The sequence below is a fragment of the Trematomus bernacchii genome, unplaced genomic scaffold (assembly GCF_902827165.1).
Source record: "Trematomus bernacchii unplaced genomic scaffold, fTreBer1.1, whole genome shotgun sequence".
Classification (NCBI taxonomy): Eukaryota; Metazoa; Chordata; class Actinopteri; order Perciformes; family Nototheniidae; genus Trematomus; species Trematomus bernacchii.
This window is the reverse complement of record NW_022987733.1, coordinates 600,148-744,326: the sequence shown is the minus strand read 5'-3', so window position 1 is coordinate 744,326 and position 144,179 is coordinate 600,148. Positions and strand designations below refer to the sequence as shown.

Sequence of the window (144,179 nt, the reverse complement as noted above, 5' to 3'; positions counted from 1 at the left end):
GTGCAGGTTTTTCGGACACAGAGGCAGAGGCAAGCTGTGGTGCATGCTATGGTCACACACACACACACACACACACACACACACACACACACACACACACACACACACACACACACACACACACACACACACACACACACACACACACACACACACACACACACACACACACACACACACACACACACACACACACACACACACACACACACACACACACACACACAGAAAGGCCTACTGTTGTTCACACATGTTGAAGACTGTAACAAATCTCATGTGCAATACCACTGCTTTATTTACAATTAATGTACAATGAGTTAATGCTACCGGGTCCTTCAATATGTTCACATACTTGTTTTAATACTGGTAATTATTATTTACCATGGTGTACACACACACACACATACACACACACACACACACACACACCTAAATCGTTAGCCAGCACTTGTTCCCAGAAACAAACCCAATCACAAAGAGATGACAGGCGAGGCCTCGGGACACACAACACACACCTCCTATAACTACACAACACACACCTCCTATAACTACACAACACACACCTCCTATAACTACACAACACACACCTCCTATAACTACACAACACACACCTCCTATAACTACACAACACACAACTCCTATAACTACACAACACACAACTCCTATAACTACACAACCAGACCTCCTATAACTACACAACACACACCTCATATAACTACACAACAGACACACTAATGGTGTCAGTGGTACAGTCTCATTCATCTCAAACACATCTGCAACGCACGCTGTCCTCACACGACTTTCTCAAGGTGCTAATTATCAACCTTAATCACTCCGTTTTCCCTTTTCTTCCATTAACAGCACTGTGATGTTCATTCAGTGCAGACAGAGAAGAGGGGAAGCATCTGAATTAATTACCAATAACATATATGATTATGTTATCAGCGCCGGAGATTTATTCATCTCTTTGAAAAAGACCAAAACACAGACGTGAGCATCAAAACACAACACACCTTTTTCTGTGTAAACCCACACACTGTTGGTGACACATGGACGTTGACCGCACCTCAGCCCGATAACACCTACTTTCCAGAAGATCCTGATATGCAGCTAATTTTAGAAGTGAACTGATCGTTTGACCTGAAAGCAAAAGTCTGAAATGTTTACCTTGTGAACATGTTGAGATAAAAAATTAAAAGTACCTGTTTTCTGCTTTGTAACAAAACTTTTTTTATTGATTAGGAGAAACTGTATGCTGAAGGGGCCCTTTTTCCCTCTCCTGTATGAGTTCTGTGGGTTTGAGTGCATGTAAAGGGTCTGCAAAGGCTGAAATCACAGGGAGTTTGTTTTCCACACACTTAAAGAGAAATGTGGTGGCTATAAAGAGAGAATAAATTACCGCCCCAGTTCCCTCGTTGTGTTATAAGTACCTCATCCAACCCCACTTCAAAAAATCCAAACTAACCCTTTGAGGTATTTCCAAACTTTGCTAACATTGACTCAGCTAACATTCACATTTTTCATCGCTTCATTTGGTTACCTATGTCACTGGTTTTTGCTTAAGGCTGAGTGGGTACTTCCATTTTGAAAAACCATAAAAGTACCCGGATTAAATCAACCTTTAAGTGTACGGAAATCAATTTCTTCTAAACCTTATGGCTTAAACATTCACTAACAGGTTGTAACAGAAACGGAGGACTTTGGTTGCCAACAAACAAGACAGGAACCCCTAGACATTTATTTCCTCCATTGTTTTAGTACCAACATCCAAATTGACAATAATCAGAATTTATATTAAGTTAAATCTCAATCAACATTTTCTGTATTTTGTGTGAATGATTTGTTTCCATCACCATGTGGGATTGTCAAATCAGAGATCCTTTATTCCTTTCAGAGGGGAAATGTACAGTGTTACAACAGCAAAGATACAGAGCAATAAAAGGTAGACCAAATAAGTACACCGTGGTAAGTACCAGTATGTTTATAAAGTAAGAGAACATATTGAAGGAGCTTGTGACTTTAATGTACATTAATTGTTAAAAAAGCAGAGTGTGTATTACACAAGAGATTTGTTACAGTCTGCATTGCTTATTCCCCTTTAATACTAAATTCAACATGTGTGAACAGTATGCCTTTCTGTGTGTGTGTGTGTGTGTGTGTGTGTGTGTGTGTGTGTGTGTGTGTGTGTGTGTGTGTGTGTGTGTGTGTGTGTGTGTGTGTGTATGTCACGTGTGTGTGAGATTAAACAGTAGTGAGTTATGTCTGTCTCTGCTGTGTTGTGTGTCAGTGTGTGTCCTTGGTGGGAGATGAGTTGTGGGAAAAGGGGGGATTTCAGCCCAATCCTGCTCACGACTGGCAACCCTTAAATCACTCAGCACTTCTAGCCCCCGGGGTCATGGCAAAATCAGGGCTGCCAGATTAGATGAAAACACACTCTCTCTATCCGTCTCTCTTTATCAGTGTGTGATTAGACACCGAGGGGTCACGGGGTGGAACATCTGATGATAGGAAATAAATATAGAGAGGGGGGGGGAAGAAATTAAGAACAAGTGAAGAGAGAGAGACAGCAGAGATAGATGGGTGAGAGGGGAGAAGTGAACGAAAAGGAAAAGGATGGAGTGACGGAGGAAGAGGAGGTGTGGAGAAATATTGGAAGACTGATTACAGAAAAGAAGGAAGGTCACACATGTACATATGTCTTATTCAATACCCATCATCCCTCTCACCTTTTCCCCCTTTTATTCCAAAGCTTTTACTGACATGAGTTGTTTTCAACAGCTGTATAAGAAGAAAGACATTTAAATTCAAAACTAGACATGCTGTTGGTTCTGTGATGCTATAAAATGCTAGAATGTTAGCATTCTCACAAAACAATGCTAACATGCTGGTACAGGTGTAATGTGTATCATGTTCACTGTCTCAGTTGAACGTATTAGCATGCTAACACTTGCTTTGAAGAACTGATTTTTTAACGTAACCCAAACCCTAGTGTTGTTGGTCTTTGGTTATACATCTGTATCAAAAAACGTTGTCCGCTACATCTCATCAAAATTGCATTTACATTTTGAGGGAAAGTTTTTTTTGTCCCAGCTAATGTCTGTTTTTTACAAATCATAAATACGTTTCCAAATCTTTGGATATTCGGCTTGACGATTTTGTCAGAAAACACAAGACTTTCACCCTGGAGACCCATGTTTGTGTCCCGTGTGAAACTAAAAGACAACACTGAGTTGTTTAAATGTCTGTCTTAATATAAAGAGGATTGTAAAAGGAGTATTTAAGTCACACAAATAGTGGGGATATGTAGCTCAAGAGGGAGATGCCCAGCCTCTGCAGTGAACATGGAGAAGTGTCCTTGGGAACGAAACTTAACGTTGTGGAAATTAGTGAATAGGCAGGCTTCATTCCAGAGGCTGAGAGCCATAAGAAAATAAATAGATTTACTTTCTATTTCAGCTAATCAACAATGTGTTTTCTTGGCTTCCAGTCCTCCTGCTGGTGAACCCTTACTTTTCCTCACTGAGTATCCAGGTGTGGCGCTCAGGGAAAGCCCTGTTGATGCACATCAGCTGTCAGACTGACTGACTGACTCACCCAATGCATGTCTGGCTATTAATGACTCACTCCAACACACACACACACACATACACAGACACACACACACACACACACACACACACACACACACACACACACACACACACACACACACACACACACACACACACACACACACACACACACACACACACACACACACACACACGACGATAACGTAACAATGTACAGTACACACATAGCTGCACCCACACATGAAGAAATTATTTGCTAATTGTTGCATGCTGAGGGACACAACACACACATAACACACACAGATTTAGGGCATTCCCATGTGTGTGTGACTCAGCGTCTGTGAGCGACAAACACAGACTGAGGAATGTAAACAGAAGAGGTTGCTGGTTGAAATACCTGCAGAGTGTGTGGTGTGGCTTTGTGGCTTCACGACTGATACCAGCTGCTGTTTACTGTTTACACTTTATTTACCAGTTTATGCATCGCCCTGCACTTCGACATCACCCTGTTTGCACATTCAGAGCGTTAGCTACCTGGAAACAGCTGAGGGATGAAACCTGGCTGATAAACAACATGCAGACCATCGTGTTGTGAAAGATGAAACTTTATGACCTCTGCAATTTCCTACAGTTTCCATGACGTTTCTCAGAAAGAGTCACAGTGGGGAATGTGGCTACAGACTTTTACCTGTTTTACTTTAAAGGTCCCATGTCATGCTTTTCTGGTTATTACCCGTCCCCTTGTGTGTTATGAAGGTTTTTCTGCATGTAAACGGTGTGCAGAGTCACAAACCCTCAAAGTACACCCTGTAGCGAGTAAAACTCTAACACAGAAAAGACCTGTCTATGCTGCCCCAGAACGCCTCGTTGGACATTTCTCTTTTTCTTCCTGGGTACAGTGACGTGACCATACCCAAAAGGACCTTTGGGCCAAATGGACCAATCCGTGAAGCTCCTCACACACACACACACTCTCTCAGCGGCAAAACTGTGACGCGCTGGGGGGGGGGGCAGCTAGTGGAGCCTCGCAGCGGCGAAACTGTGGCGCGCTTACACTGTAGGTGCGCCGCGTTTGGGGGTGCGGGGGGAATGGACGCGGGACCCCCCCCCTTCCCGCGTCCATTCGCGATGTCTCACTGTCTCGCAGACACCACGCAGCACGCAGGAAATGAACCCAGCTCACACTGTCCGCTCCAACACAACGCAACGTCCCGCCAACACGGCACCCAGACCCCACGCAGCATTCTCATCTGTTTGTCATTACTGGTGTCATTTTATGGTTGCTAACAAACGCCATTGTAACACATAAACACTGATGTTCCGCTGTAACGGTGGTGGACTCATCAGAACAGAGTGGGCGAGCTGACCAATCAGAGCACAGTGGGCTCACAGGGAGGGGGGGGGGCAGGAGCTCCAACAAGCCGTGTAGGACAGAGAGTGAATACACATACTATACAGAGATGCTGTATGAGAAACCAATGTGAGTTTTGGAATCCACAATGGAATTATGATCAGTGGAAATGGCCATGACATGGGACCTTTAAGTATTTCCATCTTATGACACTTTGTACTTACAAATCACTTAATTTAAGAGGGAAATATTGTACTTTTTACATCTGTTTATTATACGGCTTAGTTGAATTCTTGATTTTGATGCTAAATGTTAGCATGTTAAATGTTAAATTATTTAAATACAGATCAGGATCCATTTGAATTCATAAGGATATCTCATGACTCAGAAGAGTACTGAGAGTTACTGAACTCTCTGAAACTGTCTACACAAACACAGTACATTTTCTTTTAATCATATGGTTACAAAAAAAGGTCCCGATATTTACTGTCAAATAATTGGTTTCTCCATCCTTAAAGGAATCATGCTGAATCATAAAACCAACAGTTCCCCAGTAATAAACCACTTGAATTATACTTTGCGGGAACATGTAAACATCATATGACGGACATTATGTGCCTCTACTAATAAAGAAACTAAACCATTTCCTATATTACCTGCTGACTGTGCCAGTAACTTTCAATAACAATACAAAGTAAAGTGCTTTGACATTTAAGAGGCTTGGTGGGAAGGTCAGGCTGCGTGGTCATTTCTGGTAAGTGCTACAGGAAGTTGGTTAGTCTTTGTTTTTCAGGTGGTTTTTAACATAAGGCATGCTGGTACCAGGAGGCTCAATGTGATTAATAAGAAAAAGAGAACAAGAAAGCCAACATGTTCTTTTTTATTCTCCAAAAACACACCACTTCTCACTTAATGTGGGAAACTGTATAGTGATATTAATATAATATAGAATATAGTGTTGGTGAAAAACCACCTAAATGTTGAACCGACCCTATGTAGGTTGAAAAAAATAAATAATAACTTTGTTGGAAAGTGCTTTGCAAAAGGAAGTTAAAAGAAAAGACAATTAATGGAAATAGAAAGCTCCAACTAAATAATGTTAAACTGAGCATATGTATCTGCTTCATTTCAATATCCTTAGCGAAAGGCAGTTAACATAATGATAACAAATGATAGTTTAAGTGAAAAACCTTTACTGGAAAACAATGAAATAGGTAAAAAATATGTTTTTATGACAGGATTACCACATTTTCAATACACTTAGTGAAAGTTTGAACTGAATACATGATCTTCTAAAATAAATAAAAGTACAGTAGAGTAACATAATTGAAAACAACTACATTATAAACAAAGGGAAAATCCTGGTCTAAAACAGTTCTCTCAGCAGAAGAAGTGGTAAAAGCTACATGAACTTATAATATAAGGCGCGTTCACACCGGAGTACTTTTACCCGTATTTTTCCCGTTTAGTTCCGATAGTGCCTGGAATTTTGCGTTCACACCAAAAAGAGAACTTAGTTCCGAGAACTTTTACCCCCATTTTTAGTGCCTGCTAGAGAGGTGGTACTAGCCTGGGGAGAAAAAAGTACCAATTTCGATTGGCTGGGCGAATTGCAAACCACGCCCCGTAAAACTCTAAAAAGTTTTGTGAAGCCGCCATTGTATTTGCTGGCATTAGCATTATTAGCATTAGCATTAGCCCTGTGCACCAACGGAGAGAGAATAACTTATGGCAACACAAAAAAAAACATGGGAGCGGTGGAGATGAGGTGTCGGTGTTCTGGCGATTTACTCGAGTCCCAGCAGCTTCTACTGAAGCCAGCCCCCAACTACGGGGACTTCCGGCCGGGGACTTCGGGTGGCAGTATACACCGTGAAGTGGTTTGTGGCCTGCCAGTAAACCCAAAGCAGAAGAAGAAGAAGTGACGTCAGCGGCTTTATTTGCCTAATCTTCCCTCAGGGAACTCATTCCGGTGTGAACGCGATCTGTACTTTAGTTCCATGGGGGTACTAAGTGCTGGGAACTAAGTACTTGGTGTGAAAGTGGCTTATGTGCAACAGTCAGGTTGAGTTTTGTGTCCAAGTTCCTGTGTGTGTTCCTACAGTATGCCTAAACACCTGTGTGTGTGCATATGTGTGTGTGTGTGTGTGTGTGTGTGTTTCCCACCAGTCATTCATTCATGCATCCATCCCCCCCTGCTGCAGGTGCTTCATTCAGCTCAGTGATTCATTCATAAAAACAGCCGTGGTGTAAAAACAAGAGGAAGGATGTTGCACTTCAGCGGGGCAAAGAATGGATCATTGTGTCCCACAACGCCACATCCACTGCACATTTCTCACACTTTTCATTTTAAAGTTGACTAGGGGCTCAAGTTCACAATGTTGGGAAACGATTGCTGCGTTTATTTCCACTGTTTCTGTTTCGGAAAATACATTTTCTCATCCGTCAGCAGCTGGAAACATGTGGCACAGAGAGAGTTTCTGCAGGTTTTCACTCCCATTCACTGACCTGCCATTGTTGTTGTGTTGTTGTTGTTGTTGCTGCTGCAATGGCTTTCAACCAGTGTTCAAATGGTAAGTTTGAGGGCATACAGTGTCACTACTGTTAACTAGGTGAGTAATGATTTATGGAATTACATTTTGTGGTCGTTAAGTCAGTGAAAGTTTAAAGTGATTCTCAAACTTTTTCATGTCAAGGAATGACAACAAATACCATAGACGGACATGGCTAGGTGTTTTACAGCCATGACATAAGCCATGCAACAAGATCCCCAATCTTAAATATGTTTTCGTTTTTTTATGTTTTATTCAATACAGTGTATGCAGTCACCAAAATGGATTCTGGCTTGTGTTAATTATGGATGGATTATTAGTAAACATTTTCGTTTTTCCATTCATTTATTCATAACAAGACAACACAATAATCAACATTCATCTAAATGCAATGGTGTTAGCCAGCTAGGTCATTTTTAACTGCAGTCTGTTGGCTAGATGTTGTGTTTAAACGGTTCTTTTGAAACAAATGAGATGTTAAAACCTCCAGACAAGGAGACACCTTAAAGACATCAACGGCAACTAAATAAACCTTGACGAGCCATGAACGGCATCAAAACATAGGTACAGTAATTCACAATATTCAGGTTCAGTTTTTATTTGTATTTGTACTCGCAGGTACATTTGATTTGCAGTTAAAAGACAAGGTATCCATTGTGACACGTTTAAAAACAACACAGACAACAGACAAATCGTTAAGAAAATTAAGAAAAATGTCCACTACCAGTTAATGTAGCCATGAAATAAATACTTTTTTTTGTACATGTCAGTCAAATACAGCTCTTATAAAAAAATAAAAAATACAAGACTTTGATTCCTTGGTTGCTAAACTCATAGCGTCCTCCTGGAGACTGTTATATAACCAGGAAGTCCCAGCATCCACTCATGTGTTTCCCCACACCCCAGTATGCTTGAGACATCTTGCTAATGCATGATGGGTAAACACTTCCATGGATTTAAGTACCATAATAAGTCAATAATGACTCCCCGTTGAGCCATGACTCACAGACAAACAGGCAGTAGATGTTGCCTAACATTACATGGAAGTATATTTATTTTTGCTCCTCCATTGCTCAGAAATGACTCAGTGATGTCCCAATAAGAGGCCAGGTGAGTTTGGCTAATCCCCCCCCCAATCTCCCTTTCTCCACACCCAGGTGAAACACTCCTGTAACCCCAGCCTGAGTCACCTCGCCCTGCTCTGGCCACAAAACTGGCCCCAGATCAGCGTCCTCGGACCGCAAGACAGCCAATCCTCCAGCCACAGGCACTCTAGCTTAAGCTAAACTAAGCTAACAACAGCCCTGAGGATTACCCTGTGATGAAACTGTGGTTTGGAGGGGTATGAGGGGATTTCTAGTGTATTTACCCCCCCTTTCTTTTTCATCCTCAAGGATTGTTTTTGAATGGTTTCATCTTGCTGACTCGTGTGTGGTTAGAGTCTACGGATAGCAACGGGAGGACTTAGCTAACTGGGTTTTGTTGTCCCTCGATTGTTAGCGGTGGTGAGATTTCTAATGATTTTAGATGACTGGAGGGCTACAAAAATAGACTCACTGACAACACAAACATACAAATAGAAAAACTGAATCATACAGTGAAGCAGCAATTGCATGGATTGGAATGACGTAAAAAATACATAAAATTATGATGAGCGACATTAGATCAATTCTCTACTGCACACACACGGAACCAAATACAAGGAAACACACGCAGATGTTGTGAACTAATGAATTCATCAGGTGATCAAAATAGATTTGCACACATGCTCACACGTGTACACGCAAAAAATGCACAACATACACACAATTAGAAAAACTGAATCATACAGTGAAGCAGCAATTCTATGGAATGACAATAAAATAAGTAAAATTGGATCAAGTATGGTATGGTATATTACTACATACTTAAAAGCTAAAACGATTAGTTTGGATATGAATGTAGTAATACAGCTCATAAATATTTTCTGTCATCTCTTTTTCTCATTTGCTTCCTGGGGTTTTCCATATGTATATGCAATTGATCTATTGTACAAGAAAACGGGAATACAAACAAACAAATAACTATTGTATCAACTACTACAGCTCCAACAAGGCTTTGAAAGCACGTCTTGTGGCTAAGACTCTTGGAAAAGTTAATGAAAAGATCTCCACAGAAAGTCTATTTCAGTACAGAAAAATACTTACTCACTGTTTACTCAAAATGTAGCGGTTTTTAATCAAAATCTGCCGTTTGTACAACCAGTGGATGCTTAGAATGATTTTGGTCAGTCAATGACATTAGAGTAAGCCTATCTTGAATGAAAGTGATCACTCTGTTTGTGTGTGTAATATTTCAGTTTCAGTATAAAAAAAAGCATGTTTTAAACTTGAAGCAGTTCTTACTTTATGTTCTTCAAATACTCCTATTTGATGAAGAATCACGATGAGTCGTTTTATACTTACTTCACCAACAAATACACATAAACACACACACACACACACACACACACACACACACACACACACACACACACACACACACACACACACACACACACACACACACACACACACACACACACACACACACACACACACATTGTGGTAATGACAGAGTAGTCGGTTGGCATGATCCATTCTGTCCAACTGTTTGATTCAAACCCGCAGTGTGTGAGTATGTTTGTGTGTGTGCGTGTGTGTTTGTGTGTGTGTGTGTGTGTGTGTGTGTGTGTGTGTGTGTGTGTGTTTGTTTGTGTGTGTGTGTGTGTGTGTGTGGACCAGTTTGAGTTTAGTCCTGACATATTTAGAAAGTGATGTCATTTTGACAGTTTTTGAGCATGAACCTTTATTGTTAGGGTAAAGGCTAAGGAATGTATTTTGTCACTGAGGGTCACCACAACTAAAGTACTACAAGTGTGTGTCTTGCTTTGAAGTTTAGTTCAAATCATCCAACTTCTCTTCAGCACACACATGAACTCAAATACAAGCAAACACTCGCAGATGTTTTGAACTAATTCATCCATTAGGTGATCAACAGAGATATACACACATGCTCACACGTGTACATGCAAAATGCACAAAACCTACAACAGAAACTCTATTTGTGTATGAGTGTGTGTGTGTGTGTGTGTGTGTGTGTGTGTGTGTGTGTGTGTGTGTATGTGTGTGTGTGTGTGTGTGTGTGTGTGTGTCTAATAAACAGGCCTATACATAACTTGAGAGGAGGAGACACACAGCGTTTCTGTTGTGGTTTGATGTTTTGTCGCTGGAGGATCCTGCAGACACACAAACATCCCTCCAGTAATTACCGTCTCCACGGACACTGATGACTGACGAGCCGCCTCACGGCCAATCACAGGCCGAGGAGGGGAAGAGGACTCTCTAACTCCACCCCGGCTATGGATGTTCATCACGCCATCCTGAGCGTTTGTCTGCAAGCCAGCAGTGGAAACCTCCTGAAGTTATTTAATGTTCACTGAATATTTGTATTATATCACACTGAGACATGCAGAGCCAAGTGTCTGTGTCACTATATTTCAATCTGAATAGCACTTACCACTTTATATACTGGATTGTAGTTGTTTCTGGTTGAAACGTTTCTTCATACATCGATGGGTCTTCAGCTGCACAGATACTACATCCAATATTACTTTAAAATCTTAAAAAGGAATTTAAAAATTCAAATAAATTAACATTTTCAAAAAAAACAGAAAAATCTGTTCTATAAACCACATTTCTCTTAACCTCTTATCTTAATTATCCTTATAGTTTTCCCAAACATATTCTCATGTATCCCAGATCTTTAGAGCGTGTTACATGAGTAACCCTAACCCCAGATATTTAGAGTGTGTTACATGAGTAACCCTAACCCCAGATCTTTAGAGCGTGTTACATGAGTAACCCTAACCCTAACCCCAGATCTTTAGAGCGTGTTACATGAGTAACCCTAACCCCAGATCTTTAGAGTGTGTTACATGAGTAACCCTAACCCTAACCCCAGATCTTTAGAGCGTGTTACATGAGTAACCCTAACCCCAGATATTTAGAGTGTGTTACATGAGTAACCCTAACCCCAGATCTTTAGAGCGTGTTACATGAGTAACCCTAACCCCAGATCTTTAGAGCGTGTTACATGAGTAACCCTAACCCCAGATCTTTAGAGCGTGTTACATGAGTAACCATAACCCTAACCCCAGATCTTTAGAGCGTGTTACATGAGTAACCCTAACCCCAGATCTTTAGAGTGTGTTACATGAGTAACCCTAACCCTAACCCCAGATCTTTAGAGCGTGTTACATGAGTAACCCTAACCCCAGATCTTTAGAGCGTGTTACATGAGTAACCCTAACCCCAGATCTTTAGAGCGTGTTACATGAGTAACCATAACCCTAACCCCAGATCTTTAGAGCGTGTTACATGAGTAACCCTAACCCCAGATCTTTAGAGCGTGTTACATGAGTAACCCTAACCCCAGATCTTTAGAGTGTGTTACATGAGTAACCCTAACCCCAGATCTTTAGAGCGTGTTACATGAGTAACCATAACCCTAACCCCAGATCTTTAGAGTGTGTTACATGAGTAACCCTAACCCTAAGCCCAGATCTTTAGAGCGTGTTACATGAGTAACCCTAACCCCAGATCTTTAGAGTGTGTTACATGAGTAACCCTAACCCCAGATCTTTAGAGCGTGTTACATGAGTAACCATAACCCTAACCCCAGATCTTTAGAGCGTGTTACATGAGTAACCCTAACCCTAACCCCAGATCTTTAGAGTGTGTTACATGAGTAACCCTAACCCCAGATCTTTAGAGTGTGTTACATGAGTAACCCTAACCCCAGATCTTTAGAGCGTGTTACATGAGTAACCCTAACCCCAGATCTTTAGAGCGTGTTACATGAGTAACCCTAACCCCAGATCTTTAGAGCGTGTTACATGAGTAACCCTAACCCCAGATCTTTAGAGTGTGTTACATGAGTAACCCTAACCCCAGATCTTTAGAGCGTGTTACATGAGTAACCCTAACCCTAGATCTTTAGAGCGTGTTACATGAGTAACCCTAACCCTAACCCTAACCCCAGATCTTTAGAGCGTGTTACATGAGTAACCCTAACCCTAACCCCAGATCTTTAGAGTGTGTTACATGAGTAACCCTAACCCCAGATCTTTAGAGTGTGTTACATGAGTAACCCTAACCCTAGATCTTTAGAGCGTGTTACATGAGTAACCCTAACCCCAGATCTTTACAGCGTGTTACATGAGTAACCCTAACCCCAGATCTTTAGAGCGTGTTACATGAATAACCCTAACCCTAGATCTTTAGAGCGTGTTACATGAGTAACCCTAACCCCAGATCTTTAGAGCGTGTTACATGAGTAACCCTAACCCCAGATCTTTAGAGCGTGTTACATGAGTAACCCTAACCCCAGATCTTTAGAGTGTGTTACATGAGTAACCCTAACCCTAACCCCAGATCTTTAGAGCGTGTTACATGAGTAACCCTAACCCTAGATCTTTAGAGCGTGTTACATGAGTAACCCTAACCCTAACCCCAGATCTTTAGAGTGTGTTACATGAGTAACCCTAACCCCAGATCTTTAGAGCGTGTTACATGAGTAACCCTAACCCTAACCCCAGATCTTTAGAGCGTGTTACATGAGTAACCCTAAACCTAACCCCAGATCTTTAGAGCGTATTACATGAGTAACCCTAACCCTAACCCCAGATCTTTAGAGCGTGTTACATGAGTAACCCTAACCCTAACCCCAGATCTTTAGAGCGTGTTACATGAGTAACCCTAAACCTAACCCCAGATCTTTAGAGCGTGTTACATGAGTAACCCTAACCCCAGATCTTTAGAGCGTGTTACATGAGTAACCCTAACCCTAACCCCAGATCTTTAGAGCGTGTTACATGAGTAACCCTAACCCCAGATCTTTAGAGCGTGTTACATGAGTAATCCTAACCCCAGATCTTTAGAGCGTGTTACATGAGTAACCCTAACCCCAGATCTTTAGAGCGTGTTACATGAGTAACCCTAACCCCAGATCTTTAGAGCGTGTTACATGAGTAACCTTAACCCTAACCCCAGATAGTTAGAGTGTGTTACATGAGTAACCCTAACCCTAACCCCAGATCTTTAGAGCCTGTTACATGAGTAACCCTAACCCTAACCCCAGATCTTTAGAGCGTGTTACATGAGTAACCCTAACCCCAGATCTTTAGAGCGTGTTACATGAGTAACCTTAACCCTAACCCCAGATAGTTAGAGTGTGTTACATGAGTAACCCTAACCCTAACCCCAGATCTTTAGAGCGTGTTACATGAGTAACCCTAACCCTAACCCCAGATCTTTAGAGCGTGTTACATGAGTAACCCTAACCCCAGATCTTGAGAGCGTGTTACATGAGTAACCCTAACCCCAGATCTTTAGAGCGTGTTACATGAGTAACCCCAACCCCAGATCTTTAGAGCGTGTTACATGAGTAACCCTAACCCTAACCCCAGATATTTAGAGTGTGTTACATGAGTAACCCTAACCCTAACCCCAGATCTTTAGAGCGTGTTACATGAGTAACCCTAACCCTAACCCCAGATCTTTAGAGCGTGTTACATGAGTAACCCTAACCCCAGATCTTTAGAGCGTGTTACATGAGTAACCTTAACCCTAACCCCAGATATTTAGAGTGTGTTACATGAGTAACCCTAACCCCAGATCTTTAGAGCGTGTTACATGAGTAACCCTAACCCTAACCCCAGATCTTTAGAGTGTGTTACATGAGTAACCCTAACCCTAACCCCAGATCTTTAGAGCGTGTTACATGAGTAACCCTAACCCTAACCCCAGATCTTTAGAGCGTGTTACATGAGTAACCCTAACCCCAGATCTTTAGAGCGTGTTACATGAGTAACCTTAACCCTAACCCCAGATATTTAGAGTGTGTTACATGAGTAACCCTAACCCTAACCCCAGATCTTTAGAGCGTGTTACATGAGTAACCATAACCCTAACCCCAGATCTTTAGAGCGTGTTACATGAGTAACCCTAACCCCAGATCTTTAGAGCGTGTTACATGAGTAACCCTAACCCTAACCCCAGATCTTTAGAGTGTGTTACATGAGTAACCCTAACCCTAACCCCAGATCTTTAGAGCGTGTTACATGAGTAACCATAACCCTAACCCCAGATCTTTAGAGCGTGTTACATGAGTAACCCTAACCCCAGATCTTTAGAGCATGTTACATGAGTAACCTTAACCCTAACCCCAGATATTTAGAGTGTGTTACATGAGTAACCCTAACCCCAGATCTTTAGAGCGTGTTACATGAGTAACCCTAACCCTAACCCCAGATCTTTAGAGCGTGTTACATGAGTAACCCTAACCCCAGATCTTTAGAGCGTGTTACATGAGTAACCTTAACCCTAACCCCAGATATTTAGAGTGTGTTACATGAGTAACCCTAACCCCAGATCTTTAGAGCGTGTTACATGAGTAACCCTAACCCTAACCCCAGATATTTAGAGTGTGTTACATGAGTAACCCTAACCCCAGATCTTTAGAGCGTGTTACATGAGTAACCCTAACCCTAACCCCAGATCTTTAGAGTGTGTTACATGAGTAACCCTAACCCCAGATCTTTAGAGCGTGTTACATGAGTAACCCTAACCCCAGATCTTTAGAGCGTGTTACATGAGTAACCCTAACCCCAGATCTTTAGAGCGTGTTACATGAGTAACCCTAACCCTAACCCCAGATATTTAGAGTGTGTTACATGAGTAACCCTAACCCTAACCCCAGATCTTTAGAGCGTGTTACATGAGTAACCCTAACCCTAACCCCAGATCTTTAGAGCGTGTTACATGAGTAACCCTAACCCCAGATCTTTAGAGCGTGTTACATGAGTAACCCTAACCCTAACCCCAGATCTTTAGAGTGTGTTACATGAGTAACCCTAACCCTAACCCCAGATCTTTAGAGCGTGTTACATGAGTAACCCTAACCCTAACCCCAGATCTTTAGAGCGTGTTACATGAGTAACCCTAACCCTAACCCCAGATCTTTAGAGCGTGTTACATGAGTAACCCTAACCCTAACCCCAGATCTTTAGAGCGTGTTACATGAGTAACCCTAACCCTAACCCCAGATATTTAGAGTGTGTTACATGAGTAACCCTAACCCCAGATCTTTAGAGCGTGTTACATGAGTAACCCTAACCCTAACCCCAGATATTTAGAGTGTGTTACATGAGTAACCCTAACCCTAACCCCAGATCTTTAGAGCGTGTTACATGAGTAATCCTAACCCTAACCCCAGATCTTTAGAGCGTGTTACATGAGTAACCCTAACCCTAACCCCAGATCTTTAGAGCGTGTTACATGAGTAACCCTAACCCCAGATCTTTAGAGCGTGTTACATGAGTAACCCTAACCCCAGATCTTTAGAGCGTGTTACTGAGTAACCCTAACCCTAACCCTAACCCCAGATCTTTAGAGCGTGTTACATGAGTAACCCTAACCCCAGATCTTTAGAGCGTGTTACATGAGTAACCCTAACCCTAACCCCAGATCTTTAGAGCGTGTTACATGAGTAACCCTAACCCCAGATCTTTAGAGCGTGTTACATGAGTAACCCTAACCCCAGATCTTTAGAGCGTGTTACATGAGTAACCCTAACCCCAGATCTTTAGAGCGTGTTACATGAGTAACCCTAACCCCAGATCTTTAGAGCGTGTTACATGAGTAACCCTAACCCCAGATCTTTAGAGCGTGTTACATGAGTAACCCTAACCCTAACCCCAGATCTTTAGAGCGTGTTACATGAGTAACCCTAATCCTAACCCCAGATCTTTAGTGTGTTACATGAGTAACCCTAATCCTACCCATACTAATTCAAATGGTATTGCACTCAACACAAAATGGTATCCTGTATTCCTAATTTTGTCTATCGTACATACCACACGAAATAAAATGAACAAAACATCTCCATCAAATAAAGCCGCAAGTCCTACAGTTTATCAAGTCATGCAAACATCACAACCTAGTGTACCGTACTATTGTATATATGTATACTCATCAAAACAGAGGACGATGCAGCAGTCATTTTGTCAAGATTGTATAAAAAGTATTTGGAAAAAAATATGATTTTGTGTACATTTTAACATTTAAAATTATCAAGAGTTAGAGTGACCTTTGACAAAGGATTGTCATATCCCTTAAAAAACACTTTCATACAAGAGAGGCACGTCATGTTACTTTAACTAAACACATATCATTACATTACAATACAACAACATTTAAAAATGGGAAAAGTAATGTGTTTATCCACAAGTTTCATAATAAGCATTCAAGCAGTAATTCTGCTGAAGACTCAAACAACGAAAGACAACAAATTGTTTATATGAAAAGTCTATATCTACAGTTTATATGATCACTACTCTCCCTTTCCCAGATGTGGACCATTTCTAATTCCCTTTTGTTCTGTGTCTCTCTTCTCAGGGATGTTTAAATATCATTACACTTCTTCTAATTCCCAATATTGTTTGTACATTACATCGTACTCCTCACATTCCAATACCCACCTGCTTCAAGTAACCAATGGAAAACCTGACCTGCATCAGACCCTGGACAAGTGAAGGGGCCTGCAGGAACATTGGATGACTATACGTGAAGTGTGAGTAGGCTTCATGGAGGAGAGAGTGACTACAGGGTACAATAACCTGAGGGAGAGGGAGCTCTTTGTTTCTGAAGGTAAACAGGAAGCTCTCTCACACACAATGAGAACGATCAATCCCTTTGATTGTCAAGGCTGTGAGAAAAACTGCAGCGTGTGTTTGTGTATTGTTGCCATGAGGCACCTGCTTTCGTCCCTTCAATGCCCCCCCCAACATCCTTAAAAAAAGAAAAATACTTTGACTTGAGACATACTGTATATATACAATCATGTGAATGGCCACACACATTCACACACACCAGAAGCAACCATATTCACAACAAGTTTACACTTTTTCCGTTGACATTTTGTGTCACAGTTTCCCTTTGAGTGGAATCAATATCAACATCCACAACGTGCACACTTTCTGTTTTGTGAGATAACTTCAGTAGATAACAAGGCACAGGTCCACGTTGTTCTGACTGAATCGGGAGATGTTTGGGGAGTTGATGCATCTAAGAGTCCGATCAAATCATATAACAGATGCATCTCTGTTATTTTTCTGACGATGCAACTCACACACCAGTGTTCAGCCACGTGCAAATGACACTGACAGGCTATATTTATGAATATGAGTATAGGCTTAAAACTGAGTGTGTGTGTGTGTGTGTGTGTGTGTGTGTGTGTGTGTGTGTGTGTGTGTGTGTGTGTGTGTGTGTGTGTGTGTGTGTGTGTGTGTGTGTGTGTGTGTGTGTGTGTGTGTGTGTGTGTGTGTGTGTGTGTGTGTGTGTGTCGATGCTCTGAGAATAGCTCTGAACAGGAAGTCTAAATCCAGCCTGGTCCAGGAAGAAAAGTGTGTGAGAGGAACAAACAAATCAGGAAATCCTACCCCCCGCCCCCGCCCCCGACCCCCTCTCCTCCACACACACACACACAACACACACACACACACAAAAACACACACACAGTGTAACTCCATCTTCACTCGTGTGTCTGGTGCTTGGCTGGACACCTTATGGAAGTTGCATTTGTCGGCCTATATAATCTTTTCATTTCTTTTTAATATATTTGACATGTATTTTCTTCAGTTAGACACGGCACATATGCAGAAGTAACTCACTGACAGACATCAGAAGAGTAGGTCTGCACTCTGACTATAAAGCCAGTTAAATAAATGTGTGCTTCTTTTAACTGTCTGTAAAACAATTAACCATAAAATTGCTTTTTTTTTTACAGTATTATCTTTTTCCTAGAGGCAAGGACATGTTGAGCTCAAGGCTGTTTTTGGGGAGCTTTATATCCTTGGGCCTAATGGTGTGTTCAGGAAAACTGTGAGGGGAATTTTAGAGGTTGCACACTTGCAAAGAAAGTCAATGAAAAGAGTGAAAGAGGGCAATTGGTTGCAGATCACACATATCACTTGTCAAGTATTCTGAACTTTGGCCAGGAGCAGGATTTAAAACAAATAAAGAATGTGTACATATGTGCCCAAAACAACGCTTAATGAACAGACAGTAAATTCTTAAATGATATATCAGTGACAATAATACAGATGTCAATATATGGTTCAACACCCAAAGTCAAGATGCTAAAACTGATTTCCCAACCTGGGGTGGAATCAGTTTTATTATGATGTTATATGTGTGAATTTATTATCATTAGCTGAGCAGCTGACAGCACACACACACACACACCTGCTTACACTCACACACAGAAGAGGAAGTAGGATTCGATTTTTCCCTGAGGAAGTCTGCATGAGTGTGTGTGTGTGTGTGTGTGTGTGTGTGTGTGTGTGGTGTGTGTGTGTGTGTGTGTTTGTGTGTGTGTGTGTGTGTGTGTGTGTGTGTGTGTGTGTGTGTGTGTGTGTGTGTGTGTGGGTGTGTGTGTGTGTGATACATGTTCTCAGGCTCGCCGGTACTTCCTCCTCCTCGTCCCCCTCTTCTTCTTCTGTTGTCGTTTGTTCCTCCTCCAGCTGGACTCCAGACAGGAAACAGATGCTCCCTCTCTCCCCCTCTCTCCCCCTCTCTCCCCCTCTTCTTCCCTCTTTCTCTCCTCTTTCTCCCTTTTCTCTTCCCCCTCTCCTTTTTTAATCTCTCTTCCTCCCTTTCTCTCTCTCCCTCCATCTTTACTCCCTCTTCTCTTTTCTTCTCCTGCCCACCTCGACAGATCCTGCATCTTGTTATCGTCTTACCCACTTCCTCTCTATCCCTTTTCCCAGCTCTTGTTGTCCCCCTCCTTCCTTCCTTCCTTCCTATCTTCCTCTTCAGTCCGCATTAATAATGTTTTATTTTGCTCTCCTCTCCTACTTGTCTTTGTCTTATGTCACACCTTCGTCTCTCTTACAGCAGCCCCAACTGTTTGTTCTTCTGTTGTTGAGCTGTCAAATTACTTTTCTTCCCACTAAATATGTGTCTAAATACACAAATATATGAATAGGCAATAGAACATTTTGAAAACAACAGTAACCTTGCAAATAGTGTATAATCTATGAATAGTATTGCTTATACAGATTGTTGCAAAAGAGGGGATTAAACTGTAAATAAGCCGTTAAACAGATCTATTTTCATTTTCTCTGTATTAGTTCTGTGCAGGTATTTATGTTAAATACTGTTATGTTATTTGTAAATGATGTGCGGACAGTATTTTAGATTCAATACAACAACTGTTGACCATTATCAGAACGTTTTAAGTTTTTAAAAACCCCCACAAATTATAAAACAAAAAACAAATGGCTGTTTAAGTGAAGTGTAATGGACAGAATAAAGCCCGATCATAAAGTGAATAATACATAAACAATATACTAATGAACAATACAAGATGTAATGTTTTAAAGAAATCTCAAAGACTCAGCAGACAGGGATGAACAACAACAAGTGTGAGTGTGCGTGTGTGTGTGTGTGTGTGTGTGTGTGTGTGTGTGTGTGTGTGTGTGTGGTGTGTGTGTGTGTGTGTGTGTGTGTGTGTGTGTGTGTGTGTGTGTGTGTGAGAGAGAGAGAAAAATATAGTTTCTTTTGGCAGTATGTCGCCACCTTGTGTTCATACTGAGATTGCACCAGTGTCTGTTCTCAACTTCAATTTAAGTTTGCTTGAATGATCATTTTCATTGCAGACATTCATGTAGTCATACCAGGGAAGACACACAAATATAAATAATACAACTTAATGATGCCTCAGTTACATAACTTACTAATTATCCACGCTAATAAGCTGGCATGTACAATATCTGGACTCTGGAGCTAAATATCTTGTCCCATCGTCAATATAATAGTATTTTCAAATTCGTTTTTTCTACTTTATGACAAACCAACACGTCAGATATTAGAAATACTCACGTCATGTAAAAGGAATTATACAGAGTGAACTGTAAATCATAGTTTTTCTGTGTACCCAAATGATCTGTACAGCCGGCCTGACAAATACAGTCATGTCAGAAAACCTTGTGTGTATACATTCAAACAAATGTGCGTTGACGATGTCCTTTGCACTCTTTCCAGTTCATTCAATTATACGACTGCCTGAAAGAGAGAACCACATAAAAACAATTTTCCACTTGACCTTAAGTTTTTGACCCTGCAGGCACAAAAGACAACACACCAGAACATTTATTGTCCGTCTTGTTGAGTCTGCAACCTATTATGATTATGAATTATTATGATTAAGAAAGATTGAAATGGAAAAGGGGAATAACAGGAAGATAAGAAAACTCAGGGAGACAGAAGCACAGCAGCTAGTAATTCACTGCAGCCCTGAGTGTGTGTGTGTGTGTGTGTGTGTGTGTGTGTGTGTGTGTGTGTGTGTGTGTGTGTGTGTGTGTGTGTGTGTGTGTGTGTGTGTGTGTGTGTGTGTGTAAGCAGAGTGGTGCGGGGGGGGGTGCATGTGCATTTGAACAACATACTTGGAAACTGTGATTCATTCAGATTGCGTTGAGTTCTAGTTCCCATGGACTGGTTTTACTGGAAGGAGTACGTCTGTTCACTTTTCACTTCAGGCAACACTCTGCTGTTAATAAACAAAGTGACATGACCCCAGTTTACCTTGTTAGAGAGGGAAAGGGTGGCTCGGAAGCTCCCTGTGGAGAATTGGATGTGGAAAATATAGTTTATGCTGCAGGTCCGGACCGATCGATTTAAAACAAATTGTTAAGGATCATTTTTGCATCATCCAAACTACTATCAAAGTTCACCATACTTTTGGGCATTTCGAGCCATGAGGGTCACTCTGTTTTAGAGAGTGGTGAGGACCCTAACGGCCCGTCCACACAGCAGCGTTAAAAAAAATCTTCCAACGCTTCTGCCCATTCACTTTGAATGGGGTGACGTCACTTTGCCTCACTTTTCGCCGAACTGCATTGTGGGAAGCAAAGCGGAGTGGACGTACCGTAACCCTAACCTAAGGCCTATGTCATTAATGTACTGTGCATCCCTTGCCAAATAAGGATATATCAACCTGGACTTCTTGTATTTTAATACATGCAGGATATCTTCTCTCTCTCTCTCTCTCTCTCTCTCTCTCTCTCTCTCTCTCTCTCTCTCTCTCTCTCTCTCTCTCCTGGTGCCGGGGGTTACCTGCTGGTCATCTCAGGGGCCAATCACAGCGCTCATACATCACGTCTTTGTGAGGAGGAAGTCATTAGGTTGGTGCAGCGACCCAGCCTTGACCCCGCTGAAGCTGCATTAAAAAAACCCGACCCAGGGGTCAGGACACAGGGTGGGGCTTATGTGAGGCTTCAGCCAATCACAGAGGACCTGGGCAAACAGACAGCGCTTTGAGACAGGTTCCAAGGTTTCTCTGTGTGTGTGGTGTGTGTGTGTGTGTGTGTGTGTGTGGTGTGTGTGTGTGTGTGTGTGTGGTGTGTGTGTGCGTGTGTGTGGTGCGTGTTGTGTGTGGTGGTGTGTGTGTGTGTGTGTGTGTGTGTGTGTGTGTGTGTGTGTGCGTGTGTGTGTGCTGTGTGTGTGTGTTGTGTGTGTGTGTGCTGTGTGTGTGTGTGTGTGTGTGTGTGTGTGTGTGTGTGTGTGTGTGTGTGTGTGTGTGTTGTTTCTTGATGCCACATTGTATATAGGATTTGACACACCAACACTCTGACACCCTACCATACCCTAACACCAATGGGCAGTATTAGCACACAACTCTTTAACAATATTTGCCAACAAATCTGCTTTAATCACAACATTTTATTTATTGCATGCAAGAAATAATTGCAAAATTACCAGAACGTTGTATTATGACCTCCTAAACAAAAGCAGATGAATATAACCTTCATGGAATAGGCATTATTGAAGAATTTACTTGATAACTTTTTGCGCGCACAATACTTTACATGATCATCCTTCTGGGTGCTACATTTTATGGTATTTAAAGTTTTTTTAAATAGTTTCTACTGTATTTTATTTGTATCTTACATTCTTTCTTGCAATGATATATATTTACAATTTCATTCATGTTTGTTGATCTGTAAAGCCTCCAAAGAAAAATGTGTTTTGTGATATTGGGCTACATAAATACCATTTGATTTGATTTGACATGAGACTCCTTGGTTAATATATAGCTAGGTTTATGGTAATGGTCTATATATTTTGTTATTTGGCCATTAGAAAATTAGAATTAAAATTAGCTAATTTTCGGTTGTAAAAATATATATATATATAATAATGTACAGCAAGCAAACTTACAACTCATATGTGTCTCTTTGACATTATTCACCTGAACTATGAGTCCCAATTCACTTTGAAATTGCCCCAATACATTTGTAAAACAACGGCAATTCAACATTTTACACTATTAGACTGGATTTAGCAGCTCTGGACCTTGGCTGTTGACCTCTAAGACACCCGTAGAAGTTCTGCAGGTTTTTTTTGTCCCGTCATGGAGGCTGAGTTGATGTTCACTTTCTGTGGGTGTGTTACGCCCAAGGGTGGGGCATCTAGGGGTGTCTTTTTGATTGATAGGATGCATAATGTGGCGCCGGGCGTCCCCTTGCCCTCCATCTCCCCTCTTCACCTCCACTCTCAACTTCCTCGGCCCCGGATCCCCTTTCTGGAGGTCGAAGGTCGTTCATTAGGATGCCCTCCGATCCTGATAATACACACATACACACACATACACACACATACACACAGAGGGTTAGAGACTCTGCCCGAGGTTGCAAGGGCCGGAGAGAGCTGACAGCTACCATCAGTCTTTAAACAACCCCCAAAACGATACCCAACACACACACACACACACACACACACACACACACACACACACGCACGCACACACACACACACACACACACACACACACAGTATACAAGACTTTGCCCCCAGGGGTATTAGTGTCCTCACGCTGCCCTGAAAGGGAGTTGCACTGACCGGTCACACTGATGACAGAAAACGTTACGCAGCATCGGTCCAGCGCCACCACCGTCTCAAACTGAAGCTTTTCACACTGATTGGGTGTTAATGTTTACATCTTAAATGTCTATGTGGAGCGCTTATCAGTCTATGCAGGCTTGAAAATAAGTGAAGATTTTTCAGTTGTGTCCTTCTCCAATCTGTGTACTTTATACATTTTTGGCAAGCTGTTATTGCGATATCTTTCTTTGGACCAAAGGGTTGGTTATGTATTTTATTGGAGGGCAAAAAGCAGATATTAAGAATCTGAAAGTATTTCTCTGGAAAGGTCTGCAGTGGAAACGGTCACAGCTTTGCAACGCACATACAGAAGGTCATTCTGCTGTTAGTCAGTCATTACCAGCATGAAGAGGGATAAAAACAGTTTATGTTTGCCCTGTTTACAGCATGTAAACATCTAATACAATCCCAAACACACACTTACAGTATTCTACTTAGTTTGAAACTTTCTCTTACTTTCTTTCGTCCTACACAAACACAAATGTGCCAGGATTTAGGAAGTTCCTTGGAACAAGTATTCACTCAAGTTCCAATAAAAGTCCATCCGCAACTCTTGTTGGAGGGGAAATAGAAGTAAACACATGCAATGAAAGTTAAACGTTACAGTATATAAACATTTAGAAAAGGGACGAGGGCAGTCTATAGTTTGGACAGTCCGCCCTGTGAACTTCCATTACACCCCACAAAGAAAGTGAAGGCACACAAAACATGATGTTTGTTATTCTTAAGCCCCCTGTGTGGTTCTTGGATACTCATGTTGTGTTTCTATGTGTCCATATCTCTCTGAAACTTGTATTAAAGGTCACCTATTATGCAAAATCCACTTCTTCATGTCTCTTCTACATCAACATGTGTCCCCTCTTCTTCATGTCTCTTCTACATCAACATGTGTCCCCTCTTCTTCATGTCTCTTCTACATCAACATGTGTCCCCTCTTCTTCATGTCTCTTCTACATCAACATGTGTCCCCTCTGTGTAAAGAGACTCTGAAAGTTTCAGGAACAAAGATTCTCTCTCTTTTTGTCCTGATCCATTTCTATAAAAACCTGTCTGAAAATGAGCTGATCAGATTTTGGCCACTTTATGATGTCATAACGATGTTTTGTCTTGTGTAACCATTAGCCAATCACCAACCAAGGTAACCCCCCCCACCTTATCACCTGAATCTCCTCCTAGAGCACCATTGTGTTCTTTTTAACCAAATCTCTCTCAGAGGGGCGTGGGGAGGGGCTCCTTATTTTCATCTAAAGTAACAGACAGAGAATCAGCACTTTTGAAACAGGGCTGAAACAGAGGGGATTATGGGTAATGTTGCAATGATCTGTTTGGTGTTTCAAGTCAAACACTTCAGAGACATGTTCTGTATATATCTGAGACCTATAATATATTGATGAAAAACAGTATAATAGGGGACCTTTAAAATGACAAGTGTCTCTTTCGTCCACTCGCTGTCTGTGTCACGGTCCATTAAATGGGACATAGCTGGCATCATGTACAGACCTATAGTCAAACATGACCATGCCGTGTGTGAGCAGGCTGGCGGTGTGTTTATGACCGAGGTGGACAGGAAATGTGCCGTATGGATCTTATTAACAGTGAGAGTCAAGGAGAGATTCAATTTCCTGACCTCATGTTCCGAGCGCCAATTGATAGAAAGTGTTTACACACATGCATCCATGAATGTGTGTTCTCTGATATTATGGTGCAATAAAGCTGTACTTAAAGAGTCGTATATGTTAAACCAACCTTGTGGCCAATTACACACATACATACTTTAGTGTAGTAGATGCTTTTTGTGCAAATATTTGAATTGTATCTGGAAAATGTGTGAACTGAAAATATTTCACTTTGTAACATGTGATTGATAAATGTGAACGTTCAGAGAAAGACTGATTTAAAACAACCTAATTGGAAAATGCTATTATGGAGTGGCCATTTCAATCTTATGGAAATGCATGTGTGTACAAATGCCTTTTTATGTGCACATCCATATGTTTGCTTTCAGGCGTGCATGAAGCCATGTGTACTGATCCAGTTAGACATTAACAGATGGGTTGTCTTGTATTACCTTTCTTTTTTGTTTGAACTGAAGTAAAACCTTTTTCAGAGGTTTTTACTGCATTCCCACTTTATTCGTTTTCCAGTTGCTTCCAACTTGTCTGTCCACTGGAGCTGATCAGGGAAAAAACATCATCATACTGATCCAACACAAGGCTGTATACAATCAGCACAGACTTCAATCAGTGATTTTTGGTAATTTGGACCAATTTTAAGTAAAACATCATTACAGGTCCCAAACTAACCCATGAAAATAGACACGCAAAATATTCATTTTACAGAAATGTTGACAACAATTCTGAAGAAGCCCTGAAGACTATTAGAGAAGATTGTGAAAGTGTTGGACAGACAAGTAGAGATATGAAGGAGCAACAATACATCTCATCTATCCTACATTTCACTTGCACAAGTCCCTACATGATCATAGCTGATTGTATGTCCATTCGAGTATTAAACCCCCTAACCCTAACCATACCCTAACCCTAACCCTAACCCTAACCCTAACCCTAACCCTAGCCATACCCTTACCCTAACCCTAACCCTAACCCTAACCCTAACCCTAACCATACCCTAACCCTAACCCTAACCCTAGCCATACCCTAACCCTAACCCTAACCCTAACCCTAACCCTAGCCATATCCTTAGCCCATAAACGCAAATATTTAAGACTAAAGGCAACAAAGCAAAACCTTACCGTAGGCCAAGTCACAACAAATACAATTTGGACCTGGCCAACTTAGGTCCTGGGTTGGCTCTTGATGACTAGGACCCCTTGAGGACTTAGGAGACATCTTTTTGTCCTGTTTTCAAACGGAAAATCCAGGGTATTCATCACCTGAATCCATGAGTATCTTAACCAAATATTATGATAGTGCATGCAATAATTTCACACAACATTTCCAAACACTACCTCTGCTATCGTTGTCAATAACTATTGATAAAGGGTAGGGGAATATCTTTGTCAAGGGGAAACCAACATCGTTTGGAAGAAAATACGGGATGCAAAACACAGTCAACAACGCCAAAGTCACATGCTTTGAGGACCCAAACATATACAGTAAATGTACTCTTATTTCCAGCTACGCTTTAACATCGTCTCACTACTTCGGCCTCTACTGCTAATCATGATTCACACGACTACAATGAATGATGATTGCGTGGAAATTCGGCATCAAAAAACATTGAAGAAGCTGAAAAAAGACCCACAATTAAAGATTGTTACAACAGTAATGGGTTATCACTATTGACATCTTGGAAAGATGGAAACACTGTTTTTGCTAACAACCTAAAGCAAAGGTAGAAACTGTGCCGCCTCGTTATCAGACCATACTTAAAGTTTACTGCTTGGAGTGAAAGAGAGTTATCAGTGCATCCCTGCTGTTTGCACAGTTTCTCCAGTGAAAGATGGACCTGGACAAGCAGCGATAGGACTGAAGTAAATGTTTACCTCTCACCTTTCTTATCGAGCTGGGAGTTTGCCCTCCGCCCAGACAGAAAGCCCCTCGCCGCTCCCCTCAGTGTTTCCTCGCTGCTCTTCAGGGCAACAACAGACCAGTTAAAACATAGATGAAATGAAACCTAAACCACAAAACAGAAGACGCCAATGATGTTACAGTTAACTCCACAGCAGGCAGAGACTGGGACTGAAGGGCAATCGCTTGGGAAAATATGTGTTTTATAAACTTTGCGTTGCCTTGTAGACCCCTTTCAGAAAAATTTACTCTAATGCTAAATGTAACTTACATGTTCTTCTCTTCTCTCTTTCTGCCTGTTCTCCTCTTGTCTTTCCTTTGAATGCGTAGTCATTCAAAACAAGAAAAACCTTCAACAGGATATGCATCAAGTCTATTACTGTAAGTAGCTGTGGTTACATTCAGAGGTTCGAAAAAAGGAACAGTACTTTTTCTAAGATCTCGGAACTGACAGAAGGTAAAAATCTTGGTTATTAGACATGATTCATATAAGTTATAACGTGTACCAAAACTGTGAGAGAATACAACCGTTTTCGAGAGAATACAACCGTTTTCCAATTTTTTTCCTTTCAATTTGAGTCATTCAAAAGGAAATACCAACATTGAAGAGATGTCAAAATGATTTGTATGATGTCCATTAAGTATGCTTGTTGTATAGTGAATAACTGGCTATAAAATGCATGACATTTGGTTAAAATCAGTAGCTCTAAAACCCCAAGAGTGCAACTAATATTTTAAGACCTCCAAACTATCAGAGGTGAATAAACTTGGCGGATGATCACAGTTTATTAAATGATACCTAACCGTAATAACTGGTTGAGTTTTTAGATTTTGGATCATGTTTCCACCTTTTTGAGAGCATACAACCTTTGTGAAGATCTGTCATCGCCATGACCGCTGTCCGACCCCCCCCTAAAAGTCAGAGGTCGCAGGGCACAGTCAGCCCCCCCCTTCACCCCTGCCTTCAAATATCCTTCATCACATCTCTCTTTCTGCATCATGTATGTTTTAGGACAGGTTGCCTTTCAGGACCGTACAAATGGGTTTTTTCTGGCCACAGTGTTTTTGGGCATGTGCATAACTGTTGCCCTCTGTTTCCTCAAAAAACAATCAAGTCATTCAGCTGTGAAGCTTCACTTTTAAGTATGTTTCTATCTATGGTTGATCAAATTGCCAACATTCGATCACTTCTTTTAATGAAAGAAATCCAACTGGATGAAGTGTTACCGTAACTTCCCTTCGATTGACACAATGACCTTCCGTTTTGCTTGCTCACTTAACAATTATATGAAGTGTATTTCAGAGTTTACTAAGCATCCACTACAGCAACACTTTCCTCCAGCTCCGTTTTCACAAGTTTGATTGTCTCTTTTCTTTCACTATTTGCAAAGATGGCATCCATTGAGAGTGAGAAGTGTGTGCTTCTACACTCACCTTTTTGACCTGTATACTCCATTTGCTGATTGTGTGTCCAGGTATTACACCCTAACCCTAACCCTAACCCTAACCCTAGCCCAAAACCATGAATGCACATATTTATGATCTAAGACAACAAACAGAACCATCGACCAAACATTGACCAAGTTACAATTAATATAATTAATTAATATAATTGAGTCTTGATGACTTGGAACCTTGAGGACTAAGTAAGACCTATTTATGTTTTAATATATAAAATCCAAGTATAACAAAAGTCACCAGGATGAATGATCTGGACCCTATGGTATCTGACAGATGTACTTGTCAAGTTCTAAACTCAACTTTTTGACCGTTATGAACAGTTAACTGCATTTTGCCATATTTTTCTTGACACCTATGCACTGAAAATATCCAGTGTAGCTATTGACGTTCGATTGCCCATGTTTATTTTGCTCGTAAAAGTGTGTGACACATTTAAGATAGTGAGTCTTTTATTGACCTGACTCATCATCGTTGGACATAATATTGAACTTTGATGACTTTATGATTTGGTAACACCACCATGCCATATCACATTATTTACGTCATAGGTGTATGACTGTGTCTGTACATATACTGTATGTTTGTGTGTGTGTGTGTGTGTGTGTGTGTGTGTGTGTGTGTGTGTGTGTGTGTGTGTGTGTGTGTGCGTGTGTGTGTGTGTGTGTGTGTGTGTGTGTGTGTGTGTGTGTGTGTGTGTGTGTGTGTGTGTGTGTGTGTGTGTGTGTGCGTGACAAACCCCCGACCCAGCCCCTTGCAGCAGTCAGGACATAGGCACGCCGTCCCGCAGCAGACAGAGAGTCTGCAGCCAGAGCGAACACACAGATAAATTATGTGGACTAATGGCTCATCAAACTGTCACAATGATCCCAGACAATGCACGCAGCGCTCCGCAACCACAGAAGAAGAAGAAGAAGAAGACACAGAGAGAAACAGAAAGGCTATACTTAAAGTGTCGGATGTGCAACGTCACTCAAGATTGCTCAACAAGTTGCATGACCTGTACTCGCTGTCCCAATCAGATGATTAATGTGTGTGTGTGTGTGTGTGTGTGTGTGTGTGTGTGAATGCTGGATGAAATGCTCATAAAATAACCAGAGGAAGATGATTAGAAGCGTACTGCCCTGTAAATACTTTCCTTTTTCTGTTATTGTTTAACTACCGAGGCTGCAGTTGGCTACCAGGAATGTTGATAATCCTTTGAGCTGTGAGAGGTTGAATACCTGGCTCAAGGGTGAAATTGACGTACTGAGAGTGATGTCACCATGTGTCACTGAAGGGACCTTTTGAGGCTATATTTGATTTCAACTTTCATCTTTTTCAATTGTGCCAGGAAATCCTTAAATTGACTAATAGCAGGATCTAGGCGTAGGTGGGGTGTGACGAGACTATGACCTTAAAGCCCAAGGAACAGTTCAACACAAAACGTATCTTATTCATCAATATAGATTGTTTTACTGAAGGTTTCCCACTGTTGGAGATCAGCCATAGAGATGTCTTCGATCTGTGGATACCAAGGTCTGATGGAGACAAGTTGACCGTGCTCACCTCAATGGAGCGGCAGATCTAAAGACAAAGGCCAGAAGAAGAAGAGTCGTCTGCCTTCTCACAGATATAATCAAAGTTAATGTTTGGTACATTTTTAGCAAAGTGGGATTAGAAAAATGTTGTTTCTTATTACCAGGAAATGTCATGTTTAAAATGAGAATCCAACTTGAACTTTTTCCAATGAGAAGTTGGGACCATTCAGTGTTTTTCACTTTGGTCCAACGGGAGATATCTCAACAAAAGCTCACCAGCATGCTTAAAGTAAAGCTTGCCATGGAATTTGCTTTGAATATTCACACTTAGTTTTTATTTGGACGCCCTTGGACGTAGTTTTTAAAAGGTCTGTTTGTAACCGAGAATGTGTACATTTAATGGGAAGAGATGCTCCCAAGAGTAATACATGTTACCTTTAGCAAATGTGATGGGATCGTTTACTCCCTCAGTCAAACTCCACACCTGGGAGAACTCTTAAGGTCCATGAGAGGGAATTATCATTAGTGTATGTGTATTAATTGGTGATAAAAATGCAAACACGCTGATATTAAACTTTTCTCAAGCTGCTGCTAATCCCTGTGCTATCTTTCACTTCCACCAGAGGTCCCTACCTGCCTCTTTGCCTGACAGAAGTTCTCACTCAGCCCCAATCAATCAGCTAATCAGTAAGAAAAAGTATATCTGACGCTTTTTTCTTCAGACTCTGTCCATTGTACATAATCATGTAATGACAGAGGTCTTGGTCTTAGTTTTGTCTTGGCTTGTCCTCAGTTTAGTACAAATAGTTTTTGTGCTGTATCTTTACTTGCAACTGCTCAAATTAAACGTTTCGAAGAGCTACTGTCTGTTTCAGAAAATGTATTAAATAACATATTCATATCAAAATGTGTCAATATGTTAAATGACAAAGCCCTAATGCACCACACACACACACACACACACACACACACACACACACACACACACACACACACACACACACACACACACACACACACACACACACACACACACACGGGTTTCACTTTGAAGTCTGTGTCTCCACCTGCTGCTCAGTTGCTGAACTGCATGTTATGTCCAGTCCGGGCTCAAGTAGTCTATACCGTTAAGGATGCAGTTTTAACCAGCCACAAGAAAATATGGTGTGTGTGTGTGTGTGTGTGTGTGTGTGTGTGTGTGTGTGTGTGTGTGTCTGTGTGTGTGTGTGTGTGTGTGTGTGTGTGTGTGTGTGTCATCATGGCGAAATATGGTCCTGGACACTCCTACTGTAGCAGGAACTACCACGGAGAATACTTTAGCCATGTGTTTTTATTCACGTCTGTCTATGGAAAAGGAATGTTAGCGAGAAAGTGTCACAATTGTGCAACAGAAGTTGGTTGACTGTTGCATTAAAACAGGGGGGTCAAACTCAATTTCATCGCGGGCCACATTAGAAGTATTGTTGCACTCAAACTTTAAAACGATATAAATATGCATGCATTACATTATTGCCTCTGCACTGGATTATTATCGGATATGTTAATAACTTCATAATGAACTACATCTGAAAGCAGAAGTCTAGGGGAAATACTTTGCAAGTCTCTTCAGTGCGCAGGTCACAAAATGAGATGCATTATGGGACATGTCGTTTATGGGCAACGTGCTGCTTGAGTTTGACACCCCTGCATTAAAAGATGCGGCCTCCTTAATTCTGTGTTTTGAAGTATTCGCAGGTTTTTTTAAAGAAATGATATGAAAATGACATTGTTATCCATGTTTTAATAAATGTGTGACTCAAGCAACTGCAGGAATCTTTCTGTGATGGTCAAGAAGAAAGATATTGAACACTTATTTTGCAACACATCGTTTTCCATATATTACATTTAAAATTATGATTTTTTTTTACTTTTTTGCTCAAGACATTGGGAAGTCTTGAAACAGCATGATGTCAATATTTATTTGGACAGGATGTGATAATATATGAATAAATGAGTTACTGTATAATCATGTAAACAGTTTCTTTAGGTTAATCAGTTAATGCAGATATATTTAAGAAGAAGAGATGTGGCACTGAAGGTCATTCAAAGATCTTTTTATTGACTCTCATCCGATAGCTTTGGCATAACAACAATGCATTTAATCATTTATTAAAGAGTTGAGAGTTCTTGTTTAATATTCAGAGCAACCTTCTAATATTTTTGATAAGTCAATCATCTAAAGTACAGGATGCTTTAATTTCCCAAACGATTTCACTTCATTGGAGCGAAGAAGTAGGGGTGACCGCACATCATGAGCTTAGCGGCCATGGAAACAAACTCCTGAAAGTTGACCCGACCATCTTGATCTTCATCCAGACCCGTCATGATCTCCGCCAACTTGTGAGGGTTACCGGTTGCCTTTGTGGGAAAAATGAATAAAAGAGAGTGACAAATAATTATTTAGAGAAAACCATCATATTTTACCATTATATACCATTGTAGGGATTTTTAGCTCTGAGCTCAGGATTAGCTAAAAAGAGTCCGGAAGCTTATTTACAAGTTAACAGGGTTTAATAAAACAATGATACGATGATACAAGGAAAATGCAAAGATGGTGGCTCTCCCCGATGGATCAGCTGGGAGAGAGACCGACTTCCAGCTGGCTTCTCATTTTATAATCTGTAGTCTTCTCCTATTGGCTTAGCGTTGACGGGGGCGGGTCCAAGGCACGTCCTGTCATTTTCTGATGTTAGTTTTACAATATTCTAATATCTGTTGGTCATTTAAACATTCCCTAATAATAGTATTGCAGCGTTAATAAGTGAGGGTTAAAGACAGTGTGTTTAGTGCGCAACACCACGTGTCATTTCTCCCTTCAAATTCACGTACACATAATGTAATATTAGCTACATGCTAATGCTAACCGGAAGTTTACGATATTTACTCGCGAAAACCGTAAATCGAGTGTGTGAACATCCGGTATTCAGAATATAGCAGCTTTAAATTAGAACAGTGTATTAATTTAAATTACGCCATATAAATATTGATTTTATTCCTTACACCATTTAGCTTATTTTTAAATCCCAGAGACATTACCTGCTCCAGGAAAACGTGGAACTCTTGACGGTAAAGATCCCTCATCGCCCTGCGGGTCAGGTGAAGTTCATCTCCATCTTTATGAGCGTGATGAAAAAACACATCCAGAATCTGTTGCATGGCTAAATGCAGAGAGTTATCTTTTACTCCGCACGACTGAGGATGGAAAGTGCAAAACAAATCAATCAATCAATCAATCTATCAAAGTTATTTATATAGCCCATTATCACACATTTTATACTTTGTCTCAGTGGACTTTACAGTTTGTACAGAATATGAATACGACACACTCTGTCCTTGGACCCTCACATTGGACAAGGAACAACTTCCAAAGAAACCTCCCAGTTAATGGGGAAAGATTGAAGAAACCTTGAGGAGAGCAACCGAGGAGGATCCCTCTCTCAGGACGGACAGACGTGCAATAGATGCCGTGTGTAAATTAAAAAGATAAAACATTTACAACTTAGGTAGTCCAAATGCTTGAAAATGCATGTGTCTATAAATAAGAAGACTTTGAATCCAGGTGGATCATTTAGACACCAAAACAAGGTAAAAATCCTAATATTTTTTAAACTAATAACATCTTATGAAAATGTTTGAATGCATTTAAGGCTGTTACAGGGAGACAATGCAGTTTTGAACATTTGACAAATGTTTGCTTAAAGTGGACCTATCATGCTATATTTGAATAATATAGTGTAGGACCATACCTATATAAGGCATATTTATACTTTTTTCAAAATACCAAACAGATCATGCATTTTAGCCATGCCTCATTTTGCTCAATTTGACATTTTTTAGATCTGTTTTAGCAAGGGCTGATTCTGTGAGAACAGCACCATCTACAGGCCTGGCATATGTACTACAACGTCTCCAGCGCTTTCGAACGGCAATGCCGTGGCTGTTTCCTCCTGATTGGTGGAGTTGGCCCAATAGCCGTAGCGCCACCGTCCTGACGTCAGGAAAGTGTTCAAATCTGGATCAGTTTTGATCAGATCCGTTGCAGCCCTTTTTTTTTTGATTTGGGTATGGAGGAAAATAGAGAGGGTTGTGTTTTCTGACACTTGGTGAGTTCCCTGGAACACCGGGGACACATATTCATGTATAAAAGACGTACAAAAGTGCATTTTGCATGATAGGTCCCCTTTAATTCTCTCAAAAAGTTACTGAAAGATACACTTTTATGGATAAAAGTTTAAAACTAGAAAATTAAGTACTTTGTGTCAGTACATTTTTGTTAAGAATGTGACTCTTAATGGCACATTGTGATTTTGACGCTATTTCAACAAAGTCGTTTTTTCAAATGAATTTGTCTCTGGAGTTTTCATACAAAATAATATTAAAATACACTGTTGCCCATAAAGTTTAAATAATTTTGTTCTGAGACAAATTCTTGTTTATTCCTATTAAGACACACAATCATTTCATGAGAGGAGGTGCAAAATATTTGTATTTCAAACTTTATGGGCAGCAGTGTAAAAAGACAATATCAGTAGATCATAGAAACCACTCAGATGTCGCCAATTATTTTTATAACCAGATTAAGATGTATCCTGCTGATTAGGAAAGGTCCACTAAAGAAACTGCATGATCAGTAATGGGGATTTAAACAAACTTTAAAAATAACCAAATTGATCCAAATAACAAATTAAAGAAAAGCTGATTGTTGTTTGACATTATTTAATATTTAAATGCTCAAGTATTGATAGGGACCTGTAAAGTCAAAGTGTTGCATGGAAGTGCATTTTTCCATCTTTTTTACTATTTAATTTCTTTTTAGGATAAAACAGCTGTCCCACCTGCCCAAGGACCAAATACTGTACGAAAAATCGTAAGCAAAGTCAAGTAAAACTATGCATTTGTTAAAAGCTGAATATCAAAGCTTTGCAAATATGCAAGAAATACATCACATGGAAGACATTTAATGAACAAAATAAGAGCTTTCTCTTCTATTATTAAAAAAATATATATATCATGACTCTGACTATTGTAAAAATTGCAATTGATTTCATGTGATTTTTTAATTGGAAAGTTGGTTATTCTGCTTTAGATTTCAAGGCTGGATAAAACAATAGTGTTTCCTTTTTTAATAATCATTTTTTTGTCTTTAAGCACAAAAGGGTTAATGAGCAGTTCAAAATAATACCTCCGAATGTTGTACTCACCATGGTTGTGAAGCTTTCTAAGACGATCAGAAGATGTGAAGAGGGAAGAATGACTTTCACCTTCAGATCATGACTTTTATAGAGCTCCCTGTGGAGATAACATCCTGATAGCATCAGTTTGGGCGTGGCTACTGCAAACAGAGCGATCACTCAGTTCATCTGGGCGTCTCATATAGAGGATTACACTATGAGACATTTTGGTATTTGATGCCTATCCTTTTGTACTTTTAATGAAGTGACATTTTGAAATCCAGATGTTACTTTATCAGAGTTTCTTTTACCACTTTTGCTCAGTGTTGGAATAAGTACTCAGATCCTTTGATTGATTAAAAGTAGAAGTAGAAAATGCATTTCCTGCTGAAAATACGTGGGAATGCTGTAAACTGGGAACATTTGTGGCTGAATTTAGCTGAAATGCAGAAAAAGCGGAATATTGTATTTGAATGGTCTCTGTAGCTGCTTTAAGCTACAAAAACCAAGTAAGTGGGTGTTTCTCAATCGCGAGTACGCTTGCTTGGTAGCACATGTCTGCCGAGCATCTTGCTTCAGAAGCGAGTCAAGAATACTTCCTGACATTTGGAAAACAAAGAGTGGAACAGGCTAGCAAGTGTGCATGTGTGCGTCATATGAGAGGCCCCGCCTTACATCTTCCGCCACAGATTTGGGGAAATTGGTCCGTGCGCAAAGCATTGTGGGGATTTTAAGACCACGGAGTCTACTCATGTGCAGCCTCGATATTTCTCCAAACGGAGTACGCCGGGCTCGGTAGATTTCCAAGTATGCTGGAGATTGGAACAGTACTTCGGCGGCACTCGATGACGTAGTATGCTTGAAATAGTGGCTCTGAAGCAGCTTTACTCGCGATTGAGAAACACCCACAGTGTTGCTGAACTTAGCGGAGAAATGCAGAAAAGTTAAATTATTTGAATCAAAATTGTTACAGCTCAAATGCATTGCAATGACTTTGTTGAAAACTTCAAAGTGAAATGTTAAACTGGAAGAGGAGGACAAATAGTGAAGAAGCTTAATATTTAAAAGAAAAGGTTTAAAAAAGGTATAAACAACCAAATGTATAGCCTCAATGTCCTGAAATAGCTGAATAATTTAATAGTTGAATGGTTTCTGTAGCTGAAAGTAGGCTGAACAGTCAGATATTAAATGTAAGTAGTAGTGAATGAATGTTATCAAACACCTGTGCGTGTAAGCCCAGAGATCAAAGGTTACCATGGTGACAACGTTATCAAACACCTGTGTACGTGAGCCCAGAGATCAAAGGTTTCCATGGAGATGTGCTGTGAAAGGAGAGCCTTTCCATTGTTCTGAATGAGAGATAAACCTCTTACATTTCTAACTATAGTTTAAAAACGGTAGCTGCTTTCGGTAAAATGTCAACACGTGGCGGATGTCAGGACCCTGAGGAGCATCTGAGTCTGCTTTTTTTGTACTTTTGGGTCAATAATGTGGCATTTTTGGCAGATTTACTAAAGGTGTGCAGCGGGTGCTCTAAGGACAGATCAGGCTGAATTTACAATGGGCCTTAATGGAGACATGTTGAACGTTTTTGTCACTTCATGCCCTCAAGAGGCATTTTGCTTAATATTTTTTAATTTGTCAACGTACAGATGGAGCCTCTTATTTTGGACGCCAGCATACAGCTTCCTGCCTACTGCCAGCCAGTTACCTGCCTAAGACCTGCCAAAGACCAGTATCCAGGAATGTTAGGCCCTCCCACTATTCTCCAATTTCAGGGTTTAACCAGGAGATGGCGCTATATATTAAATAACTAAGACTTAGTTTTTCACAATAGAAAATGCAGATATTATATAAAAAACTAAAGTTAAAATCTTGTTTTTAATGCCCCAAGAGCAATAACATCTTGTCACAAGCTTTTTGGAAGAAAAAGACTGACCCAAGAGACCTGTAGTTGACTAATTACAGGCCTCAATAAAGTTCTGCCATTGGTTGTGAAAAACAACGGTGGACATAGTGGAAAGTGAAATTGACATTGTCGAATTTAATAAAAATACAAAATAATGTATCTGTATACGTGTTTTACTATGTGATCTGCACTTATCAAACATCTAATTAAAGAATGGTAGCTGTACCTCTCAAACAACCTAAACTAGTTATAAATGTTTATTTTAAATAAAGTCTTTATGACTCAGAATATGAATAATATGGGTTCGTTACAGTTTGTTTTCATCTGATTTCAAATAAACAAAGTCTTGGCTTTCAGAATATTAAACTTGTTTCGGCAAATTTAGATGATAAATACAACTATGAAGCTTGTAACGGCATAATTACTTAAGCGGAGAACGGAGTAAGTAAACGTTACAGCAGGCATAATGCTGCGTTCACACCGGACGCGATGCGCTGTTTGGGGGCGGCGCGATTACATGTAAAGTCAATGCAGAGACGTGGACAGACGCGAATTCGCTCCGACGGTGCGCATGAAGCGGTGGACGCGGCGCGAATCACACGATTGAGGCGATTGAACGGTGCCGCATTAAACGCGAGAGTTCAATTTTTTCAACTCGAGCGTCAAATTCACGTGACGCGTTCTCGCAGAAGCCAATCAGCGGTGAGAATCTCAGCCGCCGTCACTGACGTTCAACCACACAACATCAGCCGTTAGCTGTTAGCAGTTAGCACACAGAGCTCACAGCTCCTCATATCTGTTCAGAAACTGGACAAAAGTTAAACAAGTACAAACCAGACTGTCTGTGTCATGGTGAATACAGTCGCTGCTTTATTTATGTCTGTAGGCCGTTGTTATGAGTGTGGAATGAGCATAGACAACGTTAGCTTAGCCTGGTCGATCCGATCTTCATTCAGAAAACAAGCATTTTAAAAGGTGTTTCACCTGCCGTCTTGTCTGCAGACTTGTCAAAGCCTTAATTCATGGTTGTTACTAACCGGTATCAGTATGTTGTTACTTCGGCATCATTTAGAAACGTGTATTACAATTTAATCACGGTAAAATATGTTCATTTGTTGTAGTTGTAGCTCCCGAGCCAGCACGTCTTGTTTGAATGATGCGAGTAAACACAGCTGGCAGCCGCGGTGAACCTCCAGCGTTTAGAGCGAAGCGATAGGAGCGATAGGAGCGATTAGAGCAAAGCGAATAGTCGCATCGCGTCCGGTGTGAACGCAGCATAACAACAGCTGGTGTTTATTTTATTATAATATATAGTCGTTTTATTATATAACTATATATGTAGTTTTATAATAATATATAGTTTTATTATAATATATAGTCGTTATTCATTTCCTATAATATATAGTCGTTATTCATTCGTTATTCATTTGTTTTAAAGCTCAATATATAGTTTTATTATAATATATAGTCGTTATTCATTTGTTATAAAGCTCAATAAGGAAGATTGAACTTTAAACTTTCACACACGTTGACCGGCGAAAAACTCTGCCCGGTTCACCGACCCCCCTCTGAGTGAATACCCAAGATATGTTGGTTTGATTTGGAGAAGGCTTTTAAAGTATACTAACTATAACTCTAATGTATACTAACTCTTCCCGTCAAGAATATGAATAGAACTTAGATAGATCACTTTACATTTCTGCGAATGAATAGCTTAGCTACTTGGCACTAAGAGTACAGATATGTCTACCCTTTCTTTTCAGAGTGTAATATCTGCATTTTCTCTTTTGGTTTGAATAGGAGAAGGGCAATGGTTATCGATGGTGCTTTTAATGCCTATTGTATACGAACTGTGTGATTTATATTGCTTTTCAAATGCATATAAGCCCCCCATTTACACTGCACTTCCCCGTCAAGAAAATGAATAGCACTTAGTTAGATCACTTTACAGATCAGGTTGGACCAGCCCTGTCGCTACTCTCTGCATTTCCTACTGCAGATAAAAAAAAAGCTACAAATATGTATTTCTTAATAAACTAAATAGGCCACCATTGGTAGCAGTTCTCATTATATACTTCTCAGTAACTGCTCCCCTTAAATTAAATGTATTCTGTAGAGAAATGTAAACGTTCACCATCCCCCACCCGCCTACTGTATGTTGCTTTTTGACATGTAAATGGATAACTACCCCCCTCTGAGTGAATACCTGTTGTACCTGTCCGGGGCTAAGCCCATAGGACGATGCTCTGATGTCATCACCCTCGCACATTGGTCATATGTTTACAAAAAACGATGTTAACACTTTCTCGTTCTTAATATATGCTATATTTAGGGTCGATATGTGTTGAATTTACTTTAAAATAGCAGATCACTGTGATTCACTTCTCCGCGGCTCCTCCGTGCAGAGAGGCCCCCCCCCCCGTTGACAATTCACGAGCGTCTAACTCTCTCCCCCCTCCCCCGTCGCACCTTCTAACAGAACCCCCCCCCATATCAAATCCCAATTTATTCATATTCTGAGTCATAAAGACACACACACACACACACACACACACACACACACACACACACACACACACACACACACACACACACACACACACACACACACACACACACACACACACACACACACACACACACACACACACACACACACACACACACACACACACACACACACACACACCCCGAGTTTGGTTAGGAGGGACAGCACAGCAAAAGCTTCATAATTAACTATGTCTGAGAGCAGAAGTTTAGGGCAAATAATTTCAAATAATTGCAAGTCTCTTCAGTGCGCATGTCACAAGATGCATTGTGGTACATGTAGTTTATGGACATTGTGCTTCTGTAAAGTGGCATGAAACCGTATAATAAACATATTATATGTTTTGAAGCTCTTGCGGGCCAAATCAAATGAAGTCGGGGGCCGGATTTGGCCCACAGACCTAGAGAGTACCAAACTACAGTGAGTCCTAAACACAAGTAGTCAGGGTTCATTTATAACGCTTATTTTGATTTATTTTTCTCAAATGATGCTGTATGTTTCACTTTCTGAAAGCGTTAGAATCGCACATGAAAAATATTGAAAGCTGCCAGCTGCCCTCGGCCATGTCTTTGGCGGTGATCCAAGCTTCGGTACCACAGTGGATAAAGTTAGTAATACATTTATACTGATCAAATGTCAATACATTACATAAGTCTTATTCTCATTCATACTTAATTTATTTCTTCTTCTGTCAGTATGAACACAAAAAACTAACCGGTATTACATTCCATTCTAAAGTTTACGGTCTAAAAAGGTATTTAAAACAGATAATTTGTCGTTGCTTTTGGCATAAGCAGTCAGAGGAAACATAACGTTCTCAGTAAGATTCCTTGAAGAACTAGAGCACAAGAACCAAAGTAAGCTTTACTTTCAATGAACCTTCAATATAGACCTAACATGTGAAGAAACATACTTTATTTAAAATAAACATTTATAACTAGTTTAGGTTGTTTGAGAGGTAATTGAAATAGCTAAGGGTGATGATCTGCGAACACAAACTACAGACTGCTGGAGAAGAGATATCACAGAGGGGGGGTTGGGACACACACATTCCGATGGCCAATTCGTTTTAAACAAAGAGTAGGCTATACTGAACATAGTGGGGTGGGGGCTGGTGAACGGTATGGTCAATGTTTGTAAACACTGTGACATTTTGACTTTATTTGATCATTTCAGTTAAAAACTAACGTTCATATTTCATATTACTGTTTTGCCTGGCTGGACCTGTAATTTACAGGAAAGGAGTGCACGCTACTAAAGAGACACGCTACCATGGAAACCAAACAATGGTGTTGCTGTATTGAAGTCCGAGTGGAAACAGTCATATTTGGAGCGTTATGTTAGAATGAAACAGCGAGGTCGTGACTCACAAAAAAAAAGTGTTACTTCACTAACTGTAAGCTTGTCACTCAGAGTAACCTACAGTTAACTTAACTGTTGGAAAAGAAAGATCAGGGGGGGAGAGAGCTGTGATGGGCCATTAGGAGTGTACACACACAGCTGAGAGCTGCCGTTTCATTCTGACTGTTTAAAAAACGGTAACAACGGACTATTTTTCTTAGCGGATGCATGTAAATTTAAATCAATACATACAACTATTTTTTAAATCAATAAAAATATTTTCTAAATCCATAAAAGCATTTTAATTAATATTGGGAGTCATGTCGTTACTTTGTTGAGAATGTGGCCATGTAATACGCGGGATAATTTGCAGCGACTTGGTCATTATGGGGAAAAATAACACCCAGGGATCAAGATCCCTCCGCGACACGACGCGGAGGGATCAGTAATTTTTAGTGAATTACTGAGTTTCGGCACGTTAATAACATTTTAATGAAGTTGAATACAGTATATTCATATTTGTCAGTGATTTCATGTCAATTCGGCGAACATAAACGATTAAATTAGGATTAAAAATCGAGAGCCGGCTGCTGTTCGTTTTTTTCGACTAAACAACATTATTTTGTTAAATAACAACATGGTGATGTTTTGTAAATGATTACATGTCTTATTTAGCACAGACTATGATCCTATCCGTGACATATGGATCTTAACAAAGATCCGCTATACATTAGTACCAGACATACTGTACAAGACTCCACACATGACTCCAGTGTGGAACCCCACTGCACCCCCTGGTGGATCAATGATCCATTGCAGCTGGCTTCACAATAATTACATTTATTTATCACGGGGGCGGTATCAAGTCAGACTGGGGGCCGGCCGGCCATCACGGAACGTGCACGAACCGATCACGACCCTCGCATTTTAAACTGTCCAAAATAAGACGCTTCATCTGTAGGAGAGATTTTCCTACGTTTTTTATGAAAAATGATGTCCAAGGTGTGTGGGGTTTGGGAGTTATGGCAGGTTTAAAACATTTTTTGGGGTGAATACCAAGCTCTCCTCCACTCTGTTTTGAGATCACAGGACTCTAGACTTAACGAGCGGCGCAATACACACTAATGTTAACATCTGAAGAAAGCCTCTTTATAAAGCTCCAAACTAAGTTAAATATCTCAAAAAGTGTAAAATATATGAAAGATCTGATGAATAAGTTTTATAGCTGAAGGTCTTGTGATCATTTTAAAGTTGGAATGAAGTCTCTAGCTGAAAGTATGTGGAAGGAGTAGCATTTGGGGCACGGTGTAGGTAAAAGAGGATTTGAAGGTTCCTCCCATTGAGTTACATGTTAAAAAAAGAGTTTAAAAAGCTGAATATTTCAAAAAGTATAAAATATTTGGAAAAAGTTGAAGTTTCCCATCATGTGCTGAAAAGGCTGAATATTTTGATATTTGAATGGTTTCTGTAGCTGAAAGTATGCTGAAGTTATTGAGAGCCAAACTATTTGGAGAAATAATAAGAAGATGAAGACGGAGGAATAAAGATTTGAAGAACTATAGTGTGAATGCTGTAAACAGCATTCACACTAATTATCATTATCTTAAAATACTCCATTACAAAACTACTCTTTCTGCATAATGGCAGATTTCAGAAGTATGTTTGGACATCCTCACAGTTTTATATTATTTTATGGTATCATATTATCATGTTTTTATACATGTAAGGGCTTTTTAATATTGCAGTTGGTCAATGTGGACCAATACTCGAAATACTGTATTTGGCCGTATCGGCATATTATGTATTTATATGTACAAAGTGAATATAAGTGTTAAACAAATGTAGTGGTGTAAAAAGTACATTATTTGCCTCTGAAATGTAGTGGAGCATAAGTATAAAGTTGCATTTAATGGAAATACTCATGAAAGAACTTGTCAAATAACTATGTAAATACAACACTTTAGTAAACGTACTTAGTTACTTTCCATGACTGCTTTTAGTAAAGTAAATAATGAGTACTTCCTCCACCAGTGGCATTCACTTACATGTTTAGTTGAATATGTGTTGCTCTTGGTTGCAAAACAGTACGCCATGTATTGTTGTTGACTTTAAAAGTCTATTGATACGGTGGCCAACAGATGAAAATGCGTTACAACAACGGCCTGAAACACTTCGATTAGAAGAACCACAATGCAGCTTCAGAAAGAATGTAAATATAAAAACAAAAATGTGCCAAAACACACAAGCAAATTAAGAAACATTTTCAACTTGACAACACATGCGCAGTGTTTAGGAAGAGCGCAGCGTAAACGAAAATGCTGCGAATAAAAAATTCTACAGGTCACATACTTTTATGTCTGCAGTGAGTGATTATAAGATAGTAACACTTTTTTTTTGCAAAGACAGACAGGTGCTGCACAGAAGAATGTGTAAATGCTTGGAAGAACTTTTATTCATAAACCACCACTGTCTTTTAATATATGAGAGTTAGCCCGCTTACCGTGTTTACTTATGTTTTTATATTCATTTTTGGTGTCTTAGAAAGGGCAGTGATATTATAAACCTGTTCTTTTACACGCATTTGTTAGGGTTAGTTAAGCCGTAACACAAACATATCGAGGGTTTGTTGAAATGCGTTGGTAGCACAGGCTGCTAGCTGTTCACGATACCAAGAAATGTACTGTAGGTATAAGCACTATCACATTATGATAGCTGAATTTACTTTATTTTTGTTCAATAAAGTTTAAGTTAAAAGTCCATTCTCAACTCACTAGTTTTTAGAAATGCCCATCTTTTTGACTGGGTGAACGTACATATCATCACTATCCAGGGATCGATGTGCATCTCCAAATGTACCACTTACTTCCTAAACTAAATGGAAATCATTATGGGTTCATTGAAAAAGAAAAGCTCCTGAAATAAGAGATTATGAAACATGAAATCATTTTCATGTTTCATAACTTAGATGCAAATCTTCACAAGACAAATGTCTGTACCGATAAGATGCCTTTCTGAACAGTCTCGTGACTCCAGGCTGTTAGACAACAAAAGTGTCAATCAGGACAGTAAGACCGGAGCAGCCCTGATTTGTATCCATCACTACCGATACTGGCTTAAAAAATGCAGCAACAAGTCAGTTAAAGTGGACCTATCATGCTATATTTGAATAATATAGTGTAGGACCATACCTATATAAGGCATATTTATACTTTTTTTTTTTCAAAATACCAAACAGATCATGCATTTTAGCCATGCCTCATTTTGCTCAATTTGACATTTTTTAGCTCTGGATTTGCAAGGGCAGATTCAGTGAGAACAGCACCATCTACTGGCCTGGCATATGTACTACAGCGTCTCCGGCGCTTTCGAACGGCAATGGCCGTGGCTGTCTCCTCCTGATTGGTGGAGTTGGCCCAATAGCCGTAGCGCCACCGTCCTGACGTCAGGACAGTGTTCAAATCTGGATCAGTTTTTATCAGATCCGTTGCAGCCCCTTTTTTAGAGATTTGGGTATGGAGGAAAATAGAGAGGGTTGTGTTTTCTGACACTTGGTGAGTTCCCTGGAACACCGGGGACACATATTCATGTCTAAAAGACGTACAAAAGTGCATTTTGCATGATAGGTCCCCTTTAAGGATTTGAATACTTGAATACTTACTGTTTAGAAAGAGCGCAGCATAAACGAAAATGTTGCAAATAAAAAATGCTGCAAGAAACTAAATAAAAACACAAATAAATGACACACACAGCTGGGACCTGTTGACATGCGGGGATTCTAAAGTGTCTCTGTTGTTAGAACGTTTTATCTACTTATTTTAAGAATGTGATCGCATAATTCCGATATTATGGCCATCTTTTGAATCCCCAAACGTCAATAACGGGCCGTCTCCACGGCAGCGTTAAAAAAATCTTGGAGGTGGGCGTATCTGAAGCTTGGGGATTTTTTTGCGATCAACCAATCACATGAATCTCCCGCCCGCGACATACGAAGCCAAAAAGCCCGAAGTAAACTGGATATAAACTCCCCAAAACAGGCGAAAACATACCACTGTCTCTGCCACCTCCCTCCATGCCTGGCTCCTCCGGTTTATATCCCGGTAGGTAAATAGGGACTGGTCATAAAGCACCGGGTGATTGATTCGCTACCGCTAATTTCTCCTCCATTTTTTGGAATATGAGGAAATGATCTGCGGTATGTCTCTCCCAGCATACACGCCGTTTGATTGGCTAGAGCTTGAACTGTCAGATTTGCGTACACGGGATTTGATTGGCTGACGCTTCCTCCTCAGCTTCAAAAGTTGAACATTGTTCAACTTTGGATCTTGAAAATCCTGAGAATCTCCGCTCGCCTGCCCACAATGCATTTCGGCGAAAGCGAAAAAAAAGTGACGTCACCCCATTCAAAGTGAATGGGCAGAAGCGTTTCAAGATTTTTTAACGCTGCCGTGGAGACGGCCCGTAAGTGCTCCGTTCCCAGCTGTTTGCATCACTTTTTAGTGTTTTTTCTGTAGCTTCTTGCAGCGTTTCATTAATGCAGCGCTTTTAAGTTAAGACTGTGCATGTTTCATCAAGTTGGTGAATATTTGTTTTCATGCCTTTTGGCACATTTGTCTTTTTATATTTGCGTCGTTTCTGTAGCAGCAGCCGGCCACATTTCAAATATAACACATTTTAAATGTAGCACCAAATATGTCAAATTACCACAAAAAGAGCTTCACCAACTTATAAGACAAGAAGAGCATTGGGATGCCATCATAGACTCATTTCAAACCCTTTCTTCACTAGTTTTTGTAATTATTACATCATTATTTGTATTTCTGATTGACTAAAACCAGGGTTCACAGGGTTCAGGCTCTCAGCTTCAAGATGATGTAAACCACTTCCATGTTTTGTATTTCCTGGTGCCATCTGAGGTGACAGCGTGCATGTTGGAGATTATAAAGACTTGATGAGAAAACAAGATACGGTCTAAATCCGTTTGAAACACAATGTTATGTGAACTCTGTGTCGAGTGTCTTGTCTACTGAATAATAAGATAGCAGGCACAATTATTGTTTAAATCTCTTTTCAGAAGCAGTCTTTTTTGTGTCTTTTTATCACAACTGATCTCCATATGCGCTGCACACTGTCTGCAATGTGTCAACTTCGGCAGATAGAGCACGAGAAATCAACTCTTAACAATACAATAATTAACATGCATATACTAGAACATCTATTTTTCTTTCTTAACAGAAGTCCTACAGTAGACGTATACAGCGTAGGATTTTGATTAATGATCTGGCATCAGATTGATAGCGCCATTGCGACTTTGGACAAATTACTTGATCAGGCTGTATCGCGATTTTATTATTTTTCCTAGTTATAAAACAGCAGCCTTAGAAACTTGTGAAGGAAAACCAAAGAAGCCTATATGCTAACGATCACTATGACATGTAGCCTACTGACTGTTTCCAATGTGATACTTGTACCATGAGGTGCTTGCTCAGTAAAAGGTTTAACGCCACTAATAGTTCACAGAAATGCTTCCAGCTTTTAAAGGTCACTTATTATGCAAAATCCACTTTTTCATGTCTCTTCTACATCAACATGTGTCCCCTCTTCTTCATGTCTCTTCTACATCAACATGTGTCCCCTCTTCTTCATGTCTCTTCTACATCAACATGTGTCCCCTCTTCTTCATGTCTCTTCTACATCAACATGTGTCCCCTCTTCTTCATGTCTCTTCTACATCAACATGTGTCCCCACTTCTTCATGTCTCTTCTACATCACCATGTGTCCCCTCTTCTTCATGTCTCTTCTCCATCAACATGTGTCCCCTCTTCTTCATGTCTCTTCTACATCAACATGTGTCCCCACTTCTTCATGTCTCTTCTACATCAACATGTGTCCCCTCTTCTTCATGTCTCTTCTTCATCAACATGTGTCCCCTCTTCTTCATGTCTCTTCTACATCAACATGTGTCCCCTCTTCTTCATGTCTCTTCTACATCAACATGTGTCCCCACTTCTTCATGTCTCTTCTACATCAACATGTGTCCCCTCTTCTTCATGTCTCTTCTTCATCAACATGTGTCCCCTCTTCTTCATGTCTCTTCTTCATCAACATGTGTCCCCTCTGTGTAAAGAGACTCTGAAAGTTTCAGGAACAAAGATTCTCTCTCTTTTTGTCCTGATCCATTTCTATAAAAACAGTAAGACCAGACCTGCCCTGATTTTTATCCATCACTTCCTTTTTATGCAAGATACTGCCTTAAAAAATGAGGTTAAGACAGCGTAGATAAGTATCAATAGACAACAACAAGTACAGCCAAGGTGTTACCTTTGAACTTGGCTGAACCCTTTATAAAGATCATGAGTTTAGAGGTAAGTGTACACTACAGTATGAATGACATGGATTTAGCCTCTTTTAGGAAAGTATTCAAATCCTCCAGTAAAATAAGCGATTCCAGTCATAACGCTGCAGGTGCCACATGCAAACACAACACTAGATGGCACTGTGCATGCGTGGCTGGGAGCTGCTGATGTGTTGTTATGGCCGTTAGTTTTCCGCTTTGTATTGCCTCTCCTCTCTGTCTTGAACCAACAAACCATATCGCTGCTTGACATTTCACAGTCTCTGCTCCCGGCTTCAGTATCATGCCACCACAGCGCTGTGTTTCTGAGGAGTGTCTGCACAAACGGCTGTCAGACAAGCTGCTGTTGCATCATTTAATAAGTCTTTTTATGAGCCCCTATTGAGTTTCCCCAGACTGCATTGTGCGCAGTTCTTTTGAGAGCTGCATTTAACCTAAAATGCTTTTCCTCTCATGTAGGTGTTAGTGAAAACCGTGGATGCAGGCTAAACGTAGCCGTTTAACCTGTGCCTAATAGGAATGTGTCTAGTTTTTTTTATATGTTTAGAGTATGTGAGCATCATTAGGCTCTCTCAGGAGGAACTCCAGATTAAAGAGGCCTTTTTTAGTCTATGGGGGTTGTCCCTTTCCTCTAATGTGTTATGTACTTTTGTGTGCATGTAAATGGTCTGCAAAGGCTTTGTTTACTTCCGTGCTCTTACGATTCTATTGGCTAGCGCTCCAACAGATCGTAAACGATAGGGGGACATCTCTAAGCTGGTTTACCAATCACAACAGAGCCGCCAGCTAACCAATTAGAGCAGACTGGACTCTGGTTTCAGACAGAGGGTGAAAAGAGGTGCTGCAGCACAGGCAGTTTGAGAGAAATAAGAGCTTTTTGAACATTAAAGCATGGAGACAGTAGAGGCATCAAATACTAATATGAACCTGAAGACGAACAGAATAGGGCTGCTTTAAACCTCTCTCTCTCTCTCTCTCTCTCTCTCTCTCTCTCTCTCTCTCTCTCTCCTCTCTCTCCTCTCTCTCTCTCTCTCTCTCATGTTTTTATTTCTATTTTAGAGAGATAAAGACACCATCTTACCTTGACCCTTTACTGGAGATATTTTAGTTTCAAAGCGATATGGCAGATGGCTTGAGACTATACACTGTGACTGTGACAGGAGGGTGGCCCTCTCTCACTTTAGAGAATACAAGCCTAACAAAGACAGCCGCAGCCTGCTTCCCTTAGTATATATTTATAAAGCCCTTCTGAAAAAATTGCACACCAACCTTGAAGCTCTACTTATTTTATTTTTATTTAACCTTTATTTAACCAGATAAAAACATTGAGATAAAATCTCATTTTCAATGCTGACCTGGCCAAGAAGGCAGCAACGTTACACATAACACATAACACAAACATATAAAATACAGAGAACATAACAAAGAAAACAAAAGACGAAAAAGCAGTCACTACATTGTGCACATTAGGACAATAAAAAAAGTACACTACTTGTTACTGCAAGAGCAGCTGGTGGTGAGGACTTCAGACAACTTCAATTTAAAACATGATATAGAGACAAGTGCCCTCAGTTTAAGGCGTGATTGAAGGTCATTCCAAGACCAAGGACCATAATAAGAAAGACTCCTTTTTCCAGCCTCAGTCCGTACAGTAGGAACCTGGAACCGTATCCAGGCACTGGATCTGAGTTTGTAAGAGTCACAAACTGGGGCAAATGCAGTATCTGGAAACTCTGCTTTAGATTTCAAGTGTGTCTCAACTCAGAGATCTCACAATTCAGACAAAAGTATTTTCACATTTGTTCTATGGCAGGTTATAAAGTCCATCACTAACCAATAACAGACCGATTTGGGTAAACTTCAGATCTTGCAAATGAGAACAAATACAGTTGCAAAAAGCCAAAGTCATTACATTACATGTCACTTGTTAGACGCTTATATCCAAAGCGATTTACATACTCAATACTGTGGACAATCCCCACAGGAGCAATTTGAGGTGAAGCGTCTTGCCCAGGGACACAACGACATGCTGACTGCAGTGGGGTTTGAACCCTAACCCTAACCCTGATCCGAACACCAACGCATTAAACCACTACGCCACACGCCTCCGTTATAATGGAAACATTTATGGATTTTGGAAGGTAGAAGACTGTGAGGGGAAACAGAACATTTTTGGTGCTGCAGCGTTGATTTATACAACTTTTTAGACTATTCATTGTGAATCTGACAGTGTTATGGAAGTACAAGGCTCATTCTTAATTAAGACAATTAGGAGAGTTTAACAATCTTCTCATAACTTAATGCAGGAAAGATTTATTTCTAATTCACAATACATCTTTGCATTACAGCTGAGTGGAGCCTCACTGAAGATGAATGAAAATTACCCTAAAAATGTGGAAACACTGAATACGTTTTCTAGCTTTTGAATAAATGATAATATATCCACACATTTTTAATGCTTTGATTAAATATAAATAATATATTATTTATTCTGGATATCCTCATTTAATAATATATAAGGATATGCAGTATGAGTAAAGCATATATTTTTCACAAGATTCACATATAGCTCAGTCCTTTTTATCTTTTAAGTGGTGCATGCATGATTAACCCAATCTGTAAAAAAGGTCAAATCAGTACATGTCGTGCAATTCTATCCATAGACCAAGAAAAGAGCCATTCAAAGAGCAATTCAAATGGTTAGCGAATGCTCCTATAATCTCATTAAAGTCTGTGTTGCCTGCATTATGTTGCTTCAATTTCGGTTTTATCTGCTTGTCAAGGTGACCGTACAGTTCTTCTTTCTCTGAAATGAAGAATCACGGAGAATCGGATGAATGAAAGCAGATGTCTGAGAGCTTTTGAATGCACTTCCAGCATTGTTACCTCAGTATACAAAACAGAAGGAGCACAGAATCAAACAAAGGGATGTCCTCAAGGTTTTGTTCAAGTAGTAGGCCTAATAAGCCCTTCAGGCGTCACAGTGCTTTTCATAATTTTAGAGACATAAACAGATATCTTCAAAATGTGTCTGGTAAATATGTTTTTTTTCGTTTAAAACCTTATGGATCTGCACAGCGTTGACGTATTAGAAGACAGGATACTGAGAGGATGTCTATCGGACAAATACAAAATAATAGTGGTGTGCAAAACATGCCTGATAGTTGCATCTACTCAATAGCTTTGGACCTGATCAAAGAACGTCTCCTTACAACCTATTACAAGTCGGTCAAGCATTGGTGCATTTTCTCTTTACAAGTTTGAAATAAGACACAACCATTTTGTATCCATCGTGAATCTGCAGACAGGATGAGATCATGGCCATAAACAACTGTTAGACCTAAATAAAACATAACCATATACAGTATCTTCCTCAGATTCTACTAACAGTTACGTCTAGTTGGAAGCATGAACTGGATACTTTGGTTTGCATACTTTTTGATTGCTATCGGGTAGACTATTGAAGCACCTTTAAAGACATTAATCAATACAGACAATGATAATGTGATGCTGCTTTAATTTGTGCTGAAAAGTTGAAATGTATGAAATTGTCAAAACATCTGTAAAGATATGGGGAAACTTGTAGTGAAAGAGAAAGTGGTACATTCCAACAAAATGCCCTGTGTGTTAATAAACTGAATTTGTAGTTTTAAGTCGTATTCTTTCAAAACACAAACTCTATTTATAAAATGAATTACAATGAACGTAGATCAAAGGCAGGTCAATCCAGCTAGTAAGCATTACACAGGAAATGCATCAGTATATCACACTTAAAGGGGAACACGTTCAAAGCATAACCTTGATCATTATCACACCCTACAACCCTATCTACATGAGACATATCCAGAGAGGAATTCAAATGACTTGCAAATGCTCTCATAAATGCACAGAAGCCTCTGTCGTCTGCAGTGCGTTCATTCGATACCCGTCTGTTTTATCAGCGAGTCAAAGTGACTGCAGTCTCTCTGAAATGCGCAGCCAGAATGTTTCTGACTGACATCATTTATTGTGTCAATGTTTTCCATCAGATTAAAACAGAGGTGCTGGATGAGATGACGTCAGGCTGACATGAAGTACCTCTAACGGCCACTGGGTGGGGCTCAAGGTTGCCAGTAAGCTGGTGAAGTGTTTCAGTCTGGTGGGTCTTATTCTTGGATAAAAGAGCATTTCTCTTTTTTCTACTTTATTTAGAATTGTTCTTTTAGTTACAATAAAGCAAAGACATACACAATATACAGTAAGTAGGTACCCGAAACTTTTACATGGCGTACAAGAGAACAAAAGAAGGAGAAGGTGGGTATTATCTATTTTTTTGCTTTTTAATGACTGTTTTTAAATGTCATTTTCTTAATGTCTTTCCTTTTTGTAAAGCACTTTGAATTGCCTTGTGTTGAAAGGTGCTATATAAACAAACTTGCCTTGCCTTATTACAGTACATGGACAATTCCTGAGAATATACTAAAGCTGCCAGTCGACAGCATCGTAGACATAAACAAAAAGGCCAAGGTTAACCCACTACCAACAAAACAAAACAAAAAATACAAAAAATACTGAACCGAGGTAATGGTTTTTGGAGCCAAGGCAGAACGTATAAAAGTTAGCGCTGAGCTTCAGTCTGCAATGTTCAAAACAACAGATAAAGCCAGAAATCTAGGTGTAGTCATGGACTCTGACCTGAGTTTCAACAGTCACATTAAAACAGTTACTAAATCAGCCTACTATCACCTAAAGAATATATCTAGGATTAAAGGACTAATGTCACAGCAGGATTTGGAAAAACTTGTCCATGCTTTTCTCTTCAGTAGACTGGACTACTGCAATGGTGTCTTTACAGGTCTCACTAAGAAATCTATCAGAAAGCTGCAGCTGATTCAGAACGCCGCTGCTCGAGTCCTCACTAACACTAAGAAAGTGGATCACATCAATTCTGTTCTGAAGTCTTTACACTGGCTTCCTGTGTGTCAAAGAATAGATTTCAAAATACTGCTGCTGGTTTATAAAGCTTTGAGCTGATTTTCTTCCCGTTAATCTGGTATGACACATTAATAGGTTTTTAAATATTAAGAAGCCCTGAGACACAGTTTCGTGACAAAAAACCCCGCAGCCCCCTCTACCGGGGGCTCTCGGGCCCAACGTCGTTTTATTCTTTAACTTGATGACCTCTTTTGCACATCTGTCAGTCCTACCTCTGATGTTCTTCCTCAAGTTTCTTTCATTTCTTTGATTGATTATGGGGATTATGTATTTGTGTGTTGTACTGTAAGGGTCTAATGACAGATGGTGTCAGATGCTGTCTTTAAAGCTGTGAAACACATGGTTATATTGGGATATGTAAATACAAATGTAATCTATATGTATGTACATTTTATTTCTGCCATAGTGTTTAAAATACATTATTAAGCAGTCCAGCTTGCTTCTTTAAAAAAAGGACACACGTGTAAAGGATGACATCTTTATTGAGGTGGAAGACCTTTCAAGGACAAAAAGAAAATATCAGAATCATGACATTTAGTTTGTAGTGATTGAAAGTTCCACAAAACATAAGATTGTTTGGATCTTAATGATGTAAAGGAGGGATTAGGGATTTATTCTGAATGCTCAGACTTTCTTAGAACCCTGGTCCTTCATGTCTTGGAAGAATTCATTGCAGGTCACAGTCAGCTCAAAAACCAGAACGACAAACTCCTGGAAGCTGATTTCCCCGTCCTTGTCTTCATCCAGCCCGCTCATAATGTGCTCCAGCACCTGGGGGTCCTTGCAGCTCTGAAACAGAAACAGCATAAAGAAAATAAAACAGGGAAGAATCTATTTTTTTCACTCAAGATCAACTGTTGATGGCAAATGTACTTGAAAGCCTTAAAAACCATGGGGTGTTAAGATAACCAGACACTATAACACTGCCCAGATCTGCTATTGTTCGCTAACAGACCGTTGCTTAGGGTCTATGTGCTGTCATATCAATCTGCGGAAAGAAGTCTGGTCAATTTAACCTTCCTGTTGTCCTCCGGTAAAATTTGACCCGCTCCAAAATGTTTTTATGTTGGGATAAAGGTTTGCTTTATGTTAGTGCCAGAAAAATAACATGTTTGATTGTATACTTGTTTTCCACGAGAAAAGAATCATGATCTCTTTCATTCGATTTTGGATTTTATTCAAATGTACAGCCTTTCTGGTGAATTGTTTTACTCAGAAATTAGGTTTGATTTTGTGTAAATTAGGTCTATTGACTATACATTTCAAAAAGAAGAGTAGCACTCGTGGTAATAAGTAGGAATAAAGTTGCCTTAATTGGTGTGACACAGATTTGGGTGATACTTTATACTATATGCTTCATAAATAGTCAAACTGGGAGGAGAAAAGTCAATAGGAAGACAACACAAGGGTCAATTGTTTTCCTCCGTTTGAACACTAAGTACTCTTCGGAAATATTCATTTTGTATTTGTGTAGAGCCCAAAACTTTGGATTCATGATGACTAAACCGTCCCCATAAAGAAAAGGAAAAAGGAGACGGAAAGAGAAAGAGACTCTGAAAGTTTCAGGAACAAAGATTCTCTCTCTTTTTGTCCTGATCCATTTATATAAAAACCTGTCTGAAAATGAGCTGATCAGATTTTGGCCACTTTATGATGTCATAACGATGTTTTGGCTTGTGTAACCATTAGCCAATCACCAACCAAGGTAACCCCCCCCCACCTTATCACCTGAATCTCCTCCTAGAGCACCATTGTGTTCTTTTTAACCAAATATCTCTCAGAGGGGCGTGGGGAGGGGCTCCTTATTTTCATCTAAAGTAACAGACAGAGAATCAGCACTTTTGAAACAGGGCTGAAACAGAGGGGATTATGGGATGCTGCAATGATCGGTTTGGTGTTTCAGCCAATCAGAGACAGGCTCTGTATATATCTGAGACCTATAATATATTGATGAAAAACAGTATAATAGGAGACCTTTAAGTGTTATAAATTGTATTCTATTTATAAAATGCATTCTAATTATAGTGAGGTGTCAAACCTTTGCTTACAGTCCATTACTCACCTTCATGGAGTCACCAAATTCCCCCTCTAACAGGTTCTTCAGCTCCGACTTGCTCAGCTTGTATTTATCACCTTCTCTTCCAGAATAGGAGTGGAAGACTTTAATGATGCCTTCAATGGAGGATTCCAGGTGGGAAGCCATATTTCAGTCCTGTAGTTAATGCCTGCAATGACAAATCAGGGCAGTCGCTAATTACATTACATGTCACTCGTTAGACGCTTTTATCCAAAGCGACTTACATACATTCAGTACTGTGGACAATCCCCACAGGAGCAATTTGGGGTGAAGTGTCTCAGGGACACAACGACATGCTGACTGCAGTGGGACTCGAACTTGCTACCCCCTGATTCAAAGTTCAGCGCACTACCCCACTGAGCCACAGCCTCCCCATATATCCCCTAATAAAACACCAACATTGTATTACAAACTAGTTAAACACTAAATACAAAAATGGTACTTCAGCATTTCTGTGGATTTGTACTGATCCGGTTTTCAAAGACGTTACTTTGTGGTGTTGTTATTGGGATTGTTCAGTTGATTCCTAATTTTCTGGCACACAATATTCTGTACGCACATTTTCCTGAAAGGTAAATGTCATTAATGAAAAGAGTTGTTTGCTTTTGGCTTCATCTGTTTAACTTCTGTCAGTAAAGGATACCCAAGCCGTTCAATTATGCAACGCAGGAAAACAAATTGATTGGATATTAGGTCCAACTTCTAAAAGCTTTTTTTAAATGTTACTTCATTTAGATAAACACACACATTCAAAGTGCTTTACATTTAGCATTAACACATTTTTTTATAATAAAAAACACAGACAACATGGGGAAACAATGTCTGTTAAATGTCTCTATCCTTGTATCCTTTGTTTGTCTTGATGTCTTGATGGAGCTGCAGTGATGAAAGAAAAATGTCAGACTTGATGTGACCTTAAAGTATTATTGTATCGTATGTATCGTTCTTATAGAGATAGCATACCTATGCTGTTAAATTATGCAACGCGGGAAAACAACTTGATTGGTTTACTTATAAAAAGGTCCAACTTTTAAAGGCTTTTTAAAAATGTCACTTAAAACACACACATTCAAAGTGCTTTACATTGAGCATTAAGACATTTGTTATATAAAACACAATCAATACAAAAATGTGTCTGTTAATAAATGCCTCTATCTTGTATCCTTATTTCCTTTATCTTTATGTTGCAAATGGAGCTGCTGTGATGCATGAAAAATGTCAGACTTATGTTACAATAAATAATAATAATACATGACACTTATATAGCGCTTTTCTAAAAAAATAAAAGACTTGATTAAAACACTGATGATTTGAGCAGTTTTGTTCCACATAAAAAACAAAGATTGTTATGTATAAAGTATTGTTGTATCGTATTCATTGTTATAAGATAAGATAAGTACTTTATTGATCCCAATGTGGGAAATGTTTGTGTTAAAAGATACGGCATTGTACAATAAAAATTAAAAGACAAACAAGAAAGTAGAAAATATACATGTTGAATTTACAAATGTACAATAACGAGATACAGTATAAAGCAAGGTATTATATATACATAAGTATGTGACAGATGGAATATTAACTGAATATATAAATGTAAAATGAACAGTGAAGAGAGAAAACTATGGAAGATAGAAGATGTCCTAATTGTGCTCAATTTAGCCGTAAGCCAAATAAAATGCAGGTTAAAAACAGGTTATGTGAGTTTAATCGGTTTAAAAACTGAGTCACATGAGACGCTGCTTCGAGGGGGCTGAGTCAGCTCACCCCCACCCTCCATGAACACAAAGGACAGACCCCCTGCTGGGCAGCATGCAAAGGTGGCTCTCATTACCTCACGGAAACTACCTGATGCCTCTGTGCCGAGGCTTAACTGTGGTCAGGTTTCATAGTTTCAATGTCTGACGGTTCTCATCATTATGAGCAGAGACGTGCTCGAGTTAATAATGCAGCGCTGCTCTATAGAAGTCTGAGAGTGTGTGAATAACTCACTCTCGATCCACGGTAAGAGAGCCAGAAGTGCTACATCACTTTTGTGAATGTTGCGGCGTCACATTGCTTTAATGAGTCTCCATGATTGCCGTTAATCATTCACTCCCGCTGAGATCAGGGAGCTAATTAAAAAGCCTTTGAATGCCAAATGCAAAGTGTGTTAATTAACTGAGACTAACACTGAAGCACGAGCATTTGGAAATGTTGGAAACCGACTGCAAATGCTACTACAAGATAAAAATAATAAGATGCTTTTTCACCATGTTCCCCCTCGTTAGGCTCTTTTATTGAACTCTCATCTGACTGTTCTAGGCAAGGCACGTTTATTTATATAGCACCTTTCAACACAAGGCCATTCAAAGTGCTTTACAACAATGAAAGATCTTAAGAAAATGGCATTTAAAAACAGTCAAGATAATAAAATAAACATTAAAAGACTAAATACATGAATAGAAGTTACAGTGCCGTCTAAGATGTGAATAGTTCAATTAAAAGCAGCGGCAAAAAGAAAAGTCTTCAGCCTGGATTTAAAAGTAGTCAGAGTTGCAGTGGACCTGCAGGTTTCTGGGAGTTTGTTCCAGATGTTTGGAGCATATTAAGTGAACTTCTCCATGTTTAGTTCTGACTCTGGGGACAGAAAGCTGACCCTTCTAACCTTTATCGCTTCCCAAACTTCTGTAATGAATCCAACACAAGCACAACTCACCTGATGCTGACAGATCTGCTGCTGCTGGATGTGGCTTCTCCTCTGCTCAGTTATATGGACTCCTCTCACCTGTGTGCAAATCAGTCAGGATCAGATAGACGCCTCCCTCCAGCTGCAGAGCCTTGTAAGGCAACCACAGGCGCTTTATTATTCCTTACATGTCATAGCAGGAGAGGCATAACTGTTATAAAACCAAATATGACCATTTATGTGCAAAGCTTGGAAGCTAGCATGATTAATACAACTCTGAAGCCACATACGGGATCATATTCATTACAAATGTTGATTGCATTTCACAAAAACAGCTCAGTGACAATTAGCCTCACACATCAACAAATGTAGCCACTAGTTCTGTTATAAAGTTTAATTTCATAACTGGACACACTGTACATTTATATTTAATGTAATATTCCATTCCCTACATGTAAATAATATCCTGTTTTATATTGTGTCTAAAGCCCTAAAGAGTTGATACATGTTTTATGTTCACGGTCTACAGTATATTTCCTACTTTTTAACGCTGTTTTAAGTCAATTTTGAGATGTTTAAATTCTTGAATTGTTTATTTCAACTCTTTAATTTCTACTTATGTGCTTTGTTTAGTTTTTTATGCTGCAGCAACGCAAACTATTCCCAATTTGGGATCAATAAAGTACCTCTTATCTGATAATCTTTATCTTATCTTACAAGTAGCTACTAGTTGTCAGGGTTGAGCGAAACAGGCAGGACCCAAATGCAGGTTTAACAGAAAATACCTTTATTTCAAGTAACATACAGAGCAGAACTCTCTCCCCCGTGAACACAGTCAACAACAACAAGGATCTCACAAAGACAGACAGAAAAAGCAGAACCTAAATGCACACAGGACTAATCAAAGAAACAAGAGACAGGTGAGGAGGGAGGAGAAAGCACAAGGTGAACACAATCAGGTAATCAGGCAGGAGAACACAGAGACAGGAAGCAACAGACGAGACAGGGGGTGAACACTTTTCAAACTAAAACAGGAAACCAAAAAGACAGATCTCCACAGGACAAAAACAAAACACAGACATATCGTGACACTAGTTCTGTTGTAAAGTGTTATTTACAATAGCTTTACAAATCCCAAATGCACAGTATCACTCTCATATGTCTCGATTATGAACAATAATGCTGTTATGAATGTTGATAGTAGCAATATACACAACTTTTTGACACACACAACTGTCTATTCAATATTTGTTGAAGAGTTTCCTGTCCCGCAAAAAGCTTCCTGATCTTTATTGTTTTTCTGTAAACGACATGTTTGTTGTTCACATCACTCAAAGAGAAGACAACATGTTGAGACACGCTGACTGCAGGGAAGCAGCAGAAGCTGTTTCTCCATCATCTTCAGCTCCAGCAGTGGCTGCTGTCCCTGAATGCTACAAGCTAACAGGAAGCTACGCTGTGTTACTGCTGAGCGTCATGCTCCTGTAAAGTGTTGTGTTGTGTTTTATCTGCAAGCTCCACCAAGATGTCGACGAGCACAACCAGACAAGAGAACTGTTGTTTACACCAGGCTGTCAGGAGGCTGAACTATCTCCCCTCTGTCCCCTCTCTCCCCCCTCTCTCCCCTGCCCCCACTGGACTATAACTCCCTACACACTCAGACACTCAAATCCAGCACAAGACACTTTGTTTACGCTGCTATGGACAATCTGCAATAAATGCACATTTTATGGACAATCTTGCACCAAAGAGATTGATATTGAAGTGACTGTTATTTTGTATATATAGATTGTTGTGTTTTTTTTATCTTAATGTGTGCATATGTGTAAATGTGTCTGTTGATAGGATTACCATATTTTAATACATATTTTTATACATATCTGTATACTGTATAATTTTACATTCGGGATGATTGGAAACGTCATTTGGATCTCTGTCTGTAAACACAAACTGAGATAGATTGACATTAAAGTTGACTTTGACTTTGATGTTCTGAGTCATTGTAAGTGTTGATAAGCATCTATTTATAATTGTAAATGTATATTGTATGTAGACATTTAGATGTACATTTTGTTAATAATTTAGTTTTTGGGAGAAGGGGTGGGATAAAATAAGTGTAAACTTCTTCCCCCCTCTTTTCGGACGTGTAATTAAAGGTGGGGTAGGTAAGTTTGAGAAACCGTCTCGAGATCGCTAGAATTTGAAAATACACAACCGGAGAAAATCTGCCACTTCCTTACAGAGCCCCTCCTCCAACACACACGAACGCGCACATGACCAATGAGGGCACGAGATAAGGTTGTGCACAGATGGAAGGCTGACAGGCAGGTAGGCCATCCAGTTATTTTAGCCGGGCCGGCTAAAATGATTGGTCGTGCTTTTTACAGTACTACGGCTTCCACAGATGACGTGTTTTTATGGATATTTTGTCAAAGCACTTAAGATATTCATTGCTATCGGGATGTTAAGAGCATTCCATGGAATATAACAAAAAGTGTATCTCGAGCCGGTTTCTCAAACTTACCTACCCCACCTTTAAGTAGATCATTTGTTTATATATAATTTGTCAGTCAGTCATATTTTGGTTTATCAATTTGATACTGCTTAAGTTTGTACAGTATCAAAATTCTCTTGTTTCATTTCATTATTATTATATGTGTTTGTCAAATACTTTATGGGAGAATCAAGAATACAACTTTTGAGTTCGATGATCAAAATCTTTTCACCCCTATAGCGAAACAGTCCTGTTCATTCTTTAAATGTCCATCTTTTTTGACCCTGTCCTGCCAATTTAAATACATTGTTTGTGCAAAAATAGTTGATCACTAACCTTCTGATTATGTAACTGTCTACAGATAAAGACGATTAGAAATAAGCTTAAGCAATCTCCCTTTTCCTGCCATTGCCTCTTCTGCTCGTGTTCGTCCCTTTTCATGCTTATTAGGTGCGACTAATGCTTTCCTTCGACATCATTTGCTATTAAGGGAATGATTAAACTTGAATGACGGGCGCAATGCAAATCAAGCACAGACAGGCAATTCAATCCTCCTTAAAATTGAATGATTTACATCAGTATCTGCAGGTGGCCATTGTGAAGGCTTTATAGATATTTGCATGCTTCCTTTTCCCTCTTTCTCATAGCCAAAGTCTGTCTGATACTGCAAACATTCAAAAAAGGTCACACCAGTGACAGTGTGAGATCATTGGGTTGAGATGCTTCTCAGATCCATATTAAGGAGGGACAAGAACAAAATACAATGTAATAGATTGATGGCTTAGTGGAAAATGAATTGGTGAATTTAGCTGGTGCCAGTTTAAATTGACATTAAAAGATGTCTTTTTTTTGTGGAATGGCATTTCGTCAAATTCAACATTTGACTATTAATGTAATCAGAGACGGATTTTCTATTCCTGGTTTGAAGTAACGTCAAAACTTTCTTAACTGGGACCAATTAGATGTGAGAAGAAGAGCCTCTCGACTATCTGTTATTTGGGAAACCAAAGCAACCAGATCTTATTACTTTATTTAAAACACACTGCAGAGATCAATGAGTGGAGCAGGCCTGGCGGCAGACCTGAATCCATGGGAGGGCATTTGATATTGAATGGTGTGGACACATCAGTTTATTTATAATCTTATCCCCCTTACTAAACCTAACATCCTGTATGTGTTACTCTCCCTTGGGCTTTTATTTAACAACAAGCTCTATTCTGATGCTTTTTATGCACTCTAGCCACTTGTTTACATGCAAAGAACGCATGTCTCAATCATTGAAAAAGTGAAATGTGTAACGTTACCACAAACACACATGTATTTTGAAGATTAAATATATATTGCGTTGTACAAAACGTACAATCTGCCATATTTCCTTCCTCTTGTGCCTGTGTCACTCAGGGCTGACCACCACACACACACGCACGCACGCACGCACGCACGCACGCACGCACGCACGCACGCACACACACACACACACACACACACACACACACACACACACACAGCGAGTACAGGTCATGCAACTTGTTGAGCAATCTTGAGTGACGTTGCACATCCGACACTTTAAGTATAGCCTTTCTGTTTCTCTCTGTGTCTTCTTCTTCTTCTTCTTCTTCTTCTTCTTCTTCTTCTTCTTCTTCTTCTTCTTCTTCTTCTTCTTCTTCTTCTTCTTCTTCTTCTTCTTCTTCTTCTGTGGTTGCGGAGCGCTGCGTGCATTGTCTGGGATCATTGTGACAGTTTGATGAGACATTTGTCCATATAATTTATCTGTGTGTTCGCTCTGGCTGCAGACTCTCTGTCTGCTGCGGGACGGCGTGCCTATGTCCTGACTGCTGCAAGGGGCTGAGCCGGGGGTTTGTCACGCACGCACGCACGCACGCACGCACGCACGCACGCACGCACGCACACACACACACACACACACACACACACACACACACACACACACACAGTTAGTTAGTTAGTTTAGAGACTTTATTCTGACATATGTTATGTTACGACTATCTCACATTAACACCTTTGACGCTAGGTCTGTGGGTAAGAGCCGTTAAACAAAATCACAATCTTATAGTCATTTTTGCTAGGATATAACACAATAATACACAAAAAACGAGAAGTATAAATGTCCAGCATTTCACAAGTAATTAAAATGAGGCACATACTGTACTTTACATATTACGGCAACTACGGAACACAGTAAGTTTTGAAATTCTAGGGGAAACAAACATGTTTGTCTAGAATATGATAATGATTATGCACACAACATTTTTAACACTGGTCTCCTTCATCTGTAACTCATCTCTCCCTCTTTCTCGCTCTCTAGGACATCAACCAAACCAAGTTCAAGGGTGTCATCTGCTGGCCATTTGCAATTTCTACAAAAGGTCTCACATGTACAATTGTTAAAAGTGACTGCTTTTAAAGTGTTACATAATACTGATTCATGCACTTCATGTGAAAGTGAAAGCTAATAAGTCATTTGTAAAATATCACGTTATTTTAAGAAACATTCATCATCATTGTATTGCACAAGTGTGAACTCAACTTAACTCAAATCCATCAATAAAATACCACGTATTGAAAACACTGACATTAACGTTACAAACCACTGTAAGAAATGTATCTGACAGCAATCAAATTAGTGATTATCTGTCAACCTTGAAACACTAGAGGGTTTGTTAAAAAGCCACTATGAAATCATGGGCTATGTCAGTGCAAAGAATTGGTTAAATACAAAGGACAGTCAATCATATGTGTGTATGTTTAACATTTACCAAGGATTTAACTAACCACTAAACATTACCCATCGTGAAGAGCTAGCATGGCGTGCTAAATCTAAATATCTACCAACATTCATAAGGGATTTCAAAATGATATGTCCAGTTTAACGGACGCATTCCTGTTATATCGCTATATTTAGGCCATTGAATTGGCCCTTGATATCTTATATATAGAGGAGCAAAGATGTACCATAGTCCTTTCACAGTCAGGCTCCTGTCACCATATCGTCCTGAAACCACACTTGTTACTGTATCCAGATTACAAAAGGAGAAATCTTCAGCTTGTGGCGTTTCGGAGCCTGGCAGCTGGCCTGTCGTGGAGCAGGGGGCATCTCTGGGTCCTCGGGAAAACACGACAGAATGCCATGGGCTGTCAAATGGTAATGTCCTTTTCCTCATAATGAGACGTTGGCTCCTGCTCCCAGCTTTTACATACATCATTTCCAAAAGGTTACCTGAACTCAGTTCTGTACTTTGACACTACTGAAAAAAAACCTCTTTATTTTCTATCCTTTTTGTCAAAGTGCCACTAGAGGAATTTGTCTTTGATTGGAAAGTTCACAGTTGTTCCTTTTTATGATCTCATCTTTTGGTACTGCTTCTTTGTCTGCATTAGATGTTGCTCCTTCAGGCCTGGTATCTCCGATGGGGGGCCCAATCACAGAAACTTCGCCCACAGATAAAGTTCTGCTCTTAACGCTGTGCCTCTCCTCTCGGGTCATTGTCGGCTTGCCCAGAACACTCCTCAGCTGTGCCCAGAAAAACGCCTGCAGGTTGACCTGCTGGGGCCACTCCAGGTATGTCTTGGTGCTGAGCATCTTCTTCAGCCTGCAATACTTGCTGGGAATGGACCCGGCATCCATGGGCTCCATCATCACAAGAATGACATCCCCAAAGGTCTTTCCCATTGCTCTCTGCTGAGTGAAGTACAGCTCATAGTTGCACCACTCGCTGTTAACAAAGTGCCGAGAGAGGATGAATATTACCTGAGGATGGAGACACAACAAAAAATGCAAAATGAAACATGAAGTACATTGCTTTGTAATATTTCCGTGTGTTGTATTTTGCCATGTAAAGAAAAACTCAATGTCGGTACCTTACGGCTGCTTTCAATGTTGTCAATGATGTTATCGATGATCCACTTTCCTGGCATGAAGTCCCTCTCATGAATACACAGACGATAAGGGTTCTTGTTATTCTCCAAACTGGGTAAGAGCTGTTCCCTCACCCAGTCTGCATCAGAGTGGCTGTATGATATAAAGGCATGATAAGTAAAATTCTCCAATTCCCCCGCCGCCTTTTCCTTGTGATATCTGTATTTGGCCCGGATGATCTGATACGTTGCTTTCGTGTACCACGGCAGGTCAAAAATATAGCAAATCAGCATTAATATCAAGATCGCTGCTGCAGTGGTCACCACAGAGATGATGATCACTAGTCTGGTGTCACAGGCCACATGACTTGGAAAGAATTTGGATATGACTGTGTTTAGCAAGGCCTCTGGATGGTAACACCTGTAGTTCCAAGGCCAGTCGGTCAGGTTAACCTTTGCCTTTGAAATCGTATCCTGGACGAAAGCATAGAGTTCACAGGTGCAATGGAAAGGATTGTTCCCTGCCCTCAGCTGAGATAGTTGAGGCATATCCTGGAAAGACGCCTTGCTAATGAGACCAAACGAATTCCCATCCAAAGATAGTGACTGCAGTGACTGACTTTTCCACTTAAATGGTATATACTTGATTTTATTTCCACTTAACAGGAGCTCTTTCAGGTTGGTGGCTTTCTCAAAGTACATCATGTCCAGCTGGTCGAGGTTGCAGTAGGACAAGTCCAAGTACTGCACCGCGGTGGGCAGACACTGGAGAGCTTCACTTACAAATGGATTGTGGTGAGCTATAATCCTGGTGATATTTATTTGCCAAACACAGTCCTGACTTGTTTCAGCAGATCCCATCTGGTTATAGCTAAAATCCAATACATGCAGCTGCTTGAACTCCTTTGTTAGCATTGACAAGTCTCTTAAACTGGTAAGGACATTTCTGCTCATGTTGAGGGTATGAAGATTTGGCACGGCGCCCCTGTAATCACACTGTTTGTTAAACAGGAACTCATTATTGAGACGATTATTGGAGGCATCCAGTATCTCCACAACTTCCATCTCAACCCAGGCATCGCAGGGAACGAAGTTGAAGTACACATGCTGAATGGACAGTTCCTTAACTTTGTTGAACCAGGTGAAGCGCCAGTCAAATCTCAGGATATCAGGGTTGCTGATATACCTAAAGAAATAGAGATTTGTTTTAGCATCCATTTATTTTACAGGTAATTGTGGTAGTTTTCCAAGTCAGCTGTAAACATGATGCAGTATGCTACATAAACCAAGTGATTCATTTTAGGAAATATATTTAAAAGGGTTCAGTTAGGGTTAGGGTTAGGGTTAAAAACGTGGTAGATGGAGCTACTTATGAGAAATCTAATTAAATGAAGGCTAATTAATTTAGCATCGTGTGCTATTTGACTTTTGTGGCACACTGGCTACTTAAGGTTGCATCTAATTGTTTTTGCATTTTGTAAAATTGTCAAAACTTATTTCAGCTGCATTTATTATTGTGGTAAACGGTCTGAAGGAATTTCAGTTTTAGCACACATTTCTTTTCAATGTCACTACCTTATACATATTGTGAGTTTTGGTTTGAACCTACATCAAGTCAGGTAATTGCAAGTTTGTGAATTCCTGATAGACTTAACCTGTTAAGCCCGAGAGACCCCGGTACCGGGGCACTGCCGCAACATCTTGCAGGAAACAGTGTCTGAGGGCATGTTCATTTAATAAACTATGAATGTTTTATATCCATGTAACGGGAAGAAACTCATCGAACTGATCATTTTTTTTTTTTTTTCAAAAGAAAACCCACAATGCTAACACTGAGCCTCTGAATTAGCAACGAGCGAAAAATGCTAACACCTTACTGCACCGAAAATCACTCACAAAACCTTATTATTTGTCTTTTCTCTACATCCATGACATCGATTCACATCGTGAGGTGACACCGAATCTATTGACACCAACATTACCACTGAATTATACGTATTTGCGACGTTATAAGCAAAAACGGACATCAAAACAGGTGACGCTAGGTAGCTAAAAATGCTAACATTTTTACCTTGGCTCTGTAGTCTCTCCAAAGTGGTCTTCAATGGCATTACAACGATAAGAACGCTGCTGAAGTTAATCCATACGTTAATCTAATGTGTCTGTGTCCCTTTGAAATGATTTCTGATAATCCATAAGCAATAAAACTGCTTTTCCGTTTCCAGATGTCAAAGCTAGAGATAGGTCCACTCTGATGCAAAATTACATGCGCGAAGCCCCCACCTTTTCCCTTCACAACGTGTGTGTGTGGGGGACTCCCCCTTCGATTCTATTGGCTCTAACGGTCAGAAAGAGGTGTCAACCATCAAAATCGAGCAAGGGGGGCCAGAGAAATGGAAAATCCACCCAAATGACCCCAGAAGTGGTTTCTTTTTGCTAAATCTCTATAAAAAGGTCAAATGTCACTTGTTTTGCATCAATCTTGATACAGGGTACTTATTATATGTTGTACTTTGGATTCCTAAAGCCTTTAGTCTACTAACCCATCATCCAAGGGTGGTTTTCACTATAAGTAAAAAAGAATTTTTGGACGGACACTATAATTTACAGTTTTTTACTATGTAAAATCTGAATTTTCTATATTGATTCTGACTTTTCTACATCCAACTCACAGGTTTATCATTACTTTGAGAAAAAAGATTATTAATTTAACCCTTTTAGAAGGGAAGATATGGTCATTTGTTCTGGGAATGTCATTTTCGAGCCTGAGACCTGAAAAACAGGCTCAGGGCTTAACAGGTTAAAACTTAATAATCTCTTTGTGAATGCAGAGTAACTTAATAATATGTAAGCTTATACTCCACAATTAAGCCTAGAATTGTTGTTGGAAACTGCATTTTTATGACATCATTCAAGAAACATGACATTATGACATTAGCATTGGTTAAGTTTCAAACCATATGATTTGTATTTTATGCGAGGACAGGGTGCCCCGTAATAGGGAGATACTCACCAAAGATCCAACTTATCCAGTGCCAGGTCGGTGATGCTGGAACCAGCTCCGCTATTAACAAACGTGGGTGAACGGGCAAAGTCGATGTACTGAAGTCTCAACCTTTTGATGGGGGCGTCTTGTAAGTTCATCAAAGCCATACTGAGGAGATTCTCATTGAATTTACCTCTGTGAAAGACGAGCTGTTGGGCTGTGATGTCTTTTAAACCCTTGAAAATGTCTTCATCTTCCATGTAGTACATGAACTCAAAGATGTTTCGGAATTGGATGGCCCTGAAGGTCTTGTTGGCAATGTCCTGTAGCATGTATGGAAGAGCATGTGGCAGTTGATCTATGGCCATATCAAAGCCCATATCTCTTGTCTGGATGACTTCTAAACTTCCAGGCTCGTAGTAACTTAGATCGGATGAACATTTAATTGCAAATTCCTGTAACTTAATGTTCTTCAGGGGCTGTAAATCAGCTTTCTTTAGACCCATCACCAGAGGGCCACCCATAGACAGAACTTTCAGTTTGACAAATTTGGAAAAGCTATGAGCCAAAGTCGCACTTTTGTAAAGGTTATTGGACATGTAGAGCTTTTTCAGATTCAACAGAGGAGACAAAGCTGCGGCAGGAATTTCCTCCAGGGAGTTATTGAAGATGTTAAGATGCTCCAGCAGCGTGTTGTTTTTAAAGGCATCTTTGTCAATGTGTGAAATGTTATTGTACTGCAGCTTTAGGGTGTGAAGCTGAGGGAGGCGGAGGAAGTCGTCAACACGGACAGCTTGAAGTTTATTGTAAGAGAGATCTATCACTTCCAGTGTGGATGGAAATTGTCTCCACGGGATATTTACGTACTGTCTTCCCAGACAGTCTGCTGAGCGGCCAGATCTGTAGATGCGACAAGATTCTCCGTCAGTGTTAGTGGTGTGTTGGGAGGATGGAGTTGGGGATGTGAGTGCTCCAAGAAGAAGAGCACTTAAATGAACCCATCTCCATATCATGGTGGCAGACTTGTAAAAGAAACAAGAAAAGGAGAGATTAGATGTTGGCAATTTACTTTTATTTACAACATAAAAGCGGCAGAACATTGACCCACATTGTTTTTAGAAGCATGGGTTTACTTTCAAATGAAAAAGAATAAACAATGCCTTAAAGGTCCCCTAATAATGGTGTTTTTCATCAATATATTATAGGTCTCAAGATATATACAGAACATGTCTCTGAAGTGTTTGGCTCAAAATACCAAACAGATCATTGCAGCATCCCATAATCCCCTCTGTTTCAGACCTGTTTCAAAAGTGCTGATTCTCTGTCTGTCACTTTAGATGAAAATAAGGAGCCACTAATTTAAAACAGGCTATAGGGACAAGTGCCATCAGTTTGAAGCTTGATTGAAGGTCATTCCAAGACCAAGGAGCATAATAAAAAAGACTCCTTTTTCCAGCCTCAGTCAGGTACCTGGAACCGTATACCATACGTACCATATATGATCACGTGAGCAGAAAGGAGGCAAAACAATGTGTTCATTAAGCATGTCATTTGGTAAATATCCAATGTCTTGATTTTACATTACCTCCCAGAGCCTCCTCACATACATAATGCTAAGTGTAAAGGCTTTTCAAAAAGACCAACCATGATGTAAATGCACAAATATACATCCTTTCCATCAAATATAAAAAAAAAAACATAAAGCCATGTCATCAGCCCCTTTTTTTTATGCTACAGCACCAACGTTACACAGTACTCACCCTCTTAAGACTATTTTCCCGCCTTAGGCTGTTATTGCAGACTCTTTTAAATCTCCTCTCCTAAACCTTTATTTATAGTACTGGTCCAAGGCTACACACTGTTTTTACCCTCTCACATGGATGAGCCATCAAGCTTTATATCGCCCGGTAAACAAACATTGTTACACAAGTGACGTGACTTGAATACACATCTATACGTGCAGACATGGGAAGTGTACAAATATATTGTTTCCCTATTTATTTTAAGTAATGTTTGACAGCTTGGAAAACCACCAGAATAAACCGGTGTCTGCATCAATACTTTTAATAGAGTTTTGGTTTGAGTTAGAATGTAAAGTACATTAAAATGACTTGACAGCAGCTGCAAAAACAATGATATTTAACATAGTTTGGAGCTTTTAATGAGAGTTAATGAATCATAAAATAAAAACCTGATGTGTAGGAAATAAGTTTGTTATATCTAACATTTCCAATTATCAAAACTCCCTAAGGGTTTGTTATTCAGATGGATATGTATTGCAGATTTGTTCAGCCAATTGAACGATAAGGAAGGAGATGAAGTACAGATCACTGTAAATGCCATATCTATTCTCCTCCCAACATGTGTTCATTTGGTATTCAGCCAAGCACTCCTCGTTCTTCGCATGTCAACAGTCATCTGAATGACTCATTGTTAACACGTTTTTTTCTGGGTAAATAAAAGACAGCAAATGAGAGATTGTATTCTTTGAATTAATTAATGTCACACTGTGTTTACTCTGTGTCTCCCATGCTTGATAAATAAACATTATCTAGGTGAGAGAGCAGCAGTCAGAGGTGATACTTCTGTCCTACATTTCTGTTATTGTCTGACATTTGTTGGAGCACATGTCTTGTGATCGAGGACCATCGTTTTATACTAAAGCCCAACGTTTGCTGTACAATCTGGCTTTCTGTCAGTAGCCCATGTCTTTTCAACCATAGCATTCACCATGGATCAGTGCATCAAGCTTTAAACACATAACAGTATGCAAATGATCTGCAAAGACTAAAATCCCCCCGGAGGGAGTTTCTCTCCCACACACTCCTTTGTTTTGTCTGTGACATAATAACATCACTATTAAACGCTCACGCTTCTATTGGCTAGCACTCCAACACATTTCCGACACATCTGTAAGGGGTTGACCAATCACAACAGAGCCGGCCAGCTAACCAATCAGAGCAGACTGGGCTCTGGTTTCAGACAGAGGGTGAAAAGAGGTGCTGCAGCACAGGCAGAATGGGAAAAATAAAGAGCTTTCTGAACATTAAAGCATGGAGACATGTCACAGTAGAGACACTACATACAAATAGGAACCTGGAAATGTGTCCTCTTTAATGTCCGAGAAACACAGTCCATCCTGTCATGACTCAAGTAAAAGGAAAAAAAGGTTGCTCATTTCTGTCATGGTTTTGGATTTATGTTGCCATTTTCCACCTTTTATTTTGAAATGTTTTCCTCCTAGTGTCTTGTCTGGTCCTACTTCCTGTGTTTGCCTTCCTGTCTTTAGTTTCCCTGGTGTGTCTGATTGTCTGATTGTGTTCACCTGTTGTTGTTGTTGTTGTTGTTGTTGTTGTTGTTGTTGTGTTTCTGCCTCCCCTGCCCATGCTGTGTCTTGCCCTGTGATTACCCTTCTGTGTATTTAGTCTTGTCTTCCCCTTTGCTCCATGTTCGGTCGTCGACTTTCATGTCTTCCTTGCACCTCCATGTTTGTCCCTGTCGGGTTTTTGTCTGGATGCTACCTCATGCTATCGGTTCATGGATTTGAGGTGTTTTCTTGTTTTTTCTTAAATAAAGCTAGGTTTTTGTTACTTGACCTTTTTTTTCTTTTTAATTGCATTTGGGTCCTATTTTCCCAACCCTGACAATTTCGTAATTTATCCTAAAAGAGAGGTCAACCTAGCCTGTGGGTTCCTAACCTACATTTGCCTAAGGCTTGAAGTTCATGACCTCCAGCTGGTTGGACATGAACCTGCCAGGAAGAAGCTTCAGAGATGGGATCTGTGTTGAGAGAGAATTTACTGGCTGACCTGTGTTTGTGCAGCATCTTGTTCTGCGGGGTTTGCAGCCTTATCTGTAAAAGGAATGTGCAAAAGCAAACTGGCAAACTTCAGGTCTTTCTTTTTCATTATTGGGAGCCAATTATTTGCTTCAGAAGTTAGTCTGTTGCAATCACTTCAGCACACATGTACGTTTTTTAATTAGATTATTAGTTTATACAACTCTAAATGGCTCACTGTGTACACAACATGTTGATGGGAATAGGGCCATTTGTTTTGTGTCTATAGATTACACCCACAAAGCATACGGCCCTTTTCCTGGTTCAATATATTTTTTGCCCATTGCAAGGTTTATTTATTTCAAGCTGTAAAGACAACTGGAAAACCCCCCGAAAGCATGACAAGAGGGAAAATATTTGTTTTCTGCATCCGATTGATAGCTTTCAAAAATCCTCTTTATAGAGTGACACTGCTTGGCAACAATAACATCTCAGTGAAATAGTGGTGGAAGGAAGCAAATTGAAACGTAATCTTCCAGAGTCAGGCTTCTCGTAAGAAGAGTAAAACAAAACTGGAAACAGACAGACCACAACAAGGGCCAACTGTATTCAACCAAAATCCCTGGCAAGCCAGTCAATGCGCAAATACAGCTCAAGTCGGACAGTTTAATACATTAAAAAGATCAACATCAAGGCAGAGAGATATTGCCTTTTTGTTACAGAAAACTTGTGCCTACATTACCCACAATGCACTGTGGCCAAATAAGATGTTTTGGTGTGATATGCTCAAAGACACCACAATGCAAAAATGTAAAATCTTGCCAAGTATATTTGTCTAATTTCTAGTCAGAATATGTCGTTACACTTGATATAAGACGTAATAACTTAAAGTGGACCTATCATGCTATATTTGAATAATATAGTGTAGTTCCATACCTATATAAGGCATATTTATACTTTTTTTTTTTCAAAATACCAAACAGATCATGCATTTTAGCCATGCCTCATTTCGCTCAATTTGCACTTTTTTAGCTCTGTTTTTGCAAGGGCTGATTCTGTGAGAACAGCACCACCTACAGGCCTGGCATATGTACTACAGCGTCTCCAGCGCTTTCGAACGGCAATGGCCGTGGCTGTCTCCTCCTGATTGGTGGAGTTGGCCCAATAGCCGTAGCACCACTGTCCTGACGTCAGGACAGTGTTCAAATCTGGATCAGTTTTTATCAGATCCGTTGCAGCTCCTTTTTTAGAGATTTGGGTATGGAGGAAAATAGAGAGGATTGTGTTTTCTGACACTTGGTGAGTTCCCTGGAACACCGGGGACACATATTCATGTATAAAAGACGTACAAAAGTGCATTTTGCATGATAGGTCCCCTTTAAGTCTTGTTTTTAGACCAGGCATCTTAAGCATCTTTTTAAGTCAAAGTCTCTTAAAAACATCTTATTTTATAGGAAAATCTCCAGCTGACATCAGAAAAGAGAAAATGTCTAAGCATTTCTGGCTTTTTTTGTTACAAATTCCCAAATTCTGGTCAAATATAGTTCAAAATAAGTTTTCCCGCTTTTCCTGATGCTCTAAGCGCTTATCTTATCTTATTTGACTGAAACTGCGGATTGAAGGTGGGGCTTAAGCATATCTCAATAGCGCAATCTCTGTGTCCCAGATTCAGGTATTTTTGGCTTTATGCACCACTGAGCAACTCTCAGCGAATGGAGTCCCGCCTCCAACAAGTTTTCTTTATACATCCATTCTTAAAACGCTGTAGAATTGGGGGTGTGTTGTGTTTAAACATTTCCCATGATGTGTTAGGTATATTGAAACTTCTAAACAACACCTTTGCTGAAACTCTCCAACGACTGTGGGTGTAATACTTATCATTAACCCTAACCCTACATTTTCAGGCACACAGGAGTACTGCATAGAGTCAATAGAAAACCAATCCAACATTCATGCTGCACTCTAGGCTCCATGGTAGTCCAGCACTGAATAAGCAACCTGGCTATGACACAAACAATAAATGGCTCTATCATTGATTAAACCATTATATCTGTCTCGTGCTCCATGAATGGCGTCATCCATTGAGCTCGAAGCTCTATTACTGTGTGTGGTATTTACCCAGCAGTCAATAGTCAGTGGCAAACAGCTCTTTCATTGACATGCTGGCAGCACTGTGCCTGTACGCGACACATTCATCTGGCAGCAGACTTGATTCACTGATGATGAGTGTTCTTTACTCCGGTTTAATGATGCTTCATGTTTACGTGCGACTCACAAACACAGCTGCACTTGTACTCGAGCTCATGCTCGTCCTCCACAGCGACAGACACTCCACATGTTTAAGTGTTCATGTCATACATCAAGTTTACTTTCTAAAACCATTTTCCCACTCACACTTGGAGCTATTTAACAAGACAGTTGTTATTTGTCCAGGTTTTGCTATGACCGTCTCTGAGATTTATGATAAAGAATGAATTTCATGACTGTTGTTCGAAGGGTTAGAAAAAGGAAGTGTCTTTAAAGCAGGTTTGTCTCTATGGGGTCCAAAACAACCTTTTAATAAACTGTTACTAACCTTTTAATAACAGTTTTGTGTGAGGAATCAGCTGTTTATTTCATATGAGTTCACCTGAGAGCTGTTTTCATTCAGACTATTTAAAAAAACAACGGTCTGATTTTAACATTGCATAACAATGAACTCAATGTGTGATTGTTATAGCAGTAATATTAACCCTTTGATACACAACATGGGTCAAAAGTGACCCGAGTGAGTTTTAATTGTAAATATCTTTGCAACAAATTACTTTAATAATTCAGAATTCCAGGTATTCCTCAATTAACTTGTTTTTGATCATCACAAATTCTTACTTTCATTTTTCCTTTCTTACTTTTTGAATAAAAATCATTTTTGTATCGCCACCCTTCTAAGGGACAACATGGGTAAAAAATGACCCGTATTGACATACAATGTTATTTGATGCATGGGTGAGTGTTTCTTAGCTATATTTTTGGAAATGACTTTATTTAATCATTTAATATTCCAAGTATTCATTAAATATCTTGTTTTTGATCACCACACATCATTATTTTCAATCTACCTTTCTTAATTTATGCACTAAAATAGTTTTTGTATTTCTACATCAGGTTTACATACATGGGTCAAAAATGACCCATGTATGTAAGTGTGATAACAATGAAAAAAAGACATACTATAATAATTATTTAGTTATAAATAATTATTTTACAGTGATTTGGAACGAGCATGTATTCACTAAGGAATTTGATAGGTAGCTTTTATTTGTAAACGTTTGCTGTTAGGAACATGTTTACCGTGGACAACTTTTCATATGCCAAACTTGTCACAACTCAACAGGCTGCTTTTGCACTTCTGATTCATGCAAGTCTTATCTTACACTTCTTCTACCTAAGAAGATATTTGATATCTTGTGAAAGATAACAGTACATAATATTTGAACATTACCTGACCTTGTCATCCATTACTAGTGAGGAAGAGACTTCATGTCTATGTCAAATTACACAGAAGGAACTGGCCAAATGCTGCTAGTGTACGATATTATTATATATTGCAACATCACAATGGACAACTTCTTCACCGGTATCCCTCTGGCTGAAAAGCTGCTTGAGAAGAACCTGACCATTGTGGGTACTCTACGCCAGAAGAAGCCAGACATACCGCCTGTCATGAAGCTATCCAAATTGAGGGAAAAGCATAGCTCAGAATTTAGATTCATTGGCAACATGACCATGGTGAGCTATGTGCCGAAAAAGGGGAAAGCTGTTGTCCTCCTGAGCATCATGCATGATGACAGAGCAGTGGATGACAACAGTGTAAAGAAGAAACCAGAAGTGATTCAGTAATATAACATAACAAAATCAGGAGTGGACACAATGGATCAGATGGTTCCCGGAACGGTTGGTGCCGGAGTTCACATGCAAGCGGAGAACATGGAGGAGGCCCATGGTGCTCTGGCACAATGTGCTCGATGTTGCCACCCTCAATGGCTACTCCATCTTTACTGCACAACACCCGGATTACATGGGTGGTGTGACCAATGTACGGCGGCGTTTCATAAAGGAGCTGGGCAAAGAGCTTGTCATGCCACATACACTATATAAAAAAGTATTAATCATTGAATTCAGGTGTGTCGCTCAGTCCCATTGCCACTGGTGTATAAAATCAAGCACCTATGCAGTCTGCCTTTACAAACATTTGTGAAAGAATGGGTCGTTCTAAAGAACTCACTGAATTCCAACGTGGTACTGTAATAGGATGCCACCGTTGCAACAAGTCAGTTCGTGAAATGTCTTCTCTCCTAGACAGGGGCGGACTGGCCATCTGTAGAATCTGGAGAACCACAGAACGGCCGGTCGTCAAGGCCCGTTGACGGCCGGCCGTTTAAAACTTGTTTAACGTCATCATTTAAGTTGCGCTGACGGCCGACAGAGGGCGACAGCGGCCGCTAATGCAGTTGTGTGGTTCTTATCTGTCAAATAATCACACACGAAGAAGAAAAAAGACCGGCCACACGAAGAGACGCCGCGGCAGACAGGGAGGATGAAAAAACATGGATAAAAATCAAAGAAAACGAAAAGAAAAAGGTGGGGCCGAGAAGGCAAGAGAAAAAAAGGTGAAGTCACTCGCAGGTGAAGCATATAAATGTCGCAAATTGACCTTTTTGGCAGCAGCGCTGCTTCAAGCACTATCATCAGCAGCTTAGAACAAGTGCAAGATGATGAAGAGAATGATGAGGGCGCGATTTCAGATATACAGCCAGCCTCCTGCGTTCATGATGAGGGACAGAGAGTTGATGTCACGATCTGTCTGTGTTGTGTTTTGTCTTGTCTTTTTCTGTCTCTGGTTTCCTGTTTTGTTTTGAAGTGTTTTCCTCCTTGTGTCTTGTCTGATCCTACTCCGTGTGTTTTCCTTCCCGTCGTTAGTTTCCCTGGTGTGTCTGATTGTGCCTCATTGTGTTCACCTGTTGCCCTTGTGTTTCTGCCTACCCTGTCCAGCTGTGTCTTGTCCTGTGATTACCCTTCTGTGTATTTAGTCTTGTCTTCCCCTGTGCTCCAGGTCTGTTCGTCGTCATTTCATGTCCCTGCTACCTGTCGTCTATGCTTGTCCATGTCTCCTGCCTGTTCCCGTCTGTAAGTTTGTTCCTGTCTGTCGTGTTCCCCGGTTTTGTTTCTGTTTATTAGTTTCTTGTTTTTTATGCCTTCAGCTTTTGTTAATAAAGCCATTTTTTGTTAACAACCTTTTTGTATTTTTGAACTGCACTTGGGTCCTATTTCCGCAAACCCGACAGTACGAACAGACCAGTATGGACCCAGCAGTTTTTTCATTTAGCCAAGAGCTTTATGAGCTTAAATACAATCTGGAATGTATTTTCAATGACTGGAGGAGGGCCTCATCCAGAGAGGCCAAAGAGGCTGCCCTTAACGAGGCACGCAGGGAGGTTGACAGCAAGCCCTGGCTTAGGAGCTTGTTGCCTGAGAAGCTAAGACTTTTTACTAGCAGCCCTGAGTGCCAGCCTCAAGCCTCAAACCCCTTCTCGGGATCCCGCCTTGCCTTAGGAGGTCCACAGAGCCTCCAAAGGGTCTCTAGGAGACGCAAGGCCAGGATTCCAGCCGTGGCCCCAGCAGCCATGGTTCCAGCCCCAGTTCTGGCCCCAGCAGCCATGGTTCCAGCCCCAGTTCTGGCCCCAGCAGCCATGGTTCCAGCCCCAGTTCTGGCCCCAGCAGCCATGGTTCCGGCTCCAGAACCGGCCCACACAGCCATGGTTCCGGCTCCAGAACCGGCCCATACAGCCATGGTTCCAGCCCCAGTTCTGGCCCCAGCAGCCATGGTTCCGGCCTCTGTTCCGGTCCAGCACGTCATTTCTCATCAGGGAAATCTTCTGGGCCAACATGAGCAGATGATGCGAGCCTTAGTTGAAAGCAATCAGTCCATGGCTCTACACATCTCAAACCTTGCTGCTCAGGTCTCAACTCTGACGTCTTCTGCTGCATTTCCTGCCTCCTCCAATCCACCTGTGGATTCCACTCCAGCCCCTCGTGTCCTGTCGGTGGTCCGGCCGACGCCAGCCCCCCGTATCCTGTTGGCTCTCCGGCCGACGCCAGCCCCCCGTATCCTGTTGGCTCTACGGCCGACGCCTACCCCATGTCCTGTCCCGTTGGAGGTCCCGCCGACTACTCTTCTGCCGGGGGTCCTGCCAACCCTATGTTCTGTGCCGTTGGAGGTTCCGCTGAGGGTCCTGCCAACTCCACGTCCAGTATCGTTGGAGATCCTGCCGACACCTGTTCCGCTGTGGGTCCTGCCAACCCCATGTCCTGTCCTGTTGGGGGTCCCGCCGACACCTGCTCCGCCGGATTTCCTGCCTACACCAGATCCTGTCCTGTTGGGGGTTCCGCCGACACCTGCTCCGCCGGGTTTCCTGCCTACACCATATCCTGTCCTGTTGGGGGTCCCGCCGACACCTGTCCCGCCGGGGGTCCTGCCAACTCTGTGTCCTGTTCCGTTGGGGGTCCAGTCGACACCAGCCCTTGCTCCATCTGGGGTCCCATTGACACCAGCCCATGTCATGTTCAGGATCCCGTCTACGCCTGTCCCGTCGGCTCCGGTTCCTGTCCGGCCGATACTGGGTCTTGCCCGGCCTCCGGAGTTGTCCCGTCGGCGCCTTCCTGCCCGGCCTCCGGAGCTGTCCCGTCGGCGTCTTCCTGCTCGTCCTCCGGGGTTGTCCTGTCGCCGCCTTCTTGTTCGCCCTCGAGCCCGGCCCCCTGATTTCCCCAGCCGTGGCCTTCGCCTTCGAGCCCGGCCCCCTGAGTGCCGCGGTCTTCGCCCTCGAGCCCGGCCCCCTGAGTTCCCCAGCCGCGGTCTTCGCCCTCGGGCTCGGCCCCCTGACTCTTCCAGCCGCTGCCTTCGCCCTCGAGCCCGGCCCCCTGATTTCCCCAGCCGTGTCCTTCGCCCTCGAGCCCGGCCTCCTGACTCTTTCAGCCGCTGCCTTTGCTCTCATACCCGGCCCCCTGAGTTCGCCCGCTGTGGTCTTCGCCCTTTTTTGAACTCTGCCTTGCCCCCGGGCCGTCCGCCCGAGACCCCTTCCTTGATCTCTGCCTTGCCCCCGGGCCGTCCGCCCGAGACCCCCTCCTTGATCTCTGCCTTGCCCCCGGGCCGTCCGCCCGAGACCCCTTCCGGGTCCTCCGCTGTGCCCAGGGTGCTGTCAGCCCAAACCCGTCCTCCAGACCCCCTCCACCCACCCTGCTGGAATTTTTTGGACTTTTTGGGACTTTTTGGGACGTCTGGGATCCGTCCCTTGAGGGGGGGGGTAATGTCACGATCTGTCTGTCTGTGTTGTGTTTTGTCTTGTCTTTTTCTGTCTCTGGTTTCCTGTTTTGTTTTGAAGTGTTTTCGTCCTTGTGTCTTGTCTGATCCTACTCCGTGTGTTTTCCTTCCCGTCGTTAGTTTCCCTGGTGTGTCTGATTGTGCCTCATTGTGTTCACCTGTTGCCCTTGTGTTTCTGCCTACCCTGTCCAGCTGTGTCTTGTCCTGTGATTACCCTTCTGTGTATTTAGTCTTGTCTTCCCCTGTGCTCCAGGTCTGTTCGTCGTCATTTCATGTCCCTGCTACCTGTCGTCTATGCTTGTCCATGTCTCCTGCCTGTTCCCGTCTGTAAGTTTGTTCCTGTCTGTCGTGTTCCCCGGTTTTGTTTCTGTTTATTAGTTTCTTGTTTTTTATGCCTTCAGCTTTTGTTAATAAAGCCATTTTTTGTTAACAACCTTTTTGTATTTTTGAACTGCACTTGGGTCCTATTTCCCCAAACCCGACAGTTGAGCTGGTGGAAGAACCAGCTCAACTGGCACATACAACTGCAGGGCAAGAGCAAGAGGTGGGTGAGAATTATCCCTTGAACTCAGTGGTGTTTTCTCCTGGAGGCCAAGGGAAGCCAGGCTTCCCCTGTTTTTTTGGATTGTAGTTATAATTTTAATAAATAAATAAAAACACTTCGTTTAGTTTCGGTAATTATTCTGTGCTGTGTGTTGCTGCCGGCCCATCTCTCCCCCATTCTCATTGAGTATTTTACAAAGACTGAAACAGCGCCCCTCTAGATGTTATGGTGAAACAGTAGATTGCACTCTCTGTTGCGAAAGGAGGCAAGCCGAAATTGGCTTCCCTTGGTGAAAAAAAATTGAGGGATTGACCAATCAGATGAGGCTCACGTCATGCCCCTGCCAACCTGTGATTGGGCAGGGCCATGCCAAGGCCAATCCAGAGGTGGCTGGCTTCCCTTGTCTCACAATCCAATCAAATCGCATCAACTTCAGTTCGTACTGTAACTGTCATCACCGCCCTTAGAAAGTAGCAAGCAACTGAAGCAAGTGCAATTATGGAGGGTGGAGATTTGGAGTATTTCACCAAAAATAATTTTACTAAACAGCAGCAACTAAAAGTTAAATCTGATGACAGGCCAATGCCCAAACTGGAGCTGTGTACAGAGAGGAAAAAATGAGCGAATCGGACGTAAAACTTTAAATAATAAACAGCGGATTTCTAACATTTGACATTTCATGTGGCCGGACTGGGTCAGTTTCCAGGGCTGAATTTTAGTCCAAGTCCGCCCCTGCTCCTAGATATTCCACGGTAAACTGTAAGTGGTAACGTTTAGGAACCACAGCAACTCAGTCACGAAGTGGCAGACCACGTACCGTTACAGAGCGGGGGGGGGCAATGCTGAGGAGCATAGTGCGTAAAAGTGGCCAAAGCTCTGCTGTCTCAATAACTGCAGAGTTCCAGCTCTGGCATTAATATCCAACCCGGTATCACGGCAAGACGTGAACATGTGACGATTTACCATGCTGGGAGACGTGAAGATGTCACAATTTCGTCCCTTCAAACGTGACAGTTACACGGTATTGTTAACATGGCCCAACCAGTGGAGATATACCCGGAAATGCCAAGCAAATGCTACCCCGACGGTCGGTTGTTATTGTCAATATTAATATAATAATGATTTATTGTTTAATAGTCACACTCGATTTCGCCGATTTTCTTGTTGCCCCAGCTGGTCGACACCTCTTTTAGCAGAAACAAAGGCTACATTAATGTATTAAATCGATGTTAATCCATGTGTGTGGATCATAGACTGTGTATATAAAGGTGTGGATGTGGAATTAACGGACGTGACGTTGTGCGATTGCGTTGCCAGGCAACAGCTTCGGTTCATGTTAATGTACAAACTCTTCAACTAGAACCGTAGTTATATTTAAAAATATTTTAGAAGGCCTCACGAAATACTTTAATGTAAATTTAAATTTAAATGTGAAGGAATGTGTGTATAACAAAATACATCCGTCATAAAAAATACCGGAAACAGACGTAGGCAAGGTCCTCAGCTCGGTGATTCGATGGTTTAGCCGCAATGCACGTTGGGAAATGGTGTTTATGCGATGTGAAATCCGAAAAAAAATGTTTTAAATAAAATAATACTTTATTCCGAGTGTGCTTGCTTTTCTCTTTGAAAGTCATCACATAACGGCATTGTAATACACGGTTCGGCTGCATTAAATAGTACATATCTGCCATAGTTCTGTATTTATAGAGCCCTGATGAGAAGACTTCTGGACAAACAGGAAGCACTGCCGCCAAAACTGAAAACGTGACGTGGATCATAAATATATCAGCAATTAAACAACATCTTAGATTTCTTTTCACACAATACGTCTCCTTGCAGTATCAATACTAATTCGGCTGACTTTTATATTTGATCCAATTGGTAGATAGGTTATATTTACACCATAACGGTGCACAGCTGAGATGACGAGGCCCCATTAAAAATAAACCTATTTTTAGTAAATTACTGAGTTTAGGCACGTTAATAAAGTTTTAATTAAGTTGACTACGGCAAATTCATGATTGTTAGTGTCAATTTGGCGAACATATGATACATTAAATGATCGTGAGGATGATGATTAAAAATTGTTTGTTTGAGCCGGGCTGGATTTCCTGATAAAAAAACAAACCGATTGTTTGTGTATGGTTGTAGTACGCTCACGTGGATTAAACAACATTATTTTGTTAAATAAAAACATGGTGATGTTTTGTAAATGATTACATGTCTCTTATTTAGCACAGAATATGATCCTATCCGTGACATGTGGATCTTAACAAATATCCGCTATATCAGAATCTGCCTCCCAGAATGTTGTTGTAATGTAAATCTGCTTTGTGATGTCCTCTTATAAAGAGAGCCTGTTTCACTCAGAACAGTGCGTTCTCCGTTGGAGGAGACGTCATACTTGCAAGTATAAAGATCTTTATTGCTTTTAATACGAATATTGTGTTGCTGTACGTTTGTTACCTAACTGATTATTCTCTCTAGACCACAGCTGATTTTAAAGCTGCTACGACACTATCTATCTATTACATTACATGTTACTTGTTAGTCGCTTTTATCCAAAGCGACTTACATACTCAATACTGTGGACAATCCCCACAGGAGCAATTTGGGGTGAATTGTCTTGCCCAGGGACACAACGACATGCTGACTGCAGTGGGGTTTGAACCTGTGCTCCCCTGATCCGAACACCTACGCACTACGCCACTACGCCACGCGCTACCTACCTACCTACCTACCTACCTACCTACCTACCTACCTACCTACCTACCTACCTACCTACCTACCTACCTACCTACCTACCTACCTACCTACCTACCTACCTACCTACCTACCTACCTACCTACCTACCTACCTACCTACCTACCTACCTACCTACCTACCTACCTACCTACCTACCTACCTACCTACCTACCTACCTACCTACCTACCTCTACCTGCCTACCTGCCTACCTGCCTACCTGCCTGCCTGCCTGCCTGCCTGCCTGCCTGCCTGCCTGCCTGCCTGCCTGCCTGCCTGCCTGCCTGCCTGCCTGCCTGCCTGCCTGCCTGCCTGCCTGCCTGCCTGCCTGCCTGCCTGCCTGCCTGCCTGCCTGCCTGCCTGCCTGCCTGCCTGCCTGCCTGCCTAAATAAATATAAGAAGTAAAGGAACTCGATTTCTAACACCATGTAAACACTTTGGACAAGATCTAAGAGGGCAAACAGCAGCAGGGATCTTGTGACTTCAGTTTACTAACAAATCCACAAAGAAACCACTGGAGCGTTCGCTAAACTTGACTCACTGTAAATAAATCCCACAGAGAATTGAAAAGGGTGTATCCTCCCAAACACTGGTACAGTGTTTGTAAGTGCTGTAGAAGAAACACCACACACATTATCAGTAAGGCAGTAACAGCTGCGCAAAACTGCCTGAAATGACATATTTCACCGTTGGAGATTCACAGGTGCCAACCATTAAGCAGGCCCATTAAGAGAGGGTTGTGTTAGAAGATAACACTGGTGTACATTTATCTTCATAATATCATCCTTAAATCCTGTTATGATTGCCAAACCATCAATTTGGTTTTAATATAATGTAACATTAGCCAAAGTAATGGGATATCATTAGTTTTACAAGCATTTCGTCTATGATTCAGATTCAGATTACTTTATTGTCCATTTAATTTTCATAAAATAAGATTTACAACACAACATACCGTTTACACACGGTGACTTTTAGACTTTATCATTAAAAAGTGGCAGTCATAATGAAAGTGCTATCTATCTATCTATCTATCTCTCAGACAGCTGTTATTTGTCCAGGTTTTGCTATGACCATCTCCGAGATTTATGATAAAGAATTAATTTCTTGTCCGTTATATTGGTGTTTTTAAAACAGAAAACCCTGTTTCCGGATTATTCTGGATGAACAGCAGGACATGCAGTGTTGATTGGAACAATTACTTGTTAGAAAGTTGATGAAAATTAACATTTTCAACAGGAGCAGAGACAGATATGTAGAACATGGACAAGTTTTAATATAATGTAACATTAGCCAAAGTAATGGGATGTCATTAGTTTTACAAGCATTTCGTCTATGATTCAGATTCAGATTACTTTATTGTCCATTTAATTTTCATAAAATAAGATTTACAACACAACATACCGTTTACACACAGTGACTTTTAGACTTTATCATTAAAAAGTGGCAGTCATAATGAAAGTGCTAAGTGGATTGTTCTTCTGCTGGCGTGTAGGCCAATACAATGTCATGATAGTGCATGATACTATAGTGTTGATGGTAGTATTAACAATAAATAGATGAATATCCATTAAAATAAGTGGGGTTGGTGATAGTGTTAGTGACATAATGTCCTAAAAAGCCTCCTTTATGCTTGGAAGGGGGTTTAGGATTGATATAAGGTGTGTGTGTAAATAATTGAAACATTTACGGGGTGATGATGCCAGATTAAAAACTTAAGGGATCGCTAAGGGATTGTTTTTAAATGCCATTTTCTGAATGTCTTTCATTTTTGTAAAGCACTTTGAATTGCCTTGTGTTGAAAGGTGCAATATAAATAAACTTGCCTTGTCTTGTCTTGCCTTGTCTTGTCTTGCCTTGCCTTGCCTTGTCTTGTCTTGTCTTGCCTTGCCTTGCCTTGCTAATTATTGCAATTTATTCTATGTCTGTACAAAATGTCCGGCAATCTGTCCACTATTTGTCAAGGTATTTCGGAGTTACCGTATGAACAAACACCCAACAATGCTATTACCACACCACATACAAATATAAAATAGCACCAGCTATCAGAGCCTACATGTTTACCCAAATGACATGTTTTATTTGTGACAAAGCTGCGACTGAACCAACAACATAAACCTGAGTGGGGAAAATAAATGAGGCAACAGGTAAGACTGTGGTTAAATTAGGGAGAATTAAGGTGTTTAAAAACGGACACTGAAACTAGTGAAGCCTGAAAGAATCAACCAATAGTTAGTTTATCCAAAAACACTTTGACATGACACTATAAAAATAGCTTGGAAGAAAAACATTGATTTCTAAGGGAGATTTCTCTCCAGGGATGAATCACTCTTTTTTCCCCTGATACCTATATCTCTGCTCACAGTGGCATCAATGAACAATAACACCTTCTTAACCTACCGATCCACTTCAGTCATGGACAGAAAAACAATGAATGAGTCGTGAATGTGTCACGCTCTGAGTCTGGGATTATGTTTTCCTTGCACTCAGTTTTTTTCCGTTGTCATTTCAGGTCTTAAAGGGTTTTATCTATTATTTATTTAACAGTTTTAATAGATAAATGTCCTCTTAAGATGGTCCTTTAATCTTTTAACCTATTAGACATTTTTATTACTATTATCTTTTTATGTTTGTTGTACCTATATGTTTAATTTATTTTATAGGGTTTCATATTGTTGCATCAATTCACTTAGTCTCTTATTTTATTGTATTTTATTTTTTATCATACCTGTTACCTCCATGTATCTCTTAACCTATTAAAATGTAATATGTTGTTGCTATGCTGGATGTATCTGTAAAGGTCTTAACATCTGATCCGAGGGGAATTTCTTATTGTTTATTTTTAACTTGTGATGTGTGCAATTTTACCCTATTTTAAAACCTACCCTACCTATAAGCCTGTCCATGCAAGTTTGTTTCGTCACTGCCTCTCTGTGATGATTCCTAATTTGTTTTGAACACCCTTTTGTTTTTCAGCTCAACATTTTTGGATACTTTGTCCTCAATGACTGAATAGACGTGTGAGCTAACTTTGTGAATGTTGCCAGTATTTCCTTAAGATCCTCCTAAAGTTCTCACAGCAACATAATTCAAACTGCAATAAACTTGCCTAGAAGCAAAACATTGGATATTAAAAAAACACATTTGGTAATAAATCTTTCAACTCACCTTGAGTTAGGCGGTCGGATAACACTTCTTCACCAGTTTGACTTTCCCAAAGCATTTGAACCTGTGTGTCAGACACCCAGGGAAGAATTGACTCAACACTGGATGAGTTAGCTTGTTGTAACTGAGCTCAGTTATTTTCTCTCTGTCTGCCCGCCCACTCTCACTTTACCAAGTGGGTGTGTGTGTGTGTGTGTGTGTGTGGTGTGTGTGTGTGTGTGTGTGTGTGTGTGTGTGTGTGTGTGTGTGTGTGTGTGTGTGTGTGTGTGTGTGTGTGTGTGTGCGCGCATGCGTGTGCGTGTGTGTGTGTGTGCCGCTCAGGAATGTGAAATGTCAGTGGAAGATTTTCTTCTGCCTGACAAGCGCCAAAAGTTTAAAAAAAATCTGACATCTTCTCAGTTGACTGTCAGAGTGTAGAGTCAAGACTGTTTTTGACTAATTCTGGGCCGCCATTCAGATAAACTTGGTTTCATCTGTTAAGGTTTTGAGATGAAGTTTTCCCTTTAACTCAATAAAATGAAGGGAAATGAACTTGACAACATGAGTGATTGCAAGATAAACAATTGACATCTAAAAAAAGCAACATGTCTGAACGGTGCAAGTAAATGATAGATGGTGGAATAAAGAGAAGAAATTGACAAATTATATAACGTCCATTTTATATGTACATTTACCCCATACTCATATGAATACTTACTGTCCACTTAACAAATGGGCTTTAAAAAAGTGCTGATTGTAGAAAAGGTGGCACCTCCAGATCATCCTAAATAATGATTGAATGTTTCCTGTGTGTCGTTGTTCATAAAATACCCTGGACAGCTGGCAGTCAAGCAGGAGAACATCATCTTTTGAGAATATGGAAGCTGTCTATGTCTCTGCAATTTTCACATACAGTACTGTACCTGAGGTTTTTTTGAATATTTGTATTGTATCAGGTATTTATTTCCTTGCAATCATGTGCCCTTACAGAACCCTTAAGCACCACACTCGATAAGGTCATGTGACTGGTCTGACATTAACAAACTTGATGAAGGGGGGCTTATGTTATGTCAAAGTTTCTGCATCAATTCATGTTACTTTAACCTGAGCACATCTACTCAGTCCCCAACTAGTTATTGTCTAAGACGCTTAAAGAGGCCCTGTTGTGCTTTTTGGGGTTTACCCTTTCTTTTAGTGTGTTATATATTTAGTCGTTTGTGCATGTAAATGGTCTGCAAAGGCTAAAATCCCTGTGTTCCCTCCAAAGGGAGTTTCTTAACCCTAACCCTGACCCCAGAATATTTTGCAGCAAGTTTCCTACCGTTGATAATGACTTTATTTCGCCGGGTTAAGATCTTTTCACAACACAATTGGCAAAACCGCAAGAAAAGGGAAGTGAGACGTGTTGATATATTTGGGTGTACCCTTTGCAACATTATAAGATTGTTTTATTTCTCATGCTCACATTACATCATTGGCTCGGGACATAGCATCTGGGAATAATTGGAATATGGTTTTATTGACTTTTCTTAGCATGCTCGGTTTAAAATCTATTTCTGTGTCTGTTTTCCTTCCAGCGCAAACACTGAGAAGATTGCCATGGGAACTTCTTTGCTGGATATGTCTTTGTTTTTTATACAAAAGACAGTGTGTGTGTGTGTGTGTGTGTGTGTGTGTGTGTGTGTGTGTGTGTGTGTGTGTGTGTGTGTGTGTGTGTGTGTGTGTGTGTGTGTGTGTGTGTGTGTGTGTGTGTGTGTGTGTGTGTGTTTGTTGCAGATAACTGCAGAAGAATGGATGTGCCAAACCAATTGAAAAAGAAAGGAGGAATTATATTTAATGGCTTCCATAGCGCTAATTTCAGCCAGTAAATATGAAAAGAGTTGATAAGCAGACATTTGTTGGGCTTGCAGAGTGAGATAGAAACTCATATAGTCTTCAATAAAATAAAAGCGATTATTTGTTCCTGAGTAAAAAGCTCAGGAATTGATTGCCTGCTGCTTTTACCGTTAAAGGATCTGAAACGCATTATGCAAGACTGGAATCGATTTTCACTTCACACCCTAAGAAAACAAGTAAGAAATTGAGCTATGGTTAGAGCTGATACCAAATGGTTTATGTGAAACTATCGACTATGAATCAATATTTTTCAGCATTCAGAAAAACCTTCTCAGCTAAATAAATTAAATTAAAATACTCCAAGCTCTCATCTGTCAAAACCCTGAAGAGATAATGTTAATACTGGAACACTGATTGTGTATTCGCTGTGTGTTTCTAAAACTTTATTTCAAAAGCAAAATCTAGAGTTTTCTTATGGTTTAAGGAATAACTACGCAGGGTTTGTCTGTGGATTTTATATTCTGAATCGACTTGTCAATTCACCAAATGTTGTCCAGCAGATGGTGATGCAACCTGCTTGTCCTCCATTTTGTGATTTCCTGCAGATTTCCATAATATTGTTTAAGAGTCTAAATGCACCTTCTTATCATTATCAAAACGTTCATTTGAAAAGGCAAGAACCCTTAACCCTCCTGTTATCCTTGGGGTCAATTTGACCCCATTCAATGTTTGACGTATCTAAAAAAATGGTTCACGTTATTTTTTTTGCTTAGTATTTCATGACTTTTCCTAATTTAGTGAGGACTAATGGGTAAACATAAAATGAACATGAAGATCTTTTTTAAATGTCCTGAACGCACTTTGTACGCATCGGTGTTCCTTGGGGTCAATTTGACCCCTGGTTGTTTTAGTAGTATAACACATATACAAATGTCAACATTTTACACATATTTGTGTTGATTGTGTAGGATGATATTGAGGTGACTATTACATGCAAATATATCAATGTAAAAACTACCCTCTGCTTTAGTTATTGGTCCTTTAACAACATCAAAAAGATCTTACTTTAACATTTTATTTCTGTCAGTGAGATTTTATGGTGATTTATATATTTTTCGATAGTCACTTAATATAAATTCTGGATGTATAAAGGGGTCTGAAGGTGGGAAGGTTGGGGTAATGTTTTATTTAAATGGTTATTTAGGTAGTCAACTAAGATACCTAAAGCACCAGAGACATACATGTTGGTTAACATTTGGAATATGATCATTGTCTTGAGTTTCAAACTACTGGGGTCAAATTTAACAAATTAAATATATGTAATTCATATATTTATTAGAATATTGACGCATCCATTTGTTTTCAGTTTATTAATAATACATATTTTAAAAATACAATTATATTTCAATGTATTTATTATTATTATATTTATACAAAATACATTAATAATACATTTTAGTTTAATGTATTAATGTTTTGCATTGCATGGATAATTTAATTTATTTTAAAGAGCAACTTCCCTTATAATACAATTAATACCCTAAAAAAATAATTGTAAAATGAATGCCCTTGTAAGGCATAAATTGAATAGTGGATTATTCACCTTTCAAAAAGCTGTTAATATACTGCAATACATTGAATATTTCCTTAAAGATGTAATTGAATACCTTGATAGATTGCTATTAAAAGGTAAATACGAGTAGTTTCCTTCAAATAAACACAGTAAACCATTTTGTTGTAGTTATATTTTATTAATTTTCACCGCACATGTTCAGGGAAACACATGTCAATATGGATTTGTTACATGAATATCTATTGCACTGTAGATATCTGTTTTTTTTAAAAATACATGTAATGAGATGGCATTAGACTGGCATGGTACCAATATAAATCTCTTTTTTTTCAATAATAGAGTTTGGCATGTTCCTTTAAAATAAGATATATCAAGACACATAATTGCGGGCACACATCATGTACAGTACTCGACACTCAAAAACCCCAGAGCAAACAAAACAGCGACCCGCTTCACTCAACGTTGATTCGTTTACATCAGATAGCTTGATCCATTAAATTGGTTTCCTGAAGGCAAAATCAAGAGCTTGCTTTGAAGGAGATTAGCCTTTTCGGACTGGCTGACGATGGCGGTTGCGAAGGAGCGATAACCGGATTCCGATAAAAAACGACTGTGAGAATATCCATATCAAAGCAAGGACTTGAACGGGGGAGATTTGGAAAAAAAACGGCAACTGTTGGTAAATGCTGTAAATGCTATAAATCTTAATTCCACGCATTAGCTGGAAAAGTGTTGATACTAAAGCAAAGCCTTGTGGTGTTGAGCGTGATGACTTAGGAAAGAGCGGGATGATGAAAGCCTGATTTCACCTGCCTGCAGCGCCGCTCCTCACGAAGAAATGCAATCAGCTCTGCACAGCAACACTCTGAAAACAAACCCTGCAACCAAGACTAACATAGACATGCTCTTTTGTACAATATGCATCTGCAAAATGATGATCATCTCTATCCTTAATGTGTACTTACGTTTCGGCAACTAAAAGTACTTAGTTAGGGTGAAGTAAAGAACACATTTATGTTTAGGGTTAGGCTGCATTCACATTATACGTGATTTGCTCACCGCAAGGTTTTGGCGCCATGCTATGAAAACAGCCATATAGGTTTTGTTTCTATTGTTACGTCCCCTGCTAACTTGGGTTGTTGACAAAGCTGTCATCTGAGTGGTTGCGCGTCGTAAGGTCAGCGGTAACTATGTCAAAGTTGGAATAATATGAACTTGAGCGGGGTGCACAACGCTGAAGGTTTACGAAAGTCAGGCTGCTTTGCTTTCTCCATTCAAAACACAACGGCAACAACAGCGCAGAGCTATTTGACCCGTCTCATGTGAATGCAGCGATAGGCTCAGTGTTAGGGTGAGGGTTAGGGTGAGGGTTAGGGTGAGGGTTAGGGTTAGGGTTAGGGGAGGAGAATGAGCTCAAAGTCAGATGCTTTGTACCCCACCCATCATCCACCCACTGTTAATGTATGCATGTTGCAGCACTACTACTTTCTTGGAACTTCCACCAATGCCTTGTTGGCATTAGATGCAATTTTCCTCTCCTCTCAAAGTGGCTCGCCTTCGCTATTGAATCACAACGACACTTACTCGGCAGTTATTTTAACGGATAAAGGAGGTTTAACAGGACTATGTAATGAGCATGTCTATGAATCTGGAGTTATTGTACTGCCAAAGGTGTCTAACAGCCTCTCTAACAGCCTCTACTAAATGTTTACCAGCTCTTGGCCGTTGGCTGTTGATAGTTTCCCTCCCAGGTGGTGACACAAAGATGATTAATATGCATGTTGCACCGACAGAAGGTTTGTGTGTCTGGCTTAAGAAAGGACCAATGTTGAACACATACACAGAGTCACTTTGGGGGAAAAGATAAAACGGCAGGTAAGGAGCGAGGGATGAAGCAAATGAACATAAGAAGCGACGTCGGGAGGATAAGGTGGCTCAACATAGCTTTGTTTTTTCTTTTTGTCTTTTATTGGCACAGTGAGAAGCCAGTTTCAGTGCATTACAGAAAGCGAGCAGATCCCCGAGCAGCAACACACAACCGAGCTGAGAGAGTATCACGACACCACCTCGAGGTTTTCACAGCTGAGAACATGCCCGCTGCTCGACGGTGTAACATCAATTCTTTAATAAGGTGCATGGCGAGCAGGCTCCATTGTCTAATTAGCTATTAATGACATGTCTGCCACTGAGGAAGGCTCGGCACGGCCAGATTTATGTAACACTACTGAATGATAATTCTCAAAGCTCTGGAGAACATGCTAATCCGCTGCATAATTCATCACCGCTGAAGCCTACTTCTTCAGTCAGCTGATCAGTATTCATTCAACGTTTACTTTTTAGGATTTTAGGGCTACTTAACTCACATCTTTTTTTCTTCTAAACACTCAGCTTCAACTGTCTTCTTGGTCTTAATGAAGTTTGTGTTATTAAACGAGAGGTAGCGTGATGCTAGCTATCGTTGTCGCCGCCGGTTGTGGATGCTGCTGTACATCAGGGAAGCAACTTGTTGGAGTCTGTCAAGCCTTTTGTTTCACAGCATAGAGATACAAGTATTACCAAAATCACCATTTTCCGGTCTATTTGCACTGATGTCCCTGGGGAAAGAGGCAAAGCAGTCGGTGGTTACACTTCACGTTCTAACTATGGCATTAAAACCCAAACAATCACTTACGTAGGCAGCAATGGTAGAAATCAGCATCTGCAGAGCAATAAAATACAGAACACACTTCACGTATCTAAGAACAAGCCTTTTTTTTCTCCAAGCAAACTATAAAATACACGCTTAATAAGCAGTTCCTTTTAGTTTCATCTGCCCTTATGTTTATGTCAATGTGTGTTTATTGAAATTGCTATAGCACAACACCTTGTTCACATCTTTATACATTGTCGGGTTGACAGATATTGGACGTCAGTTAGCTGTTTGTCCCTCTCCCCGGGTCATGTTGCCATGTTGTGTTTTTCACATCATGTTAAGAGCGATTTCTTTGTTTCTGATGCTCCGGAGAGGCGGCAAGACGACAGAATGTAAAAAACTAAACAATGGACAAAGCTGTGAACAAGGCGTAATGACGATGTCTGATACCATCTAATAAAAAGATGCAAGGTACTGCCTCGTCTGAGGAGGAGGTGCTGAGACACAGTGATGTTCCGAGAATGAGCTTTTGCCCATCTTCCTACTTCCTGTCAAAAAGCTGACACTTCCTCCCAGCGATGTTGTTCGACTCAGCCGCAATAATCATAGCGCCAAGTCTGCGTCGACTGCAAAATTGTGCTTAGGAGTTAATGTCCAAGAAGTGTTAAGGCTTTTCAAATCTCAATACCAGACATTTTTCTACGTACTAATGAGCTATACCAATGAAGTCTAACAAGATGATAAGATTTAAGAGCGGTATTAAAGGTTTATATATTCACAAATAAGCACAGTCAAGTCGATTTCAAATAAAGTAGAGAAATGGTAAAAATAATTGGCCTGGTATTGGTGTTTTTGCCCGACTCATACGATATGTTTTCAGTCAGAGAGGAAAGGTTCGCAAAGCACCTAACTACGGTTGATCGAACTTGCAAGATATTTCAATTTCTGAACTTCTAGTTACTTTACTATGATAATGAATGTGTTTCCCAGTTCGGATCTTATTAAAACAGCTGCTGATATGTTGCTTTATGCAAAAAATACAGACTTTTCTGGAATCTTTCTCTATAAATTGATATGGAAAAAGGGTTTTCACGGTCCAACACAACCATGTACTTCAATGCTCTGCGAACCTAACCTCCTAACAGAGGCTCCTTGTATTCCTGTCATTGGGAGCCAGTAAGGATGAGGGGTTAGCATTAGCGGTAGCTGCAGTTAATGGAGCCACAGGGTAGCCATGGCTAGCAGGAGCGACGGGCCCAAGGTGGAGGCCAGGGAGGCGGCCAGGAGCCTGCCGTCGTTCACCAGCCTGAAGGAGATGACCTCCACCTTGAATCCGTCTTCGGTGGCCATGCAGCGGAAGACGCCATCCTTCAGGGGCGTTCTGACAGCCGGCCCCAGCACGCAGAAATCCCCGGAGAAGAGGCAGGGATAGTTCTTGACACAGTTGTCTTTCTCCCAGCGGTACGTAGCGTGGAAGGAGCGCACCGGGCACGGGAGAAAGATGGAGGTGTTGGACACCACCAGCACCTCTCTGGGAGAAGTGCGACGCTGCTTCAGAGCTGTAGGGACGGAAACATTTAGATGTTTTAATATATTCTTTATCCTTTCTTATTGCAAGTGTAAATGTTTATTGTCAATCACCAATAAGCTGTATGAATTGTTCAGTTGTTTTTTATTATATATTTCTCCAAGATATCAGCTAATGATTAAGAGCTGTCAACGTTTTAGCATTAACGCTCTCTATAATCTGGAAACTTTAACGCATTAAAAGAAAATGTATTAAAACACCACACATGGAGTTGAAATACATATAATACTAGTATTTTAAACTTGTGATCAATCATTATCAATCATGATTAATCACAGAAAATCATTGGGAGGATCACAATTACGATTACAATTTTGTATCGAATGAGAGCACTAAATAAAACACATTGCTTCTCATCTTTAAAGGGGACCTATCATGCAAAATGCACTTTTGTACGTCTCTTATACATGAATATGTGTCCCCGGTGTTCCAGGGAACTCACCAAGTGTCAGAAAACACAACCCTCTCTATTTTCCTCCATACCCAAATCTCTAAAAAAGGGGCTGCAACGGATCTGATAAAAACTGATCCAGATTTGAACACTGTCCTGACGTCAGGACGGTGGCGCTACGGCTATTGGGCCAACTCCACCAATCAGGAGGAGACAGCCACGGCCATTGCCGTTCGAAAGCGCTGGAGACGCTGTAGTACATATGCCAGGCCTGTAGGTGGTGCTGTTCTCACAGAATCAGCCCTTGCTAAAACAGAGCTAGAAAATGTCAAATTGAGCGAAATGAGGCATGGCTAAAATGCATGATCTGTTTGGTATTTTGAAAAAAAAAAAGTATAAATATGCCTTATATAGGTATGGTCCTACACTATATTATTCAAATATAGCATGATAGGTCCACTTTAAGTAATATTTTCTGGAGAAAAAGACATGTCACTGTCACAGGCAGGGCATGTAGCATCGGCGACACAACTAGAAACAAATGCGGAGATAGCTGTCCCCACAGAGATGAGCAAATTGAGGTTAACCTGGGTTTTGGGCTTTTAGGCATAGCAAGCCATCATGTAAAAAAAATAGAAATCTCAGCCAGCAGGTTTTTGGACTCAATTATATGATAATCATCTTTTTACTGAAGCTGCTGCAGAAAGATTCCTATTTTGGTTTAATTAAGATACAAAGAGAGAGTGTGATAAGGGCTCACCAGCAGCTTCCCCACAAACCGAAGAGTTGGACTGATCCAGATTCTGAATAAGTGTCCTGTTGGAAAATAACAGAGAGGACAAATCAGCAGCAGTAAATAGTTTCACAGACGGCTTATGAACCTCCACATCAACCTACTGTTCCCCGCAAATTAAAACATGCAGAGACAAATCATTCAACAATGTCAGGGCGGACGCAACAAAGGAGTCAGAGGCTAATTACAGCACATGATTGATTTTCACAGTCGCTCCTAAAATTGGAAATGCACGACATTAATTAAAGCCAAGGTAATTTGTAAACCAAGTGTAACACAGTGTTAACTCTACGTGCAGCCTTTTGTGAATGTCATGTTTTTCGTTGAACTGCAAGTTTCATCACCTCACTGTCAATGAATGTCAGTCAGATCATGATGTGTTTTTCTTTGCAGATTCATGCCTAAGATCAGCCAGTACTCACACAGCGTTTACGAAAATGCTAAATGTTAGAAAAATATCACTCGTCACCGGCTTGAGCTTCAATATCAGGATACATGTATTTATTATCCTTGCAAGAATGGATGTAGTCATCACAAACAGAGCTGCATGGGACAAAATAGTACCCTGAATAGTGTCCTTGACATGCTTATATACAAGAAGGTGTTACAGTCACAAGATGGAGGAAAACCGGTTCAAAGCAGTATTCAATGTTTAGTTCAGATTAGCTAAAGCCTGTGTAAGCAATAAACATGACAGTCATATGTCTATCTCCATGGAGGCTGAATCATCATGTTAATCACATAGCTATCATATGCCTAAAACAGTCCTGATGCTCTTCTAGGTAATCATACATCCTGTCATGTACACAGCTACGTAGGGCCTTTGTTACCATGTGTACTCTGATATTGGAAGAGTACATTCAGTATTTTCCCAACACTAAACAAAGCCCTCTCATCTTCTTTTTCCGAGCTCATGCAAAAACAGACAATAGCTCTGCAGCGATGACATCATATCTCCTCTCACCCAGTGGTGATGTTGTATCCGGGTGGGATGGCAAGGCACCTCCTCCTCGCCCTGTCCCAGCCGCAGTAAGGATCCCGAGAAAGGATGCAATCCCTGCATGTGTCGCCATAGCGATTGCAGTCAGCCAGCGGCAGCCTTTGGACTTCCATCGCCGTGCCGACGTACATGTGACCCTAAGGAGGAAAACACGAAATAGACTGTGTGAGCGCCACAACTGGAATAAATCAGTCACTGTTGTGCAGTGTATTATTCAAAACTGCTAACATTACCGACTGCGAACAAAATGTTATTATAACATTTGTAATGTGGGGTCCTTCATTAGTGGTTTTTTATCCCCTTCAATAGTGTTTTTTATCCCTTCAATAGTGTTTTATTGTCAGAGTTTATAGATACTACTTCTAATCTATTTTATTGTATTTACTTGCACTATTTTATCTGTTTATCTGTTTTATTTTTACCTAAGATTTTCATCGACATAGTACTTTGCATAAGTATACTGTACGTAGTTTCTTTTTTCATGTAAAAATGTTCTATATCCTAAAAGCATTATAGTTTTTTTTAAATAGTTTTTTATAATCGATTTTATATATGTATTACTTACTTCTTTAACATTGTTTATGAATGCAACATACACACCCAGTCAAATTCTTCGCATGTGTAAACCTACTTGGCAATAAACCTGTTTCTGATTTCTGATTCTGAAATGAATAACATGATGTTTTCTGAGATTTGTATTATTTGAAAAGGTAGCAGAGCCTCTGAAACAGCTTTTAAACCATCACAGAACAACATCTATTCGTATGAAATAACTAAATTAAATGTAGCATTTTCAAAAGGCTAGTTTCAAACCTAATGGAAAAATAAACATCCATCCATTCAATGAAAAATAACTTTAAATGACCAAACTCAGCAAGAAATGTATAATGACCAATATTTGCTCTTCTATCCTTTTTCAGATTCGTTCTTTCTCCAATAGATTGTTCATTGGGTTTCCTCCTGGCTATACATGACTTGAATACAATCTGCCTCATTTAGTTGGAGTGATAAGTATGGAAAGTTGATCGAGGTTGCACTACAGCGACTATCTGACCAATCCACCACTAATGAGAGCAATGGATTCTGAATGAAGCATCAAAAAGATGAAACACATTTATACAGATTAATTTGATTCATTCTAAAAGCAGGAAGGCCACTGAAATCACACTCTACCAAAGGGTAATACATTATTCCTCATACCTTTTGGGAGTCGATGGCCATCTTAAGAATGGGGCCCTCGTTGTGAAACAGAGAGTACTGAGATATGATGAAGACCCCCCCGCTGGTGTGAAGAACCTTGAGAACTTTGCCTTGTTCTGTGGAAATAAAGAGACAGGAGATATTGTAAATGGTGTCAAGGGGAAGGATCACAGGTCTTTCAAACTGCCCTGCAAGATCACACACATACGAATAAACCCATGTGGGAATGTATGCATTTTGGTTTTCTGTCTTTTGCCTGAGCTGCAGATCCTTGTTTCCAAAGGATTTTATAAATACATGGATTTGTCTTGGACATCTTCCACTCTTAGGGTAGGCTGGAAGGCAACATGGTGGACTAGGGTTTTAGAGATTTCTTTGAACAGGCATTTGTAAAAGAGAAATAGTTGTACTTGTTTAACCTGAACCTCTTGTGATTTGAACACCAAAGGGGCAACTGGAGTACAATAGAGTGAGTCTGTTTATCTGATTAAAGGATGAGGTTAAGAGGTGGACCTCTGCAGAACTCCTTGAACACATCCAGCAGTGAAAATCAAATAACTTTTGGATTTTGGGTCAATTTTGGATCAATCACAACACTGCAAAGCCAAAGGTTGTTTCCCGCTGGAACTATGGTGCATCCAACGTCCAGAAATGATCATTATTGTCTTCTTTTCTCCGTACCATGCAGCAGATGAGTAATGCACGAAACAAATGAAAAAAAGAGATAACTCTGGGGCCCAGGTGATCCAGGCCTACTGCATATCAAATGAATTTGTGCTAATAAAATGTGCTGGGAATTCTGTATGCACCACTAGAGCAGAATACCAACTGACATGATGTAAGCCGTGAGGTGGGTTCAGCTTTATTCGAGCCCTGTGTCCACATCTAGCCTCCAGACACTCATTACCCTCACGGTTTTGTGCTTATATGTTGCTCATTTCTAAATTGAAAAATGTTTAATTAAATTATTACCATGTAGGCTTGGGGCCAGGTAGTATGCAAGCGTAGAGAAATATTCTACAAGAACAGAGTGTGAGCAGGAGACACTGGAGGGGTCCTCAGATGATTAGGTTCTCCTGGGCCTCGGGCTTTAAAGGGGACCTATTATGCAAAATCCACTTGTTCATGTCTCTTCTACATCAACATGTGTCCCCTCTTCTTCACGTCTCTTCTACATCAACATGTGTCCCCTCTTCTTCATGTCTCTTCTACATCAACATGTGTCCCCTCTTCTTCATGTCTCTTCTACATCAACATGTGTCCCCTCTTCTTCATGTCTCTTCTACATCAACATGTGTCCCCTCTTCTTCATGTCTCTTCTACATCAACATGTGTCCCCTCTTCTTCATGTCTCTTCTACATCACCATGTGTCCCCTCTTCTTCATGTCTCTTCTACATCACCATGTGTCCCCTCTTCTTCATGTCTCTTCTACATCAACATGTGTCCCCTCTTCTTCATGTCTCTTCTTCATCAACATGTGTCCCCTCTGTGTAAAGAGACTCTGAAAGTTTCAGGAACAAAGATTCTCTCTCTTTTTGTCCTGATCCATTTATATAAAAACCTGTCTGAAAATGAGCTGATCAGATTTTGGCCACTTTATGATGTCATAACGACATTTTGGCTTGTGTAACCATTAGCCAATCAGCAACCAAGGTAACCCCTCCCCCCCCCCCCCCCCCCCCTTATCACCTGAATCTCCTCCTAGAGCACCATTGAGTTCTTTTTAACCAAATCTCTCTCAGAGAGGCGTGGGGAGGGGCTCCTTATTTTCATCTAAAGTAACAGACAGAGAATCAGCACTTTGGAAACAGGGCTGAAACAGAGGGGATTATGGGTAATGCTGCAATGATCTGTTTGGTGTTTCAGCCAATCAGAGACAGGCTCTGGATATATCTGAGACCTATAATATATTGATGAAAAACAGTATAATAGGGGACCTTTAAGGCTACCCATGTGTTCACTCCGTCTCTTCACCCTGCATTACTCTCTCTTGGTTGGCTTCCAAGCACATGAACCACACATCCATGCACTGTTTTCATTTACTGTAAATGCTATTTTATTTCTATTGAGATATTTACATTTTGGAATGTTTATTTCCAGTCTTTTCATTTGTATTGTGCCAAATGTGCCAACTTGGGATCAATAAAGTACTTCTTATCTTATCTTGTCTTATTTCTGATCTACCCACATCCTTGTTTGTTTTGGAACCAATGTCTTCTTCTTTGTCACATTCCCTAAGCAGTCTGTCACGTAGGAACAGACAAAAATATCTTGATAATTGGGCATTGTGATGAAAATGTCATGTGGGACGGTGTGTCATGCATCGAATCCAGTCAGACATCTATTTGTTTTTCGTGGCTGACATTTAGGAGAACATGTACTATGCAGATGTGTGTGATCAGCAAGTGCAGTCAAGTGATCACCGCTGATAGACAGAGGGAAAACACTAGTATTACAAGTAGGCTGACTAAACAAACCCTTTGGCATTAGCCCATTAGCACACAGTAGCAGACCAAAAGCATGCAGCAAAGCAGTCCAGAAATCGTCCGACAAAAATGTTGCTTTTGAATGTATGGTTTTAAAAATAACTCTATATACTCTACTCTATATATACACATATGTGCACATCAATGCTGATTTGCAACCTGGTCCTAGATATTGTCCCTAAAATCCAATTCCATTCACAATTCTTGAGTTGCTATTTGATTGAAAGCAATGGTAAAGGAAAACGGTAAAGGAAGTCTTGGCCCTAATTTCCCTTATTGTTAGAACCACAGGATAGACCCTAACCCCAAAATACTTGTTGCCCCCAGAGCAGGGGTGTCAAACTCAATTTCATCGCGGGCCACATTCGCATAAAGGTTGCACTCAAAGGGTCGGTTGTAACTATATAAATATATAATATATATATATAAAATAATGTATTATATTATTGCCTCTGAATTGGATTATTATCGGATAGGATAATAACTTAGTAATTAACTACGTCTGAAAGCAGAAGTCCAGGGCAAATAATTGCAAGTCTCTTCAGTGCGCATGTCACAAAACGAGATGCATTGTGGGACATGTAGTTTATGGGCAAGCTGCTTATGTAAAGTTGCATGTAACCGTATAATAAACGTATTATATTCTTTGCAAGCTCTTGCGGGGCCACATAAAATGAAGTCGCGGGCCGGACTTGGCCCCCGGGCCTTTAGTTTGAGAGCCCTGCCCCAGAGGCTAAATTGTTGTCAGACCAATAGCTGATTGTGCTAACAGCTATTTATCCAATACTGTACGGTTATACAGTATTCCTGAAACGACTAGCGGCTAATAGCTAATCGTTAGCAACAACCAGGTTTTGCATGCCTGCACTTCAGTTTCTGCTATTATAAAGAAGAGAAGTCAATACATAAATATAGATTGTTGATTCATCAAGTCTATATCTTCTGGTAAAAATTACATTACATTACATGATAATTGTTAGACGTTTTTATCCAAAGCGACTTACATACTCAATACTGTGGACAATCCCCACAGGAGCAATTTGGGATGAAGTGTCTTGCCCAGGGACACAACGACATACTGACTACAGTGGGGTTTGAACCTGTGACCTCCTGTTCCCAACACCAAGGCTCTACCCACTGCGCCACATGCCTATCAAAAATAGCCTAGTATTCTTCTTTTGTAACTTGTGTTACTGTGTTCAATATGGAGGAACATTTGTCAGCGTCGCACAAATGAACACAATACACCAAGTGTGTGTGAATGTATGCTCCGACTATCATTTGGTCCAAGTGAAGTCTAACTCATGAATATTGTTTCCTGTTTTCCAAACAAACAGTTACAGCAGGCTCCCAGGCCTGATGGGATGTGATACTTTTTCCAACATTTCGCTGTTGTTGAATATTTCTGTCTTGCATTTTAAAAATCCTTTGTGTCCATGTAGCTCCAAGCCATAGCTCTCTTTACTGCAACAGGCAATAACACTCCTGGACAGCTAAGTGCAGCATCACTCTCAGAGACCCAGACTCTCTGCTCAATATTTCTTCATTGCCTACTTTCTTGTTGCCGAGTGTAAGGAGATTTCATTCGACTAAAAGCCCATGAAAATGTTCTTCTACCTTTTACCATTTCCATTTCCCTAACTCATTTCCGCCAGACGATTCCAAAGAATGACATCAACTATTTAAAGGCTCCCTGCAGAAAGATGTTTGTCTTTTGTCACGTCTGAGATTATTTTGCCTTCCCCACTGTGAAAATGTGATTACAGTGATACCTTTTTATCTTACATCTTCATTTCCTGCTTGCTCCCTCCATGAGGCACTTTCAAACTTGTAATTAGGCCGCCAGCGTGGAGCTGTACACTTCTTTTGTCCTAAAACTGTCTTTTTCATAATCTTCAAATCTTTTTTTATTCTTTTTGAAGTCAAAGATAACATTACCCATTATATCTAGTTTATTCTCATAGGATTCTTTATTCCTGTCTACAGCTATTTTCAGCTCTTTTATCAAAAACAAACATGATAAAGATAGCGGCAATAAATACTGACGGGGGGCGGAAAGGGTGACAGTGCTGAACCTGTGCAGCATCTGCTGATAGCATCTTTTTCTGGTTTTATTTTACCACAGAGAGTTTGCTGAGCACACATATTCTGCCACAGTAAACACCCTCCTGTGTACCTTTCTACATTTATGCAGTTGCTTACAGTTATAATCTAAAAGCAGTGAAGGTTGGAAAGAAAGCCAAGAGTCAATATTCATGTTTCCATCTGGCATAAAGGTTAAAACTTGCCTTCCTTTTTAGAAAAGATATTCTTCTCTTCACTCTAAGGTGCCGTCAGTCACATCCCAAAGTCCTATTTTTCCACCGCTTGGTTCACCATTGTAACCTTTAAGCTACTGCCATCTCGAATGTCATACTGTGAAGAAAAAATTGCTTCTGATCTCATATATAAAGTCAACTTGAAAGTGTTTCATTCTGACATGTCCCCGATCCCTGAGGCGATCTTTTTGCTGTATCGCCTCCATGTGTGAAAAAGTCCAAGCAGCTTCACGTCTTCATGGTGATCAATCTGTCACTGAGTTACTGAAGGGAAATATGACTTTCACTTCTGCTTGTTCTTTTGTTTCAGCACTCACCAGTCAAAAACAACAACCAGTGATAGCCAGAGGAGACTGGAGCAAAGGTCTACAACCTGTCATACGTCCTTCGCAGCTCTTTAGGGTCCGGACACAACACACTTACACCAGCTGTAGATCTTGCAATGTGTCCACACTTGACAGCACAGCCAAATTACTTGCAGCAAATTCATGATTTAGGTTTCTCAGAGCTTTCTTACTTTGGTGTTCTTCTTTACCAAGTCAATCACCATGGGCCAAGGCATCACACATGTTCTTCAATTGTATTCTGAGCACAGATCAGTGGTATGAAGGAAGCCAAATAAGTTAGTTTTGGTTAACAATAAAGACTATTGGCTAGTTGTTCTCCACAGACTTATCACATCGTCCGTTTTCTACCTGGTGATAGGGTCACTTGTATCATAGGAATGAATTTGCCTTGAATTACTCTAAACTGGTTTTCTAACGAGGTCGACGACTCAACTCCGATTTCTTTGAGTGCCGTCTAGAAACATGGTTTTTACAGCTGCATCAATATCTGGCAATGTCAGCTTCACTTTAGGGTCCAAAGGGACTCCGATGAGTAAAACTGGAGCAAAGGTCTACACACTGTCAAAGCTCCTTTGCAGCTCTTTAGGGTCTTAAGACAACACACACTGTAGATCTTGCAATGTGTCCAGCACCGTTTTATCCAGCTAACACTTGGTCAACGGACCAAACTGACTTGATTTGACCCATTTAGGTTTCTCCAAGTTGTCATGTCCAGCTTTTCTTTTCTTCATTGACAAGCCAAACACCATGGGCCAAGGCATCAGAAATGATCTTGAATTGTACTCTGAGCCCATAACAGACTATCAAAGACAATTGGCATAAAGGTAGCTACAGGAGTGTGTTTGATATACTATAAAAACGAGATATTTCCCACTTTTTCTCCCTGGTGATAGGGCTACTTATTGATAGGAATAAATTACTCTAAACCAGCTTCCAACCAGGTCTACGACTCAACTCCAATTTTAAATACTAGAGCTGTGTCGAGACGTGTAACTGCATCTATTGCTAGTAATGTTCGATGGACTCAAGACACCTAAGGGACTCCAATGAGGAAAACTGGAGCGAAGGTCTACAACCTGTCATAGCTTTAGGGTTCTGACAAATGCTCACGCTGACTATGGATTCTTAATGTGTCCACGCTGTTGGCTCCAACACTTGTCAGCAAAACTGACTTGCAGCTAATCCGAGATTTACAGTAAACTGTTTAGGTTTCTTGCAAGTTGTCACATCATGTCAAATATGCTCGGAGAAAGGAAAACAAACGCTCACTACCTGCTCAACACCTCAACACCAACATGCTAACGTTTGGAATTAGCGAAAGATGAAAAAATACATCAGGGCTGCTAAAGATATTTTATACAATCCAAACCTTTAGGACCATAGACAATGTATTTTATTATTTCATAAGCAACACTTTGATTGTATTCTAAGTATATAGGAAAAACCTTTCACAGTAGTTTGTTTTGGGTTAACAAAAAACCCTATTGAATACTTATCTCCACCTAGATCTTGTCAGTTTTCTCTCTGGTGATAGTGCTACTCAGTATCTCTCAGCAACAATAAAAGGGATCATTTTGCCTTGAATTAGTATAAACTGCCTTTTAACCAGGTCTACCAATCAACTCAAATACAGTGCTCTTTACAGCTACATCTATTGCTGTAATTACCGGCTGTACTTAGACACTGTCGACCAAAATAGACTCCACTGAAACTGAGGAAAAAACGAAATACCAAATGCAACTGCGACATCAAACCCTGCATGACGGAGGAGGGTAATTATGAGAGAATGGACATATCTCCCTAGCAAAGAAGCTATGAAATGAAGAGTGTTGTCTATAATAATAATAATGTCACAATCCATTAAATATTCAAATAACTTCAACTTTAGTTCTGTTGGCCCAAAAACAGTTTAGTTATTTTTGCATATGTTATAGGAGTATAAAAGGAGTTTTGAAACTGCTTGGAGGTAATACGTTTTCTGTCATGTTCAGAAGTTGATATGTGCCACAATTTCTGCGATCAAAAAGAACTAAAAATGAACTGAGTCAAAACCTGCAGCTTTCTGTCAGCCTGCATCACACGGAGACGTCCCACGAGACTAGTTAGAACGGGTTTAAAACACAAAGTATGTGGTGAGCTATTTATCTAATTAAGACTCTGCATGGCATCGCCCTGTCAGTTTGTTCGAGGTCAACATTTCAACGTGAATTCCTTTATCCTCCAAATGTCATCATCACCAAATGACTGCGAGCAGTATAAACAAGATGTGCGGTGAAGTAAGATGAGTCTTAGTTGAATACTCAATTCTGTTTTGTCAATTTGGACATTTCAGAGGTCGTTAATACTCGCTTATACACTGCCTAACATGACAGGTGCAGTCATATCAATCCACAAAAAGGAGTCCGATGGATTTAACATCAGCTGTGGATAACAAACATACGTTTTCGTCCATCAGAAAACACTGTGAAAAACGTTTTAAATATTCATTTTTATATTTGCGGAGAGTGCGAAACTTTGGATTCATGATGGCTAACCTATCAATAGTAAAGAAAAGTACAAGAAAACAAGAGAAGAAGTTAAAAGACAGAGAGCTAACATTGGAGATATCAGCAGAAGAAGACAGACGGGAAGTAAACACTAACGGGAACAGCAGAAGAAGACAGACGGGAAGTAAACACTAACGGGAACAGCAGAAGAAGACAAACAGGAAGTAAACACTAACGGGAACAGCAGAAGAAGAAAGACGGGAAGTAAACACTAACGGGAACAGCAGAAGAAGACAAACAGGAAGTAAACACTAACGGGAACAGCAGAAGAAGAAAGACGGGAAGTAAACACTAACGGGAACAGCAGAAGAAGACAGACAGGAAGTAAACACTAAAGGGAACAGCAGAAGAAGACAAACAGGAAGTAAACACTAAAGGGAACAGCAGAAGAAGACAGACAGGAAGTAAACACTAACGGGAACAACAGAAGAAGACAGACAGGAAGTAAACACTAAAGGGAACAGCAGAAGAAGACAGACAGGAAGTAAACACTAACGGGAACAGCAGAAGAAGACAAACAGGAAGTAAACAAAAGGGAACAGCAGAAGAAGACAGACAGGAAGTAAACACTAATGGGAACAGCAGAAGAAGACAGACAGGAAGTAAACACTAACGGGAACAGCAGAAGAAGACAAACAGGAAGTAAACACTAAAGGGAACAGCAGAAGACAGACATGAAGTAAACACTAAAGGGAACAGCAGAAGAAGACAGACAGGAAGTAAACACTAAAGGGAACAGCAGAAGAAGACAGACGGGAAGTAAACACTAACGGGAACAGCAGAAGAAGACAGACAGGAAGTAAACACTAACGGGAACAGCAGAAGAAGACAGACAGGAAGTTAACAATGTCGGGAACACAGTATGCATTGGTACGCCATGTATTATGTTATTTCCCCCTATATTACAGCCCTCATCAAGGTGCCATTTAACACACAAAGTCAAGTCACTCTGAATCTGTAAAACTACCCAGGAATATTCGCTTTGATCATCTGAATATGTTGTAAGAAGATAACATTTTGCATACAAAATCAAAGATGCATGAAAAGAAAAAGAGGGTGGAGATAAATATGCAATTCTGTGCATGTTTATCTTATGCAAAGGTATTTTGTGAAAATAATTATTGATCTCCATGGGATTTTTTAAATCTAGAATTATTCAACAATGCTAATCTCTTTTTCTCTAGCTTCAACATTTATTGTTTCCATTTCATAATCCCCGGCGTATGAACAGTGATTCGCAAGAGTAGCTGTGGAAAATACAATCAAGAGGACGCAGACATGATGAGGAAAATAGCTGTCGACATCGATGCAAAACTAAAGTGAATTTAATGTGGTTGTTTAGTCTGCATGTCATTGTGACATCGACATGCATTGCTAAATGAACCGAACCAGAATGGAAATATGCACCACGGTTCTATTCAAGCATAAATAATTCATGTTTTTTCTGGTCTTCTTCATCGAACTCATCCCTTGTATTGATATTTATCGTCTGAACACTCTGTATTTACCCTCCAGGCTATCACACTAACATCAGCCATTACTCAGTCTTGCATATAAACGGTGCGGCTTGTGTCTCTGTGCTCGTCTTTGTGGAAGATATTTATTGAAAAAAAATGTCCCAGGGCTACCCAAAATGCATCTGCTCTGATTTCACTGCCACTGCTCCAGAGGTGGACCCTGGCTCGCCACAGCTCCTCTTCTGATTGGCTTACCCTGCTCTAATGTTACGATCCATCAGAAGCGGAGCTGTGTGTGTGTGTGTGTGTGTGTGTGTGTGTGTGTGTGTGTGTGTGTGTGTGTGTGTGTGTGTGTGTGTGTGTGTGTGTGTGTGTCTGCTCCACTCACTAAAGATTGGATTATTTCACGTCCTCTCCATCATTTGTACAGATACAAGGGCGTGTTTGGAATACATTATGCAGATAGATGAGTTGCCTCGACAGATCCTGAAGTCCTACATTGAATCCATTTTAACAGTTTCCATTTGATGTTTATATGCCAGTCCCCCCTGTGAATTCACTGGGTAAAATAGTAAATACAAGCAGCTGTTACAGGAGTCCAGCAGAGTGACCTTTCTGTGCTGTATAACAGGCAGATGGGGAGTCTGTGTTGCTCCATGCTGCAAAACCAATTGCACCTCGGGGACATATAAATAAGAAAGTGAACTTTGAATTGGAGAATAAATGAATTCAATGAAACCAGAATACATAAAACAGATCGGAATAATCACAGAGCCTGAAGCCATCAGACTGTTTAACCCGTCCCTTGGAGCGTTAGGCACTCACAAAATTGGCACTTTACTTATTTTATTTGTATGGTGTTTTATTCTTTTGTATTTAATATGTAATCTTCATTGGACATATTACTTTAACTTGAATTTTTCCACTGCCTTTTTGGAATAAACAAGCACAATTTACTTTTCAATCGCATCTGGACATTTCAAGCGTCTATTCATCGGTCAGCCCACGAGTGAATCACAGAAAAAAGACTAAAACAAATGGATATCGTGGTCACTACATACACTATTGATCTATTATGTTATCTATCTAATGTGTATATATCTTATCCTTGTATTGCACATTCTTATGTTTATACAATTAATAATATTGTTTTCTTTCGTTCTATTTAAAAAAAAAAAGAAATGGCAAAACTGTCACAAAAATCTATTTTCCCCCCTTGGATAGTTAAAGGGGACCTATCATGCAAAATGTCCTTTTGTACGTCTTGTATACATGAATATGTGTCCCCGGTGTTCCAGGGAACTCACCAAGTGTCAGAAAACACAACCCTCTCTATTTTCCTCCATACCCAAATCTCTAAAAAAGGGGCTGCAACGGATCTGATAAAAACTGATCCAGATTTGAACACTGTCCTGACGTCAGGACGGTGGCGCTACGGCTATTGGGCCAACTCCACCAATCAGGAGGAGACAGCCACGGCCATTGCCGTTCTAAAGCGCTGGAGACGCTGTAGTACATATGCCAGGCCTGTAGATGGTGCTGTTCTCACAGAATCAGCCCTTGCAAAAACAGAGCTAAAAAATGTAAAATTGAGCAAAATGAGGCATGGCTAAAATGCATGATCTGTTTGGTATTTTGAAAAAAAAAAAAGTATAAATATGCCTTATATAGGTATGGTCCTACACTATATTATTCAAATATAGCATGATAGGTCCACTTTAAAGTATTTCTGATTGTTATACTGATTCTGAATACATTTCAAAAAGGAAACATCAAACAGAATATCTCCAGTGCAACCTCTTCCTCTGTCCTCAGATACCACTGCGACTAAACTGCTCTAGTTTTTTTTTTAGGCCACCCCTGGCTGTTCACATCTCTCCATCCTCCCCCTCCTGTCACTGACACAGTCATTACATCCCACAGCGAGCGGCCGTTCTGTCATTTTTAACACTTTGTTTCATGTTTTTTTTTTTGTCTGCTTTTAATAGAAACAACCCAGAACAGCCGGGTGAACGACAGTCACATACCCTGTGAGAAATTGCACTCAGAAGAAAGATGACACTGGCTCATCTTTTCCCATGAACTTCGTTGTGGTGAGACATTCGTGCAGACTTGAACATATGACTTGTGATGGTTGCCATAGTAATCTCCCTGAGGCACAAGGCAATATTCGGAGCAGCAACAGCAGTTGATCAAATAGAAACAGTCGTGTGAAGGCCAGGAATCGTTTGGATAGGCTTTGAACAGAATATATTTTTACTTCTGTCAATTTTCAGTGACTAAATTAAGAATTAATGCAGCTGTACATTTTGTATTCAATCATTGTTTGCATTACATAAATGCCTGTTCTTGTTTTCTTTATCCAGCTTGCTAATAGTGGTGTGCTGCTAAACTCATATAACATTTAGTTACAGGATTAATTTACTTATATATGAGATAACTGATGAATCGAATCAGTTGCAGAGAACAGGATCCAACCCTCTTTATAAATTGCTAGAACAACCCAACAGAAACACTGCAGCAGGAACATAAGCAAGATACTTTATACAAAGATGGGTGGGGCTTGAAGTATTGTTTCTTATTTTTTAAGTATTTGCCATCATATATTTTGCTGCTACGACTTCAGTCCCATTTCCAGTCGCAGCAGTGTGCTGTTTTCAGCAAAAATTGCCTTGAAAATAAAACGACCTGCTCAGCACGCTAGCAACTTGCTGAGGATGACAATTAAACATCTGGCTGCTTAAGAGACAGATATTGTTTTTAAACCCAGACCTTTTGAACCACTGTTTTAGGAGGAGACCAAATCAGAGCTAAAAGAAGAAAAAAACACAAACTTGACGATAATGTCGTACTAATGGTATCCAAATATTGTTTGTCAAAACGTTAGGGTCACTTTTTAAGGCAATAATATGTCACGGCTGTATGTCAGTGCAGTTCTGTTTGAGGTACTCTGCCCTCTAGTGGCCAGCAAAGGATAACATGGGTTGTTGCAAACGTGACGTTAAAACACGGCTCAAGTAAAGATAAGAGTGAGTGAAATGGGATTATAACCTGCAGTAGAGAACATGTGCATGTATCCGTTATAGGCTGCACCCAAGCTGATGTAAATGCTGAGAAATTTAACCACAAAATAGCTGCTGCAGAGACGCCATTTGAAGATGAAAATCACTGTGATTGGTCAGCTTAAACTGCATTTATTTTGAATTGATGTTTTTAATGCCAATAGAGATTTCTTTTGAAAAAGAGGCAAGCATTTCCTAAAGTGAAATCATAACGATCGCATTAAAGCACAAAAAAGGAAGTGGACGCAGATACTCCATGACAAACACCTGAAGCTTTAACACACACATATATAACAAAGCACACACACCTGTTCCGATGTACAGGACGCTGTAGTGCTCGTCGTTGACCGCCATCACGATGTCCGCCACAGTGTGTGTGATTTGGTCGTCGTCCATGGGCAGGTCGAGCGGAGCCACACCGACCGGCTGGATCACGTCCTCGATCTCCGGGTGGTATCTGATCACCCCGAGGTTTTTGATGTCGTTGTGACCTCCTGTTGTCGAGTTTTTGCGTACGCACTGAGGGGGGAGAAGTGACGTAATCGATTCAGACCAGGCTGAATAAACAAGATGCCCTTGGACAAAGAATTTGAAATTGCTTCTCTTTTATCAACTCGTGCCTTTCAAAAAATAGCATTTTGATCCGTTCACCTCTGCAATAAAAGGCTGTCTCATGCAAACATTTTATCGCAAAGCTGTTTTTCTCAGATAAGTGAAAAGGAAATAAAAGATTGTTGCAGGGTTTTTTTTCTTACCATCCCAGGGCGAGAGCCAATGAAAGCGCTGCTGTAGCCCTTCAGTTTGGAAGTGGAGAAAGCCACGTCAATGTCTTCGATGGAGTAGGCACAAATCACTGTTCTGCCCCTGAACAAAGGCAGAGAAAGGAGTAATTACATCTACAATAAAACTGGGACGAGTTGTTATGAGGGACACACAGGGACAGAAGAAATGCACTCAACCATGAATAGAAAACAGTAAATAACTATGAATGCCGCCTTGTTCAAGGGAAGTGGAAGTCTTGGAGCAAACCAATGTCTACTTTCAAACTCTCGCATGATAGAAGACTGCATTTTACTAAAATGTGTCTTGTTATTATGTGTTTATTTCACATTCTCCTTTTGTTCTTTATTGTACCATTACAGCAAATGCAATAAGCTTCAAGCTAACGTTGGTGAAATGCATAAAACATCAACACTTGTGTTCAATATTTGAAAGTGTCCCTTACAAATGGATCCAATTAAAAAATATGTTTTGTCACAAGAGAGCCAATTAACTGATCTCCCTCTTTTCAAAACAAAGCTTTTTTATGAGAAAAATACAGAATAATAAGCCAACCATTTACGCTTGATACTGTATGACACTGTTTGTATTTGTATGTCAGTGTGACAACTTTTTAAATGTCTTTCAAAATGTGAAAATATGTGTAATCTGTGTGTCCTTTGGTGAACAATTAGACATGGAAACATCCTGCAAACAATGACACCACAATGTTTTTGAACATCAAACATATGACAGCTGATATTGTTGCAGCACGACTTGCAACATTTGGGAACAACTATATGGCAGACTCCACAAAAAATAGAATTTACAGTCAAATAAAACACTGATAAGACACTTATTTTAAGTCTGAAGAAATGGCAAACTACAGTGTATAGGTGTGTTTATTGTGAGTGTCAGTTACTCTGGTTTTCTTAAGCTTTATAATATATTGTGCGATGAATGTACCTCTACCATATTCTGTGTGACTGTTGCAGCTGTGCCTTATCAGATCTTGAGGAACAGACATGTCCACATTTTAATTTTAAAGGGGACCTATCATGCAAAATGCCCTTTTGTACGTCTTTTATACATGAATATGTGTCCCCGGTGTTCCAGGGAACTCACCAAGTGTCAGAAAACACAACCCTCTCTATTTTCCTCCATACCCAAATCTCTAAAAAAGGGGCTGCAACGGATCTGATAAAAACTGATCCAGATTTGAACACTGTCCTGACGTCAGGACGGTGGCGCTACGGCTATTGGGCCAACTCCACCAATCAGGAGGAGACAGCCACGGCCATTGCCTTTCGAAAGCGCTGGAGACGCTGTAGTACATATGCCTGGCCAGTAGATGGTGCTGTTCTCACAGAATCAGCCCTTGCAAAAACAGAGCTAAACAATGTCAAATTGAGCAAAATGAGGCATGGCTAAAATGCATGATCTGTTTGGTATTTTGAAAAAAAAAAAGTATAAATATGCCTTATATAGGTATGGTCCTACACTATATTATTCAAATATAGCATGATAGGTCCACTTTAAATAAAAATCCCGAAATAATGTAAGATTTCAATCATTTCCATCAACAGTAGGATTTAAGATCTTTCTGCTGGTTTTATGCCAGTAAACAAAGATGTCATCTGCATTAACATATTCACAACATTTGTCTATTAGCTTCCAAGTTACATAACAATGTTCTCTAATGTGAATGTATTTTCCTATAAATAATCCATATACCTGTATTGCTATGCATTTTTTTGGGTGGGGGGATGTACAGTAAGGCTGCTTGGAGTCTTTCTCAACACATTCACAAACATTGTCACAGTCCCTCATTCTTTGGTAGTTTTCATTTCCCTTTCATCTGACTCTCACAGTTCCCTCTGAGTTGATTGCAGGTTATTCAGATCACCTGTTACACAGTGTGTGGGCCCGTACACCTGATTAGTAATTGAGAGCAGCGTGTTGCCTTTCCCCCTTTGGGCCAATCAGAGTGAGGGGGGGGGTCTGTCTTTAGGGTTTAAGAGAGACAGAGATTTGCAAACCCAGGGCTTTCTGAACCTCGAGTGACTTGTAATATAACCTCTTTTCAGCAGGAGTTATGAGCCAGAAACCTTCTTAAGAATCACCCGCTGCCCATAAGTGCTATTGGATTTATGTGTCTTTATCAAAAGTCCTTTATGAACAATGTTCCATTTTCCCAAAGAAGATCAAATAACGTTTATCATTGAAGAAGCATTTGTTGAAAATTGAAGAGGCATTTCTTTCCTTGAGAAGACATGATGTGCCATTTTGTTTCTCCCTGTTGAGATATACGATATATAGATATATATATATGCTTCTCAGGCTTCTTCCAAACACTTAAAATCTGGGAAATCAGTACTGCCACAAGTTGTTCTCATACCATGTTTGCTGCATTAGACAACCCATAAATTGCATGCTCCAGCAACTAGCTTTACAAAATGAGATAAAAGAAGAACTTATCTCACAGATAAAATATATTTTAGGCTAATGTTTGTAAGTTGTCTGAGCTTCAAACAAACATATTAAGCAGTAGTTTTTCTTCTCGAGGCTGCATGTAAGAGCTTTCACTTGTATACGGGTTGCTCGCATGGCTATTCCTTAATAACCTCTCTTGTCTTTCTTTGTTTTCATCTCCATTTGGAACCTGTCTCCATAAAGAAGTACAAATTAAGCAATCAACACTTCAAATCCTCTGCTAGCCTGTACAACCTATGGTTACCCAAAACACCATTCTCTGTTTTGTTTCACCAAGATGTTCATACTTGTCTCCGGAGACCCGTAATTACAGCTTCATGCATCACGACGAAGCTTCTTTGTGCATTCTTTAATTTACATAAGCATAACATCACACCATTTACAGGGTCATTTCCGTTAAGCTGTATAGACTGTGTATAATCTGTTTTATATAATCATGTGTTTCAAGCCATACTAGTGGGTTATCCATTTAGTTTCCAAAAGGAGGCATACCTATTTCTGTGGCCAATAGTTGTCTCCATTGGCATGTGTGGTGTCAGCAGAAAAGGGTCATGGAAACTAGAACTATTTAAAGACCGAGGGGACAGAGGTCAGTAGGAGTTCAGCTACGCATCTGAGATTCCCTTAGACTCTAGGGACATTACGCTATTGATTGCTTTGTTGCAAGGTAATGTGTCTCTTATAGCAGGGGTTCCCAAAGTTTTAAAATGTAAAAAAGTAAACACCTCTTATGAAATGTACACTACATTTATTACGGAGTTTATGTCCGAGCCAACAGACTCACAGATCGTTGGCTACTGAGAGAAATCCAAAATACACCGCATAGTACGACACAAACCTCCGCTGTGGATTTTCAAAACAAAATATAGTAGTATCGCAGGCCCAAGTTTAACTCTCTGAGGCCTGCATGGTCTGCCAACAAAACAAAAATAAAAAAACGTTTATGCAGACCCAACAACAGCCTCTGATCATCAACAGACTTCATGCAATGCTTCATCGGATGCATATATCAGATAGTAATCTCTATCTAACTCCTAATACATCTACATCTACTTCCAGCATGGATACATGTTCATAACATACATCCATTGTTTGTTCTATATGCTTCTTGAAATCCTAAAAAACACATCATTTTTCTAGAACAGATTACAAATCGCCTGAAAATGGTACAAACAAGAGGCAACATGTTTGACGAAGGTGTTGCGCTGGGCTATTTCATGCAATTGAAAGTGAAACGTAAGCTCGCTCCATTGCGGAGATATTCCCGTGAGAGTGCGGAAAACTTAAATTAATTCACCACCACCACTTTGGTGTTCTTCAAACTACTAGCGTATTTGTTATAAACAAAACTTCACTTTAAAATAGGGAACATATTCTGAGTTAGAAATACCAATTTCTTCGTTATTTTGACACAATTAACACTTAGTTTAATTTATTGTTACATAAGAATAGATCATATTAGTGTTATTATGGGAGAATTACTATTCTTGTGGTACTGCTGCCTTATTAGGCCCATATTGAGCAGCGCATATTAAGACCAAAACTAATGTACAACAACGTCCTTACTTGCAATAAATAAGCACTAATTAGAGGGTTATTGAGGAAAAACTCTCAATTAATGGCCTATTATTGTAGAATATGGTCATGTAGAATAAGGCATTAATAAGTGTTTTGTAATGACTAATAAAGAGCCAATATACTGCTAATATGCATGTTACTTAACAACTATTTGATGGTGAATATGTGTACCTTAATATAAAGTGTTACCCATATTTGACTTCAACCATCTCTGTGTCTGTGTTGTCTTATTCTTGAATGTTGTGAGTGTTACATCGAATCCACGACAACGGTGTGAGCAGTCGATGTGTGTGTAGGTTCCTGCTCACCATGCGTTGGAGAACAGGCCGTACAGGACCCCCGCCCTCTTGTCCTGCGCCGTCAGAACCACCGCCTGCTTCAGGTTGTTGTACTGCTGGTGGGTTTTTCCTGCGCCACACATCATCCGGGCCTTCATGAAGGTGGTCCAGGAGTTCTCCAGCAGCGCTTTGATGCCCCCTTCATCCACCTGGAAACAAACATGAAAGGATTGTGACAACAAAGTCATAATATGGCAGCCGGGTTGCCAAATTGATTTAGAATTATACTTTGAGTCCCCCGCAAGGATGTGACTCTGACCCCTCACCCACAACACCAGTTACTCTCTCTCATAGGAGTACTCTGACATTTAAGGGGAAATACAAATGTTGCGTGTCTTATCTTTGAGATTCAGTACACTGATGTGTGCAGTGTAGCTCAATCAAATGTAAATCTGCCAAGCAGCAACTTGTAAAGGCTAAATATGAATGGATCAATGCATAGAGATACAACAAGAAATGATCTCAGTAAAAAGTTCTTTATATCTAATTAAGAGCATTTATAGTGGTGTGTCTCAATGCACAACCTTCTGTACTTTCACTTTCTGTTTTGAGTTTATAACTGTGTTCACACTCATCCTAACCCTAAGGCTGGCAAAGTGCAGTTCTGTTTCTTCACTCATGTTGCTCAAAAAGTTGAGTGTTGAATGTTTATTGTCTTTATTTAGCCTGTATTGATTTGGTACCCCAAAAGACAACTCTGCTAACTAGCTTGCAAGCTAGCTTACAGCATTGGTTGTATACCCAGTGAGCGCAAACAAGTGTGCAATTTTAAGGAAACACTATACCCTAGTAAAACTCATTCCCACAAATAAGTAAATAGTTTACAAAGTGTCCTGCATGGGAGTCTACTAATGGAAGTATCACAATTGGATGGCTGTCATGATGGGGCCATTAGCTAGCCAGTTGGATACATGAAAAGATTACAACACACAGAAGAAAAGTGACTTCATTTTTTGCTAAGAAAGACATGACTACCCAAGACATCTGCTAACTAACAGGTATTGTATTTATGTATTTACTTATTGAACTAGTTCTTTGTCTACAAATGTCAAAAAATTGTTGATTTTTACCGTGCAGATGCGTCCAATGCGGGCCCTGTACGGCTCCTCGTCCACTCGGGCTGTCTTGTTGAGCTCACTGAAGAAGAAGTAGATCTCCTCCTTGTACTTCACTGTGGACGGGATAACGGCTGCCCCCGCAAACTGTGGATCTGGTGATGAGATTTCAAATTGTCCATTAAGATATCGGCACTTTGCTCCACTTTATCTTGAAGATCTCCCTGAGTCTAGCAATCTTTTTTTCCACATTATTGCATAACCTTTTTGCGCCAAAATGGCTTCTCTCAGTGGACTTGTTTCTGGTTCACATTAAACTGCTGTGAAGAACATGACCTGGAAAAATAAGAGTAAATAAACCTACATGGTATTTTCCCCCTGGGAATCAAAGTGGGATATCTACACCCACCTTTATGGCAAGCCGATTTAGCTTTTATTCTCTTCTGGAGGATATTAAAAAATCTATTGTTACTAGTTAGAATGTTTATTTCTGATATAAAAAATAGAATTTTAACTAGTTAGAAGTAAAATTCTTGATATCAGAAATTGAATTGTAACTAGAAGTAATGTGTATTTCTGATATCAGCAATGCGATTTTAACTAGTGAGATTTGCATCGTTTTTCTCATTCATTTCAATGGGAGTTGGAATAGTTCAAATTCCAATTTCTGATTATCAGTAATTCAATTATTACTAGTTACAATTACATTTTAACTAGTACAAATACCAATTTCTGATATCAAGAATTCAATTTCTCTAGTCGAAATGCCAATTCTTGATATCAGAAATACAATTTGAACTAGTTATAAATAAAAATTGAATTATAACTAGTAACAATTGAATTCCTGATATCAAGCATTTGCATTCTAACTAGTTAAAATTCATTTTTTGATATCAGAAATAAACATTATTACGAGTAAGAATTGCATTTTTTATATCATGAATTTGCATTCTTACTAGGAAGAATAGATTTTTTGATATCCTCCAGAAATCAATAAAAGCAAAATCAGCTTGGCATACACCTTCTCCATATTCATCAGTCTATATGTTGTGTGCGTGACTCTCCTCTTCCTCCTCCTCCTCCTCCTCCTCCTCCTCCTCCTCCTCCTCCTCCTCCTCCTCCGCCTCCTCCTCCTCCTCCTCCTCCTACTCACTCAGCAGCCAAATGTTCTCCGTCTTCAGGAGCTTCTGGGAGCCAAAGGTACGTCGAATGGAGCCGGGGTGACCTGCCACAGATGACATTGCCGAATACAGACTCCCATCTGAGAGAGGAGAGAGGAGAGAGGAAGAAGAGAGTGTTGATTTAAAAAAAGAAAAGGGTACACAGTTCAGAGGGAGAGGATGAGAGATTGAAGTGACACAGGAGGGGGGTTGAGTGAAGCTGGAGGAGAGAGGATACAGAGAGAGAACATTAAACAGAGAGTGAAGACAGACAAAGGGGGGGAGGGGAGGACTTAGACTCAAGAAGGAGAGTAAAAAAGACATCAAGGCAGAAAAGCTCACGAGCGCCATTCTTCAAACCCCACTTAGAGCTCTTAGGTCTCCATAGAAATTAGCATTTGAGATGGTAGCAGTAACATCTTAATTAGGACTTATCGTTGTTAGAACGCTTCGCAACTCGAGACGCGGATCGGATCGTTGCTTCGGAAATCGATTTTGAAGAGCGTCCTGCAGCGCATACTAACCTCTCACTAATTTCTGAATGTCTCCACAGACAGTCCATCTGCATTAGATGGGTTAACAAAGAAACAATTTGTCCGTCGCTAATAATGAGCTTTGACCAATGTGGAAAGGATGTTTTTAACTCCTAACATCTCTATTTAGTTAATGTGATTCTGCACAGCTGGATAATCACAAGTTCCCTGTGGAGAGGTGCAAGCAAACAAAGGCATTTGGGATCCTCGTAGACGATTTTCACCCATTACAATTGTCTTTTTTATTTAACCTGTTCCACTCTGAGCCTGTTTTTCAGGTCTCAGGCTCGAAAATGACATTCCCAGAACAAATGACCATATCTTCCCTTCTAAAAGGGTTAAATTAATAATCTTTTCTCAAAGTAATGATAAACCTGTGAGTTGGATGTAGAAGTGTCAGAATCAATATAAATGTTTTTTATTTTAAAGAAAATTCAGATTTTACATAGTAAAAAACTGTAAATTATAGTGTCCGTCCAAAAATTATTTTTTACAGATAGTGAAAACTACCCTTGGATGATGGGTTAGTAGACTAAAAGCTTTAGGAATCCAAAGTACAACATATAATAAGTACCCTGTATCAAGATTGATGCAAAACAAGTGAAATTTGACCTTTATAGAGAGATTTAGCCAAAAACTGGGCCATCTGGGGTCATTTGGGTGGATTTGACCTATCTCTGGCCCCCCTTGCTCGATCTGGTTGGTTGACATACCCTTGTGACCGTTAGAGCCAATAGAATCGAAGGAGGATACTCACATACACATACATTGTAAAGAAAAAATGTTGCCGCTTCCGTGTGGAAAGCGAAACTAAACTGGAGGAATGTCTCCTTCTGGAGTTTGGAAACTAAAACGCAGTTGTATTGCTTATGGATTATCAGAAATAATTTCAAAGAAGGCACAGACACATAGGATGAACCTATGGATTAACTGCAGCATCGTTTTTTTATCGTTTTAATGCCATTGAAGACCACTTTTGACCAAGGTAAGCCATATTTATATGTTTAGCTTCTTGGCTCCACATGTGATGATGTACACTTTCGTTGATAGCGTCGCGAATGTTTATCACTGAGTGTTGAGGTGGGCACCGTTAGATTCAGTGTCTCCAGGACACCAAAAAATAGTGTTTGGTTGTGCATCTAGGATAAGTAATAAGGGAGTTCTGAGTGAGTTTATGTGCGTTTGTCGGTCCCGTTTTTTTCGATCGAGGCTAATTCAGAGGCTGAGTGCTAGCATTGTGGGTTTTTTTTGAAAAAAAAAATTAAAAAGATCAGTTAGCTGAGTTTCTTCCCGTTACATGGATATAACACATTCATAGTTTTATTCAATATTAAGATTCCTTAGACGTTGTTTCCTGCAAATGACGCGTTTATCCGCCCGGTACCGGGGGGAAGGCGTGAAACAGGTTAAAGGGGACCTATCATACTAAATGCACTTTTGTACGTCTTTTCTACATGAATATGTGTCCCCGGTGTTCCAGGGAACTCACCAAGTGTCAGAAAACACAACCCTCTCTATTTTCCTCCATACCCAAATCTCTAAAAAAGGGGCTGCAACGGATCTGATAAAAACTGATCCAGATTTGAACACTGTCCTGACGTCAGGACAGTGGCGCTACGGCTATTGGGCCAACTCCACCAATCAGGAGGAGACAGCCACGGCCATTGCCGTTCGAAAGCGCTGGAGATGCTGTAGTACATATGCCAGGCCAGTAGATGGTGCTGTTCTCACTGAATCTGCCCAGAGCTAGAAATTGTCAAATTGAGCAAAATGAGGCATGGCTAAAATGCATGATCTGTTTGGTATTTTGAAAAAAAAAAAGTATAAATATGCCTTAAATAGGTATGGTCCTACACTATATTATTCAAATATAGCATGATAGGTCCACTTTAATCCAATTTAGCTGGATTTGTAAAGCATAATATATTTGCTAGAAGATCTTTCATTTGAACAAAAACTCAACGGTTTGAACCTGGCACTGAAGTATAACTTCAAACCTAAACATGATGTTCAACTTCCCATACAATAAAACGGGTAAATATTGTGAGTCCAAACAAAACTACTTGATGAATTTAAGGGAATAAAACAAATTGGCAAGATGGACTATGATTACAAACGTCAATGTGATGCATGTACGAATAAAAACTGGGAAAAAATATGTTTCCTTTGTGATGAAATTGAGTATCAATTTGTTGTGTTGGGAACAAAATGTCCCAACACATGAATATGGAGAACTTTCATGTGCTAATGAACAAAATGAAACTCTTGTAAAGAACCGAAACAGACAGTAGTTTGTGGATATCTAAATTTAGCCAAATGTTTGTACCACAATTGGAAAGTAATCTAAACGTGTAGGGCATACAGTATATCGTACATATACGCAGTACTTATGGCACATACCATTTTAAGTCAAAGTCAACTTTATTGTCAATCTTTCAGCTTGTGTGCACAGACAGAGAGATCGAAATACCGTTTCCCACAATCCCGAATATAAAAATAGAAATATGTATAAGATATGTATCCTACACAATCAAATCAATCAAAAGACTCTCCTAACCTTGATCAAAACCACTAGGACTTTAAAGAACATTCTGATAACATGTTAATCTTTTTAACAACCCTACCATCATTCTTTACTCTTTATCGTCCAGGATTCTGTAAATCTTGTGAGTTATTTCTAAATCTATTTGTGCAGTGAGTTATATAAGAGCTCAATGTTTAATGTGAATGTTTCCATGTGAAGGCACCACAGCAGATGGCTGACTGTCGCATGTTTTTCACTCAGCGAGGTGTGATCCCCCGGTGGTGTTGGACTTTGACGAATAACATGTACGATATATTTCTGTTGCACAGGAATTAATTCATTACTCTTTTTAAGGTTTCCCCTTTTCTCTTTTCCTCTAAGACAGGGGTGTCCAAAAGACGGCTTGGGGGCCAAATGCGGCCCTCAACAAATTCAAAAAGTATAATGAAATATGGCCCACAAATGAAACGTGTGCTTGTCTTATATTGTACTTCTTAACTCCAAATGTAAACATATATCACACAGTAGTATTCATGTGTTAATGAGACCACTTTTCAAATAAATTCAGTCAATTCAACTTGGAAACATTTTCTAACATCTTAGTTGATAAGAAAAAAGCCCAATGACTTATTTACAAGCTTGAAATACACCCTTCCTATTTCTCCATATTATAATCATTACATTACATTACATGTCACTTGTTAGACGCTTTTATCCAAAGCGACTTACATACTCAATACTGTGGGCAATCCCCACAGGAGCAATTTGGGGTGAAGTGTCTTGCCGCTCAACCCACTGCGCCACACGCCTCCTGTAATCAACCTGAGGCTTCTGTTGTAAGGGATGAGCTGCCAACACTCACAAGCATCATTTACCTACATTTGATTGATTTTGCTAACTTATAACAGAACTTATGAGGCAATATACCTCTAGTGAGTGGCCCAGCCCTTCGTATATTTTTCTGTATGTGGCCCTTGTGAAAAAGGTTTGGACACCCCTGATCTAAGAGCTTTTTAAACTGGGGTTGATAATTCGGGGGATGGTGTTGTTTTATATCTAGATCAAGGGTCGATGGATAGAGGTTGGTTTTCTGTAAAGATTGTAAAACCCTTTGAGAGGCATTTGGGTTTGATACAATAAAACTGATGCATTTGCAGTTAAGGTTTAGACTTGCTTTGTCCAGTTCTCTTAAAAGTTGTATTTTGGCAGCAGTCGCTCAGTCCGTAGGGACTTGGCTGGGGAAGTGAAGGGTCGCTGGATCAAGTCGCAAATGGACCAAACATACGGACTGGTATTTGAAGAGGTGCCGGTTCACCTGTACACTGCTGAGGTGCCCTAACCCCAAACTGCTCCCTGACACCTGACAACCTGCAGCCTCTTCGCTCTTCATCTCTCAGTACATGCATGCGTTTGTGCATATCTGTATGCAGACCATATCTGTATAGGTCATATGCATGTGTGTATTTGTAATGTGTGTGTGTGTGCGTGCGTGCGTGCGTGCAGAATTTTCACTTGAGGATAAATAAAGGTCAATCTTATGTTATCTCATCTTATCTTATTTGCCCAAAAGTTGTTAACACAGTACTTTTTCTGTTTTTATGCAGGTTCATTGTTGGTAGAAAAGGCTCGAACTGTGATGGACGAAGGATCTCGATTCAACTGTGAAGTGAATTGAATCACTCACTCGATAACCTTCGTTTAACTGTGGCTCCATTCGTTGTCATATTGATTGAAAGGCTACTCAGACATATAAAGGGTTTGTAACTTACACATGAGTGACCTGAGTTTAAATCTTACCTTGTGTGATGAAGTATATTTAAACACGTTATACACACTTTATTTCTACTAGCTCCAACAATATACACTTAAAACACAAGAGATTAACCTAGAAATTGAGCCATCAGCATGAAGCATTATTTTCAGTAATAGGATCAAATTAAATCTTGTTTAAATTAAAATAAATATGCTTTAGGCCAGTAAATACATGGTTTGTTAACACACCAATCTTGTAGAGGATGGGCTCGTTAAAATAGTGTTCTGTGGGTTCCTTTAAATAAAAGCAACCTATTAATTTCCATGTTATGAATAGAGAGATAATAAGAAGTCAGGTCGCTCCAGGGAGGCTGGGACTCTCACGTCTCACTCGGTTGCTCCACACTCAAATGAGCAAAGTTAATATAAACGCAGCTTTGATACAAAATAAGATATTTAAGAAAGTGACACCTTTCTTGGATGAGAAAAGGTGAGACTTACTAACCGAGACACTGAGGAAAAATGACTGAAGAATTCATTACTTCTAACTTTTATCTTTTAACACATTGAATGTATTTAACCACAGAGGCTTTTCTTACAGAAACTGAGCTCCACACAGTTTTGGTATCCAAATACGGTTGGTCCGAATATAAACAAGCCAAATTCTGTTTTTAATCTAATGCCGTTTTACACACTTTTAAGGTAAAATGTGGGGTTTTTTCGAAGGCAATTGTGTATCTTTAAGACATTGTTTGTTGCTGCCTCCATCACGTTTATTTTCTAACTTGACTCCTGCGAGCAGAGCCGTATTTTCCTTTCTGAGTTTGTTACCTGCAGGAAAGCTGATGGACTTCTGGGAAGGGTAGGGCGGTGAGATGTCAGAGGCCGACGCTATCTGCCCATTCCCCTGGACGTCGGTCAGCACCGTCTCATTGACCTATCGGAGAGGGAAGAGCTGTTTCTGCCTGGAGGAAGTCTAGCATTGTAACCCCTGTTCATTCAAGTCATGCATTATGTATGCAGTAGGGGTGGGGGAAATAATCGATACAGAATAGTATCGCGATACTTTGCGTGGAGATATTGTATCGATACACGGATGCCAAGTATCAATATTTTATTATATACTTTTTTTTTTAATATAAAATGTAGCATATCCCTCCGAAAGATGGTCGTATATAAAACAGGAAGTTACGTTAAGACATGTATATCATTTCAATGAAAGTAACAAAAACAATGCCATCTCCTTTTCAGGTTAAAATAACACACATTGTGTTATTTACATAAACTATTCATATTGCAAATACATTTTTTAACCAGGAAGGGAAGACAGACATAGATGTGATTTGCAATATATCGTATCGCAATACTTAGCATATCGTAGAATCGCAATACTATCGTATCGTGGCTTAAGTATCGCGATAGTATCGTATCGTGGGGAGCCTGGTGATTCCCAGCCCTAGTATGCAGTGCATGGACTGGGCTGAAAAAGTCTTGCACTTCTTGAGATAAATAGAGTCGTCTGAGTCTACATTTTACACTTTGCTATGCCATGGCCAGACACTTTCATTCTCATTACTAAGAGAAAACATCCTCCTATAGGCAATAAGAAAGTCCCGGCCTTCATCTAACCAACCGAAGAAGTAATGGAGCAAATGAGTGAATGCTAATTACAATCGATCTTGAGACTCTCTTTAAGGAGCCGCAGTAGCAACCAATACAAAGTGTAATAGTGGCTGCAAAATAACATACTGTACTCCCCTAGCATTTCAAAAGAATTTGTCTGAGAGAAACACTTACCAGCATCCAGCACCTGGGGCTCCCAGCATTTGTTCCACATATAATCATTGTGTCGTTTACTTTCTGAATGACGGTGATGAAATTATCACACTCCAGCTGTGAGAGAAAGAGTCAGTAATAGAGAGGGACAAAGGCAGAACATGAGGCAAAACCAAAAGTGAAAAGGGAGACAATTACACAGATTGTGACGGGGGGGAAAAGATGCAGAGAGGCAAAAGAGAACATGTGGAAGAGTGATTGGAGACAAGGGCCGAGAGAAAACAAGACTGATAAAACAACAACAAGAGACGGAGGTGGAATAGAGGCATAGGGAATCAAAGACAGACTGCAACACAAAACAGATTACGAGGGCAAAAGCGGATTGCTCAGAGAGGGAGAGATTTAAGGGAAATTGGAGGTGATCCATGCTCTGAACAATTTTGGCAGACAGCACACAGGAGGCTTAGCCCTGCAGTACAGCACTGCTACACTCCATATGCATCACTTCTTCATTATCGGAAAGACATGGACTGCTTTCTCTACGGTATTAGTGGATGGAGGACGAAAATGAATACTGAATAAAACCTTAAGGGGTGAATTCAAATTTGCATTGGCTCTCATGTTGAGCCATGTTTGTTGTAGTTTGTCTTTTAACAAAAAAAGAAAAAACACACATTCTGATAAAAACGTGGATAAGTAAACAAGATGGAGGACGGACATCTTGAAGTCCAAAAAGCAGGGCCAGAGCTTGTGTAAGTGTGTGTAGGTGGGTGTGTAGGCGAGTGGGTGAGCTGTGTAATTTACACTTTTTTCTTTCTGTTCTTATGTAAAAATAGAGTTTGGGCATGTTTGCAAAAGGTTCGTACTTGTCCAATGCACAAATGTAGGATGTAAGTACTATGATTTGTTATAGAACATGTTTAATGTTCAAAAAGCTCTTTATTTTTCTCAAACTGCGCACACTGTGTTGGGAGAGAAACTCCCTCTGTTAGGAACTTTGGGATTTTATCCTTCGCAGACCATTTGCATGCACAATAACCTATAAAAAGCATGACAAGGATCCATGTTATGCGGGCGATTAAGCTGTTGCAGACTTATCTCACTGGGACTAATATGAACCTTCAAACCAATGTTTTATAAAGCTGGTCCCAAAATGTATTAATGCTTCATGTTTTGTAGTTGTACTGTACTGCTTGGTAAATGGCTCTCAGCACTGACAACAAACATGTTCATTGGAATATCAGCCAAGTGTCCCGAGGAAAAACATGAATATGTAATGACTTCGCACCCCCTGATTTATGTCCAACATGAAGCACTGGTGCAGGAAGCAGTGTGCCCTTCACAGAGCGAGGCAGCGAGTAAGGAAACTGAGTCGGGGTTGGTGTGCAGGTTCGTAAACCCTAAATCTTTCTCTAACCTTAAACATGTTGGAATGGACCTAAACATACTTCTAAACTAATCCAGGGTTTCGCAGGAAAGATATATGAATGTATAACTATTTCCTGTTGACACAAAGATAAGGATTGTTTGTGTATTTTGGGTGTATATAATGTTTTGATTTGATTTGATTAGATTTATTTCGAATGTGTAAAACAATAATACAATAATTGAACATGAGAATTATGATACAATACAAAATGATGTCATATATATCAATGTCAAATTGATATACAAAAATATTACTAATTCTACACATCCGAAAAGGGGTGGGAAGAAGTTTACACTTATTTAATCCCACCCCTTCTCCCAAAAACCAAATTACTAACATGTATGTATATTTTTTTTTTCTTAAAGAAATACATTTGTAATTGAAAAATTAAAGAACAAAACAAAAACATAAAACAACAAATAAATAAACAGATAAATAAACAAACAAATAAGTTGTCTACTTGTTTTTTGGGCCGATCAATGATACTGCGTGTTGACTGTGACCATCATGGAAACAATTGACTCGAAGCTACACCCTGCTTTTGTTCTGTCTTCAATCATTCTAAAAAAGCAGCATACAGGCATTTAGTTCTGTGCATATTATTAATCACCAATCCCTTGCAGGTGCACGACCCTCTTGGCTATGAAAACGCTGAAAGAGTCATTTGCCTTTGAGCTTTAACATAATGACAGAGAATGTAATCATATCAGATGTATCCCATCTAAAGTAATACATTAGGCTAAGTAGGGACTGGAACATTAATTATCTTTGTATCTATTGAGCAAATGCAGAATGTTTGCCTTGAGAATAAATGGAACTTGATCATGTCAATTTTCCTGTAATTGCAATCATGAAAATTAGTGTGGAGATTATTCATTATTGAAAATGATCTTGGTCTTCAAGAATCTTTAAATACTAAGACATCTGCTTTTCTTGCCAGGCATTTTTCACATTTCTTTGTGTCTTATTACAAGCAGCAAATCAGTCAGCATTGTACCAAGGCCTCTTAAGATTATTACTAACCCTCGGAGCATTTCACATTAGGAGTAGCTTCCCCACGCTATTAGACATATTTCAGGTTGAATATTGTATAAATCTCTCGATATTTGCTCAGTCTCTATGGAACCTCTTTAAATGATGCACTGCAATTATCAACAGCTCACTCATCTGTTTGTTTGTTTTGAGGTGAAGCTGTCTCCGGTGTAATGTGATCCCGTCTGTATAAATTAACATTATTTATACATTTGTCTTTATTGCATCTGCTTGTTGGAATTATTTTCTCTTTTATATATCCTAGCAACAACAAAAAGATCATGAATCTTAATAGCTGAATTAAACTTGGGTAATCAAACCTCACTGATGTGCGACTGCAGATGATGATGATGACGATGGGGATGATGAAGATGATGATGATGATGATGATGATGATGATGATGAGGAGAGTGCTTTGCAGGAGGGATGGAGGTGCTGACTGTGAGGATGAGTTGCTACCTCGAGTGGTGCAGCCTTTGCCTTGCAGGTATCAATTGCAGTCTGGTCAGATGCCGCTGGGATCTGTGGGAGGAAGGGATGTTTAGTTCGTGCCAAGTTCTTTCACACTGCCTTGTTTCAGCAAGAACACTGCGACCTTACTGCAACTGCTACAACACAATATTCACAGTGAAAAGCTGCTGTCGTAGATAGATAAAAGTTAAATACATGCATTTGTGTCTTTGTTGTATATTTTTCTCCAACCTGACCTCCTGTGCTTTACATATGCTCCTTTTCAGGTTCATATCAGTATGTAGTGTCTCTACTTTAAAGAGTCCTCTCCTGCTGATGTTCAGGTGTATATCAGTATGTAGTGTCTCTACTTTAAAGAGTCCTCTCCTGCTGATGTTCAGGTGTATATCAGTATGTAGTGTCTCTACTTTAAAGAGTCCTCTCCTGCTGATGTTCAGGTGTATATCAGTATGTAGTGTCTCTACTTTAAAGAGTCCTCTCCTGCTGATGTTCAGGTGTATATCAGTATGTAGTGTCTCTACTTTAAAGGGTCCTCTCCTGCTGATGTTCAGGTGTATATCAGTATGTAGTGTCTCTACTTTAAAGAGTCCTCTCCTGCTGATGTTCAGGTGTATATCAGTATGTAGTGTCTCTACTTTAAAGAGTCCTCTCCTGCTGATGTTCAGGTGTATATCAGTATGTAGTGTCTCTACTTTAAAGAGTCCTCTCCTGCTGATGTTCAGGTGTATATCAGTATGTAGTGTCTCTACTGTGACATGTCTCCATGCTTTAATGTTCAAAAGGCTCTTTATTTTTCTCAAAACTACTCTTTTCACCCTCTGTCTGAAACCAGAGCCCAGTCTGCTCTGATTGGTTTGCTGGCCGGCTCTGTTGTGATTGGTCAACCCCTTAGAGATATCCCGCCCCTTATCCTATGAAGTATAACATGTTGGAGCGCTAGCCAATAGAAGCGTGAGTGTTACATAATGATGTCACTACAGTATCGTCCGATGGAGGCGTTTCAGGCAGAAACTCCCGCTGGAGGGAACGTTAGGATTCTAGCCTTTACAGACAAAAACACAAAAACATATAACTACCACCAAAAGGAGAACTGTGAACGTGATGCGCCCAGTACATACAGTATATGTCAAAAACAGTGACGAGCAGTTTAACAAAAAGCATCACAGATAATCCAATCAAGAGTTATGTCGGAACTACCTGCACTTACTCACACTTGCACCTGCACATATTTATATGTATATACCTTCTCATATGTGTACAATTTGCCGTAAATGATCTTGTTCATACGGTAACACATTAATATTTGTATCATTATTATCATTGTGAGAACTCTTATCTGTACCGTCCTCATTTCATTCTTATTCTGTGTCTGCCTTAACACAATTTACATTTGGGCATGAATGAAGGTTTATAGTATCTCGTCTTAATGATTCAGAATTAACTTATCTTTTGGGAAATCTGAAAAGTGCTGTGCTCCTCAGTCAAACTAACTAAAATGTCTCCCACTAGAATTGTTGGTTTCACTAAAGAAGCCCTCAGTCTATCTTTATCTGTGTCTGATGTTTTAAGAATTTTAATTATTCTTCTGTTACGCTCCGCTGAACTAACCTTCACTGGAAATAAGTTGTGACAGAATCTCACTAAAGTGTGAGTGAGAGAATGACACCATCAAACATCAATGACAACTCATCCCCAGCAGTTGTTTACTCACTCGTCTTTTCCTCTCCACTGAGGAAAACCCAACACTAAGCCAGCAATCGTTCCGAAAATGCAAAGCTTAGTCATATTTGAATGAGACATCGAGACAAGCTTACAGTCGTTTCAATTTGTCAAGCTTGTCACTGCTGACACTGAAGCCCACACGGTGTGTTATCTTGAGCCATGTTGACATTAATAACCCAATGAGTGTTTGCTTTTCTCACAGAGAGATATATCTGTAGCTTCATCAATGTATGCATGACCCAACTCCCTCTGTCCTCCGCGGCTGAACTGCTCAGTGGTCGGTCAGTCGTATCATCTCTCTCTCTGCCCTCTCTAACCTCACATCAGGAGGGCAACTTTGTTTGTTATCCTCTGGTAGAGTCCGGAAAACAGTAACATAACCCTAACCCTAACCCTAGAGGCAGGGGGAAAACAGCTGGCCATCTTTATCTGAAGTTAAAAAAGAAACCTATTTTATCAACACCAAATTAGGTTTTTTAAACACAGAGAAACCTGCGATAGTCTCCTTTCCAATTATAAATCAGTCAATTCATATTAAACTGTTAATAGACTGCATTTATTTAGAACTTTCCCAGTCTTTTCAACCCCTCAAAGCTCTTATATACGTCAGCCATGCCTTTGGGAGCAATTTGGGTTAAGGTATCTTGCCCAAGGATCCTTCGAAATGTTCAAAACAGTCAAAGCATTTCTTGTTATTCAGTCACATTTTGCCATCTCTCAAACCATAGTAGGTTATTTTTGGAACAGTGGAAAGACTAACATATATTTGTTTTTCAAGTTTGAATAAAGTGTGTTTTAGACGATGATACATTTCTGTCTGGTGACGTTTAAAAAAAGGAATACATTTTAATATAAGTCTAAATTATTTAAGATATATTCATGTTTGCCATACCATTGTATTTCCACACAGGTGTCAGGTTTCCATCACTGTTTATCACAGCTGGAGACGATCAATACCTTTGATTACTGCAGGTGTATTCACTTTTAATGCTGATTGTAACCTTTCCAACTATAGGTGTTGGTGGGGGTTCTTTGAGAGGGAAAGGGAACCTTTTACATACTTTTTAGACAAACTGAAATGTATAAAGTAACATTTAGTTAGAGGTGGTTATTTGTTCTGACAATGTCTTATAGACCAATCACCACTGTGCACAGGCCCATACAGTTCAGAGAGGAAGTTTCATCAGGCAATAGAAGTGAAAACACATGTAGGAGTACAACGGGTATGCAAGGACTTTAACTGTGGCTCAACCTTTAGGACCTTGCTAACTATTTTAGCTACTAGCTTAAGATGTATATATGAACACCAATTGGTTATTGGACAAAGTGGTTTTGAAGTGGACTGATTTAAGTGGTTTGCCCCATTTATGACAAAAGCCAGATGTCAGTGGGTTTCGATGTGTATTTTGTCAAATGGGATAGGGGCTTTGGCACAATATGGACACAAACCGTATTTTAAAAGTTAGATTTAGTTAGAGTGGGTTATGTGCTTCAACAATGTCTGTACTTTTGTAGATTTATCGACAAAGACACATGTAGGTTTACACAGGGTATGCAGGCCTTAAACTGTGATTCAATATTTAGGTCCCGGCTAACTATTTCAGGTGCTAGCTTTTATATATAGATTTATGTATGAAATGTAATTCCAAACATCGGTTGGTTGCCAAAGTGGACTTAGGTAGAGACGGTGGTTAGTATTTCGTATTGTGGTTGGCCATTTATCTTTTGAAATGTGGCAGCAGAGTGGTTCTCCATTACAAAAGGCTGTCAGGAGCTGAGCTGAGCTATCTATTATATATTTATATGAGCCTTAGTATTACATATCCACCTGGTTGTCATGTTTGCATCACTGTTGATCGGAGCTGGAGCAGATATATACCTGATGTAAAATGATGTAAATGTTATATAACCTTTCCCTTTAAGGACAAAAGCCAGATGTCAGGGGGTTTTGATGGGTATTTTGTCAAATGGGAAAGGGACTTCGGCACAATTTGGACACAAACCGTATTTTGCCAAGATTTAGGCCAAGTGGACCTACTTACAGTACAGACAGTAGTTAGTATTTCATATTGTGGTTGGTAATTTATTTTGTAAATGTGGCAGCAGAGTGGTTCTCCATTACAAAAGACTGTCAGGAGCTGAGAGATAAATGCCCCCGAATATTAGAGTGTGAAGACAGCAAAAGTCAGCTAGACGTGGAGTACCTGCACGTCGCGGACCCCTCTGTTAGTGAACGTCAACACATAGACCATCGCCTGGCCGCCAACGTACACCGTGTCGCTTCCTTCCTGGTGGTACATGCTGATGTAGTTCTCAGGTTTGTTGAAGTGGAACCTGGAGGGCTCTGTGGATCAAAACAAAGTGTATTAGAGAAAGGCAGGCAAGTGCTTTGAGTATTGTGTTGATTGAATTGTTAAAATGTTTGTTTTGTGGTTGTGAAATGAAAATGTGCCCTGAAGTTACAAAGTTACATTAATATAAATGAACTGAACTCTTGTAAAATCAAGACAAACAACAACACCTAATTCAGATTCAGAACACAACACTACTGCTTTTATCATTTGGTAATAATAAATAGTAGGGAATGACAAATAAAAGGAAAAATAACACATACAGCATTTGTTCAGAGTTTGAAAAGCAATTTCCAGATGATTGAAATGTAATCAAATCAACAGCTAAAGATAAAAAGAGATTCAATAGTGAAAGATTCATAAAGAAAAGGTTAAACACAATAACAAAAGGTCAATCCATTAAACCCAAATTGACTTAGAGGAGGTTGTTTAAAAAGATGATCCAGATTTAGCCGGCCTAAGCTCCTCAAGCAGGTCGAGTGAAAGTCTAGAAGCTGTGATGGCAAAGAGCCATTTTAATCAACATTTATCCTGCCGTCAGAATCTGAACCAACTCGAGGAATTCTGTATTCAAACTGGTCCGGTTTACCAAAACACTCGATCGGATGATACTGCCCTTTGTGCTTTTAAATTAAACATGGAGCCTTTACTGACACCTTGCCTTGGTGTTGGAGGAAAAGGGCATTCGGTGGGAGCATATATATCACTGAAATAATCATGCGGGCAAATACCATCAACAGATGCATGAATTACTCTCAGGACTCCCCCAGCAGTCTGACACATGAGGCATTTCTGATTCACCCAGACTCACTTACTGTGTATATACGGCAACTCTGCCAGCATTCATATTCCTACGATTCCAAAAGCATGTGATTCATGCATAATATGTACTAAAACAAATTTTAAAGACATGAGTTCTACCAAAAAAAGGTTAATAACACATCAAAGTTACAAGCCTCTTAATGGGCTACCAGCTTTTTTTCCTAGCTTTGTTCCAGAAGTACATTTATATTTCAGGAACTTTCACTTTAAAGAGCTTAAAAGCTTTGAAGCAATCCAACCAGGTACCTGTTAAAGCTTGTGACACAACTGAAGATTAAAATAGAGACATAACAGTGAATCAAATCTGAGTAAGCTTTCATTTTTCCCTTTCATCTTTAACAAAAATACACCATGACATCAATATGTAATTCCAGACTAATGATGCATGTCTTAATACAAGTAGATGAGCTAATAGTCACTAAACCTGATTCAACGGTCATGGTTGGTCACATGGTATTTGTAATGATTTCTTCTCATCCCTGAGATAAAACAGAAATCCAGTTTGACAGCAGAGCAAGATGAGGGGATGGTGATCACTGATAACGGGTTGCTAGCCAACCAACTAAGTTTCTATGGAAACTGTGGCCTCTCTGATTTGTGGGAATCTAGTTGAAGATACTCGTTCTTCACAAGGAAGTAAATAATGTACAAGAAGGGCCAATGTGACAGATGGTGTAGGTAACAACTTACATATTAGATTTACTGCCGCCTGTATCCCCAAAATAATGTTGGGTTACAATGTTTGAGGTATGTATTTGTTTTCTATTTAGTGGATATACTGTATATAGTGTATTTTTCTTCCATAGTTGAACACTTTAAAATTAAATATAACCATTAAAAACATTTTTTTTGTTATGTTGAGGGTAGCTAACAGACTTACTTAATTTGGGTTATTTAAACAATGTTGGTTTGAAATGTTTCCAAAAGATAGCTTGGCTTTTGGAATAAGTTACAACATACATTTGACACAGTTAAATAGTTAATCTCCTGTTAGACGGAACTACGTTAAGGTCAAAGAAAGTAAAAACAAAAATGGCTGATTGCTATACTGAATTATTGAGGTTTTAGTAGGAATAAGTTGCACCTATCTTGCATATTTGATAACTTTAAAACACATCTTTGCCAATCTAACAAAGATACTATGTAAACAATCTGGGTTTTAATGACGAACTAATATAATATATCCGTCAGGCCTCAAGGCATAACCACAATAGTCCAAACACCACTGCATTTAGGGAAGCAACATTGAATGTAAACATGCACACACGGTTTTTTTTCTCAAGAAAACATCACAAGGAGCCTTCAAAGTCCCACCTTAGCTAAACCCCTCCCCCGCCTATGCTGTCCCAGTTCTCTAAAGAGCCAAAAGCACAAAGGAGGAACAGGATGTACTGTCTTCTTCATCAGCTTCTTTCTCCATGTCTTTCTTAACTGCAAAAGCGTCACACAGATACAACTGAAATGTCATATTCTGGATGTAATAAATGTGCTTACTTCCCTCTATCTAGTTTTCCATAGACATGTAATCATTGCTCGGTGCAAACCTTGAATTTTTTAAAAGGTCAGGCTTTTGAGGCCACATGAAAATCCGCCTTGTTTTTTAGCTTGTTTTTCAATTCAATGGTTATAGAAGTTCCTTCATCTCAGAGAAGCATGTCATTTTTCAATGAAACCAAATTATTTTCCAATTAGAGAGTCACTTAAAGGGGACCTATCATGCAAAATGCACTTTTGTACGTCTTTTATACATGAATATGTGTCCCCACCAAGTGTCAGAAAACACAACCCTCTCTATTTTCCTCCATACCCAAATCTCTAAAAAAGGGGCTGCAACGGATCTGATAAAAACTGATCCAGATTTGAACACTGTCCTGACGTCAGGACGGTGGCGCTACGGCTATTGGGCCAACTCCACCAATCAGGAGGAGACAGCCACGGACATTGCCGTTCGAAAGCGCTGGAGACGCTGTAGTACATATGCCAGGCCTGTAGTCTGCCACAAAAGCAGCGAAGAAGACTTGGTTACCATGGTTACCCTTCTGTTTATTCTCCGCTGTGGCTTTCTTTCTCCCTCCCGAGGCAAGCGTTTGCTCCCGCTGCAATGCAATCCCTCCCCGTCGAGGCAAGCACTGTAATTCTCTCCGGTCAGTCCACCAGCAGATGACAAACACCCACCTCTCCGCCTCTTCCAAGGAACGAGGGGACCGTGCGGCAGTTTCAGTTTCAGTTTCTTTCGCCGGTCAAGATGTCCGTTAAAGTTTAAATCTTCCGGACAAAATTAGAAAAGTGCCGGACAAAGGTCTTCTTTGTTATTTATTGAGCTTTAAAACAAATGAATAACGACTCTATATAATAAAACACGGAGATCTCTTTTTCTCCCCCTCTTCTGACAGCCCAGCAGCTGATCAGAGCACGTCTCCCCTCTCCTGCAGGGGGGGCGTGGTCAGCAGAATCAGCCCCGTAGACAGCAAACAGCACATAGAGCGAAATGAGGCATGGCTAAAATGCATGATCTGTTTGGTATTTTGAAAACAGAAACGTATAAATATACCTTATATAGGTATGGCCCTACAATATATCATTTAAATATAGCATGATAGGTTTCCTTTAATAATACAAAAAAAGCCTAATTGCACTGAGAAATGTGCATATTAAAAAGGAATAAAGTGCAGTTGTTGTTGTTGTTGTTGGGAGTAGTTTCAAACTTAACAAGAATAAAGCATACTTAAAAAGAGGCAGAGCTTTTGAAGTTCACCATCAACCGCTGCAATTTATAGAACATTTGACTGTAAAGGTGTTGAGAAGATGGACCTCTAGGTTATCCTTTAAGTAACATAAGTCAGGCCTGTGGTTCAATCGGGTATTGAGGTGCTAGGCCTCCAACTAGAGAAAAGGTCAACGCAAGAGATGCCTGAACTTTGGCGAAATGTTCTGATATTTAGGATACAGCCATAGATGTCAAATTAGTCTTGAGATGAGCTGTTCGCTCTCTTTCAAATCCTTCGCTCACTTTCTGTCTCCCCATGCCTATCCTCTGACTCCCTTAACACCCCAACTTTGACCAAACTTTCTCATAAATCGTTATCTGAACATGAATCAAGATTAATATTACACACACTCTTGTTTAATGTATATGTTATTGGTTTAGAAGCTGAACTAATAACTCATTTTGTACAATTATGATTATCGACATCACGCTTAAAGCCAGTGTGTAGCCCTGCAGATGTTCCTTGAAGCTATGTGCTCATCTAACATGCAAAGTGGGGACCATTCACTTGGTACGGACATCAGCGCTGTCCACGGTGCTGAAATAATGCCAGCCGCAAAACAGCTGCAGATTATTGTAAAGGTTTTGCAATTAAGGCTCAAATTGTAAAGATGAATCCCTCTATATTTTGGTCGACTAAACGAAGGCCGTTTTTTAAGTGATATATTTTCCTATACTGCAGTTGTATAGACTTATTGTAATATCTTTGGACAAATGTGTCTGCCAAATGAATGCAGTAATCATGTACTAAGCTCCTAAAAGCCATCACATCATTTCCAACCTTAAACAAACCTTATTTCAACCTGAATCTTAAAACCAGTTTTAGCCCTGCAGACGTTCCTTGAAAGTATGTGCTTATCTCACATGCAAAGTGGGGACCCTTCACCTTGTGAGGACCTCACTGCTTTCCACAGGCTGAAATATAACCAGCCCTAAAAAAATTCCAGATTATTATGAAGGTTGTTGCGCTCTAGTCTCAAACTGTAAAAATCAACATATTTGGCTATCATTCCTTGTCAATCAATAAGCGATTTTTCGTTGTTTAACATTTTGTCTATTTATGGGTATACTAAACCCTCTAAAACAGATTGCATACTGTATACACTTAACATTGTAGTCTTCAAGATGGAAGAATTAAATGGTACAATGCACTTGTTTGTTTGGCAGGGAAACCGTCTTTTCACTCCTGCAGTTTTGTGCACTTATTGTAATAGCTTTGGACAAATGTGTCTGCCAAATGAATGCAAAGTCATTCTTTCACTAAGCCCCTTCAAGCCATCACAGCATTTCCAACCTCAAATGAACCCAATTTTCACTGAATGTTAAAGCCATTATGTATCCCTGAAAAAGTTCCTTGAAGCTATGTTCTCATCTAACGTGCAACGTGGGGACCCTTCACCTTGTGAGGACCTCTGCGCTGTCCACGGTGCTGACATATAGCAGCCAGCCCTTCAGCAGCTGCAGATTATTGAGAAGGCTCTGCACTTCAGGCTCAATGTGCGCACTTGATTGATTCCCTCTGACAGTTTATTTTACCTGTGTGCGTGTGTGCGAGATAATCCCATCACTACATGCATGAACAGCCCTCCCTGCCATTGCATAACAACGAGTTTGATTGATATGACTTGCACGTCCGGGGCCTTCATCTTGTGCGTTTTGTACTGTGTTCAACCGCGGGGAGGGGAGGCATACAGATCCATATAACTTGACACACAACCCCCATCTCTACTGATTGCTGAATACATTAGAGGGGTGTGTGTGTGGTGTAAAAAATGCGTGAGTGGAATAGATAACTAGGGGGTTGGCTTGGAATTTTCCATTTCAAAGCCCTCCTCTCCATTTCTCTCCATGTCTGTATATGTGTAAATGAACATAATGTATTTATGAAGGGTTTTACTCTATTGCAACCCTCTCTTTCCAGGTGCTGGACTCCAGTGCTGCAGTGAAGCAGCTGCTGTGTCCCGCATTGCAGCTCCGCAAGGACGCGGGAGCTCCACTGATTGTGTCAACCCCCAAAGAGTCATATTTCACAGCAACGATGCTTTTCCGCGGTGGCACGCGGCTCTTTTAAAGGGTACATCCTCACAATGGTCAAGGCAAACCGGCGCCATATTACTCCAGGAGGGAAAGGAGAGGTTGTTTTTTATTAAAGTGCCTCTGGATTTAGTCCTCTCACTGCGCCTGGGGGTGCTGATGTGGAGGGACAGGCGCCAATAAAACCCCATGTGTGCCAATGACAGGGACGGTGCATTTATATATATATCAAAAGTGAGCATTCGGATACCTTGCATTGCACTGAGAAAGAAAAAGCCATCACACAAGTTGTCCAAAAAAACAAAGAAAAAGCCACAAGTTGTACAAATCACATCAAAATAATTAATAAATATGATGGAAATTGGAATCTTGGACTATAAATGGAAAAATACGAGGCTAAGGACACACTTAACACAAGTCTTAATACATGTTACATTTTAGTAATTGTAAGATAATAAAGCAGATCAGATTTTCTCCAGATGTTCATCCTGTAAAAGCCAGTTAACATGTGTGCCGGCCTGAATGGTGGAGCGCGTAATTTACTACTCGGTCAGTGGGGGGAGGGCGGTGTTTTAAGAGATTAATCCACAGCCCCGTCAATATGGCTTTATTCGTGCTGTTTGTGCATCTTTTGCAAAGGACAAAACATCACGAGGAGAACTGGGGTAAAAAAACTGGCTACATCACCTCGACTAACCTCTCACTGTGTTCACTCATTCATCCATCCAACCATTCAGCCATTCATTGATCCATCACCTACAAAACACTTGACATCGCTAAATAAAACACCTACATCGCATATTTGGTTTAATTACTTGTGACCAAACAGACATTATCCGGACAATTCAGCTCTGCTTACCGTGCACAACAAATTTCAGCCGAGGTGCATTTCCGGCGAAAACCGTGGCAAAAAGCGACAACATAATGAAATAATTCATCTTTCTTGAAGCTCCTCCGTGCAGCTGGTTTGTAAAAAAGAGTACAACCGTGCGAAACCCTCTACAAAATCCTCCTTCTTTCCTTGCAACCGCCTGGTTTGTGCCTCTTCGATCTGCTGGTCCCAGATCTGTGCCACCGCCTCCCGGTCCTTGCCTGTCTGTTTGCTTTGCCGGCACTTCAGTTTGGAGAAGTCGGGGTATCAGGCTCCACCTCGGAAACAAAAGGCAGAGGGGGAGTGTAGCAGAGACGCGATGATGAAAAGTGGAATTGCAAAATAAAAAAATAAACACATAAAATGTGGTTTACAATTACAGGCGTGTAGGATTACGCACTGTACCTGTTGCTGATAGTCAAATATGATTTACACTTGTATTTGTTTGCATCAAACTGTCACCGTTTACACAATGTAGACCACATTCTCATCGAAGCAGGTTCAAGCTTATTAAACATGTAGCCTATAAAAGTCTTATTTTTCTAATGCAACTGAAATCAGTCCAAAAATGTACAATCAACATCCTTATGCATAAGCCCAATGACTCCATTTTCTGATTTCACAATCATTTTGACATTCAATATGAGCCTCAAGGCCATTTTGCATTTGCACACAAGCATCACACCAACATCCAATAATTATATTGCTAAAGCCCTTGCTTCTACTGTAATGTCTAATCAATTTGTGTCAATAGTGCCTGAGTGCCTGGATGGGAATGATTCAGCACTTTGGCCCTGCTGCGTTTGCATTTGTGAAGTTAATCGACTCAAATTTGAGATTTTTTTTTATCACTTTTACAAATGGAAGCATCTGTTTAGTTGCTTCCACTAAAAAGGCATTCAGGGGAGATTGCTTTCTTTGTGTTAGGCAGCATCTAAAGCCTCATCTGGGTTTCTATGAGAGATGTATCAGCAGTGAGCTTCTTGGAAAAATCCGCATGAGGCTATTTGGAAAAAGGAAAGAGTCATTCCTGTACTTCAAAAAGTCAGATGCAACACAAAAGTGCATCCTTAAGGGAAACAAGCCTTTAAAAACCAGCCCACTATGGGGGCAATTTAGCTTTTTCAATATACTTCAAACACCTTAATCGTCCCTTAATGTTACCCCTTAGAAAAACACCTTCCAGTTCAGTCAGGGATGTAGCCTACATACTTACTTAGAAAGTCAAGAGCATACTCAAAGTTGTTCAACTTAAAACTTACATCACACTCGTACCTCAATAATATAAAAGCTTTAACCCTTTAATGGACAATCACGTATAGATATTTTGGAAAATAAATGGATTGCTATATTCTATATCACACCCATATAACACATGCATACACACCATTATCACACCCATATTACTCCATTATTACACAAATATAACACCCAGGTGACACCCATGTAAAACCAATGTAACGCCATTATTACACCGTATTTACACTCTCATAACACCCATTATACACAATATTACACCCGTGTTACACATGGACCCAGCCTGTCAAATGACTGTTTCCCCCTAGATACAGAAACCTCTTGAGGGTTAAAAGAAGATTATGATGCATTGTTAATACCACACAATACACTACAATATCAAATCAAGTGTGTTTAAGTTGCAAATGGAGCTGCTTTGATGCAAGAAAGATGTCAAAGGCAAATATGAAGACATGATACATTACAGACATTTAACATATTATTACCATCTCTCAAGACAAATATGTTCAAGACCCTTCAGTGTTCATTTGACCCTGGATTTAACTTTTTATTTAATTCATAGGATTGACTGGTGCACAAAAGAGTGCTTCAGTTTAACCTTATTAAACCACGGGACCTTGTTTCTCTCAATGTGTTTAGTTTCACCGTAGATGTGTGATACATTAGCTGTGTTTTTAGACCCTCTTCTTCTCTTACATCATCAGTGTAATCAACCTGAATTGCTACTAAGCCTCGCTGTGTTTACTCTCTCAGTCTGTTGCACATATGACCAGTGATGTCATTTGAAATCATGCAGTCTGAGTTATACTAGGTGGGAGTATCTAAACCACAAGATGGCAGCAAGAGCAAGATTTGAGATCCTTGTTTCATCGCTCTCAGCTAATGATTGTTCGTCATTAATCATAACAACAGCAGTGCTCTGTCTCCTTGAGCAGAATACTGCACCGATTAGATGTCCTTGGTGAAAGGTTTTATGGTAAAATTAGCTGCTGTGCTATTTATTTCCCTTTGAGGTTACATTTAAGCTGAACGAGAGGAAGATCACTGAATGCAATACTATGTTCACATTGCAGTAAGTGTTCATATTCTGTGTTTGTTTTTATCGTAATGACTGAAGGCAAAACATCTCTTTTCCAAATGTTTTTCGGATTTGAGTTGATTGACATGTCAGAATCAGAATAAGAATTATTGCCAGGTACATTTACACATGAAAGGAATTTGCTTTGGTGTATTGTGATGCAAACATAAACGATATAAGAAATACGTTGTAAGACTAGGTCAAAGATTAAACGACAATAAAAAGAAAGTAATTTTAAGAAACTATTTAGCCTTTAAAAAAGAAAAAAGACAAGTATTCACACCAAATTAAAATGTAATTATACTGTACAAAAGAATCTCAAAAGCTAAAAAACTAAAAATAATGTATTACAATATATGACAAACTACAGTGAATTATATTTCAAATATATGTATTTTATTATAGGTAATACATGTGTTTTTACATCAACAATGTTAAAAAACTAAGTAAAATGAAGTGGAAATGAACGATACTTGTCAATTAACAGAATGAACTGTCTGAAGGGGAGGTAAAATAGAAACATGAAGCCTTTAAGACAACTCATTTAAAAACAAAATAAGTTAATTATAAGTTAACTACGAAGAACAAAACACAACGGTATTAAATGTACATCTTAAATGGATTGTGAACCTTACATGAAAACATGATACTGAATAAAACAGTTTCAAATAGTTTGTGTGTGTTTCTGTGTGAGCAGAGATAGAGACACCCTTCTTCTTTGTAATTAACTTAAGGCTTTTACTCTGTCATCCAAACCCAATCAGGCTGAAGCTATCTCAAGCTGATCCTTCCTGACTTTGATTTACTTACAAAACACTTAAAGATAATTCATGCAAATTGGTGTATGCTTGTTAAACAAAGTGAATTCCCTGAAGTTGAGCACTGCTTTCTGGTAAAAAATCAATATAAACCAATAGACTGCAGGATGACAACGGGAAAAAACTATCAACACAGACGGCGTGTAAGGACAACTTGTTTTATGTAAGATCATTTCAGGTGTTCAGCTATAAAGAGATGTACATTTAGACAGTACATACAAGACACAAGTCACTCATTACTTCATTTAGCAGGTGATACAGAATCAACTCTATAAAGACATGTTTTGTTTAGAAACTATATCTGTGAATAGGATTACACTTTTTTTTGGTGATCCTCTTTCACCAAGGGGTCAACATTTCCAATTATGTTGCACCAGATTACAAAACAAGGGGAATCAGGACATATTTACCATCACCTAAGGCAGTGGTTCCCAACCTTTTTCAACTCAGGGCACACTTAAGAATCTAAAAAATGTCGCGGCCCACATTCAACCATAAACATTACGGATGCTAAATAAAGTTCTCAGAACACTTTTTATTTTAATTAGAAAAGGAGCTGGCCATCAGTAACAAACAGACATTTCTATTACACGGTTTAGTTGAATACTCGATTCTGATTGGTCAATTCAGAACATGTGACAGGTTGTTAATCCAGTAGAACAGACCGCTGTCAAGGACTATAATGACCGTTGCTAAGGAGGACCAAGAAAGAGAAAGGAAAAGAGGTTCAAATACAAAAAAATCTTAATAATGAAATATTTCCACACAAATCATAATGTTTTGCAAATTATTTTGTCGGCCCACTTGCAATGCCTTCGCGGACCACTACGGGGCCGGGAACCGCAGCCCTAAGGCAAGAAAAATGACTGAAATGGATGACTGAGGTAGATGTATCCACCAATCACAGGGCAGATGATCGATCTACATGTTGAATTGCCCCGACGAAAGACACTGAACCCTAAATTGATCAGCACTGTGCATGATAGCTTACGGTCATTTGTGTGTGAGTGCTTGTGAAAAAGGGGAAAATGTATATAAATGCAGCCAGAAACAACGACATAACTGCACGTTATCATCCAAATACACAAAAGAAAAATCTGAAAATTGGGATCATACAGAGGATATAGCATGGTCTGTCATCCGGCAACGTGCTTCGGCCGACATTAACATTTATTTTCCCAACTATTGGTATGATATTAAGTCCAAGTATTATAATCAACGGGTGAGATGGAAGTAAAAAGTGAAGGGCTTCTTTGTCTGCCATCTTAAAATAGTCATTTGTTTGTTTTTCTTGCATCCATTTATCTTCCCGTGCACTTGAGTTGAACAGCCAATCAGAGTTATTCGTTTTTGCCAGTAACGTCCGCTACGATTTAACATGTCAAATGTAGGACTCATTACAAAAAACCTAGCCGAAAGATGCTCCTTAACGCCTCCAACTCAACTGACAGCTGATAATCAGATAATTGGTTTGTCAAAGCTTTGAGAAAAAACCTTTTGTCTTTTCATTGTACACCCATCAGACATTAGTGTTTTCTTGTTATTATTAAACATTACTGTCCCAAAGTGCTGTAACTATGACTGATAGTGATGTTACGGTCCCGAACGATCCGATTCTTTTGAACGGCTCTTTGGTACAAGCAAAGGGAACCGAGTCCTACTTGGTGGGTGCCGTTCTTTTTATCGTTGGTTCACTGCCTGCTATAAATCCACTCGCCTTTACGGGAACTTGCTTTCCTGAATGCAAATGTTCCATAGATGATGGCATAACGCATGCTGCTTGAGTAGTAGTTTGGCTGGCTGAGAGTTATACATTTTTCTGTGAGTAAAAGTAGATTTCTGGCAATACAGTCCTTCATTATCCTGGTGATAATTTAGCAGATAAACCTATTAACCCCGGCCTCTTAAAAAAAAAACTGCTCTTTTGACAGGCTCTCGGAAAGGAACGGAGCCATACAGTAAGGTCTGGCTCCCTTCAAAGAGCCGTAATTCCCATCACTAATGACTGATCAAACAAGAAACTAACACAGTATTTCTTGTTGAAACATGTCCGTCTGAAGCCCGTCTGAAAGCCCTTACAGAGGTTTTGCAGTTAACATATAGAGGCATGCTCACTTTTGTCATGGTAATTGAGCTAGAAAGGTTTTCCCTCCTCTCTCTCATCTTTCCAGGGACCTCTCATTACCGCTCATCTCCTCTCTGAAGGGCTGAGCAGACAATCTTTGTCCGGCGCAGGTCAGCCATCTGAGTCAGAACCAGATGAGAGTGAAAGTGGAGACTTTGAGAGCTGCAGGCGGAGGTAATTGAGACATTTTTCAACACCAGAGTAATGATATAGGCCTTAAGAACGAATAGACATCCGGAACCATTGAGCAGTAATCATCTATTCACACGAACCAGTGCAGGAAGATAAGATAAGATAAGATAAGTCTTTATTTATCCCGAAGGAAATTGTTGTTCCAGAGTTAGAAAAATACAATAAACACAGCAGCATAAGAGTAAAACTGTACACTAACAGTGCAGTAAAAATAGCTAATTAAATATCTACAGGAAACACACATAATTCATGTAAATATTACAGTATTTAGTAGTGCAAAGATACTTAATTGCACGTTATCATAGCACATTATTAATAATAATAATATTACACATGTTATATAGCAGGGACATTTTAGGGAGAAAAGTAGATTTCTTATAGATGCTATATAAAGACAACTCTTAGATTATACTTATTAGAGTGATAAGGAGCCAGTTGAGGTGGTTCGGGCACCTAGTAAGGATGCCACCTGGGCGCCTCCCTAGAGAGGTGTTCCAGGCACGTCCAGCTGGGAGGAGACCGAGGGGCAGACCTAGGACCAGGTGGAGGGATTATATCTCTTGGCTGGCCTGGGAGCGCCTTGGGACCCCCCAGTCAGAGCTGGTTGATGAGGGGAAAGGAACGTTTGGGGCTCTCTGCTGGAACTGCTACCTCCGCGACCCGACCACGGATAAGTGGGAGAAGATGGATGGATGGATGGAGTGATAAAAACAAAGTCTATTTTAAAACACTAATCCAAGGAAATGTATTTCTGCATTTTAATTGTTTTTCTATTTCTAGCTCACCTCAGCGTTGCCCCTCTTTCTGTTAGCTGCCTGTAATTTAGGTCATTTTATCATGTGTTCCCGTGTCACTGCTGATAACGCTGTCAGCCAAATGCCAACGTAAACGTAAAATGCTGTATAGAAAAGCATCAGTCCAGAGGAAAAGCTAACACCGCAGCAGATTTGAAGAGACCATTATGTTCCTGGTGGTGTGTGCATGGCAGTCATTGGGTGGCAGTGGTTTATGAACATCATTTTAATCTGCCTTTTTGGCAATGGGAGCAAATAGTTGAATTAAAATAGATAATATGACCGTCCAAGCTGCAGGATAGCACCTGCCAGACAGACCTATATAACAGATTGAGGCATGCGGAGGTAATCCTAAAGGGTTTAACCTGTTCCACTCTGAGCCTGTTTTTCAGGTCTCAGGCTCGAAAATGACATTCCCAGAACAAATGACCATATCTTCCCTTCTAAAAGGGTTAAATTAATAATCTTTTCTCAAAGTAATGATAAACCTGTGAGTTGGATGTAGAAGTGTCAGAATCAATATAAATGTTTTTTATTTTAAAGAAAATTCAGATTTTACATAGTAAAAAACTGTAAATTATAGTGTCCGTCCAAATATTATTTTTTACAGATAGTGAAAACTACCCTTGGATGATGGGTTAGTAGACTAAAAGCTTTAGGAATCCAAAGTACAACATATAATAAGTACCCTGTATCAAGATTGATGCAAAACAAGTGAAATTTGACCTTTTTAGAGAGATTTAGCCAAAAACTGGGCCATCTGGGGTCATTTGGGTGGATTTGACCTATCTCTGGCCCCCCTTGCTCGATCTGGTTGGTTGACATACCCTTGTGACCGTTAGAGCCAATAGAATCGAAGGAGGATACTCACATAGACACACATTGTAAAGAAAAAATGTTGCCGCTTCGCGTGTGGAAAGCGAAACTAAACTGGAGGAATGTCTCCTTCTGGAGTTTGGAAACTAAAACGCAGTTGTATTGCTTATGGATTATCAGAAATAATTTCAAAGAAGGCACAGACACATAGGATGAACCTATGGATTAACTGCAGCATCGTTTTTTTATCGTTTTAATGCCATTGAAGACCACTTTTGACCAAGGTGAGCCATATTTACATGTTTAGCTTCTTGGCTCCACATGTGATGATGTACGCTTTCGTTGATAGCGTCGCGAATGTTTATCACTGAGTGTTGAGGTGGGCACCGTTAGATTCAGTGTCTCCAGGACACCAAAAAATAGTGTTTGGTTGTGCATCTAGGATAAGTAATAAGGGAGTTCTGAGTGAGTTTATGTGCCTTTGTCGGTCCCGTTTTTTCGATCGAGGCTAATTCAGAGGCTGAGTGCTAGCATTGTGGGTTTTTTTTGAAAAAAAAAATTAAAAAGATCAGTTAGCTGAGTTTCTTCCCGTTACATGGATATAACACATTCATAGTTTTATTCAATATTAAGATTCCTTAGACGTTGTTTCCTGCAAATGACGCGTTTATCCGCCCGGTACCGGGGGGAAGGCGTGAAACAGGTTAAGTCTCTGCTCAAACACGTGATTATCAGTTTTCAATTTGTGGGGGAAACTTCTGTGTAGCAATGCAGTGGGAGTCACCGACTCAGGAAGGAGACACGGGGAGAGCTGGAGCTTTGATGTCAAACACTGATGGTTTATTTTGGAGCTTCGGCCGGGGAATTCACAAAACAAATCTGGAGTCAGAGGTTCTGACTGCACGGTAGAGTTGCAACGTCAATTCTGAAGAGCCTCTCTCTCGATAGACCTTTTAACTGGTCAGAGAGAGTAATCAACATATTTGGGGAGATAGACTAAACAGCTGGGAACACTGAATCACTTGCGTCCGACGCCTATGGCCTCGAAGATTTCACACCTTGGAGTCCACAAACCCCAAGAAGGAAGTGTTCCAGCGTACCCACAACAATAAACCATTTGTGACCGAGAGTTGCCCGGTCATAAACTGGTAACAACAACATATGGCTGAAGCAGCCCCTTCCTAAAGGGAGATAACAGACGTCAGGGTTGGTCATAAACGTCAAAGGGCAAAAAGTGGATATCTAGGAGAATTATTCCCTAACAATGAACATCATTTTAATCTGCCTTTTTGGCAATGGGAGAAATGGTTGTATTAAAATAGATAATATGACCGTCCAAGCTGCAGGATAGCACCTGCCAGACAGACCTACAGATTGAGGCATGCGGAGGTAATCCTAAAGGGTTTAAGTCTCTGCTCAAACACGTGATTATCAGTGTTCTTTCTTTCTTTTTTTAAATGATTTATTGTGGGAAATTGCATTGGACAGACACAGTGTCCTACTGTCCAATGGATCCACTCTGAGCCCTGCTGGTCTGTACTGAAAGGCTACATCATTGGTTAATATGTGGCCTTTCCCTTTCTGCTTTTACCAGGGAGGCAGCAGAGTAGACAGGAACTGATAGTACATTTATAAAGAGATTCATTTTTATTTTAGCAGGGGTACACGTGGCTCTGATAGAAACGTCTTACTTGCTACCCCTTTCCCTCAACCTACCCTAAGGGAGTGCATGTACGTAGACACGTTAGTTTAGCTGCTATAGGCTTAGACTGTCGGGGGACACCTTACTTCTTCCTTCTCTCTGTCTGTACCTGTGTACTCTCATGTTCCGAATAACCCAGCTTCCCCCAAATTTATTTTTGGTGTCTATCTACGCCGGGATCCTGAGTCGTGGCTGATCCTGTTGCTGCGGTCCTGTGTCCTGGATCCTCTATCCTGAGTTCTGGATTTGAGTCCTGGATTTCGAGTCGTGGCTGATCCTGAGTCCTGAGTCCTGAGTCCTGAGTCCTGAGTCCTGAGTCCTGATCTGAGTCCTGGACTTCGAGTCGTGGCTGAACCTGTCACTGCGGTCCTGCCTGACTCTCATCATACTACTTCCCTGATGGCTCCCACAGGATTGTTGACATCCTCGTGGATTCATCTTCTTATTATAGACACATGCATTTCCAAACATTTGGTCTACCTATGCTGTAAAATGTATTATCTTTTCGATTTCCACACGGCATCTATTGGACGTCTGTCCGTCCTGGGAGAGGGATCCCTCCTCTGTTGCTCTCCCTGAGGTTTCTCCCATGTTCCCCTTTAAACTGTGGGGTTTCTCTGGAAGTGTTTCCTTGTACGATGTGAGGGTCTAAGGACAGAGGGTGTCGTATTGTCATACTGATATTCTGTACA

The 144,179-nt window shown here is 40.1% G+C and overlaps 3 protein-coding genes across 3 annotated transcripts; all 3 read right to left on the bottom strand.

Moving 5' to 3' along the window:
- Nucleotides 1-52,804: 52,804 nt before the first annotated feature.
- s100a1 (S100 calcium binding protein A1) lies at nucleotides 52,805-57,207 on the bottom strand. Its single transcript, XM_034145801.1, has 3 exons — nucleotides 57,113-57,207; nucleotides 54,403-54,565; nucleotides 52,805-53,129 (listed from the first exon to the last, which is right to left on the bottom strand). Exons 2-3 carry the CDS (start codon nucleotides 54,541-54,543, stop codon nucleotides 52,965-52,967), a joined length of 306 nt encoding a protein of 101 aa, XP_034001692.1. The 5' UTR covers nucleotides 54,544-54,565; nucleotides 57,113-57,207; the 3' UTR covers nucleotides 52,805-52,964.
- A 4,346-nt stretch (nucleotides 57,208-61,553) lies between these two features.
- Nucleotides 61,554-84,132, bottom strand: tlr18 (toll-like receptor 18). The gene is made up of 4 exons (XM_034145849.1): nucleotides 84,032-84,132; nucleotides 66,466-67,460; nucleotides 63,456-64,638; nucleotides 61,554-63,345 (listed from the first exon to the last, which is right to left on the bottom strand). Exons 2-4 carry the CDS (start codon nucleotides 67,449-67,451, stop codon nucleotides 62,878-62,880), a joined length of 2,637 nt encoding a protein of 878 aa, XP_034001740.1. The 5' UTR covers nucleotides 67,452-67,460; nucleotides 84,032-84,132; the 3' UTR covers nucleotides 61,554-62,877.
- Nucleotides 84,133-87,573: 3,441 nt separating this feature from the next.
- On the bottom strand, nucleotides 87,574-134,935 carry si:ch211-113g11.6 (uncharacterized protein LOC559008 homolog). The gene is made up of 14 exons (XM_034145850.1): nucleotides 134,694-134,935; nucleotides 128,065-128,204; nucleotides 124,127-124,189; nucleotides 121,228-121,323; nucleotides 120,262-120,367; nucleotides 114,615-114,722; nucleotides 113,477-113,616; nucleotides 112,377-112,555; nucleotides 107,994-108,102; nucleotides 107,547-107,757; nucleotides 95,021-95,136; nucleotides 93,785-93,957; nucleotides 92,788-92,843; nucleotides 87,574-91,607 (listed from the first exon to the last, which is right to left on the bottom strand). The coding sequence occupies exons 1-14, from the start codon at nucleotides 134,770-134,772 to the stop codon at nucleotides 91,261-91,263; spliced, it is 1,923 nt and encodes a 640-aa protein (XP_034001741.1). The 5' UTR covers nucleotides 134,773-134,935; the 3' UTR covers nucleotides 87,574-91,260.
- Nucleotides 134,936-144,179: the final 9,244 nt, after the last annotated feature.

Bases quoted from the DNA above. Each gene is read 5' to 3' on its own strand.
- si:ch211-113g11.6 (XM_034145850.1), bottom strand. From the start codon at position 134,772: ATGAATTATTTCATTATGTTGTCGCTTTTTGCCACGGTTTTCGCCGGA. The intron at 120,368-121,227 runs GTAAGTGTTTCT...CCTCTCCGATAG, and splicing joins GCCCCAGGTGCTGGATGCTG to GTCAATGAGACGGTGCTGAC. The intron at 112,556-113,476 runs GTAAAAATCAAC...GTTTGTTTCCAG, and splicing joins GCATTGGACGCATCTGCACG to GTGGATGAAGGGGGCATCAA.
- tlr18 (XM_034145849.1), bottom strand. From the start codon at position 67,451: ATGATATGGAGATGGGTTCATTTAAGTGCTCTTCTTCTTGGAGCACTC. The intron at 64,639-66,465 runs GTGAGTATCTCC...CTATTTCTTTAG, and splicing joins CTGGATAAGTTGGATCTTTG to GTATATCAGCAACCCTGATA. The intron at 63,346-63,455 runs GTACCGACATTG...CTCCATCCTCAG, and splicing joins ACATTGAAAGCAGCCGTAAG to GTAATATTCATCCTCTCTCG.
- s100a1 (XM_034145801.1), bottom strand. From the start codon at position 54,543: ATGGCTTCCCACCTGGAATCCTCCATTGAAGGCATCATTAAAGTCTTC. The intron at 53,130-54,402 runs GTGAGTAATGGA...TTTCTGTTTCAG, and splicing joins AATTTGGTGACTCCATGAAG to AGCTGCAAGGACCCCCAGGT.